A 144179-nucleotide genomic window follows, 5' to 3' on the forward strand; every position below is an offset into this window, starting at 1 on the left:
GGTGCTGGGGGCAGGGTTAGGGAGAGCTGGACGACCTGTCTCAGGATTCAGGTCCCAGAGCAGAGAGGGACAGTTGTATTGCACCTAAGAGGAAGTGTGGCAGGAGGAGAGCCACAAGCCAGAGACAAGAGGCGAAGAGAGCCTGTCTTGGCAGATAAAGGACTTAATTTACCAGACTTTGGTGTCTGAGGCTGGGAGGATTCCACATTCTCCAGCAGATAACCAGTCCGCGGGGGACTGTATATTCCTTGGCCTAAGAAGCCTGGAGGCCCTGCCACAACAGAAGGGACCAGCAAAGCCGTACAAGGCTGGGAGCAGAAAGGAACCCACGTCGCAGGCCATACAGGCGAGAAAACACGGAAAGCTCGGAAACGTGGGCTGTTACCCTATAACGAGGAGATAGCCAGAAGGCGCGCAGAAAGCACGGTAGGCCTACACCCTCACCCTGACCAGGGCCAATTTCCCCGTTGCTCTCAGACATCCAGGTCCCCTCCTAGCCGGGACTGTTTATGGGTCAGTTTACCTGCTTTAGTAAAGACCTTGGACTGCAACCTGTTGTCTGTGTGCTCCTTTGCTCCTCCAGCACTATCAGCACTGGGACTCTCACTACCATCACTCCCACCATCCACTACACTGCCCTGGGGCCGCACTCTTCCCGTGGGGAGTCACACCATCCCAGCTGCATACATCATCAGCCCCAGCGGTCTGCCTTGCAGCGGCGGTTCCTAATGACCGCAAATCCATGGGTGGCGTAGTCGGACATAATCATCAGCACATAACAGACTACCACTGGCCTGACCACCCTGAGCCATGGAACTGGGTTGCCACTACTACTCCCATCGTTCCCCTACTGCCCGGATCCGAGTGCCCCACGGCCCAGGGGGTGAGTCACATACAGTCAGGAGAAGACTTAGTGGGAGAACTCACCAAGGAGAGGAACACACACACCAGAGGGGTCTCGACAGGTGCTCCTGATCTACCTGGGAAGTGCTGAACCCCCTTCCCGGTGGCCGCAGTACGCCGTGAGTAGCAGAGGGAAGCTTTGCGGCTGAAGTTCATCTGAATGTGAGTAAAAACCCTGGATGACTTCACATACCGCCTCAGCCTGTTATTTCCCACGCGGCACTGCACCCACCATCACCAAACACTGCCCTGAGGCCTGCTCTGCCTGTGGGGAGCCATCCCATCCTAGCTGCCCATATCACCAGCCTCAGTGGACTGTAGCAGCGCTGGTGTCCATCACCAGACACCACAGGTGGCGTAGTCGAAATACCACTCATCCTAAAAGAAGCCCATTATTTTTATGTGACAGCCCTGGGCACGGAACGGGTCTAGGCCATGACTGTATCCCCTCACCATCAGCAAGAGGCCTGGCTCCGGGCACCCCATTTCCCAGGGAGGGTGAGGCGTCACAATAACAGTGCCCCCTCTGTGCCCTGCACAGTAATAACGCCCCCCAGTTGTGCCCCGCACAATAACAGAGCCCCCTCTGTGTCCTGCACAATAATAATGCCCTCCAGCTGTGTCACACACAATAACAGTGCCCCCTCTGTGCCCTGCACAGTAATAATACCTTCTAGCAGGAGGGCACAGTTGCTAACAGCACCAGAATCCTGAGGATGCCGATACTGTTAACTGTGTTAAAGGCAATGCGGCCCATAGCTGGATTGGCCCATCTGGAATTTGCCAGAATTGCCTGATGGCCAGTCCAGCCCTGGCTCTGTACACTGTGCAGCAGTCGTTTTCAAGTACTGTAATTCGGTCACATTCACTTCAATAGTAGTTGGGCTGCAGTATGGAGAATGGCTATTACACAATGTACTGTGCTGTGCCGTCCGGCCACCATGGAACCTACAAACAGTTGATCAGTGGGGGCACCGAGTGTTGGAAGTAGACCATTCTGAAATTAAAAGGAACCTATCACCAGGTCAAAAGTGATCAGTTTTTGCTGTTATTTTCTTCCGGCTGCTCCCCTGATTATTCTGTTTTTTAGATTTTTTATTTCCACCACACACTTCCAGAGATATGGGCCTTTTTATTTAGTGCTACTTTTTCTAGTCTTTACCAAAGGGGCATTACTAACAGGGTGATAATGCAGAGCAGCCTAAAGACACACCCCAGAGGATCCTGTGAGACACTAAATAAAAAGGTCCATATCTCTGGAACAATATGGCGAATTTAAAAATGATAGAAAACAGATACTCGGAGCAGCAGGAATAAAATAAGGCCGACAAACTGTAATTTCTGACCTGGTCCTTTTCAGTGAACTATGCTAAGTTTTCGACAAGGATTTTGAAGCAGATTCTGCTCCAAAATCAACATAAAAAATGATTAAAATGCTCATTGAATGAGCTTCGTATTGATTCTAATGCAAAATGCGCATTTAATGTACATGATGCTGTTTGTTTCTTTTACATGTGTCATTTCAAGCATTTTCTAGCAAAATTAAGAAGAGGCTTTTTCAAAAAGTATTTGAAGTAGCTTTCGATGTGGATTTTAGAGCTGAATCCGCTTCTAAATTCTTGTAAAAAAAAAAAATGCTCTTTGTGAACACAGTTTAATACTGTCTATTGACCTACTGTGTCTAAGACTGGTGTTTTCTATAGTGTGGCCACCAGGGGGCAGTGCAGCGCATGTGTACAGATCATATATCAGTATTTTACCAATATTGTCCACGCTGCGCATTGTATTGAATAACATGTGAGCCGAGACTGACCGTCTGTGTGATGTGTCCTGTCTCCACTGTACCAGAGCATAAAATCCAGTAACCGACGATCAGACTGATATTTAATAATATTGGGTCCATTCCTGATCTTATGCACCGAGCAATAACATATCCCAATAGATATATACAGAACACAATGGACATAGATTTTTCTCTAGAGGATACGCAAAAGGTAAAAAGTGCCTGTATTGTACGGTCCAGCCATCTTTACAGTAAATGAACCGGTCACCAGACAAAGTCTGTATATGTCCAGATACAAAGTGCTGCTGAGTGCTTGGAGGGTGAGGGAACAGATGATAGAAAAGACCAGATTCGGTGTCAGAAGGGAGATCTAGGAACAGTTACATTAGTGAGGTGTTGAGGTAGGCCAGCCTAATGAGATGTATTTTTAGGGCATGCTTATATCTGTGGACACTGGAAATTAAACAGATTGTCCGGTGTAGCACATTCCAGAAAATTGGTGCAGCATAAGAAAAGTCTTGGAGATGAGAGAGGAAAGTTTGGATTATGGAGGAAGTTATTAGGAGAATAATAGAACAGAGAGGAGGGGTGGGGAGGATGACTGATAAGGAGAAGATGTAGGACGGGGCAGCACTATGGAGAAGACAGCTATGGTGTTAGACAAAGATGAGAAGGAGATGTAGGGAGGTGCAGCACTGTGGAGAGTATGGTTAGGGTGATAGACAGAGCTGAGAAAGAGATGTAGGGTGGTGCAGCACTATGGAGAGGATGGGTAGGGTGGTAGACTGAGATGAGGAGGAGATATCGGGCAGTGCAGAACTTTGAAAAGGACAGGTAAGATGGTAGACAGAGATGAGGAGGAGATGCAGTGTGGTGCAGCACTGTGGAAAGGTTGGGTAGGTAGGCACATAGCTTAGGAAGAGATGTAGGGCGGTGTACAGAAATGAGAAAGAGATGTAGGGCAGTGGAGCACTATAGAGAAGACGGGTAGGATGGTTGACAGAGATGAGGAAATGCAGGGTGGTGCAGCACTGGGGAGCAGAAGGGAAAGGGAGGAGATGTAGGGCAGTGCAGCACTATAAAGAGGACAGGTAGGGTGGTAGACAGAGATGAGGAGGAGATGTAGGTCGGTGCTGCACTGTGGAGAGGACAGGTAGCATGGTAGATAGAGATGAGGATGTGATGTAGGACGGTGCAGCACTGTGGAGAGGACGGATAGGTGGTAGACAGAGATGAGGAGGAGATGTAGGGCGGTGCAGTACTGTGGAGAGGACGGGTAGGTGGTAGACAGAGATGAGGAGAAGATGTAGGGCGGTGCAACACTGTGGAGAGGATGGGTAGGTGGTAGACAGAGATGAGGAGGAGATGTATGGCGGTGCAGCACTGTGGAGAGGACGGGTAGGTGGTAGACAGAGATGAGGAGGAGATGTATGGCGGTGCAGCACTGTGGAGAGGACGGGTAGGTGGTAGACAGAGATGAGGAGGAGATGTAGGGCGGTGCAGCACTGTGGAGAGGAGGGGTAGGTGGTAGACAGAGATGAGGAGGAGATGTAGGGCCGTGCAGCACTGTGGAGAGGATGGGTAGGTGGTAGACAGAGATGAGGAGGAGATGTATGGCGGTGCAGCACTGTGGAGAGGACGGATAGGTGGTAGACAAAGATGAGGAGAAGATGTAGGGCGGTGCAGCACTGTGGAGAGGATGGGTGGGGTGGTAGACAGAGATGAGGAGGAGATGTAGGGCTGTGCAGCACTGTGGAGAGGACGGGAAGTGTATAAGACAGTAGCAGATGGGCAACCAGTGCAATAACTGGCACAGGGTGAAGGCATATGTGTAGAGGCTGGACAGAAATAAGACCCTGGTTGCTGCATTCAGGACGGATTGGAGAGGGCAGAGTTTAGTAAGAGGAAGACCGATTAGTAGAGACTTACAGTAGTCAAGAATGAATAAGAGCGACAGTAAGAGTTTTTGCAGTTTCGAAGATAAGAAAAGGTTGGATTCCAGAGATGTTTTTGAGGTGTAGGTGACATGAGCGAGTGATCGGATGTGAGGAGTGAAGGAAAGATCTGAGTCAAATATGACCCCAAGACAGCGGGCATGCTGCTGCAGAGTATTGGTAGAACCACACGCAGAATTGGAAACATGAGATTTAAGTAGCTTAGTAGAGGGAAGAAACTCAAGGATTTCAGTTTTGGAAAGATTTAGTTTCAGATAGAGGGAGGACATGATGTTAGAGACAGCAGAGAGACAATCACTGGTATTTTGTAGTAATGCAGGGGTGATGTCAGGAGACGATGTGTATAATTGGGTGTCATCAGCATAGAGATGGGATTGGAAACCGATTCTACTAATTGTTTGTCCAATAGGGGCGGTATAAAGAGAGAAGAGGAGGAGGGGGCCTAGGACTGATCCTTGAGGAACCCCGACAGAAGGGGGACAAGGAAAGGAAGAGGAGCCGGCGAAAGATACCATGAAGGAGCGGTCAGAGAGGAAGGAGGAGAGCCAGGAGCGAGCCAGGTCCATCTTGACAGTCAGCACTGTGTCAAGGGAGACAAACGTCATTTATTGTGCATAGTTTGGATGTCTTCAGACAATATAACTGAGTAATCACATAGATTTTCCGCTTGCTGTTTTTTGCTGGCACTGGGTTGCCATGACGATTTTTCCATTGTGGGCGTTTGAACTTAAACAAATTTAACATGCACCTACACACAGTGGAGGCGGCCATCTTGTGGGCTGAACCACTATTCATGTAGAGCACATTTGTATAAATGATGATTTCGTTGGTATTCTTTGCATTTGATGGATGGGTCAACAGTTTAATGTTTCAGTTGCTCAAAAAATAAATTAAATCACCGATCCGAAGATCACTTCAGAATCCCATTGACCTGGGTGAGGGTTGGACCATTCTAAGGTTAATAGTTGTCACCAAATATTGCATCGGGAAAAGGTGTCGAAGGACTTACCAGAGCCGAAGACCCAAAGAATGTCCCAAGATGATGATGGAACCAGAATGAGATGCTATAACTGGGATTAGGAGCCAAGAAGTCACCGTTAGGATCACGAATCCCAAGAGGAGACAGGCCAACATCCCGGCAGAAACACAAGCTCACCCTGTGTACACTTGCGCATAAGTTTACTCCTTTTGTTAGTTGGCTACTTTGGTCCACAAAGTTAACATATTCTGGCCAAATTTTGGTACACAAGGTCACGATTTAAGCCACGGCATTCATGAAAAGCTTGGTCAGCATGCATATGCCATACTTGCGGCACCCGAGTGCTGTCCATTATTTGCAATTTATTGGGTGGAATTTTTTTTAATATGACAAAAATACATGCAGGACACATGGCCAGAATTGGATAAAAAAATCACTGACTTGTTTTTCCCCATATGTGAAAAACACCCCCAAATGAACGTGCAAATGAGCCTAAAGATGTAGGACTTCGGACAATAGACCTAGGCAATGTGAGATGGCTTGTGTACAGTATTTGTGATTAGAAGATCCTGATTCTCCTTGAGTAGATCCAGCTGATGAAGCATCTTTAAGGCAATGCTCCTTGAGAAAAATGTATGCAAAAAACTCTCTTCCAGAAAGAAGAAAGCTGTCTCTTTAGCGCTGCGTATCGATGGTCATTATTTGCTGTAATAATGCAGCCTAGAGCAGGAGGCAAGACCAGAATAATCAAGGAGGTGGTGAGTGGTGGGCATTGGTTGGTGCTGCACTTTACACCGAAACACTTTTTCAAATGCTATAGGATTTTTTTTAGTCTGTGGATTTTGTCAATTTGCCGACCACTCTCATGTTATGTTGGATTATAAGAGTTGAGCAAATAGATCCACAGGACAATGGTCCTGCTGTCACGCAAGTTGAAGGAAAGACTACATGTAACACGAAGGGAAGAGGGGCAGGAAGCCCAAACACTAGGGAAAGGGGGAGTGGAGACCCCTAGGCAGATCTATTATCACCCTGCCTACCCTATTGTCGCTATATAGGTTCCACACCTATCGTCGAGCAGGAAGCTAAGCCCCGAATGTCCCTAAAGCTTTGCCCTCGATAGGGAGGGGAACAGGGTGAGCACTAGTCAGGCCCCACTACAAACTAAAGACAACAAGGTACACAAACAAAGGGGATACACTTAGCTTGAGCAGACACCAGAAAGATAATGCCAACTGTCCTCAAAGGGCACCAGAGAAGAAACTAGCCGACTGCTAGTGCTCCAAGCCTGCACTGAGGTACAAAGAACTATAACTCTCTGGAGAAACTGAGACTATTTAACTACCCAGCAAGGGTGTGTCAATCAGCATCAGAAGGGAGAGGTCGCTGCTGGGTCCTAAAGGAAGAAGAATATAACTATACTACAGAGATGAGGGAATCAAGAAGGCGTCTGCAATGCCAAGCTCAGTGACCTTCTACAGCCAGCTCCAGAGCGACTGTCTGTCACACCTGACATACCCCTGACACCAGCAGACAATTCAGTATTCTGTGGTCATTGGATCAGAGCCTTGCAAACCTCCTCCTACCTGCCAGTATTCCTGGAGCTTCTTCCATTTAGTAGGCGTGACGTCATGATGGACCTACTAATCGGAAGAGGCGCCGATGATGCTGGCAGATAGGAACAGGTTCATAATGTTCTAATCTAGTGGCCACGGACTGTTGATGCGGTCGCTGGAGTAGAACATTGCGATCCTCCTCCCATCTGCCATCATCCTTGGCACCTCTTCCGATTAGTAGGCCCAGCACAACTTCTTCATTGCGTCATCATGACATTACACCTACTAATTCCGGCAGGTAGAAGGAGGTTCGCAGGGCTCTGATCCGACGGCCACAGAATACTGATTTATTTGCTGGACCAGTGTCCTGTAAATCTTTTTGCTCAACTCTTGGAGACAACCAGCACCTAAGACATCTGGCAGCCACTTATTTTATATTCTTATTGAATTAAAATGTGCACTTGGCCAGTTGTCTATGGCCATCCAAGGTCCGTCAACCTGTAGAAGTCACTTTAAAATTAAGAGAGATGCCTAATGTAAGTAGCACTTGAGTTTAGTATCATCTATCCTGACCCTCACAATCATCCAGAGTCTTTTGGGCTCAGTGCAAAATATGTACTAGGGTCCCAAAGTCTCATAACATTTGTAGGACAAAGGTCTCTTTATGAGGCACAGACTTGCCATCTTTTCAAAGCAAGCATCGAGAGAAGTATGCACTCCCATCGCCTCTCTTCTCCTTGTTCTCCGTCTCTCCACACCCTGTTCATAACTTCCCTGAATGAAGAAGAATTGTATGTAATACCTGGTTTCCATAAGTTTTCGGGCAGTTTTTTAAGGGACCTAAAGTCATCTTTTTTAGTCCAAGAGGTCTCCCCATATTCTGGGATCCTTCGAACAGTTGGTAAGTCTGCTTTAGGGCTTTAGTAAGAGGCCCGTTGGCAACTGGAACCTCTGCCCCTTATAGTTCCAACATTTAGGGAAGACCTTTAAAAATCATGTTCAACAACATCTAAGATGGCTTAGTCGGTGACATTCGTTACTGAAACTGCTGGTTTACGATTTACAAAAATGTAGTTTCTTTTAATCTATGATCCTTTTTTTTATACTAATCTGGTGGAAAAATTAATTTCTATTCATCATTTAACCCTTAAAGTCAAAATTTTTTAATTTTTTCTTCTCTCTGAAACCAGTTATAATGGGCAGATTTTTTTTTAAATTTTACGTACCTTGGCATTGGCATGCTTGGGCGCATTTTTCTATAAAATCAGCATGTAATAAGACGGTAAGATAGCACAGCCGCCTCGTTACTGCCGCGCTCCTGATAGGGGGTGATAAGAGCGCGATAAACACAAGGCAGACACTGAGCTGACACTGCTTATTAAAAGCAGCTACTGTTTTCCAGGTCACGCTGATAAGACACTGGCTACCAAATGAGATGCAATTTTAAATAATCTACTGGAACCGGCTCTATCACATAATTAAAAGTAATCTGCGCTGTAGGGAGTTCCCAGTGAGCGCCCCCTCACACAATAGGCGTATTTCACACCGCTCCGTCTTACACCGAGAAAACCCATGAGATGAGCATCGCCGAGCTTAATGTTTTATTGTCTTTCATATTTAGGAGGGGGTATATTTATATATATATATATATATATATATATATATGTCTTTTTTTCTTTCTTTCAGTCTACAGGTAGCGCCTGTATCAGGCTCTATCCATACATCGTACTTCCATTGTATCCTCTGACTGATGGAGGGCTTCGACGGGCAGATGTACCCACCTTAGCAAATTTTGTTGAAGGGAGTCTCCCCCATAATAAACCATTTATGCATTCATATAGGGGACTTAGCTCCTATAAAACCATTCTTGTGGTACAGATTTAATTTTTTTAAAATGTTTTATTACATATACAAATCAGGGAGTTTCGGTGCACCGTAGGTGTTCCAACCCCTCGATCCTTAATTATCATCCTCCCCTCCGCTTATGATGATTGACAGGCGCACTACCTGTGTTGAATCCTCAGACCTGTTCACACTGACACTAAAGGAGCCGAGAGCTCACGCAATGTCAGTGTGTGCGGTCGCCCTCTGTTGCTGCACACAGGGTGGCACTGCAGCGAGCAGTTGATGCTTAAAGGACTGGGGATGAGAGAGCGCTCTAACACTGCTTGGGCTCAGCTCTTGCAGTGTCAGTGCGTGCGTGATCTCATATCCCTCTCCTGTCAACATCAGATGCCCACTGCTATATGATCCAGCGTGCAGCAAGCGGCCGTTGCAGATAGAACAAGGGGGATCAGAGGCTCCTGCTCGCACTGACACTATGTGTACTCTCGGTCTTGCAATGTCAGTGTGTGCAGGGCTGAAGATTCAAGGCAGTTGTTAGGCTCACCAGGTGAGGTGGATCCTAAAAACCCAAGGACCAAGTGGGCACACGGGCCATGGGCGTCAGTACAGCAAATGGGTGAGGCACGGAGGAAATGGAAAGCTGGGATACTGGAAACCACAGGCGGGAGACATCCAGGAGACTATAGCCAGTTAGCGGAGATGCTGGAAACCGTAGGCTGGCAGGAGATGTCCAGTAAGCCACAGCAAACCAGTGGACATGCTGGAAACAGTAGACAGGCAGGAGATGTCCAGTAGACCATGGACAGGCAGCTGGGATGGAAACAGTAAGCAGGCAGGAGACATCCAGGAGTCCACAGACAGGCAGCTGGGATGCTGGAAAACGCAGGCAAGTGTGAGATGTCCAGGAGACCATGGACAGGCAGCTGCGATGCTGGAAAACGCAGGCCAACTACAATGTGGAGCACAACAGAAACTAGTGGACCGGTGTGAGGGAAGCAAAGCACGGATCCGGGACAGGTAGGTAACAGCAGAGCTCTTTGGAGTGCTGTCAATCATCATACGGGGAGGGGCGGAGAATGATAAGGGGGTAGAACAGTGCACTAAGCACTTGGCCACGCCTAAGGTGCCCCGAGGCCCCCTCGTTTATATGTGTAATAAAACTGTTTCTACATAAAACAAAATTATTGAAATCTTTACAAACATGATTTTTATATGGGCTAAATTCCCTATATGATCGTGTGCATGGTTTAATTTTGGTATTGGGAGTAACAGACTCCAGTTTTTCATGACACATATGTGGCGCCCCTGAGGGTTTTATAATGTTGTGATAGAAATGTAACCAGTAACGTTAAAGAAAAAAAGCCTCCCATAAAGGGAAGAAGAAAAGTTTGTTTATTATCTTCTATGCGATGCATCAAAAATTTTGCATGTCTTTAAAATTGTTTTTACTCTGTTCCAGCCCGCGGACGTGCTGTGTTTTACCAGGGGGGTATGTGGCGCCCCTGAGGGTTCGGTCGCCACAGAGGTACTGCATCTCACCCAGAGGTGTGGTATCTCACTCTCAGGTAAGGAAGGAGTACAGCTCAGGACTCTAACACCTGCATCCAACACACCACTCCAGGCCAGCAGGAGGGGCAAGATGCCTCCCATGTACTTGCTGAGCCCCTTTCCTGGCTGGAGTGGGGGGAACCCAGAGAGGGGGGAACCATGTAGTGGGTGTGGGTGGAGGAAGTAGTTAAGGGGAGCACATAGAAGAAAGATAAGTACAGACACCATCTGAGAAAGACAAGCCAGACAGAGGAGTAGAAGTGACAGGAGCAGAGGCTCTGTACGAGCTCTGCTCCAGAGGCGGGCCTGGACAGTGAGGCCTAAGTCTGGGAAGGAGAAGGAAAGAAGAGAGGAGAGGAAGCAAGAAGGCTCCAGGAACGGAAGAAGGGACCTTAGGGGTACGGACCGTGCAGAAGGCCACCCGTACGCTCGCATCTACCGGGAGGTGGAGGGGTCAGGCTGCATACAGGGTACCGGATCCCTCAACTAGCGAAAGATTGCATATCTTAACTAGAAACTGGAGGCTGCAGTATTTCATGTCCTGTAGCCAACATTCCATACCAGTCTCACCAGGAAGGTAGCTACATAGGACCCAGGGGACGGAACAGGGGACGTCGCCCTCTAAGGCCCGCAGATACTGGACTGGGACACTTGGTATGAGGTTCAGGGAGCCAGCCAGAGAGAAGACACAGAAGGGGGTCCTGCTAAGTACTCCAGAGATATCTGAGGGTGGACTGAACCCCTCACTGAATAAATGCAGCACGACGTGGACAGTTATATTGAGCTCTGTAACTTGGACAGCGATAACTGTGAGTAAAGACCCTGGGACTGCACCACCTTGTCTCTGTGTTTCTTGCTGCGCCATCACTCCCTGCACTACAACGCCCAGCACAAACCGGCCATATCTTCTACACTGCCCTGGAGCTAGCTCTTCCTGTGGAGAGCCACACCATCCCTGCTACAGTAACATCAGCTTTAGAGGACTGCTCCGCAGTGGCGGCCCCCTTTAGCCGCATACCACAGGTGGCGTAGTCGGACTCTTTAATAAAACCTATACATATAATTTCCCTTGGATTGACCGCCCTGGGTCATGGACCGGGTCACCGCCACTGTGACTACAACCCCCAGCATTTACCGGCCCGGCACCGGGTATCCCACGGCTCAGGGGGCGCGTCAACTTTGGCGTAGTCGGCAGGATATGTAACCCACCCGTTATCACGGGGTATTGTGCGCCTAAAAGACTGTGTTTTCTACTAAATGTGGCGCCCGCCCCTGAAGAACGGGCGCCATTATGTGCGAGCCAAACAACAACAAAAGATCACCTTCCATCGTGGGCCGGGTCCCAGAATGGCGCCAAAAGCGTCCCCCACCCACTGCAACTGTGGCCATGACCCTGGACCTGTCCATCAGTCTGGTAGAGACGCCCCCAGGTGTGACCGACAGCAGGCAGACATGGGACCGCCCCAAAAAGGGGAGAGGGAAGAATAAAACTGGAAGACGGGGTGTGGTCTGGATCCTTCCAGACGGACCATACCCGGCAGGGAAGATGGAGACAGGTGAAGCCGGAATCCCTGCTAGCGGCCTGCCGTCACAAGTGGCACCCCTCACCCTGGAGGAGTTGATTGCCAGGCTGTCCCGGGAGGATTCCGAGTTCCTCCGCACCGGGATTGAAGACCTGAGCCGGAGGATGGAGAGGGCCCAGCAAGACGCTATCATCGGCTGGAAGAAAGAAATGGTGGAAAGGTTGGCGAGCCGGCAGCAAGCACCGCTGCCAAACACGGACGGCGCCCCAGCCGTGGCGGATCCGGACCAGTGCCAGGAGGCAGAGTGCAGCGCAAGAGCAGCCTTGGGAGCAGGTAAGAGGAGTCTCCCTGTCCTGGGCGCTAGAGCCGCTGACCCACTCCTGGGCCCTCTGGCGGAGCCGCCCATTCCGGGCGCTACTGATACCGGCCCGCTCCTGACCCCCCAGCAAGACCTTTTGCCCCTGGGTGGGGGCACGGATCCATTACAGACCCTGCTGTCCGGATACCTGTCCCCGGGCGAGCCTGCCCTAAACGTCCTTCAGGCCCCGGAACCGTTACCTCCGGTTACCAGCGACACCGGCCCGCTCCTGGGCCCCTTGCAGGAACCACCTCCTCCCACACTCGAGTGGACATGCAGACGCCATCCATGGGATTGGTCCGCGGAGGTGGAGGACCAGAAGCCCCCACTCCTACCGGCTCCCCTGCCCTCCGCCGTCTCCCGAGGTGAGGAGGATCAGTTCGAGTGGGACAATCTTGGGGAAGATCTCATGGGGTTTTCCCAGGAAACCAAGGCAGTGGCGGCCCGCAGAAAAGAGCACTGCAGGCTGGAACTGGCGCAACATGGAGGAGAAGGCCCAGGCCCGCAGAACCAGCAGAGCAGCATCCGGCCCCCGTGCGGGAGGGGTCATTGTAAAATTCAACCTGGAAGGAGGTTAGGGTTTTATCCGGGACCAGCATTCCGATACTGACCTCTTTGTTAACCGGAGGGATGTGGAGTCCCACCTAAAAGAAGGTCACCCGGACTGGGATCTGTATCCGGGTGATTATGTCACGTATACCAGACACCGAGGTGAACGGGGCTGGTATGCCTTGAATGTCCACCGGGTGAGGAAAGAGAGCAGCTCCTCACCCTACAGCGCTGAAGACCCGGCTGGGTCAGCCTACAGTGGACAAGAGCTTCCCCAGAGGGAGCAACACTACTGAGCGCAGTAGATGGAACTGAACTTTAACTGTAAATAAGTTACCCGTCGGGGTATAGCAGAGACACTGCAAGTTAAAAGAGTTTTATGTTTACCCAGTTGCCCGAAAGGGTACAGCCTTAAGTTAAAAAGTTGTGTGTGCATACTTACCCGGTAAGGGTGCCAAAAACTGTCAGGTTATGGACGGTGAATAACCAAAGAACTTTCCCTTGTAAATAGTTGCACTTCTTAAGGTGCCCCCTATTGGTTTTATAATTGTACAACAAATGACCTCAGAACAAAAACCCGTTTGGCGTGGCTGAAGACGTGGTCCACCTATGCCCTGCAGCCACGCCCAGAGCCTACGTTGAGGGTTTTCGGATGGGTCCCTCATGTTCGTGTTTACCAGTTAGCACCTTATTAAAGAAAGTGGACACCTGGTTGCAGATCGCACTGTGACCGGTTGACAAAAGTTTTATATGAAAAATGTGTTGCCAAGAAAAATGTTTTGATATGACAAATGCTTAATATGAAGAATGTTTATGAGAAAAAAAAAATGTTTTATATGTGAAAGATGTGCTTATACAAGTGAAGAAAGTTTTATAATGTTGTGATAGAAACGTAACCAGTAACGTTAAAGAAAAAAGCCTCCCATAAAGGGAAGAAGAAAAGTTTGTTTATTATCTTCTATGCGATGCATCAAAAATTTTGCATGTCTTTAAAATTGTTTTTACTCTGTTCCAGCCTGCGGACGTGCTGTGTTTTACCAGGGGGGTGTGTGGCTCCCCTGAGGGTTCGGTCGCCACAGAGGTACTGCATCTCACCCAGAGGTGTGGTATCCCACTCTCAGGTAAGAAAGGAGTACAGCTCAGGACCCTAACACCTGCATCCAACACACCACTCCAGGCCAGCAGGAGGGGCAAGATGCCTCCCACATACTTGCTGAGCCCTTTCCTGGCTGGAGTGGGGGGAACCCAGAGAGGGGGGAACCATGTAGTAGGTTTGGGTGGAGGAAGTAGTTAAGGGGAGCACATAGAAGAAAGATAAGTACAGACACCATCTGAGAAAGACAAGCCAGACAGAGGAGTAGAAGTGACAGGAGCAGAGGCTGGGTAGGAGCTCTACTCCAGAGGCGGGCCTGGACAGTGAGGCCTAAGTCTGGGAAGGAGAAGGAAAGAAGAGAGGAGAGGGAGCAGGAAGGCTCCAGGAACGGAAGAAGGGACCCTAGGGGTACGGGCCGTGCAGAAGGCCACCCGTACGCTCGCATCTACCGGGAGGTGGAGGGGTCAGGCTGCATACAGGGTACCGGATCCCTCAACTAGCGAAAGATTGCACATCTTAACTAGAAACCGGAGGCTGCAGTATTTCATGTCCTGTAGCCAACATTCCATACCAGGCCTGCAGATACTGGACTGGGACACTTGGTATGAGGTTCAGGGAGCCAGCCAGAGAGAAGACACAGAAGGGGGTCCTGCTAAGTACTCCAGAGATATCTGAGGGTGGACTGAGCCCCTCACTGAGTAAACGCAGTGTAGCACCCTGAGGATTCGGCTGCTACAGGGGTATTGCACCTCAACCCAGAGGTGTGATATTCCACTCCCGGGTAAGGATGGAGTGTGGGACTGAGCCCAGAGAGCTGCATGCACTACACACATCCCATTTCCGGGGAACAGACCAACGGTACTCCCACTTAGAAATGTGCAGGTACGACCGAGTCTGTTCCTGGCTGGAGTGGGAGGGGGGTGGTACATCCCAAGTAGTGTAGGGGCAGATAGGGGGAGCAGCCTGGGTAAAGATAGGAGCTCATTGGGTGCTGGTCACCTGAGCTCACACATAGAGGGAGTATTTAAGGTGGGCACCATCTAAGGTCAGGGTCAGTCTGTCAGAGTGTAACCTGAAGAGAGCAGAGGAGCAGAGCAGCCTGAGCCAGAGTGAGAGAGGAGAAAAAAGAAAGAGAGACCCAGAGGGGGAAATGAAAAGGAACTCTAAGAACCCACATACAAACACAGGGTGAAGAGTTGGCAAAAGGGTACCGGATCCCAAACTGGTGGGGGCTCAAGCACACCTCAGCCAGAGACCGGAGGCCGTGGGCAGGATCTGCCACGGCCACCCACCACATCCACCCTGAAGGCAAACCACGAGTAGGGTCAGAGAACCCAAGGCCAAGGGTTTCCCAACAGAAGGCCCGAGGGAGCTGGACCTAGGTGGATCCCTGGTGGGGACGGCCAGAAGACAGGACAGGAAGGAGGGCTCAGGGTCACGCTCCGGACTTGCTTGGGGGTTGGCTGAATCCAGGACTTGATGGACGCAGCACGGCTCGGGTGGTCACTTGAAGCTGGAGTGACCGGAACATCAGCAGTAAGTAAATACCCTAAACTGCACAACCCGACTCTGTCTTTAATTACTATCTGTGCTGCACCACCACAACCCCCATCCTCTGCACCTGACCCCCTGAGGCTATACCCCACCCGTTGGGGGTTATACTATCAAAAGCTGCACCAACACCATCAGCCTCAGCGGACCCTGCTGCAGCGGCGGCCGTAGTGACCGCAATACAACGGGTGGCGTAGTCGACATAAAGAACTTTATAACATCTGTAGGACTGCCACATACTCTGAGCTTGACACCCTGGGCACGGACCGGGTCACAGCCACTCGGAAGACTACAACCCCCATCTGATCCGGCTCCGGGTATTCCCCTAAAGAATATGGCCCAGGGGGTGCGTCAACTTTGGCGTAGTCGGCAGGATACCGTGCCCGCAACACCCGGGTACTGCGTGCCTGAAGAAAAGAACAAGTTTACCTCAAGAAGAAGTCTCCTGCCGGTTCCGGAGGGTCCCCGCCATCGGACTCCATCACAGGTCGATTCCCGCCGGTTGTCCGCCATTAACAGCTTTTTCCCGCCATCTGCAGAGTTTCCCGCCACTGGGAGACGATTCCCGCCATTTCCAAAGGTTTCCCGCCTTGGAAGAGCGGACGCCATTATGGGCGTGCCAGAGGGTGGCAAGAGGCCACCTCCCATCGTGGGCCAGGACCGAAAATGGCGCCAAAAGTGGAAACCGCCCCCACCAACAGAGACTGTGATGCTAGAGGTGTCTGTCAGCGTGAAAGAACTGCCCCTGGAGCTGACAATCACCAAGTGGCCCCGGGACCGCCCTCGAAGTGGGAGGACTGAGAAGAAGAGAGCAAAGATGGGTGTCGCCTGGAGCAGTCTGGAGAGAGCGCACCCGGAGACAAGAAGCCTAGAGCTGAGTCCAGAAGAAGCTTACCCGGAGATGGGAGAAGAGCAGAGCAGCACCGGCCCGCTGGCCAGGAGCCTGCTGAAGACAACAGAAGGAGAGCAGAGCAGCACCGACCCGTTGGTCAGGAGCCTGCTAGAAGCAACGACCCCACTAGGCCTAGTGGAGGTCCTGGCACAGCTCCCCCGAGACCGGGAGTGTGCGCAGACCGCTCTGGAGGGCCTCGCAAGGAGGATGGCCCGGGTGCAACGAGAGACGTTGGCGGAGTGGAGCCGTGAGATGGCCCAGCAGACCGAGACCCGTCAGCGGAGCACGCCACCCAAGACGAGGAGACAGACCGCCTCTGAGGATGGTGCAGGAGGACTGAAGGCCGGAGACGGCGCCGAGAAGGGAGCCGAACGAGTGGAGGCAGGTAAAGGGGACGTCTCTACCCCAAACCGGGAAACCGTGTACCTGCCCCAGCTCCCCGTCGCAGAGCCCGAAGTACCCCCTGCCGTGCCCGTAGCCGCAACGTCACCGCCAGAGACTAGGCCTCAACCGGAAGCCGCAGCCGCGACCCCTGTGACGTCACACGCCTCGACCCCGAGCGTGACCAAGCAGGAAGTACCACCAGCCTGGTCGCAAGGCCTAGTACCCCCGGGCGCCGCAATACCAACAGCGCCCCCTACCTCCGCGGAGCCCCCGGCCTGGTCGCAGGGCCAAGTAGCCCAGGGCGCCGCCGTCCTTACGGTGCCCTTCACTTTCCAGGTGCCCCAGGCCTGGCCGCAAGGCTTGGGCAACCCGGGCGCCACTTCCACCGCGCCCATAAGACCAAGAGTGCCGCACCTGGGTGAGGACCTGTTCGCCCAACATACGTGCCCGGATGGGCAGCCCTTTATTTGGCCACCGGAGTTTCACCATCCCCGACTCTGGAAAGAGAGACCCCTAGATGAACCCCTGATCCCGGCTCCAAAGCCCGTAAAGAGGATCTCGCCCCCGCTAGCAGAAGCGCAGTTTGAGTGGGACCCCACCGGAGAAGACCTCATGGGGTTCACTCAGGAGACTCGGGCAGCCGCAGCGGAGCGTGCAGAGTGCTGCCGCCAGCAGCTCGAGGTCTTTGAGAGGGAGCGGAGAGAGAGGCGGGTCCGAGAACAACAAGCGCAGATAAGGAGCGCGGAGCAGAAGAGCCGGGCAAGGAGGAATCCCCGTGCAGCTCATGGTCCCCCTTCCACCGGGACTGTGATCAAGTTCAATATGCAGCACGGGTGGGGCTTCATCCGAGACCACCGCACCCCAGGCGACGTCTTCGTGACCAGGAGAGACGTTGAGTCCCACCTACCGGAGGGACACAGAGGTCGTGACCTTTACATCGGGGACGAGGTCACCTTCACCCGGCAAAAGTGTGCCAAAGGACCCTACGCCCTCCATGTGCATCGCCTGACGGAGGAAGAGCTGCGGTGTGAGGAGGAAGAACAAGAGGACCCGGACGGGTCTGAAGTTAAAGGTAACCACAAAGAAAGAGCAGGAGGACGTCGTCGTTAAGTACAGCGGAGCAGAAGCTGTATATAGTTGCCCGTCGGGGCACAGTGAACTGTTACTGCTGCTATCATAGTCCCCGTTGGGACCAGCAAGTGTGAACTGTTTACCCGTTTATCCCTTAAATCCCACTGGCCGAGGACTGAGAGCGGCCATATACCTTGTAAATAGTTGCGCGTCCTAAAGCGCCCCCTACCGGTTTTATAGGAAAGCCACGAGTTCCAAAGACTGTCGCACTTTACCCGGTCACACGTTGCACAGTGACCGGAGGAGGAGCCAGAGGCGACGAGAATGTTATTAATATGAAAAGTTTTATGATGATGCTGATATATATATGATATTTTATATGTTTTATTATGTTGTTTATATGAAAAAAAAAAAAATGTATGTTTGTGGATGTTTTATATCTTACAGCCCGAGGACGTGCTGTGATTTACCAGGGGGGAATGTAGCACCCTGAGGATTCGGCTGCTACAGGGGTATTGCACCTCAACCCAGAGGTGTGATATTCCACTCCCGGGTAAGGATGGAGTGTGGGACTGAGCCCAGAGAGCTGCATGCACTACACACATCCCATTTCCGGGGAACAGACCAACGGTACTCCCACTTAGAAATGTGCAGGTACGACCGAGTCTGTTCCTGGCTGGAGTGGGAGGGGGGTGGTACATCCCAAGTAGTGTAGGGGCAGATAGGGGGAGCAGCCTGGGTAAAGATAGGAGCTCATTGGGTGCTGGTCACCTGAGCTCACACATAGAGGGAGTATTTAAGGTGGGCACCATCTAAGGTCAGGGTCAGTCTGTCAGAGTGTAACCTGAAGAGAGCAGAGGAGCAGAGCAGCCTGAGCCAGAGTGAGAGAGGAGAAAAAAGAAAGAGAGACCCAGAGGGGGAAATGAAAAGGAACTCTAAGAACCCACATACAAACACAGGGTGAAGAGTTGGCAAAAGGGTACCGGATCCCAAACTGGTGGGGGCTCAAGCACACCTCAGCCAGAGACCGGAGGCCGTGGGCAGGATCTGCCACGGCCACCCACCACATCCACCCTGAAGGCAAACCACGAGTAGGGTCAGAGAACCCAAGGCCAAGGGTTTCCCAACAGAAGGCCCGAGGGAGCTGGACCTAGGTGGATCCCTGGTGGGGACGGCCAGAAGACAGGACAGGAAGGAGGGCTCAGGGTCACGCTCCGGACTTGCTTGGGGGTTGGCTGAATCCAGGACCTGGTGGACGCAGCACGGCTCGGGTGGTCACTTGAAGCTGGAGTGACCGGAACATCAGCAGTAAGTAAATACCCTAAACTGCACAACCCGACTCTGTCTTTAATTACTATCTGTGCTGCACCACCACAACCCCCATCCTCTGCACCTGACCCCCTGAGGCTATACCCCACCCGTTGGGGGTTATACTATCAAAAGCTGCACCAACACCATCAGCCTCAGCGGACCCTGCTGCAGCGGCGGCCGTAGTGACCGCAATACAACGGGTGGCGTAGTCGACATAAAGAACTTTATAACATCTGTAGGACTGCCACATACTCTGAGCTTGACACCCTGGGCACGGACCGGGTCACAGCCACTCGGAAGACTACAACCGCCATCTGATCCGGCTCCGGGTATTCCCCTAAAGAATATGGCCCAGGGGGTGCGTCAGCAGCACGACGTGGACAGTTATATTGAGCTCTGTAACTTGGACTGTGATAACTGTGAGTAAAGACGCTGGGACTGCACCACCTTGTCTTTGTGTTTCTTGCTGCGCCATCACTCCCTGCACTACAACGCCCAGCACAAACCAACCATATCTTCTACACTGCCCTGAAGCTAGCTCTTCCTGTGGAGAGCCACACCATCCCTGCTACAGTAACATCAGCTTTAGAGGACTGCTCCGCAGCGGCGGCCCCCTTTAGCCGCATACCACAGGTGGCGTAGTCGGACTCTTTAATAAAACCTATACGTATAATTTCCCTTTGATTGACCGCCCTGGGTCACGGACCAGGTCACCGCCACTGTGACTACAACCCCCAGCATTTACCAGGCCGGCACAGGGTACCCCACAGCCCAGGGGTTGCGTCACATATAGCATAAGGAATGCCGACAGAATATCACATTTTATTTTTTATAGTTGGTCAAATTGCGCCACTCATCTTCAGATATGTAGAAGCAGCAGGAAAGGTAAAGAAGGATACATCGGTATTCGGTGCATAATTTGTCCATTGACCAATTGACTAACAAAAAGTGTACCGTGCGGTACAGGGTTCTTTTTGAGGAAACTCACTGTATAGAAAATTTGCAGCTGATGATAAGAGGTCGCCAATGTCCTGACTTTACCCTAACAGCAATGTCAATGGAGTGGAAAGAAGTATTGTGGAGGTTAAATAGTAAAGTGTCCATTCCCCTGTTTGATTTGCTGCCAAGCAAGGAACATAGCAGTGGGATATTAATGCGGGAGGGGAATAAGCCACTGCCAGATACTTCTGCCCAGAAACAAAAGATTAGGCATGTCGAATCCAACATGCCCAATTATTCGCCCTTTGTTACCACACTTGGATCCAGTGCTGATACTGAGTTCATTCCACTGGCTCTGTTTGTTGCTCTATACAATGGGTTGCAAGCATCCTCTGACATCACACTCCCGAACCTAATGTGCCACCTAAGTATTCAATTAGTTGGCGTCCATGCTGTTTTAGAACCTCCTGACAAACCCAGCTCTGCTACATCAATAGATAACTCTACAATACTGCTTGCTAGTTCTGCCTTAGACCTCATAACAAATCCAGCTCTACTACATCACCATCACTGAATATCTCTCCCAAACGGCGGACAGCTCTCTGCATTGGACTATGTGACAAACCCAGCTCTGCTACATCACTGACTATCTCTGCCAAACCACAGGCAGCTCTGCATTGGACTATGTGACCAACTCAGCTCTGCTACATCACTGAGTTAATTCTCCTTTGCCACTCCTACCTCTGCATTGGACTCTGTGACAAACACAGCTCTGTTGTTTCGCTGAGTTAAATTTTGCCAGATCTGTATTGGTCCTTGTGACAAACTCAGCTCTGTTTTTGCAGCATAAATTATAATAAATCTGTTTGTCCAAGCCCCCTTCTGACTAAGCTCCACCCACTTGTCAAAAGTTAGTGTAGCTGGCTAAGGGCTAGCAAAAATGTTAAAAGTCGGACATTTTTTACTCAACTCTTACTTGCGCAAAACTTTTGCCATATATTAAACAGTTTTAGGCCAAATTTCTGGTACCGGAAGAATTTGCAAAGTCGTTGGAAAATCCACCTCTATTATGTGTACATTAACCCCTTCTGATATGACGTCCAATGTCTGGTCTCGGTCTTTGTTGCAGGCTAAACAACATTCCCGGCAGATACTGGCTGTATTACACAGCCTCAAAAAAATGTCTGTCTTCTTTAAAAAAAAGCTATATGTGAACATGCCCTAAAATTTGATGTAGTTTTCAAATGAAATGGAATAGGTGCATTTTTTTGCAAGGTTTTCATACCTGATGTGTTTTTTGAACCTGTTTTGAAGCACTTTTTAAGCTTTTTTTTTCACACGGTGTTCTGCGGCTTTTTAAGAGTGTAAGCTTTGGACAAGAAATCCGCTTCAAAGAATTTGACGTGTTTTGACGAGGTTTTCAAAATCTTCAAGAATTGACTGTATGAACAAGTGGATTTCTCAAATCAAAAAGAAATGTGTTAATATAGATGTGGCATTTGGAGCAGATCCTCTTCAAAATCTACATCCAAAAACTTTCTGAACATAGGGGAATATTTGCATGGAGTTTTTTTTTTTTGCAGGGATTTCTCTGGCTAAGTGTTTTGGTGTTTTTTTTATGCAAGGGTCATTTTTATCCTCGTTTGTTAATTTAATTAGGTTTTAGACATGGATTTTGGAGCAGACTTCAATCGTACAGAAACTGACCTGCGTGGTGATATTCAGTTGTAGATTTTCATCATGGATTACACCACTTTCAATGTCGAGGGTTGGAATCTGCAGTAAAAGCCATGTAACACACGCTGCGGATTTGTTCAGAATTTTCATCAAAATATATCACCTACATTCTCTGCCTTAAAGGGGATCCATCACTTGCCATAAATCTGTAATTTTTCTTACCTGGTGTAAATGCCGCTGTTCTCCTGAATCCGGCGATGCTTTTCTTTTCTTCCTGCGCCTCTCCGTTCCTGAGATACGGCCTCCCCTTCCCTGTATAGAAATCAAATCTTTTTTTGCCAAGTAGGCATGGGTCTCCGCTGTTCTTTGTGGGCATGTTCTTGTGAACAACTCCTACTTGGCTATAAATACTAGATTTATATACTGGGAATATTGGGCCGTATCTCGGGAACGAAGAGGCGCAGGAACGAAAGAAATACATCGCCGGATTCAGGAGAACAGCGGCGTTTACACCAGGTAAAAAAAAAAATACATATTTTTGGCAAGTAGCTCATGTCCGACACATGTCAGCAACCTCATTTAGGCGGAGGTATCTGCAAATAGATATATAGTTTGCATTGCACTTGCTGGATGCTGTAGTGGTGGTAGCAGTGGAAGCATCATAGGAATCGTATGGTGACGTGACCCCCTATTGGATGCTTCTTAGCATGACCTTGGAGGAGTCATGCCTAGATTTTGAGTGGAGCTTGGCTCTAATACCATCTCGGTGTAGCAGAAGCTGGGCAGACATTTTGTGGGCTGCTCTGTTCGCTGCACTCCCCTAAACTTTTGCTTCGATGTTGTTCATCTCGACTTGTTTATTTGGTACAATTAGGTTTGCAGTGAATCATAAGCCTCATGATTGGGGCAGAGCTGTCGCTGGTGACACAAATATGTGTCAGGCTGTAGGAGTGAAATCCTCTGACTCATCCCTATAGAACTGATAAAAATACTGGCTGCCTAAGGCCAAAACTTTTCACAGTCACGTCTCCTCAATGCTGCCGTCCCTGCCACATCACCGGCTATTAATAAGAGCGCACAGAGCATGACCTTATACCGCAATCTCCGATCCATACGGAAAGTGGAAGATCCAAGCATCGGAGTACAGTATGAGCCATGAGCAGTAATATCTGCACACCCAAGACTCCCGAGATGAGACTTCAAGGAATGACTGTAACACGGCTCAGCGGCTTCTCCCACAAGTTCCCGTAAATTAGAAATGGTAGGAAATAGTGTTGAGCGAACGTGCTCGGATAAGGTGTTATCGTGCGTTAACCGAGCAGCTTTGGCATGCTCGAATACTATGTTCGAGTCGCTGCGGCTGCATGCAGGGATTGCCTAACAAATAGGCAATCCCTGCATGTGTTTCGGCTGTCGAACAGCCGCGGCGACTCAAACATAATATTCCAGCATGCCAAAGCTACTCGGTTAACGCACGATAACATCTTATCCGAGCACGTTCGCTCAACACTAGTAGAAAGTTTCACTCCATCCCAATCCCAACTTCTTTGTAGAGTATCCCCCCACCCTCCTAAATCCTGGCCATTTTGGGGATACAGTGCCATACTTTTTTTTAGTTTGTTTTGGCATTATTTTTGCAAGAACGTATTGAATTATTATTTTTTTCCATTTTGAAATTGACATATACAAGCATTGGTGATTAGTGTAGTCTAGGAGCGTGTTCACATTTAGCAATTTTGATACTTTTTTTTCTGCATGACCTCTGCCCGCCCCCCCCAAAAAAAAGCTGTGTAAATTGTGCACGTTTTTGGTGCGTTTTTATGCAATTTTGACTTCTTTTTATTTTTTTGGTGCCAAGACATCATACTCTGTATGAGGGAGCTGTGGGTCCACTACACTGTACACTGTGTTCCAAATTATTGTGCAAATAATATTTTCTCAGATTTTCCCAAATTACCTATATGAATTGCAGTCACTGTAATTTTCCAGTCAAATAACTATTAGAGTACAATTGAAAGGTTTTTGTACAAACTGCCTATGATAACAGTATATTTTTTAAAAAATAAAAAACTCAAACTGCACTCAAAATGCATGTTCCAAATTATTATGCACAGCAGAGTTTTCAACCTTTTCATTTTAATAAAGAACAAAAAAATGGTCATTTTTGAAATTATAAGCATTAGCAGGTTATTACAAACTGTACAAACTGAAATCAAACAGTTTTCAACTCAAAACTTTATTCTAGGTGATGTTACACTTGCACATAGGACCCCTTGTTCGAAAGGAGCTTCTGAACTCTCTCGTCCATTGAATTTGTCAGGTTTTGGATGGTTTCTGCTTCAATTGTTTTGCATGAGGACAGAATACCCTCCCAGAGCTGTTGCTTAGATGTAAACTGCCTCCCGCCATCATAGACACTCCTTTTGATGATGCTCCAGAGGTTCTCAATGGGGTTGAGGTCAGGGGAGCATGGGTGGCACACCATAAGTTTGTCCCCCGAAGGCGAGTGGAGAGTTAGTAGCATAGGGGGCAGAGGAGCTTAACCAGCTCACCCCGAAGGATTTACCGGACACCGGGTACGAGCTTACTGGGATCTCTACGACCCAGTAAGGCATAACCGGAATCCCTGGAGAACTACAGGTCCCAGGATCACCAGAAAGCTGATACGTAACAGTGCCAGGAGACACATAGGCCCCGTAAGCTGGGAGCATGCACTCCAAGGGAAGGCCCTACCACAACGTCAGTCGGTGCAGGACAGAGACAAAGTTAGGAATAGCTCCAGGCAGGTCAGAAACTTACTACGCAGAGGCAAGAAATAGGAGGCCCTACACCCGCTCATTGGGGAGGATCCTGATATGCACCCTTCACCCTACAGTGCTCCGGGATGTGCCTGAATTTCCACCAGTAAAAGGTACTGAAGTGACTATCGTGTCCGTCCCTGTTCTTGCTCTGACCCGGCTGGGTCTCGCCTGTCCTGCTTCCCCCCACTCCGTACGCTGCCCTGAGGCCTAGCTCCACCTGTCCCATCGAGCTGCATTATCACCGGCCTCAGCGGACTGCCGCAGCGCTGGTGATTCTCACCAGAAACCACAGGTGGCGTCACGAACTTTCATAAAATTAACAAACAATCCCTTTTTAAAAGCTGACCCCAGGGTACGGGCCCGGGAGCCGACCACCGCGACATCCCCAAGGTCAGGCAAAAGGCCCGGGTACCGAGTCTTCCCCATTCCCCTTGGCTAGTCATCTTCCTTGGCGTCACGAACAGGATCCCGTGCCCGCTGCAACGACGGAGTGTTATGCCCGTTGCCACCGGGTACTGTGCGCCTTTATTAAAAAACTGTATTAAACTGTGGTGAAGATGGCTGCCATCGTCGCGTTGTAGTGCGGGGAGAAGAAGGGCGTAACCGCGGGAAACTGAGGGGCGTACCTGCAAAAGCGCGCGAAGCCCCAGACACGCCCCACGCCTCGACGTCAAACCAGGAAGCACCAGGTCCTGGAAGGAGCGTCGCTGAACGCTCTGACGTAGGACGCAAGCGACGCAAGGTCCTGAAGAAGACCGTCACCTGCGGAGCTGCGGCCTACTGGAAGAAAAAGAAAAAAAGGAAGGCCACGGTTCGCTAGGGGGGCGTCAGAATGTCCGACGAACAGCATGACGCCGGAATACCGGTAAACGGCCCTGATGTGCAACCCGTGCCCGACGCCGAGCAGGCCGAAGCGGCCGCTCCACCACCAACTCTTGTCATCCCCATAACTCTACCGTACATTCCTGGAGCAAAGTGGCTTCCCCAGTATAACGGCAAACCAGATACCCTGTCTGGATTCAAACGGAAGATATGCGGTATCTTGGACATGTACTCTATGACGGGCAAGCAGAGGGCCGCTGTAGTATTAGGACAATTGACTGGTGCTGCGGAGCGGGAAGTGGAAACATGGTCGGCCACAGACCAGGAGCCAGTGTCTGCAATCTTTAAAAAGCTACCGACTGTTTTTGAGGATCATACTGAGGTGGACCTCAGGATGAGGTTCTACAACTGTTCTCAACAGCCGGAGGACAATGTTCGGGACTATGCCTGGCGTCTACAAGGGGCCCTGTGAGCTCTGAAACAGGTTAGTCCAACCAGCATCGAAAATTAGAACAAAATGCTGAAGGAACAGTTTGTCCGCGGACTGAAGTCTCCTGAGGAGAGCAGGACTGTGCGTTGGTGGTCCCTGGATCATCCAGATGCCACCTTTGACAATCTTAAGGACATGGATATAAAAGGACTGCAGCCTCTGGAAACAAATTCCATCCAATGTTACCAGGGTGGAGCCACCCCAGTGCCTGCAACACCCACCTTTTCCCCGGTGGCTGCTGAAGCCAAAGTTCCAGCAACGTCCCCTAGAGAGCTGGACAGCTTGCGCTCTGAAGTGCGTCAGTTGAGCAAAACCCTGACCACTGTGCTGAGTGCCCTGCAGCTGCGGACGGAACCCGAGGAAGGAGGGAAAATCCTGCTAGCCGATAGCCCTGAGGATGTCCCCTGGATGCGAAGGAGGAGGAGAATAACACCACCCTCTACGAGGATCAGCGACCAGCGCCGTCCACAGAGGGACCCTGCCTGCTACCGATGCCCAGAATTGTCCTTTAAATGAGAAAACCCTGGGGCCAAGGGCCGACACCCAGGAGTAAACTACCAGGCCCATCAGACTGGTACAACAGGTTCGTCGGAGGAAGACCTTTCCTGTCCATTGTGTTGGACGGCATCCCGACGCACGCTCTGCTGGACACAGGATCTCAGGTAACCATAATGCCTGACGTCCTCTACAAAAGGTTCTGGTCCATGGATGACCTAAGTCCGCCAGCTCCAAATCTTTCTGTTTATGCCTCAAATGGACTCCCCCTTAACCTAATCGGGGTTAAGAATGTGACTGTAAAGGTGGGGAGAGTGGAGCTGAAGGACCAGGGGCTAATTGTAGTAGAGATTAATCCTGATGATACCAATCCGTATATGGTACTAGGCACTAACATTGTTGGTAACTGTTTGGGAGAAGTTGTGTTCTTGCTCCAACAGATAGCTGACACTGCCAGACCAGGACAGAGAAGGGCGTTGCAGAAGGAGATTCGAGTCCTGATGTACCAACAGCAAGTAAGGTTAACAGATGGTGAAATCGGTAATGTGCGGGTGACAGACCCCATACCCATTGTGATTCCCCCTATGAGTGAAATGCTTATCTGCTTTAGAGCAGCCATAGGTCTTAGAGGACAGAGCTACCAGGCGGTAGTAGAACCCCTTTGCTCCGAGCACAGACCCACGCTCTTAACTGCCAGAGGAGTGGTAGATGTACGCAATGGGAGGGTGCCCGTTCGTCTTCTCAACATTGTGGAAGATGAGGTTAGATTACCACGTTATGCCACTGTTGCCAAATTACATGCTGTAAATAACAGCTGCATTCACAAGGCGGAGTCCTTAACCTCACCGGATGAAGTGGAGGATAATGACCCTGCAACCCAGGTGGAGGATTGGTGTCAACAGCTCCATGTTGGGACAGACACCACTCCTGCCCATCAAAAACAGGGTGTACACCGGGTGGTTCAAGAGTACGCGCAGGTGTTCAGTAAACATCCACTTGACTTCGGGAGGATTAGGGGGGTTCAACACCATATCCCCACAGGCGACCATCCCCCAATCAAAGAACGGTACAGGCCTATATCACCAGCTCACTACCAGAAGGCAAAGGAGATGCTGCACGACATGAGAAAGGCGGGAGTAGTAAGGGATAGTTGTAGTCCCTGGGCAGCTCCCCTAGTGCTAGTTAGGAAAAAGGACGGGAGCATGAGAATGTGTGTAGATTACCGACAAGTAAATCGCATTACCCATAAAGATGCATACCCTTTACCACGCATAGAGGAGTCCCTAGCTGCCTTAAAGTCTGCAAATTACTTCTCCACCCTTGACCTCACTAGTGGGTACTGGCAAGTAGCTGTGGCTGAGGAGGATCGGGAGAAGACGGCCTTTACAACCCTGATGGGACTCTGCGAGTTCAACAGTATGCCGTTTGGACTCTGCAATGCCCCCGGGACATTCCAGAGATTGATGGAGTGCTGCCTGGGACACCGCAACTTCGAGACTGTGTTACTTTACCTGGACGATATGATAGTGTACTCCAAGACGTACGAGGACCACTTGAAGCACCTGGCAGAGGTATTTAAGTCACTGTCCCGGTACGGGATGAAGCTGAAGCCCTCAAAGCGCCACCTGCTCAAGAAAAAGGTACAGTACCTGGGGCACATTGTCAGTCTGGAAGGGGTAGCACCAGACCCGGAGAAGATCACTGCCATCCAGAAGTGGCCGGAGCCGAAGAACCTCAAGGAGGTGCGTCAGTTCTTGGGACTAGTAGGATACTACCGGAGGTTTGTAAAAGACTACACTAAGAAAGCAGCCCCTCTGCAAGACCTCCTGGTAGGGCAGTCTCCCAAAGGCAGAAATCCCCCATTCCACTGGGGTAAGGAGCAAGCCGAGTCATTTCAGGAGATGAAGGAGATCCTGACCGGCGATGAGATCCTAGCCTACCCTGACTACAGCCAACCGTTCCTGCTGTATACTGATGCCAGCAAAGAAGGGCTGGGCGCTGTCCTAAGTCAGAAGCAGAATAGCCAAGAGAAAGTGATCGCATACGCAAGCAGGAAGCTCCGCCCGACCAAGAGGAACCCAGAGAACTACAGCAGCTTTAAGTTGGAGTTCCTGGCCTTGGTCTGGGCCATCACTGAGAGGTTCAAGCACTACCTAGCCTCCAGCAAGTTCACTGCCTACACTGACAATAACCCCTTGACCCATCTTGAAACAGCCAAGCTAGGAGCCCTGGAACAACGATGGATGGCTCGGCTGTCAAATTACCAATTTACAATTAAATATCGGGCGGGCCGTAAGAACGCCAACGCTGATGCCCTGTCCAGGATGCCTCACCAGTCATACACAGAAGAAGAAGTGGATGACCTGGAAGAGATTGAGCTACCTGCCTTTCACCGGAATGGGATGATCCAGGAGCAACGAGCCTCCAGGAAGCAGCGTGGAAAGACGTTAAACCCCCTGCCTCACCACAGCTGGAAAGAGACCAAGGACAGTGACCCGGTTGTCAGCCGCATCAAGGAGCTGATAACCCAAGAAGGTTCCTCCCTGGAAAAAGACGCGTCTCTGCAAACAAAGCAGCTGTGGAACGAGAGAAGCCGGTTGTTTATCTACCGTGAGAAGCTGTGCCGGAGGTACGTCAATCTTAAAACCCATGAGATGGTATGGCAGATAGTGGTTCCCAAGACAGACATCCAAATGGTGTTGGAGGCCTACCACGATCAGGCGGGACACTTTGGCTGAAAAAAGCTAGAGACCCTGCTAAAGTGTCGATTCTACTGGGTAGGAACACGCAGCTCCATTGAGCGGTGGTACCGGGACTGTGGACCCTGTGGCCTCAGAAGAAAAGACTACATCAGCCAGAAGGCACCCCTGCAACCCATCAAGATGACTCGACCCCTGGAGATCGTGGCCCTGGACCATGTCAGGCTGTCCCCCAGCAGGTCAGGGTACTCTTATGCTCTGACCATGGTGGATCACTACTCACGTTTCCTGGTGGTCGCCCCCGTCAAAGACCTGACGGCAGAGACAGCAGCAAAGACGTTCCAAGCGGATTTCTGTAGACCCCATGGTTATCCTGAGCAGGTGCTGACGGACCAAGGCCCGGCCTTTGAGGCTGAGCTGTTCAAGGAGTTCTGCCATCTATACGGGTGTAAGAAGATAAGAACTACGCCGTACCACCCACAAACCAATGGTCTCTGTGAAAAGATGAACAACATCATCATCGACCTGCTGAAGACCATACCACTTGAGGAGAGAAATCAGTGGCCAGACCTACTACCTGACCTAGTAGATCTGTACAATCACATACCAGTAAGTTCCACCAACTGTACTCCCACATATCTCATGCGAGCAAGACCTGGGAAGTTGCCCATGGATCTGGAGCTTGGTCTAGTAGAACCAAAAGCGGATGTGACCATTGAGGACTGGGACACGACCAGACAGGAGCAGTACAGAAGGGTACAAGCCTGTGTCGAGGACAGTCTTACTCGAGCGAGGGATAAGCAGGAGGCCCACTACAACAAAAGTGCGCCCGCAGAGCCTTTCACACCTGGTGAAATAGTATTGAAAAGGAAGCGAAGGAACCACAAACTTGATGACCAGTGGGAGAAAGAACCCTACACTGTGCTGAAGTCAAGATTTGATAATAAAAAGACCTGCTTAATCAGTAGGGATGGAGGAAGAACGTCCGCTACAGTATCTAGGGACCATCTAAAGTTGTGTCCAAATCTGCTAAAACCCCAAGAAGAAGTGCCTCTCATTATCCAGGAGGAACCTGAAGAAGCAGTAATCCATACTGATTTAGGAGATTTCCCGGCAGACGGCAGATTGGCCTCAAATTGGAGGAGCAGTCATAATCCCAGTACTCCACTTCTTCCAACAGCCAGAAGACCCTCCACAGCAAGTTGAACCTGTAAGTGCTGCAGAAGAGCCAAGTGCCGCAGAAGAGCCAGCTCAAGAAGAATCCCCGGACGAAGGATCCCCGGCAGGAGTAGAGCAGGAAGGCCCAGCCAATGGTTGACTTGCCAGTTCCAGAGAGAGGTTAAGGCAGTTTTACAACTTAGTCACACGTAGAACTGGTAGGGTAACTGATATTACAGACATTGATACCTCACAGACCACCACACTACGCAGATCAACACGTAGCACGCGAGGTAAACCTCCTGTCAGATACACTGAGTGAAATAGTTAAAACTCTGACAAATGTAGATAGTTACCCCTGGGGTATTATGGTGTATTGTATATTATTGTACTGTATTATTGTGTATTTTCATGCATAAGTATATTACTTTGCGTTTTGCCTATTAACTCCTTTATTATTTACCTAAGAACTTCGTGGCTGAGGACTGTGTGCAGCCCAAAAACTATTTATTGTATATAATTGCGCTCCCTGGAGTGCCTCTTTTAGGTGACCTCAGTAGAAAAACCTGTCTGGAGTGGCTCTATTGGAGGTCCAACGCAGGATCTTCATGCCCTGCAGCCACCCCAGGGCCTACGTTGAGGGTTTGGGACAGGTCCCTCAAACCACCAAGTACTCTACCCTGTGAGATGGACATCCTGTCTGGGAACCTCACCACAAGAGACTTGAATTCTGAGGACGCTTTATATCTGTTTATGTTTTGTTATGTAACGTTTAAGCTTGGTACCTCCCATAAAGGGAAGATTTTTATTTTTCATGTTTATTATTGTTGTTTCCAAAATGTACTTCAGCCCGGGAGTGCTGAGCTTTCCTAGGGGGGAATGTGGCGCCCAGCTGTGCTTGGAGCCACAGATCCTAGAAGAGTGCATTGATGGAATCCTCCACAAGAGGCCCCCATAAATATTCACAAATCTCCACCTTAGACCACCAGATGGAGCCCATTAGGGATATAAATAGGGAAGGTGGAGCTAGGTAGGTCAGTCAGACTGGAGCGTACAGAGAGTGAGGAGCTGATTGTGCATCACACAAGTTGCTGTTGAGGCAGTCTAGGCCTCCAGCAGTCCTGAAACCCAGTCCAGACTCACCTAGCTCAGGTTAGTGAGCTTAAGGTGTGCCGGCGCCGTAAGATCGGTGAAGCGCGGCAAGCTGCCGCTAGTGTGTATAGCCTAGTGAGGGCCCCGAGTAGGCCGAAGGCGAGTGGAGAGTTAGTAACATAGGGGGCAGAGGAGCTTAACTAGCTCACCCCGAAGGATTTACCGAACACCGGGTCCGAGCTTACTGGGATCTCTACGACCCAGTAAGGCATAACCGGAATCCCTGGAGAACTACAGGTCCCAGGATCACCAGAAAGCTGATACGTAACAGTGCCAGGAGACACATAGGCCCCGTAAGCTGGGAGCGTGCACTTCAAGGGAAGGCCCTACCACAACGTCAGCCGGTGCAGGACAGAGACAAAGTTAGGAATAGCTCCAGGCAGGTCAGAAACTTACTACGCAGAGGCAAGAAATAGGAGGCCCTACACCCGCTCATTGGGGAGGATCCTGATATGCACCCTTCACCCTACAGTGCTCCGGGATGTGCCTGAATTTCCACCAGTAAAAGGTACTGAAGTGACTATCGTGTCCGTCCCTGTTCTTGCTCTGACCCGGCTGGGTCTCGCCTGTCCTGCATCCACCCCCCTCCGTACGCTGCCCTGAGGCCTAGCTCCACCTGTGGGAAGCTATACCATCGAGCTGCATTATCACCGGCCTCAGCGGACTGCCGCAGCGCTGGTGATTCTCACCAGAAACCAAAGGTGGCGTCACGAACTTTCATAAAATTAACAAACAATCCCTTTTTAAAAGCTGACCCCAGGGTAGGGGCCCGGGAGCCGACCACCACGACATCCCCAAGGTAAGGCAAAAGGCCCGGGTACCGAGTTGTCCCCATTCCCCTGGGCTAGTCATAACTACAATATGGGGACCTGGATGGGGACATAACTACAATATGGGGACATAACTACAATATGGGGACCTGGATGGGGACATATCTACAAAATGGGGACATAATTACAATATGGGGACCTGGATGGGGACATAACTACAATATGGGGACATAACTACAATATGGGGACCTGGATGGGGACATAACTACAATATGGGGATATAACTACAATATGGGGACCAGGATGGGGACATAACTACAATATGGGGACATAACTACAATATGGGGACCTGGATAGGGACATAACTACAAGATGGGGACCTGGATGGGGACATAACTACAATATGGGGACAAAACTACAATATGGGGACCTGGATGGTGACATAACTACAATATGGGGACATAAGTACAATATGGGGACCTGGATCAGGACATAAGTACAATATGGGGACATAACTACAATATGGGGACCTGGATAGGGACATAACTACAATATGGGGACATAACTACAATATGAGGACCTGGATGGGGACATAACTACAATATGGGGACCTGGATGGGGACATAACTACAAGAGGAGGACCAGGAGGAGGACATAACTACAAGAGGAGGACCAGGAGGGGGACATAACTACAATATGGGGACATAACTACAATATGGGAACCTGGATGGGGACATTACGTCAAGATGGGGACCAGGATGGGGCAATACTACAAGATGAGGACCAGGATCGGGCATTACTTCACAATGTGAACCAGGATGAGGGACATTACGACAAGATGGAGACCAGGATGGGGCATTACTACAAGATGAGGATCAGGATCGGGCATTACTTCACGATGTGAACCAGGATGAGGGACATTACGACAAGATGGAGACCAGGATGGGGCATTACTACAAGATAAGGATCAGGATGGGGCATTACTTCACGATGGGAACCAGGATGAGGGACATTACGACAAGATAGGGACCAGGATGGGGCATTACTACAAGATGAGGACCAGGATGGGGCATTACTACAAGATGAGGACCAGGATGGGGCATTACTTCACGATGGGAACCAGGATGAGGGACATTACGACAAGATGGAGACCAGGATGGGGCATTACTACAAGATAAGGACCAGGATGGGGCATTACTTCACGATGGGAAGCAGGATGAGGGACATTACGACAAGATGGGGACCAGGATGGGGCATTACTGCAAGATGAGGACCAGGATCGGGCATTACTTCACGATGGGAAGCAGGATGAGGGACATTACGACAAGATGGGGACCAGGATGGGGCATTACTGCAAGATGAGGACCAGGATCGGGCATTACTTCACGATGGGAACCAGGATGAGGGACATTACGACAAGATGGGGACCAGGATGTGGCACATTACTACAAGTTGTTTGTCAGAATTACTATATGGTGCTAATTGTAAAGCAATATAACTGTATGTGGCCAATTGGGGGAAACAAAATTGCAAAAATAAAAAAATTAAAAATAAAGCATGAAAAAATATTTTGTCACTAAAAATGCTCTTTTATATATAAACTAAAGTAAACAAAAAAGTGCACATTTGTTATCGCCATATCCGTAACGACCCAAGCTATAAAAAATAAAATAAACATGGCAAAAATATTTAAAAGGTGTGTAGAAAAAAATGGTATCACTAAAAATGTCACTTTGTCCTTCAAAGAATGTGGCCCCCCAAAATCTAATTTTTTCCATGTGTGGCCCATATACCTAGCCGAGTTTGAGACCCCTGCTCTATACCTCTATACCCACGATCAGGGTTCACCACCAAAGTTGTATCCACGGTTACCTGGTTAGGGGCCCACTAAAATGTTGCGCCACCACTGAGCTGAACCCCTAGCTAAGTCTTCTTGTAACACTTTGTATCTATTGGGTGACACTTGAGGAGAGGGTCTTGACCAACTACAGTCAACTACCAGCACATACAAGGTCTCAGGGTCCATCCTATGGATGACCCGTATCCTTTTTCTGAAACATCCTGGATAAAACAGAGACTTCCAGGAAGAGTTTGTCATTTATCAAGAAGATTTGTGATGGCCAATGTTGCGCTACTTCCCGGACCTTTCTCGGTGTCTGTTCAGTGACTCCTGCTTGTAGCTGCTCTCCCATGACTTTGTTTCACTTGCAATCTGAGTGTCATGGTTTCCTAACATTTTATATAGATAGACGGGGAGGCCTACAACTCCACCTAGCCAGGGGAACTCCTGCTTGCTCGCAGACTGACCAGGCCCCTTATGCTAGCCAGTACTCCCGGGAGGGTCTGCCTTAATATCATCAGTAAAGACCCTGAACTGCACTTCAAAGACTCTGAGTCGTTCCTGCTTTCTCACCGCATACAGCACTACTAGTACTGGGACGCTCGCACACCATCACTCCCATCATCCACATTCCCTGCCCTGAGGCCATACTCTTCCCGTGGGGAGTTATCCCATCTTTAGCTGCGCACACCACACCAGCCTCAGTGGACTGCCTCGCAGCGGCGGTACACCCTGACCGCAATCCACGAGTGGCGTAGTCGGACATTAAACCACAAAAACCCTATAAAGACTGCCACTGGTTTGACCACCCTGAGCCACGGGACCCGGTCACCGCCACGGAGACTACAACCCCCAGAGACCCGGCTCCGGGTAACCCACACGAGTGTACACTCGGCCCAGGGAGCGTGTCAACTTTGGCGTAGTCAGCAGGATTTCGTGCCCGCAACCACCGGGTACTGCGTGCCTTCAAAAGACTGTCATACCTGGTGTGGTGAAGGTTTCCGCCATCCGGGGCCGTTTCCCGCCATCTTCAGAAGTTTCCCGCCATCTGCAGCTGTTTTCCCGCCATCCGCAGTCGTTTTCCCGCCATCGGACGCCATCTTCAGGACGCCGCGTGGGAAGAAGAGGGGCGTGGACGCCGAAAGCGCGCGAGACCCGAAGCTCCGCCCCACGCACTGACGCTGCGCAAGGTCCTGGAAGGGAGAGAGAGCGACGCTGACGTCATCAGGACGCGAAGCAAGGTCCTCGTCCGGAGCAGCACCAGCGGAGCCGCGGCCTACAGAAGAGGATCGTCGGAAGGTAGGCCACACTTAACTAGGGGGGAGGAAGATGACGGACACGGAGGGACCCTCTACCACCAGCGCGGCCACTGCCGCAGTAATGCCATTTACAATGTGTAACGGGTCTGGGAGGTGGAACCTCTGTGCAACTATACAAGGGGGCAGTCCTTGTAAGGAAGCGGGTGGCTCCCAGGGAAGACGGGCAGGTAGTCACGGCAAGTGACAGGGACAGTCTCTGGGTAGAGGGGCAGGTAGTCACGGCAAGTGACAGGGACAGTCTCTGGGTAGAAGGATGGGTACTCACGGCAAGTGACAGGGACAGTCTCTGGGTAGAAGGACAGCAGGCAGGTGGCTGGTGAGCGCTCCCAGGTGAGCGGGCGAGAGTCTCTGGACAGGCAGGTGGTCACGGCAAGTGACGGCAGAGCCTCCAGGTAGGCTAGCAGACAGGTAGCAGGTGAGCGCTCCCAGGTGAGCAGGCAAGAGTCTCTGGACAGGCAGGTGGTCACGGCAAGTGACGGCGGAGCCTCCAGGTAGGCTAGCAGGCAGGTAGCAGATGAGCGCTCCCAGGTGAGCGGGCAGGCTGGTCCATAGACAGACTGACAGGTGTCGGAAGGCAGACCGTCGGACCGCAGGCTAGCAAGCAGGTAAACGGATATCAGGCAGGTATCAAGCAGGAATCTGGCAGGTAACTGGCTGGTAACTGGTAACGGGACCTGAGGGCTGAAGCAGAGTGAAGGCTTTGCAACAACATTGCTCGGGCACCTCCATCCCAGAGGAGGCGCCCTATATATGGGAGGTCCTCCGGCAATTGGCCGGGGACTCCTTAGGACGGCGCGCGCGGTCCCTTTAAGAGAGGGGGAGCGCGCGCGCGCCCCCTAAGCACACTGCCGGGGAAGGAGCGCGTGCCAGAAGCAGCGGGGAGAGAAGCGCTGGAGGACGCCGCGCCAGGAGCGGGGAGGTGAGAGGGACGGCGTCTCTGCCTAGTACGGGGCAGAGACGCCGATGCTACAGTACCCCCCCCCTTTAGGCCCCCTCTTTTTTTGGCCAGAAAGAAATTTTTCAAGGAGAAGCGGGGCGTTGATGTTCTCCCTGGGTTCCCAAGTTCTCTCCTCAGGACCAAACCCCCTCCAATCTACCAGAAAAAAGGTCTTTCCTCTTACCCTCTTGGAGGCCAGAATACTCTCTACCTCAAAGACGTCATCAGCGGAAACCGGAGCAGGAGGGGCACCTGGATTATTGGAAAAAGAGTTAAAGACAACGGGTTTGAGGAGAGATACGTGGAAGGAGTTGGGAATCCGTAGGGTGGCCGGGAGTTTTAATTTGTAGGCCACAGGGTTAATTTGCCTGAGGACTTCGAAGGGACCGATGAATCGAGGACCCAACTTGAAAGACGGTACTTTGAGCCGCACATGTTTGGACGAGAGCCAAACCTTGTCTCCCGGACGGAATTGAGGCGGATCCAGACGTCTCTTATCAGCATATCTCTTCATCCGCTCAGAGGACAGAAGAAGAGCGGACCTGGTACTCTCCCAAATAGTAGAAAATTCGCTGACAAGAGACTCCGCAGCAGGGTTGTCCACAGAAACGGAGACAGGAAGCGGAATCCGGGGGTGCTGGCCATAGACAATAAAGAACGGGGACTTGGAAGAGGATTCGCTCTCGTGGTTATTATAAGAGAACTCGGCCCAAGGAAGGAGGTCCACCCAATCAGAATGGTGGGCATTAACAAAGTGCCGGAGATAGCTGGTAAGGATCTGATTGATCCGCTCCACTTGACCATTGGACTGAGGGTGGTAAGCGGAGGAGAAGTCCAGGGTGACGTCCAGCAGTTTACATGTGGCTCTCCAGAAGCGTGAGGTAAACTGAACCCCTCGATCCGACACGATGTGGAGGGGTAGGCCATGGAGACGGAAGATATGGCGAATAAAGTCCTTAGCCAGCTCAGGTGCAGACGGAAGACTAGGCAGGGGAATGAAGTGGGCCATTTTAGAGAAGCGGTCCGCGACCACCCAAATGACAGTACACCCGGCAGAGACAGGAAGATCGGTAATGAAGTCCATAGCGATGTGTTGCCACGGGGCAACAGGTATGGGAAGCAGCAGGAGATGACCAGCTGGTAAGTGTCTGGGAATTTTGTTGCGGCCACAAGATGAACAGGCAGAGACGAAGTCTACCACATCCTTACGCAGGGTAGACAACCAGTAATGGCGGGAAATGAGTAGGAAGGTCTTCTTTTGGCCGGCATGGCCAGCTAGTTTAGAAGAATGACCCCAGCGAAGAACCCTCTCACGGTCTGGAGGCGCCACGAACGTCTTGCCGGGTGGAAGACGAGTCAAATCCAAGGGGGCCACATTCATCACCTTGGAGGGGTCGATAATGTGCATAGGCTCCTCCTCTTGGTCGGAGGACAGGAAGGATCGGGACAAGGCATCAGCTTTGACATTTTTGTCCGCCGGGCGGAAATGAAGAATGAAATCGAAGCGGGCAAAGAACAAAGACCACCGGGCCACGTGGATTAAGTCTCTGGGCATTTTGGAGATATGCCAGGTTCTTGTGATCCGTATAGATGATCACCGGGTATAGAGCCCCTTCAAGCAGGTAACGCCACTCCTCCAGCGCCAATTTAACGGCAAGCAGTTCTCGGTCTCCTATGGAGTAATTGCGCTCAGAGGAGGAGAAGATTTTAGAGAAAAAGCCGCAGGTTACCATTCTCCCGGAGGAAGACTTCTGGGTGAGCACCGCTCCGGCTCCAGAGGAGGAGGCATCAACCTCCAGGTAGAACTGTTTGCTGCAGTCCGGACGGTGCAGCACAGGGGCAGAGGAGAAGACTTGTTTCAGGGAAAGGAAGGCCTCCTCAGCTTCGGATGACCATACCTTGGGATTTGCTCCCTTATGGGTGAGCGCAGATATGGGCGCAGTCCGTGACGAGAAGTGAGGAATGAAGAGACGATAGTAATTAGCGAAGCCCAGGAATCGCTGTATCACCTTCAAGCCCTCCGGACGGGGCCACTTTAGGACAGCAGAGAGCTTCTCGGGATCCATTCGCAAGCCTGTCTGGGAGATAACATAGCCCAGGAAAGGAAGAGAGGTCTGCTCAAAAAGGCACTTCTCGTATTTATCATAGAGGTGGTTCTGCCTGAGCCTAAGCAGGACCTGACGAACATCCCTCCGGTGTGTGGGAAGATCCGGAGAGAAGACCAAGATGTCGTCCAGGTATACTACCACGCAGGAGTAAAGAAGGTCACGGAAGATGTCGTTGACCAGTTCTTGGAAGACGGCGGGAGCATTGCGGAGACCGAAGAGCATCACACGGTACTCATAGTGTCCGTCCCGGGTATTAAATGCAGTTTTCCACTCGTCTCCCTGACGGATACGGACCAGGTTATATGCTCCACGTAGATCCAGCTTGGAGAAGATCCTGGCGCCTTTAAGACGATAAAATAACTCAGAGATGAGCGGAAGGGGGTATTTATTTTTAACCGTGATCAGATCTATAGTCAATACAGGGGCGTAGCGAGCCATCTTTCTTTTTGACAAAGAAGAATCCGGCTCCAGCCGGGGAGGTAGATTTCCGGATAAATCCCCTAGCCAGATTCTCTTCAATGTACTCAGACATGGCCCGGGTCTCGGCTGCAGACAACTGGTAGATACGCTCATGGGGAGGAGTGGTGCCAGGTACCAGGTCGATCGGGCAGTCATATGGCCTATGGGGTGGCAACGTCTCTGCTTCCTTCTTACCAAAGACGTCCGCATAGGGCCAGTAAGGAGCCGGGAGACCTGGTAAATTAGCTGGAGTTGGCGGAGGGCGAGCTGGGCGGACCGGAACCAGGCAGGTCCTATGGCAGTCTGGACCCCATCGGAGTACTTCACCGGATCGCCAGTTCAATACGGGTTCGTGTGTCTGGAGCCAAGGTAGACCTAGCAACAGGGAGTGAGAAAGTCCGGACAACACATGGAATGAGATTTCCTCAGAGTGCAGCATTCCCACCTGCAGGGTTATGGGTTCAGTGACTAGCAGGATGGTCTCCGAGAGAAGTCTTCCATCCACGGAGGCGACTGATAATGGTTCACCCAGGGACTTGGTGGGAATACATAGTTACATAGTTACATAGTTACATAGTTTATAAGGCCGAAAAAAGACAAGCGTCCATCCAGTTCAGCCTATTTCTTGTGCACTGCAGCTATTCCGCAGCGTTGATCCAGGGGGAGGCAACAAAAAACCATGAGGTATAGGCCAATTTACATCACTGAGGAAAAATTCACTTCCCGACACCAATCTGGCAGTAAGATTAAATCCCTGGATTAATTAACTAAGCATAAGATGTAATTTTATTGTTCTCAAGAAAGGCGTCCAGGCCTCTCTTGAACTCTTTAAGTGAGTTGGACATCACCACTTCCTCTCCCAGAGAGTTCCAGAGTCTCACGGCTCTGACCGTAAAGAATCCCCTTCTATGCTGGTGCAGGAACCTCCTTTCCTCCAGACGCATAGTGTGCCCCCTCGTCTTTGTCACCATCCTTGGTATAAACAGGTCATGGGAGAGATCTCTGTACTGCCCCCTGATGTATTTATACATGTTTATGAGGTCTCCCCTAAGCCTTCTCTTTTCCAATGTAAATAGGCCTAATTTTGACAACCTCTCTGGGTATTCTAGTCCCTCCATTCCCTTTATTACCTTAGTCGCCCTCCTTTGTACCCTCTCTAGCTCCAATATGTCTTTCCTGAGCACCGGGGCCCAGAACTGTGCACAATATTCTAAGTGCGGCCTTACCAGCGCTTTATACAGAGGAAGAACAATATTCTCATCATATGCCCCTATTCCTCTTCTGATGCATGCCATGACTCTATTTGCCTTCGCAGCTGCTGCCTGACACTGTGCACTCCAATTTAATTTGCTGTTAACCAAGACGCCCAGGTCCTTCTCCATGTCAGATTTCCCCAACGGTTTCCCATTTAATATGTATGGGTGACTGCTGTTTTTCTTTCCCATGTGCATGACCTTACATTTATCGGCATTGAACCCCATTTGCCATTTTTTGGCCCAACTCCCCAATTTATCTAAATCCTCCTGTAGCTGTGCCCTGTCCTCATCTGTATTAACTACTTTACAAAGTTTAGTATCATCTGCAAATATTGCTATTTTACTATGCAACCCTTCCACTAGATCATTAATAAATATATTAAATAATATAGGGCCCAAGACAGACCCTTGAGGCCCCCCGCTAGTAACCCTGACACCCCCTGAGCTTACTCCATTGATAACCACCCTCTGCTTTCTATCACTCAGCCAGCTATTCACCCACTTGCACACATTATCCCCCAGACCAAGCATTCTCATTTTATATACCAACCTTTTGTGTGGCACGGTATCAAACGCTTTGGAGAAGTCAAGGTCTACAACATCCACTGACTCTCCCCGGTCCAGCTGTGAGCTCACCTCCTCGTAGAAGGCCATCAGGTTTGTTTGGCAGGAGCGATCCCTCATGAATCCATGTTGATATGGAGTTAGACAGTTATTATCATTAAGATATTCTACAATAGCATCTCTACGAAATTCTTCAAACAATTTACCCACAACAGACATTAAGCTGACCAGTCTATAGTTCCCAGGGTCACTTTTAGACCCCTTTTTGAATATTGGTACCACATTTGCTTGGCGCCAGTCTAGTGGGACAGTCCCTGTCCATAAAGAGTGCTTGAATATAAGATACAGCGGCCTGTCTATCACATTACTTAATTCTTTTAGTACCCAGGGGTGTATGTCATCTAGGCCTGGTGACTTGTCTATTTTGATATTATTTAGGCGTTTCTGAACTTCCTCCTGGGTTAGGTGGGTGATATTTAGCGGAGGGTTTACTTTATCACTCTGCATTTCCTCCGATAAATTGTTTTCTTTTGTGAAAACAGTGGAGAAGAAGCTATTGAGTAGGTTTGCTTTACCCTCATCGCCCTCTATGATTTTACCCAGGTTATTTTTCAATGGGCCAACGCCATCAGTTTTAATCCTTTTACTGTTTATATAGTTAAAGAACAGTTTGGGATTCGTTTTACTTTCCTTGGCAATTAGTCTCTCTGTCTCCTCTTTTGCTATTCTTATTTGTTTCTTACAGATTTTGTTTTTTTCCCTATAAGATATTAGCGCTTCCTCGCTGCCTTCTTGTTTAAGTTTACCGAAAGCCCTTTTTTTGTTTTTCATTGCCCTCTTGACTTCCTTATTTAGCCACATTGGCTTCCTCCTATTCCTCGCCCTTTTATTCCCATAAGGTATGTACCTTCTACAGTGACTATGTAGGACTGTTTTGAAAATTTCCCATTTTCTATCCGTGCTCCTATTACTAAAGACACTATCCCAGTCTATAAGGTGAAGGGCATCTCTTAGCTGATCAAACTTTGCCCTCCTGAAGTTCAGTGTTTTTGTGACTCCCTTGCTGGGCACCTACTGAAGCACATGTGGAATTGTATCATGTTGTGGTCACTATTTCCCAGGTGCCCCCCGACCTGCACCTCCGTTATTCTGTCTGGCCTGTTAGTTAATATTAAGTCTAAAAGGGCCGTCCCTCTAGTTGGTTCCTGCACAAGTTGTGACAAATAATTGTCTTTGATAATTGACAGAAACCTGTTTCCTTTCTGAGATCTACAGCTTTCGGTTTCCCAGTCTATATCGGGGTAGTTGAAGTCCCCCATAATAAGCACCTCATTATTTTTTGCTACTTCGTCTATTTGTCTCATTAATAGACTTTCCGTGGCTTCTGCTATATTTGGTGGTTTATAACAGACTCCTATGATAATTTTATTATTGTTTTTGCCCCATGTATCTCCACCCATAAGGACTCGACCTCCTCATTTCCCTCCCATACATCCTCCCGTATTGTAGGCTTTAGACACGTCTTTACATATAGACAGACTCCACCCCCTTTCCGATTTCTTCGATCCTTTCTAAACAGACTGTATCCCTGTAAGTTAACTGCCCAGTCATAGCTTTCATCTAACCATGTCTCGGTTATTCCCACTATGTCATAGTTACCTGTAGATATTTCTGCTTCCAGTTCATCCATCTTGTTTGTCAGGCTCCTGGCATTTGCTAGCACGCAGTTTACACGATTTTGTTTTGTTCCAATCTTCTCCCTGTGGATTGTATTAGAAATTTTCTTACCTCCCTTCCAAGTATCTTGTCTTGGACCTTCTTTGTCGCACTTCATATCTTTCATTAGTATGTTCTCTGGTTGCATGATCGTGTCCGGCGTTTTTCTTCCCATCCCCTCTTCTTCTAGTTTAACGCCCTCCTGATGAGTGTTGCGAGTCTCCTGGCGAATGTGTGTTTCCCGGGTTTGTTGAGGTGTAGTCCGTCTCTGGCAAGGAGTCCGTCATAGAGGTAATTCACACCGTGGTCCAGGAATCCAAATCCTTGTTGTCTGCACCATCGTCTCAGCCAGTTGTTCACCTCAAGGATCCTGTTCCATCTCCTGACGCCATGCCCGTCTACTGGAAGGATAGAAGAAAAAACTACCTGCGCATCCAGTTCTTTTACTTTCTTCCCCAATGCTTCAAAGTCCTTGCAGATTGTCGGTAGGTCCTTCTTTGCCGTGTCATTGGTGCCAACATGTATCAGAAGAAATGGGTGGACATCCTTGGAACTGATGAGCTTCGGTATCCTATCGGTAACATCCTTACCAATACGGCATCTCTCTACCAGAGACTGGGAGATGAGGTTTCCAGCAGCTCCAGAATCCAGGTAGGCGAGTTCAAAGTGACGGTTTTCTCCCCAAGCAATAGAGACCGGTAAAGTCAGAGACGGAGAGGGCTTACTTTTGTCTAGGACGACCTCTCCGAGCGGTCCTAGACACTGGCGTTTCCCGGCTTCTCCGGGCAGGAACAGATGAAGTGCTCCATACTGCCACAATAGAAACAGCTTCCCTCGGCTCGGCGAGATTCTTGGCGAGATCTGACCATCTTGGTCTGGTCGATCTGCATAGGTTCAGGCGAGAGAGCCCGCGGAGTGACCGATTGAGAGGCAGGTCTCAGGGAAGTAGGAGCAGAGCAAGAAAAGTCTTTTTCCCAGGTAGTCTCTTTGGCACGTTCTTGGAACCGGATGCCAATCCGGGTAGCTAGTGACACCAGGTCATCCAGAGTGGTAGGAATGTCCCGACCAGCTAACTCGTCCTTAATCCGACCGGAAAGACCCTCCCAGAAGACGGACACCAGAGCCTCATTTTCCCAGGCAAGCTCAGAAGTGAGGGTGCGGAACCGTATGGCATATTGGCCCACGGTAAGACTCCCTTGGCGGAGACGTAGCAGAGAGGAGGCAGAAGAGGTTTTCCGTCCAGGTTCATCGAAGACTTTCCGGAAAGCAGCGAGGAAAGATGGCAGGTCGGACACCAGGGGATCCCCTCTCTCCCACAGGAGATTTAGCCATGCCAGTGCCTCCCCAGTGAGATGGGACATGATGAAGGCCACCTTGGCCCGGTCGGAGACGAACTGGTATGCCAATAGCTCAAAGTGCAGGGTGCACTGGTTTATGAAACCCCGAGCTAAAGTAGGTTCGCCGGCAAAGCGTGGAGGTGCCAGAAGCCGAGGTCCATAGTCGGGTACCATGAAGGGACTGGATTGCGGTACCGCAGGAATGGGCACGGCTGGACCAGAGGTAGACATAGACAAGTCACACAATGCGCCTAGATGAGAGTCAACGGACCGTAGATAGGACAGTACCACCTCCTGCTGAGTTTTCTGACGTAAGACTTCCTGGTGCAGATCGGAGATCTGGGGGCCACCGTGTTCCATGGCCCGAGCAAACTGTAACAGGTCTGGGAGGTGGAACCTCTGTGCAACTATACAAGGGGGCAGTCCTTGTAAGGAAGCGGGTGGCTCCCAGGGAAGACGGGCAGGTAGTCACGGCAAGTGACAGGGACAGTCTCTGGGTAGAGGGGCAGGTAGTCACGGCAAGTGACAGGGACAGTCTCTGGGTAGAAGGACGGGTACTCACGGCAAGTGACAGGGACAGTCTCTGGGTAGAAGGACAGCAGGCAGGTGGCTGGTGAGCGCTCCCAGGTGAGCGGGCGAGAGTCTCTGGACAGGCAGGTGGTCACGGCAAGTGACGGCAGAGCCTCCAGGTAGGCTAGCAGACAGGTAGCAGGTGAGCGCTCCCAGGTGAGCAGGCAAGAGTCTCTGGAAAGGCAGGTGGTCACGGCAAGTGACGGCGGAGCCTCCAGGTAGGCTAGCAGGCAGGTAGCAGATGAGCGCTCCCAGGTGAGCGGGCAGGCTGGTCCATAGACAGACTGACAGGTGTCAGAAGGCAGACCGTCAGACCGCAGGCTAGCAAGCAGGTAAACGGATATCAGGCAGGTATCAAGCAGGAATCTGGCAGGTAACTGGCTGGTAACTGGTAACGGGACCTGAGGGCTGAAGCAGAGTGAAGGCTTTGCAACAACATTGCTCGGGCACCTCCATCCCGGAGGAGGCGCCCTATATATGAGAGGTCCTCCGGCAATTGGCCGGGGACTCCTTAGGACGGCGCGCGCAGTCCCTTTAAGAGAGGGGGAGCGCGCGCGCGCGCGCCCTAAGCACACTGCCGGGGAAGGAGCTCGTGCCGGAAGCAGCGGGGAGAGAAGCGCTGGAGGACGCCGCGCCAGGAGCGGGGAGGTGAGAGGGACGGCGTCTCTGCCTAGTACGGGGCAAAGACGCCGATGCTACACAATGCCTTACATCCCCGGGGCGGCCTGGCTGCCCCAATACTCAGGGGAGTCGCATACCCTAAGCGACTTTAAAGAGAGATTGTGCAGCCTATTTAAGGTATACCCCTTGACGGAGGGCCAGAAAGTGAGCATATTGATAGGCCAGCTAACCGGCGCAGCCCAGCGTGAAGTAAAGTCCTGGTCAGTCCGGGACAAGGAGACCGTAAAGGAGATCTTGGCCCGTCTGAAGGACACTTTTGATACCCGCACCTCAGCCGAGATCAAAATGAGATTTTATGGGTGCAAGCAGCGGGCCCAAGACAGTATAAGAGACTATGCTTTGAGTTTGCAAGAGGCCCTGGGAGCCAGTAAACAGGCAAACCCTGACAGTGTGCGGAATGCAGATGAACTGTTAACAGCAATTCATTGAGGGTCTGCTGTCCAACGCCCTCCGAACCCAGTTGCGTGCAATGGCCTTGCAGAACCCTGGTTTAGACTTTGCAACGTTCAAGGACAGGGCCATCCGGGTGCTCCGAGAACCGGCACCGGGTAGCACTGTAACCTACCGGCGCCCTGCTATTACCTATCATCAAGAGGCGGCGCTCTTGTCTGCAGAGCCTATAGGAGCTGGTGCGCAGGCTTTGGACAATAACCCGGCTACAGACCTGCACCATCAGGTCCAAGAGCTAACTAAAAGCGTAGCAGCGCTAACCCGAACTGTACAGTCTTTACAGGTCTCTCCTCCAGGAAGGATCAAGCTGGCCACCAGTCCGGAGGACGTCCCGTGGCACCGACAGAGGAGGATCCCATCGTCCAGAGGAAGACCCAGCGACAGATACAACGAGGATGGACAACCCATCTGCCGCCGCTGCAATCAACCCGGACATATGGCAAGGTACTGTCATTTAAATGGGCACAACCTGGGGCAGAGGGCCAACCCCCAGGCATAAGATCATCAGGCCCATCGAACTGGCGTGATAAATACGTAGGGGGACGTCTGGTCTTGCCTGTGGTACTGGATGGCATTCCTATGAGTGCCCTACTAGACACTGGGTCACAGGTGACTACCATCCCGTACGTGCTCTTTAAGCGGTACTGGAATGACTCGGACATAACCCGCTACCCAGATGACGACCTGAGTATCATCGCCAGCAATGGTCAGCCCGTGCCGCAGGTGGGATTCAAAGAGGTGACCATTAAAATCGGTAAAGTCGAACTAGCGGCACAAGGACTGATTATTGTGGACATTGACCGTCATGCGAGTCACCCTAGAATAACCTTGGGAACTAACGTGATTAAAAATTGTCTTGCAGAGGTGATTCTCATTTTACAGCAGGATGCCAAGAACGCCAGTTCCAGCCAGCAGCGTGTGCTCCAAAAAGAGATCCGGGCACTGATGAAACGGCAATAGGTGGAATTATCTGGTGGTGAGATTGGTAGCGTGAGAATGTGTGACCCGTTCCCTATTGCCATGCCCCCGAAAAGTGAGATGATGATATGGTGCTGGGCAGCTATTGGTCTGAGAGGTAGAGACTACCAAGCAATGGTAGAGCCCGTCTACTCAGACAGTAGGCCCACCATTTTGACGGCACGGGGAGTGGTCGATGTACGCCATGGGAGGGTACCTGTCCGCATCGTAAATATCGGGGAGAGAGAAGTACACCTGCCCCGGTATGCCACGCTAGCCAAATTGTTCACCATAAACCAAAATTCTGTACAGGCCGTGGAACCCTTGCCTCCACCTCAACCAGAGGAAGGTAACGGCTCTAAGAAACAAATGGCGGACTGGTGTCAGCAACTGCATTTGGGTACTGACTCCACTCCCTCACACCAAAAACAGGGAGTCTACCGGGTGGTTCAGGAGTATGAAAGAGTCTTTAGTAAATACCCGCTAGACTTCGGGCGAGTAAAGGGGGTAGAGCATCACATCCCCACAGGAGACCATCCACCCATAAAGGAAAGATACCGACCTGTACCCCCTGCACACTATCAGCATGCAAAGGGGATGTTGCGGGACATGAAGGAGGCTGGGGTAATCAGGGACAGCTGTAGCCCATGGGCGGCTCCACTAGTTCTAGTGAAAAAGAAGGACAACACCATGAGAATGTGTGTAGACTACAGAAAGGTCAACTGTATCACACACAAAGATGCGTACCCGTTACCTAGAATAGAAGAATCTTTAGCTGCATTAAAATCTGCTAACTTCTTCTCCACTTTGGATCTTACTAGCGGGTACTGGCAGGTTCCTGTAGCAGAGGCAGACAAGGAGAAGACCGCATTCACCACCCCGATGGGTCTCAGCGAATTCAACTGTATGCCGTTCGGGCTCTGCAACGCACCAGGAACCTTCCAGCGGTTGATGGAATGCTGTCTGGGACACCGGAATTTCGAGACGGTCCTGTTATACCTGGACGATGTCATCGTTTATTCCAATAGCAAAAAGAACTTCGGCACTCCATACATGAAAATATAAGAAATATTGCATCTAGACTAATGTCACTTTGAAAAATGAAGGTTTTTTGCGCATAATTTGGCCAATTTATGTGTGCCCATCAACCACGACAAGGTCACCTTCGTATGATGGGAAACTACGCTATGCTACCACTGGATATGCCACTCTTGGGCTGTAAGCCTGTATGGACAATATGTCTCTGCTTGGGCTTTTAACCTACAATGTATGGGCTGGTAGAGCTAGTTAAAACCACCTGTGACTGAATGGGAGGGACACATGGTCAGAAAAAAGGCTGTCAAACTTCTAATAGTGTGAACACGTACCTGCTGCAATGCTCCAGGAGCGGGATCCCAAAAATGATTAATAGAAAAAAGAGAGGGGTCGCTCACTGGTCTATTCGGGTGCTCTGAAGAAAAGAGTAATCTCAATAGCAAAAAGAACTTGGGCACACATAAATTGGCCAAATTATGCGCAAAAAACCTTCATTTTTCAAAGTGACATTAGTCTAGATACAATATTTCTTATATTTTCATGTATGGAGTGCCGAAGTTCTTTTTGCTATTGAGATTACTCTTTTCTTCAGAGCACCCGAATAGACCAGTGAGCGACCCCTCTCTTTTTTCTATTAATCATTTTTGGGATCCCGCTCCTGGAGCATTGCAGCAGGTATGTGTTCACACTATTAGAAGTTTGACAGCCTTTTTTCTGACCATGTGTCCCTCCCATTCAGTCACAGGTGGTTTTAACTAGCTCTACCAGCCCATACATTGTAGGTTAAAAGCCCAAGCAGAGATATATTGTCCATACAGGCTTACAGCCCAAGAGTGGCATATCCAGTGGTAGCATAGCGTAGTTTCCCATCATACGAAGGTGACCTTGTCGTGGTTGATGGGCACACATAAATTGGCCAAATTATGCGCAAAAAACCTTCATTTTTCAAAGTGACATTAGACTAGATACAATATTTCTTATATTTTCATGTATGGAGTGCCGAAGTTCTTTTTGCTATTGAGATTACTCTTTTCTTCAGAGCACCCGAATAGACCAGTGAGCGACCCCTCTCTTTTTTCTATTAATCATTTTTGGGATCCCGCTCCTGGAGCATTGCAGCAGGTACGTGTTCACACTATTAGAAGTTTGACAGCCTTTTTTCTGACCATGTGTCCCTCCCATTCAGTCACAGGTGGTTTTAACTAGCTCTACCAGCCCATACATTGTAGGTTAAAAGCCCAAGCAGAGACATATTGTCCATACAGGCTTACAGCCCAAGAGTGGCATATCCAGTGGTAGCATAGCGTAGTTTCCCATCATACGAAGGTGACCTTGTCGTGGTTGATGGGCACACATAAATTGGCCAAATTATGCGCAAAAAACCTTCATTTTTCAAAGTGACATTAGTCTAGATACAATATTTCTTATATTTTCATGTATGGAGTGCCGAAGTTCTTTTTGCTATTGAGATTACTCTTTTCTTCAGAGCACCCGAATAGACCAGTGAGCGACCCCTCTCTTTTTTCTATTAATCGTTTATTCCAAAACCTACGAGGACCATTTGAAACACCTGGCAGAAGTGTTTGACGCCCTGGCAAGCTACGGCCTAAAGGTGAAACCCTCCAAGTGTCCCCTGCTGAAACCAAAGGTGCAGTACCTGGGACACGTGGTGAGTGCTGACGGAGTGGCTCCCGACCCCGATAAGATCACCGTGATTAAAGACTGGCCAAGACCCTCCAGCATAAAGGAAGTGCGGCAGTTTCTCGGGTTGGTAGGCTACTACCGAAGATTCATTCCCGGTTTCACCAAAATGGCAGCTCCTATGCAGGACCTCCTGATAGGTCAATCCAGGAAGGCCAAAAACCAGAAGCCGCCCTTCAGATGGGAAAAGCTGGAAGAAGAGTCCTTCCGCCAGCTGAAGATGGCCCTCACGGGGGATGAAATCCTGGCGTACCCTGACTACAGCCAGCCCTTTATCCTCCACATGGACGCGAGCAACATCGGGCTAGGAGCCGTACTGTCCCAGATCCAGCAGGGGAAAGAACGGGTAATCGCTTACGCCAGCCGAAAACTACGGCCCACGGAGAGGAGCCCTGAGAATTGTAGCTCATTCAAGCTAGAGTTGCTGGCAGTGGTGTGGGCAGTGACCGAACGTTTCAAGCATTACCTTGCCTCTTCCAAGTTCAACGTGTACACGGATAACAACCCGTTGACACACCTGGACACTGCAAGACTTGGTGCCCTGGAGCAGAGATGGATGGCCCGTCTGTCCAACTATGAATTCACCATCAAATACCGGGCGGGACGCTCAAATGCCAACGCAGATGCCCTGTCCAGGATGCCAAACTTACCGGACGTAGGGGAAGATCCAGAAGAACTGGAAGAAGTCGAGCTCCCTGCGTTCCACTGTCATGGGATTACCCTGTATTCCCACCGTGTAAGGGACAGGCGCTCTGCTACGTTCAATCCCTTACCCCACTACAGCTAGGCGGAGACACAAGACAGTGATCCCGCAGTCCGTCTGGTGAAGGAAATGCTGACACAGGCTGATGCCCGTCTGGACCCAGACGCTCCAGAAGCCTGTGGAAGGAGAAAAGTAAACTGTTTCTTTACAGGGAGAAGCTGTGCCGGAGAATGGTCAACTCTAGAACACATGAGCTGACCTGGCAGGTAGTGGTCCCAAGACGAGATGCGGCTATGGTTCTGGAGGCATACCACGACGGAGCAGGACACTTCGGATGGAAGAAGCTGGAGTTCCTGTTGCGTGGACGGTTCTACTGGGTAGGCATGAGAGGAGCCATCGAGAGGTGGTGCAGAGACTGTGGCCTGTGCAACAGAAGGAAGGACCGTGCCAGCCAGAAGACTCCTCTGCAGCCCATCATCACCAGACAGCCACTGGAACTGGTAGCCCTGGACCATGTGAAACTGGCTCCAAGCAGATCTGGGTACGTCTACGCCCTCACCATCGTAGATCACTACTCCCGGTTCCTGGTGGTGGTCCCTGTCAAGGACTTAACGGCTCAAACAGCAGCTAGAGCCTTCCAGCAGCACTTCTGCCGTCCACACGGGTATCCGGAGCAAGTGTTGACTGACCAAGGGCCAGCCTTCGAAGCGGAGGTCTTCCAAGAGTTCTGCAATCTGTATGGCTGCAGGAAGATAAGAACAACTCCCTATCACCCTCAGACCAACGGACTATGTGAGAAAATGAACCAGGTGATGATAGACTTGCTAAAAACGTTGCCCCTGGAAGAACGCAGTCTCTGGCCTGAAAAACTGCCTGATCTGGTGGACTTATATAATCACATCCCTGTAGGTTCCACCAACTGTACCCCGGCTTACCTAATGAGGGCAAGACCCGGTAAGCTGCCTATTGACCTGGATATGGGAGTCCTGACACCTGAGGACACCAGAGGCAGACTGGGATACAGAACGGCAGCAGCAGTATCGCAAAGTACAGGAGAGCGTCGAGCGGAGTCTGTCTCAAGCAAGAGAAGACTTATAACCAGCATGCTCCCGCTGTTCCCCTGGTACCTGGAGAGCAGGTCTTGAAGAGAAGGAGGCGGCTCCACAAGTTGGACGACCAGTGGGAGAAGGACCCGTACACAGTACTGCCCTCAAGCCATGATAATCCAAAAGTCTGTATAATCAGTAAGGATGGAGGAGAAACCACAGCCATTGTCTCCAGAGTCCACCTGAAAAAGTGTCCCGAGCAGCTGCAAAGCCTTGACGAAGATCAAGAGAACCCTCAACCCGCAGAGGAAAGGGAAGAAATGATCAGTACCATACTCGGAGACTTTCCCCAGTCCTGGACTCAAATCAACAACGCAGTCGTGGTACCCGTCCTCACCTTTCTCCAGCCAGCCCCTCAAGGGCCTACAGAAGAACAGGTAGTGTCAGAAGAGCAGCCGGCCCAGGAGGCAGAAGAATCATTACCAGCAGCCCAGGAGAATCAACCCTCTGGTAGTAGTGAGCCTGCCGTGCCCCTAGTAAGCCAAAGAGTACGCAGAAAGCGGCCAGGCCTACCCGCAACACCTCCTACACCCTGTAGTGCAGGACCAGATAGTGGGTTACGTAGGTCAACCAGGAGCACTAGAGGACAGATGCCCGCTCGCTGGAGAGTCTAATGCCAAGTATATATTTACCTGTACATACGTAAATGCTGAAAAAGGTTTATGTTTTGTTGCCTGTTCATTGATTATGTTTCTCTAGTTACCCTGCAGGTTTATTTGGACTGACAGGTTATGGACGCTGAGTAACCGGAACTACATTGTAGATAGTTGTACCTTGGTGCCTCTTGCGAAGATGGCCGCGGAAGAGAAAAACCTGTCTGGCGTGGCCTAATTGTGGCCCAAAGTAGCTAGCCTCAGCCTTGCAGCCACGCCCAGGGCCAACGTTTGGGGTTTGCTTTGGACAGGTCCCCTACTCTGTTCCAAGACTTCACCTTGTTGGGTGACATGGACACCCGGTTACGGACATGCCGTGACCTCTAAAGACTAAAGCTTCTTGTACATATGTTGTTGTATTATTGTTTATACCCTGCATTTGTGTTTTCTTAAAAATGTGTTTAGTCCCGGAGTACTAAAATTTACTAGGGGGGAATATGGCACCCCAGGGGTCTGGTTACCACAGTAATAGAAATATTACGTCTGAGAGCAAGTGGGAGGTTTCCTGTTCAGGAGCCCTTAAGCATGCAACACCTCCTGCCCAGACCTGGGAGGGGAGGAACCTGCCGTATAAAAACTGGGTCTGGGGCGGGGTTAGACAGACAGAGCCTGGAGTGAAGTTCCAGACACAGGGCAATAAACAGCAGGAGCTCTGTAGGAGCTGGAGCTGAGTGCCAGGGACTGGAAGCAGATATATTGCTCGTCCTGGCTGAAGAGACTACTACCGGACAACGGAGTCCGAGGCTGTGGGAACCTCTAAGTCCAGCAGCAGAACCCAGCCAGCAGGGGATTCCAGGTCCTCTGGCCATAGAAGCCCGGAGGCTCAGTCACAAGGAAGGGACCAGCACCGCCATCGAGGAGCGGAGGCTATCAGAAGGCCCCAAGTCACCAGCCATATGGGTGAGCACCACACGGTATACTCAGGGACGTGGGCTACTTCCACTCGCTTACAGCAAGGTATCCTGGAAGAGTGCAGATAGACGGGGAGGCCTACAACTCCACCTGGCCAGGGGAACTCCTGCTTGCTCGCAGACTGACCAGGCCCCTTACGCTAGCAAGTACTCCCGGGAGGGTCTGCCTTAATATCATCAGTAAAGACCCTGAACTGCACTGCAAAGACTCTGAGTCGTTCCTGCTTTCTCACCGCATACAGCACTACTAGTACTGGGACGCTCGCACACCATCACTCCCATCATCCACATTCCCTGCCCTGAGGCCATGCTCTTCCCGTCGGGAGTTATCCCATCTTTAGCTGCGCACACCACACCAGCCTCAGTGGACTGCCTCGCAGCGGCGGTACACCCTGACCGCAATCCACGGGTGGCGTAGTCGGACATTAAGCCACAAAAACCCTATAAAGACTGCCACTGGTTTGACCACCCTGAGCCACGGGACCGGGTCGCCGCCACGGAGACTACAACCCCCAGAGACCCGGCTCCGGGTAACCCACACGCGTGTACACTCGCCCCAGGGGGCGCGTCACTGTCACAGAGCACCACGTAAGCCAAGAGTGCCGACCATTATCCATTTACTTTTTCCAGAAAAGTTGGCAATGCTGATGTCTCCAGAAACCTCCTGGAGACCTTCACTTCCGGTGTCTTGTTTGTGATGTCAGGATGCCTTTAATCAGATGGAATCCCGGCGCACAATTGCAGATTCTTAGGGAATGAAAAAGGGGGCTCATTGGGGCAAGTGGAAGGAGAATGGTCTAGTTAGAAAAATATTTGGTGCCATGTTTAACTGACTCCTTTAGGTCACCAGTAAAAGTTTGCATGAATGTGTATTAGGCTGAATGGATATCATAAAGGGACCCCCAATTATAACCCAGAACTGTTACCCACCTGCCCCCGTCCATTAGATTTTCTTCTGCTCCATATTGGGCTTTGCCAATAGCCTGGCGTGCTCCCATGTGTTGTATTCCCTAGGCCTATATGAGGCCTCCCAAAATTCACACCTATGTCTTGGTATTGCTCCAGGCCAGTGGTGGAGAACCTATGGCACGCGTGCCAGAGAGGGCACGCAGAGCCCTCCCAGAGGGCATGTGCGCCGTTTCCTCAGCACTGCCACCACCACCACTCTCCTCTCACCACATCCCCTCTCACTAGAGCCGCGGCCTGATGGGAACCGGGCGCGCGGCCTGATGCTAGCAGCCGCGGCGCTAGTAAAGCGCTGAGGAGTGTGAGGAGACGGCGCCCTGATCACAGGTAGGACTGTAATATGTGAAGTCCAGATCAGCGTTGGAATGGGCAGAGGTGAGTATTTATTATTATTATTATTATCTGCGTCTCCATGACGCCTCCTGTCTGCCTACAGCTTCCAGTCATTGAGTATTCAGTCTGCCCGAGGTCTTCAGTAACTCTGCAATCTGCCTGAGGTGTTCAGTAACTCTGCAATCTGCCTGCGGTCTTCAGTAACTCTGCAATCTGCCTGAGGTCTTCAGTAACTCTGCAATCTGCCTGAGGTCTTCAGTAACTCTGCAATCTGCCCAAGGTCTTCAGTAACTATGCAATCTGCCCAAGGTTTTCAGTAACTCTGTAATCTGCCTGAGGTCTTCAGAAACTCTGCAATCTGCCTGAGGTTTTCAGTAACTCTTCAATCTGCCCGAGGTCTTCAGTAACTCTGCAATCTGCCTGAGGTCTTCATTAACTCTGCAATCTGCCTGAGGTCTTCATTAACTCTGCAATCTGCCTGAGGTCTTCAGTAACTCGGCAGTCTGCCCAAGGTCTTCAGTAACTCTGCAATCTGCACGAGGTCTTCAGTAACTCTACAATTTGCCTGCGATCTTTAGTAACTCTGCAATCTGCCTGCGGTCTTCAGTAACTCTGCAATTTTCCTGCGGTCTTCAGTAACTCTGCAGTCTGCCCGAGGTTTTCAGTAACTCTGTAATCTGCCTGAGATCTTCGGTAACTCTGCAATCTACCGGGAGTCTTCAGTAACTCTGCAATCTGCTTGCGGTCTTCAGTAACTCTGCAATCTGACCGAGGTCTTCAGTAACTCTGCAATTCGCCCGAGATCTTTAGTAACTGCAATCTGCCTGCAGTCTTTAGTAACTCTGCAATCTGCCCGAGGTCTTCAGTAACTCTGCAATTTGCCTGCGGTCTTCAATAACTCTGCAATCTGCCTGCAGTCTTCAGTAACTCTGCAATCTGTCCGAGGTCTTCAGTAACTCTGCAATCTGCCTGAGGTCTTCAGTAACTCTGCAATCTGCCTGCGGTCTTCAGTAACTCTGCAATTTGCCTGAGGTCTTCAGTAACTCTGCAATCTGCCTGAGGTCTTCAGTAACTCTGCAATCTGCCTGATGTCTTCAGTAACTCTGCAATCTGTCCGAGGTCTTCAGTAACTCTGCAATCTGCCCGAGGACTTCAGTAACTCTGTAATCTGCCTGAGGTCTTAAGTAACTCTGCAACCTGCCTGAGGTCTTCAGTAACTCTGCAATCTGCCCGAGGTCTTCAGTAACTCTGCAATCTGCACGAGGTCTTCAGTAACTCTACAATTTGCCTGCGATCTTTAGTAACTCTGCAATCTGCCTGCGGTCTTCAGTAACTCTGCAATTTTGCTGCGGTCTTCAGTAACTCTGCAGTCTACCCGAGGTTTTCAGTAACTTCGCAATCTGCCTGAGGTCTTCGGTAACTCTGCAATCTGCCTACAGTTCTCAGTAACTCTGCAATCTGCTTGCGGTCTTCAGTAACTCTGCAATCTGCCCGAGGTCTTCAGTAACTCTGCAATTCGCCCGAGATCTTTAGTAACTCTGCAATCTGCCTGCAATCTTTAGTAACTCTGCAATCTGCCTGCGGTCTTCAGTAACTCTGCAATCTGCCTGCGGTCTTCAGTAACTCTGCAATCTGCCTGCGGTCTTCAGTAACTCTGAAATCTGTCCGGGGTCTTCAGTAACTCTGCAATCTGCCTGCAGTCTTCAGTAACTCTGCAATCTGCCTGAGGTCTTCAGTAACTCTGCAATCTGCTTGAGGTCTTCATTAACTCTGCAATCCGCCCGAGATCTTTAGTAACTGCAATCTGCCTGCGGTCTTCAGTAACTCTGCAATCTGCCAGCAGTCTTCAGTAACTCTACAATTTGCCCAAGGTCTTCAGTAACTCTGTACATATCAAAAGACTGACCATCACTTCCAAACAGAAAACAGGTGTGTACAGGTGCTTACTAAGAGTAGCCATCTCCATGTATAACTAACAAATAAAGTAGCACTCTGTAGCGCTATAGCATGCAAACATGATAAATATGAAATTTGAATTGCATTACTGATCTAGAAAATAGGAAAAACTGAGAATACTTAGGGCATAAATTGGCCAAATTATGTGTACCCATCAGCCACGGTAAGGTGACCCTTGTTGCTGGGAACCTATCTAGTGTGAATCCACTCTTAGGCTGAAGCCTACATGTATATGGGAAGGTAAGGTCCTGCTATAATTAAAACCACCTTATATATGGAGATGGCTATTCTTAGTAAGCACCTGTACACTCGTTTCCTATTTGGAAGTGATGATCAGTCTTTCCCAGCAACGAAAGTCGCCTTATCATGGCTATCGGGTACAAATGAATTGGCCAATTTATGCGCTAAGTATTCTCAATTTTTCCCATTTTCTAGAGCAATAATGCTATTCAAATCTCATATTTCTTGTTTGTATGCTATAGTGCTACAGAGTGCGACTTTATTTTTCAGTAACTCTGCAATCTGCCCGAGGTCTTCAGTAACTCTACAGTCTGCCTGCAGTCTTCAGTAACTCTGCCATCTGCCTGCGGTCTTCAATAACTCTGCAATCTGCCCGAGGTCTTCAGTAACTCTGCAATCTGCCCGAGGTCTTCAGTAACTCTACAATCTGCAAGAGGTCTTCAGTAACTCTGCAATCTGCCCGAGGTCTTCAGTAACTCTGTAATCTGCCTGCGGTCTTCAGTAACTCTGCAGTCTGCCTGCAGTCTTCAGTAACTCTGCAATCTGCCCGAGGTCTTCAGTAACTCTCCAATCTGCCTGTGGTCTTCAGTAACTCTGCAGTCTGCCCGAGGTGTTCAGTAACTCTGCAATCTGCCCGAGGTGTTCAGTAACTCTGCAATCTGCCCGAGGTCTTCAGTAACTCTGCAATCTGCCCGAGGACTTCAGTAACTCTGCAATCTGCCTGCGGACTTCAGTAACTCTGCAATCTGTCTGAGGTCTTCAGTTACTCTCCAATCTGCCTGCGGTTTTCAGTAACTCTGCAATCTGCCCGAGGTCCTCAGTAACTCTGCAATCTGCTCGAGGTCTTCAGTAACTCTGCAATCTGCCCGAGGTCTTCAGTAACTATACAATTTGCCTGCGATCTTTAGTAACTCTGCAATCTGCCTGCGGTCTTCAGTAACTCTGCAATTTTCCTGCGGTCTTCAGTAACTCTGCAGTCTGCCCGAGGTTTTGAGTAACTCTGCAATCTGCCTGAGGTCTTCGGTAACTCTGCAATCTGCCTGCAGTCCTCAGTAACTCTGCAATCTGCTTGTGGTCTTCAGTAACTCTGCAATCTGCCCAAGGTCTACAGTAACTCTGCAATTCGCCCGAGATCTTTAGTAACTTCAATCTGCCTGCAGTCTTTAGTAGCTCTGCAATCTGCCCGAGGTCTTCAGTAACTCTGCAATCTGCCTGCAGTCTTCAGTAACTCTGCAATCTGTCCGGGGTCTTCAGTAACTCTGCAATGTGCCTGCAGTCTTCAGTAACTCTGCAATCTGCCTGAGGTCTTCAGTAACTCTGCAATCCGCTCGAGATCTTTAGTAACTGCAATCTGCCTGCGGTCTTCAGTAACTCTGCAATCTGCCAGCAGTCTTCAGTAACTCTGCAATCTGCCTGCAGTCTTTAGTAACTCTGCAATCTGTCTGAGATCTTCAGTAACTCTGCAATTTGCCCAAGGTCTTCAGTAACTCTGTACATATCAAAAGACTGACCATCACTTCCAAACAGAAAACTGGTGTGTACAGGTGCTTACTAAGAGTAGCCATCTCCATATATAAATAACAAATAATGTAGCAATCTGTAGCGCTATAGCATGCAAACATGAAAAATATGAAATTTGAATTGCATTACTGATCTAGAAAATAGGAAAAATTGAGAATACTTAGGGCATAAATTGGCCAAATTATGTGTACCTAGCAGCCACGGTAAGGCGACCCTTGTTGCTGGGAACCTATCTAGTGTGAATCCATACTTAGCCTGAAGCCTACATGTATATGGGAAGGTAGGGTCCTGCTATAATTAAAACCACCTTATATATGGAGATGGCTATTCTTAGTAAACACCTGTACACACGTTTCCTATTTGAAAGTGATGGTCAGTCTTTCCCAGCAACGAGAGTCGCCTTATCATGGCTATCGGGTACACATGAATTGGCCAATTTATGCGCTAAGTATTCTCAATTTTTCCTATTTTCTAGAGCAATAATGCTATTCAAATCTCATATTTCATGTTTGTATGCTATAGCGCTACAGAGTGCTACTTTATTTTTCAGTAACTCTGCAATCTGCCCGAGGTCTTCAGTAACTCTACAGTCTGCCTGAGGTCTTCAGTAACTCTGCAATCTGCCTGAGGTGTTCAGTAACTCTGCAATCTGCCTGCGGTCTTCAGTAACTCTGCAATCTGCCCGAGGTCTTCAGTAACTGGGTAATCTGCCTGCGGTCTTCAGTAACTCTACAGTCTGCCTGAGGTCTTCAGTAACTCTGCAATCTGCCTGAGGTGTTCAGTAACTCTGCAATCTGCCTGCCGTCTTCAGTAACTCTGCAGTCTGCCTGCGATCTTCGGTAACTCTGCAATCTGCCCGAGGTCTTCAGTAACTCTGCAGTCTGCCTGAGGTCTTCAGTAACTCTGCAATCTGCCTGAGGTCTTCAGTAACTCTGCAATCTTCCTGCGGTCTTCAGTAACTCTGCAATCTGCCTTCGGTCTTCAGTAACTCTGCAATCTGCCTGCGGTCTTCCATAACTCTGCAATCTGCCTGAGGTCTTCAGTAACTCTGTATTCTGCCTGTGGTCTTCTGTAACTCTGCAGTCTGCCTGCGGTCTTCAGTAACTCTGCAATCTGCCTGCGGTCTTCAGTAACTCTGCAATCTGCCCGAGGTCTTCAGTAACTCTGTAATCTGCCTGCGGTCTTCAGTAACTCTGCAGTCTGCCTGCGGTCTTCAGTAACTCTGCAATCTGCCTGAGGTCTTCAGTAACTCTGCAATCTGCCCGAGGTCTTCAGTAACTCTGCAAGCTGCCCGAGGTCTTCAGTAACTCTGGAATCTGCCTGAGGTCTTCAGTAACTCTGCAGTCTGCCTACGGTCTACAGTAACTCTGCAATCTGCCTGAGGTCTTCAGTAACTCTGCAATCTGCCCGAGGTCTTCAGTAACTCTGGAGTCTGCCTACGGTCTACAGTAACTCTGCAATCTGCCTGAGGTCTTCAGTAACTCTGCAATCTGCCTGCGGACTTCAGTAATTCTGCAATCTGTCTGAGGTCTTCAGTAACTCTCCAATCTGCCTGCGGTCTTCAGTAACTGTGCAATCTGCCCGAGGTCTTCAGTAACTCTGCAATCTGCCCGAGGTCTTCAGTAACTCTGCAATCTGCCCGAGTTCTTCAGTAACTCTACAATTTGCCCTCGATCTTTATTAACTCTGCAATCTGCCTGCGGTCTTCAGTAACTCTGAAATTTTCTTGCTGTCTTCAGTTTCTCTGCAGTCTGCCCGAGGTTTTCAGTAACTCTGCAATCTGCCTGAGGTCTTCGGTAACTCTGCAATCTGCCTGCAGTCCTCAGTAACTCTGCAATCTGCTTGTGGTCTTCAGTAACTCTGCAATCTGCCCGAGGTCTTCAGTAACTCTGCAATTTGCCTGCGGTCTTCAGTAACTCTGCAATCTGCCTGCAGTCTTCAGTAACTCTGCAATCTGCTTGAGGTCTTCAGTAACTCTGCAATCCGCCCGAGATCTTTAGTAACTGCAATCTGCCTGCGGTCTTCTGTTACTCTGCAATCTGCCAGCAGTCTTCAGTAACTCTGCAATCTGCCTGCAGTCTTTAGTAACTCTGCAATCTGTCCGAGGTCTTCAGTAACTCTGCCATTTTCCCAAGGTCTTCAGTAACTCTGTACATATCAAAAGACTGACCATCACTTCCAAACAGAAAACTGGTGTGTACAGGTGCTTACTAAGAGTAGCCATCTCCATATATAACTAACAAATAAAGTAGCACTCTGTAGCGCTATAGCATGCAAACATGAAAAATATGAAATTTGAATTGCATTACTGATCTAGAAAATAGGAAAGATTGAGAATACTTAGGGCATAAATTGGCCAAATTATGTGTACCCAGCAGCCACGATAAGGCGACCCTTGTTGCTGGGAACCTATCTAGTGTGAATCCATTCTTAGGCTGAAGCCTACATGTATATGGGAAGGTAGGGTCCTGCTATAATTAAAACCACCTTATATATGGAGATGGCTAATCTTAGTAAGTACCTGTACACACGTTTCCTATTTGGAAGTGATGGTCAGTCTTTCCCAGCAACGAGTCGCCTTATCATGGCTATCGGGTACACATGAATTGGCCAATTTATGCGCTAAGTATTCTCAATTTTTCCTATTTTCTAGAGCAATAATGCTATTCAAATCTTATATTTCATGTTTGTATGCTATAGCGCTACAGAGTGCTACATTATTTTTTAGTAACTCTGCAATCTACCCGAGGTCTTCAGTAACTCTAGAGTTTGCCTGCGGTCTTCAGTAACTCTGCAGTCTGCCTGCGGTCTTCAATAACTCTGCAATCTGCCTGAGATCTTCAGTAACTCTGCAGTCTGCCTGAGGTCTTCAGTAACTCTGCAATCTGCCTGCGGTCTTCAGTATCTCTGCAATCTGCTTGCGGTCTTCAATAAATCTGCAATCTGCCTGAGGTCTTCAGTAACTCTGCAATCTGCCCAAGGTCTTCAGTAACTCTGTAATCTGCCTGTGGTCTTCAGTAACTCTGCAATCTGCCTGCGGTCTTCAGTATCTCTGCAATCTGCTTGTGGTCTTCAATAACTCTGCAATCTGCCTGAGGTCTTCAGTAACTCTGTAATTTGCCTGTGGTCTTCAGTAACTCTGCAGTCTGCCTGCGGTCTTCAGTAACTCTGCAATCTGCCTGAGGTCTTCAGTAACTCTGCAATCTGCCTGAGGTGTTCAGTAACTCTGCAATCTGCCTGCCGTCTTCAGTAACTCTGCAGTCTGCCTGCGGTCTTCGGTAACTCTGCAATCTGCCCGAGGTCTTCAGTAACTCTGCAGTCTGCCTGAGGTCTTCAGTAACTCTGCAATCTGCCTGAGGTCTTCAGTAACTCTGCAATCTTCCTGCGGTCTTCAGTAACTCTGCAATCTGCCTTCGGTCTTCAGTAACTCTGCAATCTGCCTGCGGTCTTCCATAACTCTGCAATCTGCCCGAGGTCTTCAGTAACTCTGTATTCTGCCTGTGGTCTTCTGTAACTCTGCAGTCTGCCTGCGGTCTTCAGTAACTCTGCAATCTGCCTGCGGTCTTCAGTAACTCTGCAATCTGCCCGAGGTCTTCAGTAACTCTGTAATCTGCCTGCGGTCTTCAGTAACTCTGCAGTCTGCCTGCGGTCTTCAGTAACTCTGCAATCTGCCTGAGGTCTTCAGTAACTCTGCAATCTGCCCGAGGTCTTCAGTAACTCTGCAAGCTGCCCGAGGTCTTCAGTAACTCTGGAATCTGCCTGAGGTCTTCAGTAACTCTGCAGTCTGCCTACGGTCTACAGTAACTCTGCAATCTGCCTGAGGTCTTCAGTAACTCTGCAATCTGCCCGAGGTCTTCAGTAACTCTGCAGTCTGCCTACGGTCTACAGTAACTCTGCAATCTGCCTGAGGTCTTCAGTAACTCTGCAATCTGCCTGCGGACTTCAGTAATTCTGCAATCTGTCTGAGGTCTTCAGTAACTCTCCAATCTGCCTGCGGTCTTCAGTAACTCTGCAATCTGCCTGAGGTGTTCAGTAACTCTGCAATCTGCCTGCCTTCTTCAGTAACTCTGCAGTCTGCCTGCGTTCTTCGGTAACTCTGCAATCTGCCCGAGGTCTTCAGTAACTCTGCAGTCTGCCTGAGGTCTTCAGTAACTCTGCAATCTGCCTGAGGTCTTCAGTAACTCTGCAATCTTCCTGCGGTCTTCAGTAACTCTGCAATATGCCTTCGGTCTTCAGTAACTCTGCAATCTGCCTGCGGTCCTCCATAACTCTGCAATCTGCCCGAGGTCTTCAGTAACTCTGTATTCTGCCTGTGGTCTTCTGTAACTCTGCAGTCTGCCTGCGGTCTTCAGTAACTCTGCAATCTGCCTGCGGTCTTCAGTAACTCTGCAATCTGCCCGAGGTCTTCAGTAACTCTGTAATCTGCCTGCGGTCTTCAGTAACTCTGCAGTCTGCCTGCGGTCTTCAGTAACTCTGCAATCTGCCTGAGGTCTTCAGTAACTCTGCAATCTGCCCGAGGTCTTCAGTAACTCTGGAATCTGCCTGAGGTCTTCAGTAACTCTGCAGTCTGCTTACGGTCTACAGTAACTCTGCAATCTGCCTGAGGTCTTCAGTAACTCTGCAATCTGCCCGAGGTCTTCAGTAACTCTGCAGTCTGCCCACGGTCTACAGTAACTCTGCAATCTGCCTGAGGTCTTCAGTAACTCTGCAATCTGCCTGCGGACTTCAGTAATTCTGCAATCTGTCTGAGGTCTTCAGTAACTCTCCAATCTGCCTGCGGTCTTCAGTAACTCTGCAATCTGCCCGAGGTCTTCAGTAACTCTGCAATCTGCCCGAGGTCTTCAGTAACTCTGCAATCTGCCCGAGGTCTTCAGTAACTCTGCAATCTGCCCGAGTTCTTCAGTAACGCTACAATTTGCCCTCGATCTTTATTAACTCTGCAATGTGCCTGCGGTCTTCAGTAACTCTGAAATTTTCTTGCTATCTTCAGTTTCTCTGCAGTCTGCCCGAGGTTTTCAGTAACTCTGCAATCTGCCTGAGGTCTTCGGTAACTCTGCAATCTGCCTGCAGTCCTCAGTAACTCTGCAATCTGCTTGTGGTCTTCAGTAACTCTGCAATCTGCCCGAGGTCTTCAGTAACTCTGCAATTTGCCTGCGGTCTTCAGTAACTCTGCAATCTGCCTGCAGTCTTCAGTAACTCTGCAATCTGCTTGAGGTCTTCAGTAACTCTGCAATCCGCCCGAGATCTTTAGTAACTGCAATCTGCCTGCGGTCTTCTGTTACTCTGCAATCTGCCAGCAGTCTTCAGTAACTCTGCAATCTGCCTGCAGTCTTTAGTAACTCTGCAATCTGTCTGAGGTCTTCAGTAACTCTGCCATTTGCCCAAGGTCTTCAGTAACTCTGTACATATCAAAAGACTGACCATCACTTCCAAACAGAAAACTGGTGTGTACAGGTGCTTACTAAGAGTAGCCATCTCCATATATAACTAACAAATAAAGTAGCACTCTGTAGCGCTATAGCATGCAAACATGAAAAATATGAAATTTGAATTGCATTACTGATCTAGAAAATAGGAAAGATTGAGAATACTTAGGGCATAAATTGGCCAAATATGTGTACCCAGCAGCCACGATAAGGCGACCCTTGTTGCTGGGAACCTATCTAGTGTGAATCCATTCTTAGGCTGAAGCCTACATGTATATGGGAAGGTAGGGTCCTGCTATAATTAAAACCACCTTATATATGGAGATGGCTAATCTTAGTAAGTACCTGTACACACGTTTCCTATTTGGAAGTGATGGTCAGTCTTTCCCAGCAACGAGTCGCCTTATCATGGCTATCGGGTACACATGAATTGGCCAATTTATGCGCTAAGTATTCTCAATTTTTCCTATTTTCTAGAGCAATAATGCTATTCAAATCTTATATTTCATGTTTGTATGCTATAGCGCTACAGAGTGCTACATTATTTTTTAGTAACTCTGCAATCTACCCGAGGTCTTCAGTACCTCTAGAGTTTGCCTGCGGTCTTCAGTAACTCTGCAGTCTGCCTGCGGTCTTCAATAACTCTGCAATCTGCCTGAGATCTTCAGTAACTCTGCAGCCTGAGGTCTTCAGTAACTCTGCAATCTGCCTGCGGTCTTCAGTATCTCTGCAATCTGCTTGCGGTCTTCAATAAATCTGCAATCTGCCTGAGGTCTTCAGTAACTCTGCAATCTGCCCAAGGTCTTCAGTAACTCTGTAATCTGCCTGTGGTCTTCAGTAACTCTGCAATCTGCCTGCGGTCTTCAGTATCTCTGCAATCTGCTTGTGGTCTTCAATAACTCTGCAATCTGCCTGAGGTCTTCAGTAACTCTGTAATTTGCCTGTGGTCTTCAGTAACTCTGCAGTCTGCCTGCGGTCTTCAGTAACTCTGCAATCTGCCTGAGGTCTTCAGTAACTCTGCAATCTGCCTGAGGTGTTCAGTAACTCTGCAATCTGCCTGCCGTCTTCAGTAACTCTGCAGTCTGCCTGCGGTCTTTGGTAACTCTGCAATCTGCCCGAGGTCTTCAGTAACTCTGCAGTCTGCCTGAGGTCTTCAGTAACTCTGCAATCTGCCTGAGGTCTTCAGTAACTCTGCAATCTTCCTGCGGTCTTCAGTAACTCTGCAATCTGCCTTCGGTATTCAGTAACTCTGCAATCTGCCTGCGGTCTTCCATAACTCTGCAATCTGCCCGAGGTCTTCAGTAACTCTGTATTCTGCCTGTGGTCTTCTGTAACTCTGCAGTCTGCCTGCGGTCTTCAGTAACTCTGCAATCTGCCTGCGGTCTTCAGTAACTCTGCAATCTGCCCGAGGTCTTCAGTAACTCTGTAATCTGCCTGCGGTCTTCAGTAACTCTGCAGTCTGCCTGCGGTCTTCAGTAACTCTGCAATCTGCCTGAGGTCTTCAGTAACTCTGCAATCTGCCCGAGGTCTTCAGTAACTCTGCAAGCTGCCCGAGGTCTTCAGTAACTCTGGAATCTGCCTGAGGTCTTCAGTAACTCTGCAGTCTGCCTACGGTCTACAGTAACTCTGCAATCTGCCTGAGGTCTTCAGTAACTCTGCAATCTGCCCGAGGTCTTCAGTAACTCTGCAGTCTGCCTACGGTCTACAGTAACTCTGCAATCTGCCTGAGGTCTTCAGTAACTCGGCAATCTGCCTGCGGACTTCAGTAATTCTGCAATCTGTCTGAGGTCTTCAGTAACTCTCCAATCTGCCTGCGGTCTTCAGTAACTCTGCAATCTGCCTGAGGTGTTCAGTAACTCTGCAATCTGCCTGCCTTCTTCAGTAACTCTGCAGTCTGCCTGCGTTCTTCGGTAACTCTGCAATCTGCCCGAGGTCTTCAGTAACTCTGCAGTCTGCCTGAGGTCTTCAGTAACTCTGCAATCTGCCTGAGGTCTTCAGTAACTCTGCAATCTTCCTGCGGTCTTCAGTAACTCTGCAATATGCCTTCGGTCTTCAGTAACTCTGCAATCTGCCTGCGGTCCTCCATAACTATGCAATCTGCCCGAGGTCTTCAGTAACTCTGTATTCTGCCTGTGGTCTTCTGTAACTCTGCAGTCTGCCTGCGGTCTTCAGTAACTCTGCAATCTGCCTGCGGTCTTCAGTAACTCTGCAATCTGCCCGAGGTCTTCAGTAACTCTGTAATCTGCCTGCGGTCTTCAGTAACTCTGCAGTCTGCCTGCGGTCTTCAGTAACTCTGCAATCTGCCTGAGGTCTTCAGTAACTCTGCAATCTGCCCGAGGTCTTCAGTAACTCTGGAATCTGCCTGAGGTCTTCAGTAACTCTGCAGTCTGCTTACGGTCTACAGTAACTCTGCAATCTGCCTGAGGTCTTCAGTAACTCTGCAATCTGCCCGAGGTCTTCAGTAACTCTGCAGTCTGCCCACGGTCTACAGTAACTCTGCAATCTGCCTGAGGTCTTCAGTAACTCTGCAATCTGCCTGCGGACTTCAGTAATTCTGCAATCTGTCTGAGGTCTTCAGTAACTCTCCAATCTGCCTGCGGTCTTCAGTAACTCTGCAATCTGCCCGAGGTCTTCAGTAACTCTGCAATCTGCCCGAGGTCTTCAGTAACTCTGCAATCTGCCCGAGGTCTTCAGTAACTCTGCAATCTGCCCGAGTTCTTCAGTAACGCTACAATTTGCCCTCGATCTTTATTAACTCTGCAATGTGCCTGCGGTCTTCAGTAACTCTGAAATTTTCTTGCTGTCTTCAGTTTCTCTGCAGTCTGCCCGAGGTTTTCAGTAACTCTGCAATCTGCCTGAGGTCTTCGGTAACTCTGCAATCTGCCTGCAGTCCTCAGTAACTCTGCAATCTGCTTGTGGTCTTCAGTAACTCTGCAATCTGCCCGAGGTCTTCAGTAACTCTGCAATTTGCCTGCGGTCTTCAGTAACTCTGCAATCTGCCTGCAGTCTTCAGTAACTCTGCAATCTGCTTGAGGTCTTCAGTAACTCTGCAATCCGCCCGAGATCTTTAGTAACTGCAATCTGCCTGCGGTCTTCTGTTACTCTGCAATCTGCCAGCAGTCTTCAGTAATTCTGCAATCTGCCTGCAGTCTTTAGTAACTCTGCAATCTGTCCGAGGTCTTCAGTAACTCTGCCATTTGCCCAAGGTCTTCAGTAACTCTGTACATATCAAAAGACTGACCATCACTTCCAAACAGAAAACTGGTGTGTACAGGTGCTTACTAAGAGTAGCCATCTCCATATATAACTAACAAATAAAGTAGCACTCTGTAGCGCTATAGCATGCAAACATGAAAAATATGAAATTTGAATTGCATTACTGATCTAGAAAATAGGAAAGATTGAGAATACTTAGGGCATAAATTGGCCAAATATGTGTACCCAGCAGCCACGATAAGGCGACCCTTGTTGCTGGGAACCTATCTAGTGTGAATCCATTCTTAGGCTGAAGCCTACATGTATATGGGAAGGTAGGGTCCTGCTATAATTAAAACCACCTTATATATGGAGATGGCTAAACTTAGTAAGTACCTGTACACACGTTTCCTATTTGGAAGTGATGGTCAGTCTTTCCCAGCAACGAGTCGCCTTATCAGGGCTAACGGGTACACATGAATTGGCCAATTTATGCGCTAAGTATTCTCAATTTTTCCTATTTTCTAGAGCAATAATGCTATTCAAATCTCATATTTCATGTTTGTATGCTATAGCGCTACAGAGTGCTACATTATTTTTTAGTAACTCTGCAATCTACCCGAGGTCTTCAGTAACTCTAGAGTTTGCCTGCGGTCTTCAGTAACTCTGCAATCTGCCTGCGGTCTTCAATAACTCTGCAATCTGCACGAGGTCTTCAGTAACTCTGTAATCTGCCTGCGGTCTTCAGTAACTCTGCAGTCTGCCTGCGGTCTTCAGTAACTCTGCAATCTGCCCGAGGTCTTTAGTAACTCTGCAATCTGCCTGCGGTCTTCAGTAACTCTGCAGTCTGCCTGCGGTCTTCAGTAACTCTGCAATCTGCCCAAGGTCTTCAGGAACTCTGCAGTCTGCCTGAGGTCTTCAGTAACTCTGCAATCTGCCTGCGCTCTTCAGTATCTCTGCAATCTGCTTGCGGTCTTCAATAAATCTGCAATCTGCCTGAGGTCTTCAGTAACTCTGCAATCTGCCCAAGGTCTTCAGTAACTCTGTAATCTGCCTGTGGTCTTCAGTAACTCTGCAATCTGCCTGCGGTCTTCAGTATCTCTGCAATCTGCTTGCGGTCTTCAATAACTCTGCATTCTGCCTGAGTTCTTCAGTAACTCTGTAATTTGCCTGTGGTCTTCAGTAACTCTGCAGTCTGCCTGCGGTCTTCAGTAACTCTGCAATCTGCCTGAGGTCTTCAGTAACTCTGCAATCTGCCTGAGGTCTTCAGTAACTCTGCAATCTGTGTGAGGTCTTCAGTAACTCTGCAATCTGCCCGAGGTCTTCAGTAACTCTGGAATCTGCCTGAGGTCTTCAGTAACTCTGCAGTCTGCCTACGGTCTTCAGTAACTCTGCAATCTGCCCGAGGTCTTCAGTAACTCTGCAAGCTGCCCGAGGTCTTCAGTAACTCTGGAATCTGCCTGAGGTCTTCAGTAACTCTGCAGTCTGCCTACGGTCTACAGTAACTCTGCAATCTGCCTGAGGTCTTCAGTAGCTCTGCAATCTGCCCGAGGTCTTCAGTAACTCTGCAGTCTGCCTACGGTCTACAGTAACTCTGCAATCTGTCTGAGGTCTTCAGTAACTCTGCAATCTGCCTGCGGACTTCAGTAATTCTGCAATCTGTCTGAGGTCTTCAGTAACTCTCCAATCTGCCTGCGGTCTTCAGTAACTCTGCAATCTGCCTGAGGTGTTCAGTAACTCTGCAATCTGCCTGCCTTCTTCAGTAACTCTGCAGTCTGCCTGCGTTCTTCGGTAACTCTGCAATCTGCCCGAGGTCTTCAGTAACTCTGCAGTCTGCCTGAGGTCTTCAGTAACTCTGCAATCTGCCTGAGGTCTTCAGTAACTCTGCAATCTTCCTGCGGTCTTCAGTAACTCTGCAATCTGCCTTCGGTCTTCAGTAACTCTGCAATCTGCCTGCGGTCCTCCATAACTCTGCAATCTGCCCGAGGTCTTCAGTAACTCTGTATTCTGCCTGTGGTCTTCTGTAACTCTGCAGTCTGCCTGCGGTCTTCAGTAACTCTGCAATCTGCCTGCGGTCTTCAGTAACTCTGCAATCTGCCCGAGGTCTTCAGTAACTCTGTAATCTGCCTGCGGTCTTCAGTAACTCTGCAGTCTGCCTGCGGTCTTCAGTAACTCTGCAATCTGCCTGAGGTCTTCAGCAACTCTGCAATCTGCCCGAGGTCTTCAGTAACTCTGGAATCTGCCTGAGGTCTTCAGTAACTCTGCAGTCTGCTTACGGTCTACAGTAACTCTGCAATCTGCCTGAGGTCTTCAGTAACTCTGCAATCTGCCCGAGGTCTTCAGTAACTCTGCAGTCTGCCTACGGTCTACAGTAACTCTGCAATCTGCCTGAGGTCTTCAGTAACTCTGCAATCTGCCTGCGGACTTCAGTAATTCTGCAATCTGTCTGAGGTCTTCAGTAACTCTCCAATCTGCCTGCGGTCTTCAGTAACTCTGCAATCTGCCCGAGGTCTTCAGTAACTCTGCAATCTGCCCGAGGTCTTCAGTAACTCTGCAATCTGCCCGAGGTCTTCAGTAACTCTGCAATCTGCCCGAGTTCTTCAGTAACGCTACAATTTGCCCTCGAACTTTATTAACTCTGCAATGTGCCTGCGGTCTTCAGTAACTCTGAAATTTTCTTGCTGTCTTCAGTTTCTCTGCAGTCTGCCCGAGGTTTTCAGTAACTCTGCAATCTGCCTGAGGTCTTCGGTAACTCTGCAATCTGCCTGCAGTCCTCAGTAACTCTGCAATCTGCTTGTGGTCTTCAGTAACTCTGCAATCTACCCGAGGTCTTCAGTAACTCTGCAATTTGCCTGCGGTCTTCAGTAACTCTGCAATCTGCCTGCAGTCTTCAGTAACTCTGCATTCTGCTTGAGGTCTTCAGTAACTCTGCAATCCGCCCGAGATCTTTAGTAACTGCAATCTGCCTGCGGTCTTCTGTTACTCTGCAATCTGCCAGCAGTCTTCAGTAACTCTGCAATCTGCCTGCAGTCTTTAGTAACTCTGCAATCTGTCCGAGGTCTTCAGTAACTCTGCCATTTGCCCAAGGTCTTCAGTAACTCTGTACATATCAAAAGACTGACCATCACTTCCAAACAAAAAACTGGTGTGTACAGGTGCTTACTAAGAGTAGCCATCTCCATATATAACTAACAAATAAAGTAGCACTCTGTAGCGCTATAGCATGCAAACATGAAAAATATGAAATTTGAATTGCATTACTGATCTAGAAAATAGGAAAGATTGAGAATACTTAGGGCATAAATTGGCCAAATATGTGTACCCAGCAGCCACGATAAGGCGACCCTTGTTGCTGGGAACCTATCTAGTGTGAATCCATTCTTATGCTGAAGCCTACATGTATATGGGAAGGTAGGGTCCTGCTATAATTAAAACCACCTTATATATGGAGATGGCTAATCTTAGTAAGTACCTGTACACACGTTTCCTATTTGGAAGTGATGGTCAGTCTTTCCCAGCAACGAGTCGCCTTATCAGGGCTAACGGGTACACATGAATTGGCCAATTTATGCGCTAAGTATTCTCAATTTTTCCTATTTTCTAGAGCAATAATGCTATTCAAATCTCATATTTCATGTTTGTATGCTATAGCGCTACAGAGTGCTACATTATTTTTTAGTAACTCTGCAATCTACCCGAGGTCTTCAGTAACTCTAGAGTTTGCCTGCGGTCTTCAGTAACTCTGCAATCTGCCTGCGGTCTTCAATAACTCTGCAATCTGCCCGAGGTCTTCAGTAACTCTGTAATCTGCCTGCGGTCTTCAGTAACTCTGCAGTCTGCCTGCGGTCTTCAGTAACTCTGCAATCTGCCCGAGGTCTTTAGTAACTCTGCAATCTGCCTGCGGTCTTCAGTAACTCTGCAGTCTGCCTGCGGTCTTCAGTAACTCTGCAATCTGCCCAAGGTCTTCAGGAACTCTGCAGTCTGCCTGAGGTCTTCAGTAACTCTGCAATCTGCCTGCGCTCTTCAGTATCTCTGCAATCTGCTTGCGGTCTTCAATAAATCTGCAATCTGCCTGAGGTCTTCAGTAACTCTGCAATCTGCCCAAGGTCTTCAGTAACTCTGTAATCTGCCTGTGGTCTTCAGTAACTCTGCAATCTGCCTGCGGTCTTCAGTATCTCTGCAATCTGCTTGCGGTCTTCAATAACTCTGCATTCTGCCTGAGTTCTTCAGTAACTCTGTAATTTGCCTGTGGTCTTCAGTAACTCTGCAGTCTGCCTGCGGTCTTCAGTAACTCTGCAATCTGCCTGAGGTCTTCAGTAACTCTGCAATCTGCCTGAGGTCTTCAGTAACTCTGCAATCTGTGTGAGGTCTTCAGTAACTCTGCAATCTGCCCGAGGTCTTCAGTAACTCTGGAATCTGCCTGAGGTCTTCAGTAACTCTGCAGTCTGCCTACGGTCTTCAGTAACTCTGCAATCTGCCTGAGTTCTTCAGTAACTCTGCAATCTGCCCGAGGTCTTCAGTAACTCTGCAATCTGCCTGCGGACTTTAGTAACCCTGCAATCTGTCTGCGGTCTTCAGTAACTCTGCAGTCTGCCTGCGGTCTTCAATAACTCTGCAATCTGCCCAAGGTCTTCAGTAACTCTGCAGTCTGCCTGAGGTCTTCAGTAACTGTGCAGTCTGCCTGCGGTCTTTAGTAACTCTGCAATCTGCCCAAGGTCTTCAGGAACTCTGCAGTCTGCCTGAGGTCTTCAGTAACTCTGCAATCTGCCTGCGGTCTTCAGTATCTCTGCAATCTGCTTGAGGTCTTCAGTAACTCTGCAATCTGCCTGAGGTCTTCGGTAACTCTGCAGTCTGCCTGAGGTCTTCAGTAACTCTGCAATCTGCCTGCGGTCTTCAGTAGCTCTGCAATCTGCTTGCGGTCTTCAATAAGTCTGCAGTCTGCCTGCAGTCTTCAGTAACTCTGCAATCTGCCTGAGGTCTTCAGTAACTCTGCAATCTGCCTGAGGTCTTCGGTAACTCTGCAATCTGCCTGCAGTCCTCAGTAACTCTGCAATCTGCTTGCGGTCTTCAGCAACTCTGCAATCTGCCCGAGGTCTTCAGTAACTCTGCAATTCGCCCGAGATCTTTAGTAACTGCAATCTGCCTGCAGTCTTTAGTAACTCTGCAATCTTCCCGAGGTCTTCAGTAACTCTGCAATTTGCCTGCGGTCTTCAGTAACTCTGCAATCTGCCTGCAGTCTTCAGTAACACTGCAATCTGTCCGAGGTCTTCAGTAACTCTGCAATCTGCCTGCAGTCTTCAGTAACTCTGCAATCTGCCTGAGGTCTTCGGTAACTCTGCAATCTGCCTGCAGTCCTCAGTAACTCTGCAATCTGCTTGCGGTCTTCAGTAACTCTGCAATCTGCCTGAGGTCTTCAGTAACTCAGCAATTCGCCCGAGATCGTTAGTAACTGCAATCTGCCTACAGTCTTTAGTAACTCTGCAATCTGCCCGAGGTCTTCATTAACTCTGCAATCTGCCTGAAGTCTTTAGTAACTCTGCAATCTGTCCGAGGTCTTCAGTAACTCTGCCATTTGCCCAAGGTCTTCAGTATCTCTGTACATATCAAAAGACTGACCATCACTTCGAGACAGAAAACTGGTGTGTACAGGTGCTTACTAAGAGTAGCCATTTACATATATAACTGACAAATAAAGTAGCACTCTGTAGCGTTATAGCATGCAAACATGAAAAATATGAAATTTGAATTGCATTACTGATCTAGAAAATAGGAAAAATTGAAAATACTTAGGGCATAAATTGGCCAAATTATGTGTACCAAGCGGTCACGATAAGGCGACCCTTGTTGCTGGGAACCTATCTAGTGTGAATCCATTCTTAGGCTGAAGCCTACATGTATATGGGAAGGTAGGGTCCTGCTATAATTAAAACCACCTTATATATGGAGATGGCTATTCTTAGTAAGCACCTGTACAAACGTTTCCTATTTGGAAGTGATGGTCAGTCTTTCCCAGCAACGAGTCGCCTTATCATGGCTATCAGGTACACATGAATTGGCTATTTCATGCGCTAAGTATTCTCAATTTTTCCTATTTTCTAGAGCAATAATGCTATTCAAATCTCATATTTCATGTTTGTATGCTATAGCGCTACAGAGTGCTACATTATTTTTTAGTAACTCTGCAATCTACCCGAGGTCTTCAGTAACTCTACAGTTTGCCTGCGGTCTTCAGTAACTCTGCAATCTGCATGCGGTCTTCAATAACTCTGCAATCTGCCTGAGGTCTTCAGTAACTCTGCAATCTGCCCGAGGTCTTCAGTAACTTTGTATTCTGCCTGCGGTCTTCAGTAACTCTGCAGTCTGCCTGCGGTCTTCAGTAACTCTGCAATCTGCCCGAGGTCTTCAGTAACTCTGCAATCTGCCTGCGGTCTTCAGTAACTCTGCAATCTGCCTGAGGTGTTCAGTAACTCTGCAGTCTGCCTGAGGTCTTGAGTAACTCTGCATTCTGCCTGCAGTCTTCAGTAGCTCTGCAATCTGCTTGCGGTCTTCAATAACTCGGCAATCTGCCTGAGGTCTTCATTAACTCTGTAATCTGCCTGTGGTCTTCAGTAACTCTGCAGTCTGCCTGCGGTCTTCAGTAACTCTGCAATCTGCCTGAGGTCTTCAGTAACTCTGCAATCTGCCCAAGGTTTTCAGTAACTCTGCAGTCTGCCAGAGGTCTTCAGTAACTCTGTAATCTGCCTGCGGTCTTCAGTAACTCTGCAGTGTGCCTGCGGTCTTTAGTAACTCTGCAATCTGCCTGAGGTCTTCAGTAACTCTGCAATCTGCCTGAGGTCTTCAGTAACTCTGCAATCTGCCCGAGGTCTTCAGTAACTCTGCAATCTACCAGAAGTTTACAGTAACTCTGCAATCTGCCAGCGGTCTTCAGTAACTCTGCAATCTGCCCGAGGTCTTCAGTAACTCTGCAATTTGCCTGAGGTCTTCAGTAACTCTACAATCTGCCTGCGGTCTTCAGTAACTCTGCAATCTGCCTGCGGTCTTCAGTAACTCTGCAATCTGCCCGAGGTCTTCAGTAACTGTGCAATCTGCCTGCGGTCTTCAGTAACTGTGCAATCTGCCCGAGGTCTTCAGCAACTCTGCAGTCTGCCTGAGGTCTTCAGTAACTCTGCAATCTGCCTGCGGTCTTCAGTAACTCTGCAATCTGCCCGAGGTCTTCAGTAGCTCTGTAATCTGCCTGTGGTCTTCTGTAACTCTGCAGTCTGCCTGCGGTCTTCAGTAAATCTGCAGTCTGCCTGCGTTCTTCACTGACTCTGCAATCTGCCTGCGGTCTTCAATAACACTGCAATCTGCCTGAGGTCTTCAGTAACTCTGCAATCTGCCTGAGGTCTTCAGTAACTCTGCAATCTACCCGAGGTCTTCAGTAACTCTGCCATCTGCCTGAGGTCTTCAGTAACTCTGCAGTCTGCCCGAGGTCTTCATTAACTCTGCAATCTGCCTGAAGTCTTTAGTAACTCTGCAATCTGTCCGAGGTCTTCAGTAACTCTGCCATTTGCCCAAGGTCTTCAGTATCTCTGTACATATCAAAAGACTGACCATCACTTCGAGACAGAAAACTGGTGTGTACAGGTGCTTACTAAGAGTAGCCATTTACATATATAACTGACAAATAAAGTAGCACTCTGTAGCGTTATAGCATGCAAACATGAAAAATATGAAATTTGAATTGCATTACTGATCTAGAAAATAGGAAAAATTGAAAATACTTAGGGCATAAATTGGCCAAATTATGTGTACCAAGCGGTCACGATAAGGCGACCCTTGTTGCTGGGAACCTATCTAGTGTGAATCCATTCTTAGGCTGAAGCCTACATGTATATGGGAAGGTAGGGTCCTGCTATAATTAAAACCACCTTATATATGGAGATGGCTATTCTTAGTAAGCACCTGTACAAACGTTTCCTATTTGGAAGTGATGGTCAGTCTTTCCCAGCAACGAGTCGCCTTATCATGGCTATCAGGTACACATGAATTGGCTATTTCATGCGCTAAGTATTCTCAATTTTTCCTATTTTCTAGAGCAATAATGCTATTCAAATCTCATATTTCATGTTTGTATGCTATAGCGCTACAGAGTGCTACATTATTTTTTAGTAACTCTGCAATCTACCCGAGGTCTTCAGTAACTCTACAGTTTGCCTGCGGTCTTCAGTAACTCTGCAATCTGCATGCGGTCTTCAATAACTCTGCAATCTGCCTGAGGTCTTCAGTAACTCTGCAATCTGCCCGAGGTCTTCAGTAACTTTGTATTCTGCCTGCGGTCTTCAGTAACTCTGCAGTCTGCCTGCGGTCTTCAGTAACTCTGCAATCTGCCCGAGGTCTTCAGTAACTCTGCAATCTGCCTGCGGTCTTCAGTAACTCTGCAATCTGCCTGAGGTGTTCAGTAACTCTGCAGTCTGCCTGAGGTCTTGAGTAACTCTGCATTCTGCCTGCAGTCTTCAGTAGCTCTGCAATCTGCTTGCGGTCTTCAATAACTCGGCAATCTGCCTGAGGTCTTCATTAACTCTGTAATCTGCCTGTGGTCTTCAGTAACTCTGCAGTCTGCCTGCGGTCTTCAGTAACTCTGCAATCTGCCTGTGGTCTTCAGTAACTCTGCAATCTGCCCAAGGTTTTCAGTAACTCTGCAGTCTGCCAGAGGTCTTCAGTAACTCTGTAATCTGCCTGCGGTCTTCAGTAACTCTGCAGTGTGCCTGCGGTCTTTAGTAACTCTGCAATCTGCCTGAGGTCTTCAGTAACTCTGCAATCTGCCTGAGGTCTTCAGTAACTCTGCAATCTGCCCGAGGTCTTCAGTAACTCTGCAATCTACCAGAAGTTTACAGTAACTCTGCAATCTGCCTGCGGTCTTCAGTAACTCTGCAATCTGCCCGAGGTCTTCAGTAACTCTGCAATTTGCCTGAGGTCTTCAGTAACTCTACAATCTGCCTGCGGTCTTCAGTAACTCTGCAATCTGCCTGCGGTCTTCAGTAACTCTGCAATCTGCCCGAGGTCTTCAGTAACTGTGCAATCTGCCTGCGGTCTTCAGTAACTGTGCAATCTGCCCGAGGTCTTCAGCAACTCTGCAGTCTGCCTGAGGTCTTCAGTAACTCTGCAATCTGCCTGCGGTCTTCAGTAACTCTGCAATCTGCCCGAGGTCTTCAGTAGCTCTGTAATCTGCCTGTGGTCTTCTGTAACTCTGCAGTCTGCCTGCGGTCTTCAGTAAATCTGCAGTCTGCCTGCGTTCTTCACTGACTCTGCAATCTGCCTGCGGTCTTCAATAACACTGCAATCTGCCTGAGGTCTTCAGTAACTCTGCAATCTGCCTGAGGTCTTCAGTAACTCTGCAATCTACCCGAGGTCTTCAGTAACTCTGCCATCTGCCTGAGGTCTTCAGTAACTCTGCAGTCTGCCTACGGTCTTCAGTAACTCTGCAATCTGCCTGAGGTCTCCAGTAACTCTGCAATCTGCCCGAGGTCTTCAGTAACTCTGCAATCTGCCTGAGGTCTTCAGTATCTCTACAATCTGCCTGCGGTCTTCAGTAACTCTGCAATCCGCCTGCGGTCCTCAGTAACTATGCAATCTGCCCGAGGTCTTCAATACCTCTGCAATCTGCCTGCGGTCTTCAGTAACTCTACAATCTGCCTGCGGTCTTCAGTAACTCTGCAATCTCCCTGCAGTCTTCAGTAACTCTGCAATCTGTCCGAGGTCTTCAGTAACTCTGCAATCTGCCTGCAGTCTTCAGTAACTCTGCAATCTGACTGAGGTCTTCAGTAACTCTGCAATCTGCTTGAGATCTTCAGTAAGTCTGCAATCCGGCCGAGACCTTTAGTAACTGCAATCCGCCTGCGGTGCTCAGTAACTCTGCAATCTGCCAGCAGTCTTCAGTAACTGCAATCTGCCTGCAGTCTTTAGTAACTCTGCAATCTGTCCGAGGTCTTCAGTATCTCTGCAGTTTGCCCAAGGTCTTCAGTAACTCTGCAATCTGCCTGCGGTCTTCAATAACTCTGCAATCTGCCTGCGGTCTTCAATAACTCTGCAATCTGCCCGAGGTCTTCAGTAACTCTGTAATCTGCCTGCGGTCTTCAGCAACTCTGCAGTCTGCCTTCGGTCTTCAGTAACTCTGCAATCTGCCTGCGGTCTTCCATAACTCTGCAATCTGCCTGAAGTCTTCAGTAATTCTGCAATCTGCCCGAGGTCTTCGGTAACTCTGCAATTTGCCTGAGGTCTTCAGTAACTCTGCAATCTGCCCGAGGTCTTCAGTAACTGTGCAATCTGCCTGCGGTCTTAAGTAACTCTGCAATCTGCCTGAGGTCTTCGGTAACTCTGCAATCTGCCTGCAGTCCTCAGTAACTCTGCAATCTGCTTGCGGTCTTCAGTAACTCTGCAATCTGCCCGAGGTCTTCAGTAACTGTGCAATCTGCCTGCGGTCTTCAGTAACTGTGCAATCTGCCCGAGGTCTTCAGTAACTCTGCAGTCTGCCTGAGGTCTTCAGTAAGTCTGCAATCCGGCCGAGATCTTTAGTAACTGCAATCCGCCTGCGGTCCTCAGTAACTCTGCAATCTGCCAGCAGTCTTCAGTAACTCTGCAATCTGCCTGCAGTCTTTAGTAACTCTGCAATCTGTCCGAGGTCTTCAGTAACTCTGCAGTTTGCCCAAGGTCTTCAGTAACTCTGCAATCTGCCTGCAGTCTTCAGTAACACTGCAATCTGCCTGAGGTCTTCGGTAACTCTGCAATCTGCCTGCAGTCCTCAGTAACTCTGCAATCTGCTTGCGGTCTTCAGTAACTCTGCAATCTGCCTGAGGTCTTCAGTAACTCAGCAATTCGCCCGAGATCGTTAGTAACTGCAATCTGCCTACAGTCTTTAGTAACTCTGCAATCTGCCCGAGGTCTTCATTAACTCTGCAATCTGCCTGAAGTCTTTAGTAACTCTGCAATCTGTCCGAGGTCTTCAGTAACTCTGCCATTTGCCCAAGGTCTTCAGTATCTCTGTACATATCAAAAGACTGACCATCACTTCGAGACAGAAAACTGGTGTGTACAGGTGCTTACTAAGAGTAGCCATTTACATATATAACTGACAAATAAAGTAGCACTCTGTAGCGTTATAGCATGCAAACATGAAAAATATGAAATTTGAATTGCATTACTGATCTAGAAAATAGGAAAAATTGAAAATACTTAGGGCATAAATTGGCCAAATTATGTGTACCAAGCGGTCACGATAAGGCGACCCTTGTTGCTGGGAACCTATCTAGTGTGAATCCATTCTTAGGCTGAAGCCTACATGTATATGGGAAGGTAGGGTCCTGCTATAATTAAAACCACCTTATATATGGAGATGGCTATTCTTAGTAAGCACCTGTACAAACGTTTCCTATTTGGAAGTGATGGTCAGTCTTTCCCAGCAACGAGTCGCCTTATCATGGCTATCAGGTACACATGAATTGGCTATTTCATGCGCTAAGTATTCTCAATTTTTCCTATTTTCTAGAGCAATAATGCTATTCAAATCTCATATTTCATGTTTGTATGCTATAGCGCTACAGAGTGCTACATTATTTTTTAGTAACTCTGCAATCTACCCGAGGTCTTCAGTAACTCTACAGTTTGCCTGCGGTCTTCAGTAACTCTGCAATCTGCATGCGGTCTTCAATAACTCTGCAATCTGTCTGAGGTCTTCAGTAACTCTGCAATCTGCCCGAGGTCTTCAGTAACTTTGTATTCTGCCTGCGGTCTTCAGTAACTCTGCAGTCTGCCTGCGGTCTTCAGTAACTCTGCAATCTGCCCGAGGTCTTCAGTAACTCTGCAATCTGCCTGCGGTCTTCAGTAACTCTGCAATCTGCCTGAGGTGTTCAGTAACTCTGCAGTCTGCCTGAGGTCTTGAGTAACTCTGCAATCTGCCTGCAGTCTTCAGTAGCTCTGCAATCTGCTTGCGGTCTTCAATAACTCGGCAATCTGCCTGAGGTCTTCATTAACTCTGTAATCTGCCTGTGGTCTTCAGTAACTCTGCAGTCTGCCTGCGGTCTTCAGTAACTCTGCAATCTGCCTGAGGTCTTCAGTAACTCTGCAATCTGCCCAAGGTTTTCAGTAACTCTGCAGTCTGCCAGAGGTCTTCAGTAACTCTGTAATCTGCCTGCGGTCTTCAGTAACTCTGCAGTGTGCCTGCGGTCTTTAGTAACTCTGCAATCTGACTGAGGTCTTCAGTAACTCTGCAATCTGCCCGAGGTCTTCAGTAACTCTGCAATCTACCAGAAGTTTACAGTAACTCTGCAATCTGCCTGCGGTCTTCAGTAACTCTGCAATCTGCCCGAGGTCTTCAGTAACTCTGCAGTTTGCCTGAGGTCTTCAGTAACTCTACAATCTGCCTGCGGTCTTCAGTAACTCTGCAATCTGCCTGCGGTCTTCAGTAACTCTGCAATCTGCCCGAGGTCTTCAGTAACTGTGCAATCTGCCTGCGGTCTTCAGTAACTGTGCAATCTGCCCGAGGTCTTCAGCAACTCTGCAGTCTGCCTGAGGTCTTCAGTAACTCTGCAATCTGCCTGCGGTCTTCAGTAACTCTGCAATCTGCCCGAGGTCTTCAGTAGCTCTGTAATCTGCCTGTGGTCTTCTGTAACTCTGCAGTCTGCCTGCGGTCTTCAGTAAATCTGCAGTCTGCCTGCGTTCTTCACTGACTCTGCAATCTGCCTGCGGTCTTCAATAACACTGCAATCTGCCTGAGGTCTTCAGTAACTCTGCAATCTGCCTGAGGTCTTCAGTAACTCTGCAATCTACCCGAGGTCTTCAGTAACTCTGCCATCTGCCTGAGGTCTTCAGTAACTCTGCAGTCTTCCTACGGTCTTCAGTAACTCTGCAATCTGCCCGAGGTCTTCAGTAACTCTGCAATCTGCCTGAGGTCTTCATTATCTCTACAATCTGCCTGCGGTCTTCAGTAACTCTGCAATCCGCCTGCGGTCCTCAGTAACTATGCAATCTGCCCGAGGTCTTCAATACCTCTGCAATCTGCCTGCGGTCTTCAGTAACTCTACAATCTGCCTGCGGTCTTCAGTAACTCTGCAATCTCCCTGCAGTCTTCAGTAACTCTGCAATCTGTCCGAGGTCTTCAGTAACTCTGCAATCTGCCTGCAGTCTTCAGTAACTCTGCAATCTGACTGAGGTCTTCAGTAACTCTGCAATCTGCTTGAGATCTTCAGTAAGTCTGCAATCCGGCCGAGACCTTTAGTAACTGCAATCCGCCTGCGGTGCTCAGTAACTCTGCAATCTGCCAGCAGTCTTCAGTAACTGCAATCTGCCTGCAGTCTTTAGTAACTCTGCAATCTGTCCGAGGTCTTCAGTAACTCTGCAGTTTGCCCAAGGTCTTCAGTAACTCTGCAATCTGCCTGCGGTCTTCAATAACTCTGCAATCTGCCTGCGGTCTTCAATAACTCTGCAATCTGCCCGAGGTCTTCAGTAACTCTGTAATCTGCCTGCGGTCTTCAGCAACTCTGCAGTCTGCCTGCAGTCTTCAGTAACTCTGCGATCTGCCTTCGGTCTTCAGTAACTCTGCAATCTGCCTGCGGTCTTCCATAACTCTGCAATCTGCCTGAAGTCTTCAGTAATTCTGCAATCTGCCCGAGGTCTTCGGTAACTCTGTATTCTGCCTGTGGTCTTCTGTAACTCTGCAGTCTGCCTGCGGTCTTCAGTAACTCTGCAATTTGCCTGAGGTCTTCAGTAACTCTGCAATCTGCCCGAAGTATTCAGTAACTCTGTAATCTGCCTGCGGTCTTCAGTAACTCTGCAGTCTGCCTGCGGTCTTCAGTAACTCTGCAATCTGCCTGAGGTCTTCAGTAACTCTGCAATCTGCCCGAGGTCTTCAGTAACTCTGCAAGCTGCCCGAGGCCTTCAGTATTTCTGGAATCTGCCTGAGGTCTTCAGTAACTCTGCAGTCTGCCTACGGTCTACAGTAACTCTGCAATCTGCCTGAGGTCTTCAGTAACTCTGCAATCTGCCCCAGGTCTTCAGTAACTCTCCAATCTGCCTGCGGACTTCAGTAACTCTGCAATCTGTCTGAGGTCTTCAGTAACTCTCCAATCTGCCTGCGGTCTTCAGTAACTCTGCAATCTGCCCGAGGTCTTCAGTAACTCTGCAATCTACCAGAGGTTTTCAGTAACTCTGCAATCTGCCTGCGGTCTTCAATAACTCTGCAATCTGCCTGAGGTCTTCAGTAAATCTGCAATCTGCCCGAGGTCTTCAGTAACTCTGCAATCTACCAGAGGTTTTCAGTAACTCTGCAATCTGCCTGCGGTCTTCAGTAACTCTGCAATCTGCCCGAGGTCTTCAGTAACTCTGCAATTTGCCTGAGGTCTTCAGTAACTCTACAATCTGCCTGCGGTCTTCAGTAACTCTGCAATCTGCCCGAGGTCTTCAGTAACTGTGCAATCTGCCTGCGGTCTTCAGTAACTGTGCAATCTGCCCGAGGTCTTCAGTAACTCTGCAGTCTGCCTGAGGTCTTCAGTAAGTCTGCAATCCGGCCGAGATCTTTAGTAACTGCAATCCGCCTGCGGTCCTCAGTAACTCTGCAATCTGCCAGCAGTCTTCAGTAACTCTGCAATCTGCCTGCAGTCTTTAGTAACTCTGCAATCTGTCCGAGGTCTTCAGTAACTCTGCAGTTTGCCCAAGGTCTTCAGTAACTCTGCAATCTGCCTGCAGTCTTCAGTAACACTGCAATCTGTCCGAGGTCTTCAGTAACTCTGCAATCTGCCTGCAGTCTTCAGTAACTCTGCAATCTGCCTGAGGTCTTCGGTAACTCTGCAATCTGCCTGCAGTCCTCAGTAACTCTGCAATCTGCCTGAAGTCTTTAGTAACTCTGCAATCTGTCCGAGGTCTTCAGTAACTCTGCCATTTGCCCAAGGTCTTCAGTATCTCTGTACATATCAAAAGACTGACCATCACTTCGAGACAGAAAACTGGTGTGTACCGGTGCTTACTAAGAGTAGCCATTTACATATATAACTGACAAATAAAGTAGCACTCTGTAGCGTTATAGCATGCAAACATGAAAAATATGAAATTTGAATTGCATTACTGATCTAGAAAATAGGAAAAATTGAAAATACTTAGGGCATAAATTGGCCAAATTATGTGTACCAAGTGGTCACGATAAGGCGACCCTTGTTGCTGGGAACCTATCTAGTGTGAATCCATTCTTAGGCTGAAGCCTACATGTATATGGGAAGGTAGGGTCCTGCTATAATTAAAACCACCTTATATATGGAGATGGCTATTCTTAGTAAGCACCTGTACAAACGTTTCCTATTTGGAAGTGATGGTCAGTCTTTCCCAGCAACGAGTCGCCTTATCATGGCTATCAGGTACACATGAATTGGCTATTTCATGCGCTAAGTATTCTCAATTTTTCCTATTTTCTAGAGCAATAATGCTATTCAAATCTCATATTTCATGTTTGTATGCTATAGCGCTACAGAGTGCTACATTATTTTTTAGTAACTCTGCAATCTACCCGAGGTCTTCAGTAACTCTACAGTTTGCCTGCGGTCTTCAGTAACTCTGCAATCTGCATGCGGTCTTCAATAACTCTGCAATCTGCCTGAGGTCTTCAGTAACTCTGCAATCTGCCCGAGGTCTTCAGTAACTTTGTATTCTGCCTGCGGTCTTCAGTAACTCTGCAGTCTGCCTGCGGTCTTCAGTAACTCTGCAATCTGCCCGAGGTCTTCAGTAACTCTGCAATCTGCCTGCGGTCTTCAGTAACTCTGCAATCTGCCTGAGGTGTTCAGTAACTCTGCAGTCTGCCTGAGGTCTTGAGTAACTCTGCAATCTGCCTGCAGTCTTCAGTAGCTCTGCAATCTGCTTGCGGTCTTCAATAACTCGGCAATCTGCCTGAGGTCTTCATTAACTCTGTAATCTGCCTGTGGTCTTCAGTAACTCTGCAGTCTGCCTGCGGTCTTCAGTAACTCTGCAATCTGCCTGAGGTCTTCAGTAACTCTGCAATCTGCCCAAGGTTTTCAGTAACTCTGCAGTCTGCCAGAGGTCTTCAGTAACTCTGTAATCTGCCTGCGGTCTTCAGTAACTCTGCAGTGTGCCTGCGGTCTTTAGTAACTCTGCAATCTGCCTGAGGTCTTCAGTAACTCTGCAATCTGCCTGAGGTCTTCAGTAACTCTGCAATCTGCCCGAGGTCTTCAGTAACTCTGCAATCTACCAGAAGTTTACAGTAACTCTGCAATCTGCCTGCGGTCTTCAGTAACTCTGCAATCTGCCCGAGGTCTTCAGTAACTCTGCAATTTGCCTGAGGTCTTCAGTAACTCTACAATCTGCCTGCGGTCTTCAGTAACTCTGCTATCTGCCTGCGGTCTTCAGTAACTCTGCAATCTGCCCGAGGTCTTCAGTAACTGTGCAATCTGCCTGCGGTCTTCAGTAACTGTGCAATCTGCCCGAGGTCTTCAGCAACTCTGCAGTCTGCCTGAGGTCTTCAGTAACTCTGCAATCTGCCTGCGGTCTTCAGTAACTCTGCAATCTGCCCGAGGTCTTCAGTAGCTCTGTAATCTGCCTGTGGTCTTCTGTAACTCTGCAGTCTGCCTGCGGTCTTCAGTAAATCTGCAGTCTGCCTGCGTTCTTCACTGACTCTGCAATCTGCCTGCGGTCTTCAATAACACTGCAATCTGCCTGAGGTCTTCAGTAACTCTGCAATCTGCCTGAGGTCTTCAGTAACTCTGCAATCTACCCGAGGTCTTCAGTAACTCTGCCATCTGCCTGAGGTCTTCAGTAACTTTGCAGTCTGCCTACGGTCTTCAGTAACTCTGCAATCTGCCTGAGGTCTCCAGTAACTCTGCAATCTGCCCGAGGTCTTCAGTAACTCTGCAATCTGCCTGAGGTCTTCAGTATCTCTACAATCTGCCTGCGGTCTTCAGTAACTCTGCAATCCGCCTGCGGTCCTCAGTAACTATGCAATCTGCCCGAGGTCTTCAATACCTCTGCAATCTGCCTGCGGTCTTCAGTAACTCTACAATCTGCCTGGGGTCTTCAGTAACTCTGCAATCTCCCTGCAGTCTTCAGTAACTCTGCAATCTGTCCGAGGTCTTCAGTAACTCTGCAATCTGCCTGCAGTCTTCAGTAACTCTGCAATCTGACTGAGGTCTTCAGTAACTCTGCAATCTGCTTGAGATCTTCAGTAAGTCTGCAATCCGGCCGAGACCTTTAGTAACTGCAATCCGCCTGCGGTCCTCAGTAACTCTGCAATCTGCCAGCAGTCTTCAGTAACTGCAATCTGCCTGCAGTCTTTAGTAACTCTGCAATCTGTCCGAGGTCTTCAGTAACTCTGCAGTTTGCCCAAGGTCTTCAGTAACTCTGCAATCTGCCTGCGGTCTTCAATAACTCTGCAATCTGCCTGCGGTCTTCAATAACTCTGCAATCTGCCCGAGGTCTTCAGTAACTCTGTAATCTGCCTGAGGTCTTCAGCAACTCTGCAGTCTGCCTGCGGTCTTCAGTAACTCTGCGATCTGCCTTCGGTCTTCAGTAACTCTGCAATCTGCCTGCGGTCTTCCATAACTCTGCAATCTGCCTGAAGTCTTCAGTAATTCTGCAATCTGCCCGAGGTCTTCGGTAACTCTGTATTCTGCCTGTGGTCTTCTGTAACTCTGCAGTCTGCCTGCGGTCTTCAGTAACTCTGCAATTTGCCTGAGGTCTTCAGTAACTCTGCAATCTGCCCGAGGTATTCAGTAACTCTGTAATCTGCCTGCGGTCTTCAGTAACTCTGCAGTCTGCCTGCGGTCTTCAGTAACTCTGCAATCTGCCTGAGGTCTTCAGTAACTCTGCAATCTGCCCGAGGTCTTCAGTAACTCTGCAAGCTGCCCGAGGCCTTCAGTATTTCTGGAATCTGCCTGAGGTCTTCAGTAACTCTGCAGTCTGCCTACGGTCTACAGTAACTCTGCAATCTGCCTGAGGTCTTCAGTAACTCTGCAATCTGCCCCAGGTCTTCAGTAACTCTCCAATCTGCCTGCGGACTTCAGTAACTCTGCAATCTGTCTGAGGTCTTCAGTAACTCTCCAATCTGCCTGCGGTCTTCAGTAACTCTGCAATCTGCCCGAGGTCTTCAGTAACTCTGCAATCTACCAGAGGTTTTCAGTAACTCTGCAATCTGCCTGCGGTCTTCAATAACTCTGCAATCTGCCTGAGGTCTTCAGTAAATCTGCAATCTGCCCGAGGTCTTCAGTAACTCTGCAATCTACCAGAGGTTTTCAGTAACTCTGCAATCTGCCTGCGGTCTTCAGTAACTCTGCAATCTGCCCGAGGTCTTCAGTAACTCTGCAATTTGCCTGAGGTCTTCAGTAACTCTACAATCTGCCTGCGGCCTTCAGTAACTCTGCAATCTGCCCGAGGTCTTCAGTAACTGTGTAACGGGTCCGGGAGGCGGACTGTAACGGGTCCGGGAGGCGGAACCTCTGAGCTACTATACAAGGGGGCGGCCCTTGTAAGGGAGCGGGTGGCAGTCTCTGGGTGAACGGACAGGGAGTTACGGCAAGTGATCAGGGCAGTCTCTGGGTAAGGGGTAGGTACGACCTGTGATGGCAGAGCCTCCGGGTAGGCTAGCAGGCAGGTGGTAGATGTGTGCTCCCAGGTGAGCAAGCGAGAGTCTCTGGAATAGCTGATGGTCACCGCACGTGACAACGGGACCTCCGGGCTGGCAAGCAGGCAGGTAACGGAGATGCGCTCCCAGGTGAGCGGGCAAGAGTCTCTGGAATAGCTGATGGTCACCGCACGTGACAACGGGACCTCCGGGCTGGCAAGCAGGCAGGTAACGGAGATGCGCTCCCAGGTGAGCGGGCAAGAGTCTCTGAGATAGCTGGTGGTCACAGCACGTGACAACGGAGCCTCCGGGCTGGCAAGCAGGCAGATAACGGAGAAGCGCTCCCAGGTGAGCGGGCAAGCTGGTCCATAGACAGACTGACCGGAGTAGTAAGGCAGACCGTCGGACCTCAGGCAAGCAGGCAGGTAGCTGATATGCGCTCCCAGGTGAGCGGGCAGGCTGGTCCTTAGACAGACTGACAGGAGAAGTAAGGCAGACCGTCGGACCTCAGACTGGCAGACAGGTAACAAGTATTCAGGCAGGAATCAGGCAGGTAACTGGCAGGTACTGGCAGGTAACTAGCAGGAAACTGGCAGGTAACTGGCAACGGGACCTGAGGGCTGAAGCACAGGTGAGACACAGGTGCAAACAACATTGCTCGGGCACCTCCATTTTGGAGGAGGTGCCTTATATATGATGAAGTCCTCCGGCCATTGGCCGGGGACTCCTTAGGACGGCGCGCGCGGCCCCTTTAAGAGGAGGGGAGCGCGCGCGCGCGCGCCCTAAGCACAGGGGCCGGGAAGGAGCGCGCGCTGAGAGCAGAGCGGGAGGAGGACGCCGGGAAGGAGCGAGCGCTGACAGCAGAGCGGGGAGAGGACGCCGGGCACGGAGCAGAGCGGTGAGGGGAGCAGCGTCCCTGCCTAGCAGAGGGCAGGGACGCCAGCGCTACAGTACCCCCCCCTTTAGGCCCCCCCTTTTTTAGGCCAGACAGAAATTTAGCTAGGATGAGAGGGGCATGGATGTTCTCCCGGGGCTCCCACGTTCTCTCCTCAGGACCAAACCCCTTCCAATCTACTAGAAAAAAGGTCTTTCCTCTTACCCTTTTGGTGGCAAGAATGTTCTCTACCTCAAACTCGTCCTCAGCAGAAACCGGAGCAGGAGGCGTACCTGTAGACTTGGAAAAAGAGTTAAGCACCACAGGTTTGAGGAGAGACACATGGAAGGAGTTAGGGATCCGTAAGTTGGCCGGGAGTTTCAATTTATAGGCCACCGGGTTGATCTGACTGATGACCTCCAGTGGGCCGATGAACCGAGGCCCTAACTTATAGGAAGGGATCTTGAGCCGGACATATTTGGACGAGAGCCAGACTTTATCCCCAGGGCGGAATTGAGGAGGGTCCAGACGTTTTTTGTCAGCGTGTCTTTTCATACGCTCGGATGACAGAAGGAGTGCGGACCGGGTACTCTCCCATATGGAGGAAAATTTGTTAACAAGAGATTCCGCAGCCGGATTGTCCGCCGAGGTGGAGACGGGAAACGGGATCCGAGGATGCTGACCGTAGACTACAAAAAACGGGGATTTGGAGGAAGACTCGCTCTCGTGATTGTTGTACGAGAATTCGGCCCATGGCAGGAGATCCACCCAGTCAGAATGGTGGGCATTAACGAAGTGCCGAAGGTAACTGGTCAGGTTCTGATTGATCCGCTCCACTTGACCATTAGACTGTGGGTGGTAAGCGGAGGAGAAGTCCAGGGTGACGTCCAGCAATTTACAAGTGGCTCTCCAGAAACGGGAAGTGAACTGTACCCCACGATCCGACACGATGTGACGGGGCAGGCCATGAAGACGGAAGATGTGGCGGATAAAGTCTTTAGCCAGCTCGGGTGCAGACGGAAGACCTGGCAGTGGAATGAAGTGAGCCATCTTGGAGAAGCGGTCAGCGACCACCCAAATGACCGTACAACCGGCAGAGACGGGCAGATCAGTAATGAAGTCCATCGCTATATGCTGCCAGGGGGCAACAGGTACTGGCAGAGGTAGGAGGCGGCCGGCCGGCAGGTGTCTCGGAACTTTGTTGCGGGCGCAGGACACACAGGCAGAAACAAAGTCTATTACATCCTCGTGCAGGTTAGGCCACCAGTAGTGCCGGGTAATAAGCTGGAGGGTCTTTTTCTGACCGGCGTGGCCAGCTAGTTTAGACGAATGACCCCAGTGTAGAATCTTCTCCCGATCAGGTACTGGTACGAACGTCTTACCAGGAGGAAGACGATTTAGACTCACGGGAGCCACCTGCATTACTCTGGCGGGATCGATGATATGTTTCGGATCCTCCTCGAGATCAGACACCAGAAAGGATCGAGACAAGGCATCCGCCTTGACGTTTTTGTCAGCCGGGCGAAAATGAAGGACAAAATCAAAACGAGCAAAAAACAAGGACCACCGGGCTTGGCGCGGGTTAAGTCTCTGGGCATGCAGGAGGTAAGCCAAGTTCTTGTGGTCAGTGTAAATTATTACCGGGTGAAGAGCCCCCTCGAGCAGGTAACGCCACTCCTCCAATGCCAGTTTGATGGCCAATAACTCTCGGTCTCCTATGGAATAGTTGCGCTCAGAGGAGGAGAAGAGTTTAGAGAAGAAGCCACAAGTTACCATCCTCCCGGAAGATGATTTTTGAGTAAGTACCGCTCCGGCTCCAGAGGAGGAGGCGTCAACTTCCAGGAAGAACTGCTTGTTGCCATCTGGGCGATGCAGCACCGGGGCGGAAGAGAAGGCCTGTTTAAGGGAAAGAAAGGCCTCCTCTGCTTCGGGTGGCCACTCTTTGGGATTAGTACCTTTACGGGTGAGCGCAGAAATTGGGGCCGTCCGGGAAGAGAAGTGTGGTATGAAGAGGCGGTAGTAGTTGGCGAAGCCCAGGAAACGCTGAATGGCCTTCAACCCCTCCGGTCGGGGCCATTTCTCGATGGCAGACAGTTTCTCAGGATCTATTTGAAGGCCGGTCTGAGAGATAATGTAGCCCAGAAACGGAAGCGAGGTCTGCTCAAAGAGGCACTTCTCAAATTTAGCGTAGAGATGGTTCTGCCTTAGCCTGAGCAGGACCTGACGAACGTCCCTCCGGTGAGTCTGGAGATCCGGAGAGAAGACCAAGATGTCGTCCAGGTACACCACTACGCAGGAGTAGAGAAGGTCCCGGAAGATGTCATTGACCAACTCTTGAAAGACGGCAGGAGCGTTACAGAGACCAAAGGGCATTACCAGGTATTCATAGTGGCCGTCCCGGGTGTTGAATGCCGTCTTCCATTCATCCCCCTGACGAATACGAACCAGGTTGTACGCCCCACGAAGGTCCAGTTTGGTGAAGATCCTAGCCCCCCTCAGACGATCAAATAATTCTGGAATGAGCGGAAGGGGGTACTTATTCTTCACCGTGATCAGGTTTAGGCCTCTATAGTCTATACAGGGACGGAGAGAGCCGTCCTTCTTTTTGACGAAAAAGAAGCCTGCTCCCGCCGGGGAGGTAGATTTCCGGATGAATCCTCTGGCCAGATTCTCCTCAATATATTCGGACATTGACCGGGTCTCAGCAGCGGATAAAGGATAGATACGCCCACGGGGAGGAGTAGTACCGGGTAGCAGATCGATGGGACAGTCGTATGGTCTATGTGGTGGTAATGTCTCTGCCTCCTTTTTATTAAAGACATCTGCATAAGACCAATAAGGAATCGGAAGTCCAGGTAGATTAGCTGGGGTAGGAGAGGGACGAACGGGATGGACGGGAACCAGGCAGGTTTTATGACAGTCTTGTCCCCAGCGAAGGACCTCTCCGGTTTGCCAGTCTAGCACGGGTGCATGTCTCTGGAGCCAGGGCAGACCTAGCAAGAGGGCGTGAGAGAGTCCAGGCAGAACATGAAAGGAGATACTTTCAGAATGCAGCATTCCCACCTGCAGGGTAATGGATTCGGTGATGAGTTGAATGGGGCGAGGTAAGAGGCCCCCATCCACGGCAGCGACAGACAAGGGTACAGCCAGAGGTTTGGTGGGGATGCGGTATTTCTCAACCAGGGACTGTGAAATAAGGTTCCCGGCTGCTCCAGAGTCAAGTTGGGCTAGTTCGAAATAACGGTTCTCCCCGTAGATGATCGAAACTGACAACAGCAGGGATGGAGAGGATTTATTCTTGTCTAGGTGGACCTCTCTGAGCGAACCTAGACACAGGCGTTTCCCGACCTCTCCGGGCAGGCACGGATCCGGTGCTCCTTACTGCCACAGTAGAAGCAGCTCCCCTCGGCACGGCGTGAGTCCTGACGGGTTTTGACCATCTTGGTCTGGTCGACCTGCATAGGCTCAGGAGAGTGTACCTGGGGAGAGATGGAGGGAATGACGGGTTTCTGGAAAGTAGGAGCTAAACGTGGAATCCTTCTCTCACGGGTGACCTCTTTGGCACGCTCCTGAAACCGTAGGTCAATTCGGGTGGCAAGAGTTATTAAGTCATCGAGAGTGGTAGGACAAAAGTTCAAAATGCAGGGTGCACTGATTCAAGAAGCCCCGAGCCTGGACGGGGTCGCCTCCGAAGCGAGGAGGTGCAGAAAGCCGGGGTCCGGGGTAGGATACCATAGTATTAGTGAGCAGCGGAGCCGCCGGATTGCAAGATATGGCACTGGCGGAGGTTGTTGGTGGATCAGACAGAGTGTTCAGGCGAGTATTAACATTCCGCAGGTGACCCAGGATGGCCTCCTGTTGGGACCTCTGACGGGACAGTTCAAGAGCGAGGTCCGAGAGCGAGGGAGCTTGGGTGCCACCGGGTTCCATGGCCCGAGCAAACTGTAACGGGTCCGGGAGGCGGACTGTAACGGGTCCGGGAGGCGGAACCTCTGAGCTACTATACAAGGGGGCGGCCCTTGTAAGGGAGCGGGTGGCAGTCTCTGGGTGAACGGACAGGGAGTTACGGCAAGTGATCAGGGCAGTCTCTGGGTAAGGGGTAGGTACGACCTGTGATGGCAGAGCCTCCGGGTAGGCTAGCAGGCAGGTGGTAGATGTGTGCTCCCAGGTGAGCAAGCGAGAGTCTCTGGAATAGCTGATGGTCACCGCACGTGACAACGGGACCTCCGGGCTGGCAAGCAGGCAGGTAACGGAGATGCGCTCCCAGGTGAGCGGGCAAGAGTCTCTGGAATAGCTGATGGTCACCGCACGTGACAACGGGACCTCCGGGCTGGCAAGCAGGCAGGTAACGGAGATGCGCTCCCAGGTGAGCGGGCAAGAGTCTCTGAGATAGCTGGTGGTCACAGCACGTGACAACGGAGCCTCCGGGCTGGCAAGCAGGCAGATAACGGAGAAGCGCTCCCAGGTGAGCGGGCAAGCTGGTCCATAGACAGACTGACCGGAGTAGTAAGGCAGACCGTCGGACCTCAGGCAAGCAGGCAGGTAGCTGATATGCGCTCCCAGGTGAGCGGGCAGGCTGGTCCTTAGACAGACTGACAGGAGAAGTAAGGCAGACCGTCGGACCTCAGACTGGCAGACAGGTAACAAGTATTCAGGCAGGAATCAGGCAGGTAACTGGCAGGTACTGGCAGGTAACTAGCAGGAAACTGGCAGGTAACTGGCAACGGGACCTGAGGGCTGAAGCACAGGTGAGACACAGGTGCAAACAACATTGCTCGGGCACCTCCATTTTGGAGGAGGTGCCTTATATATGATGAAGTCCTCCGGCCATTGGCCGGGGACTCCTTAGGACGGCGCGCGCGGCCCCTTTAAGAGGAGGGGAGCGCGCGCGCGCGCGCCCTAAGCACAGGGGCCGGGAAGGAGCGCGCGCTGAGAGCAGAGCGGGAGGAGGACGCCGGGAAGGAGCGCGCGCTGACAGCAGAGCGGGGAGAGGACGCCGGGCACGGAGCAGAGCGGTGAGGGGAGCAGCGTCCCTGCCTAGCAGAGGGCAGGGACGCCAGCGCTACAAACTGTGCAATCTGCCTGCGGTCTTCAGTAACTGTGCAATCTGCCCGAGGTCTTCAGTAACTCTGCAGTCTGCCTGAGGTCTTCAGTAAGTCTGCAATCCGGCCGAGATCTTTAGTAACTGCAATCCGCCTGCGGTCCTCAGTAACTCTGCAATCTGCCAGCAGTCTTCAGTAACTCTGCAATCTGCCTGCAGTCTTTAGTAACTCTGCAATCTGTCCGAGGTCTTCAGTAACTCTGCAGTTTGCCCAAGGTCTTCAGTAACTCTGCAATCTGCCTGCGGTCTTCAATAACTCTGCAATCTGCCTGCAGTCTTCAATAACTCTGCAATCTGCCCGAGGTCTTCAGTAACTCTGTAATCTGCCTGCGGTCTTCAGTAACTCTGCAGTCTGCCTGCGGTCTTCAGTAACTCTGCAATCTGCCTGAGGTCTTCAGTAACTCTGCAATCTGCCCGAGGTCTTCAGTAACTCTGCAATCTACCCGAGGTCTTCAGTTACTCTGTAATCTGCCTGTGGTCTTCAGTAACTCTGCAGTCTGCCTGCGGTCTTCAGTAACTCTGCAATCTGCCCGAGGTCTTCAGTAACTGTGTAATCTGCCTGCGGTCTTCGGTAACTGTGCAATCTGCCCGAGGTGTTCAGTAACTCTGCAGTCTGCCTGAGGTCTTCAGTAACTCTGCAATCTGCCTGCGGTCTTCAGTGACTCTGCAATCTGCCCGAGGTCTTTAGTAGCTCTGTAATCTTCCTGTGGTCTTCTGTAACTCTGCAGTCTGCCTGCGGTCTTCAATAACTCTGCAATCTGCCTGAGGTCTTCAGTAACTCTGCAATCTGCCCAAGGTCTTCAGTAACTCTGCAGTCTGCCTGCGGTCTTCAGTAACTCTGCAATCTGCCTGCGGTCTTCAATAACTCTGCAATCTGCCTGAGGTCTTCAGTAACTCTGCAATCTGCCCGAGGTCTTCAGTAACTCTGCAATCTGCCCAAGGTCTTCAGTAACTCTGTAATTTGCCTGCGGTCTTCAGTAACTCTGCAGTCTGCCTGCGGTCTTCAGTAACTCTGCAATCTGCCCGAGGTCTTCAGTAACTCGGCAATCTGCCCGAGGTGTTCAGTAACTCTGCAGTCTGCCTGTGGTCTTCAGTAACTCTGCAATCTGCCTGAGGTCCTCAGTAACTCTGCAATCTGCCCAAGGTCTTCACTAAATCTGCAGTCTGCCTGCTGTCTTCGGTAACTCTGCAATCTGCCTGCGGTCTTCAATAACTCTGCAATCTGCCTGAGGTCTTCAGTAACTCTGCAATCTGTCCGAGGTCTTCAGTAACTCTGCAATCTGCCTATGGTCTTCAGTAACTCTGCAATCTGCCTGAGGTCTCAAGTAACTCTGCAATCTGCCTGTGGTCTTCAGTAACTCTGCAATCTGCCTGAGGTCTTCAGTATCTCTACAATGTGCCTGCAGTCTTCAGTAACTCTGCAATCCGCCTGCGGTCTTCAGTAACTCTGCAATCTGCCAGAGGTCTTCAGTACCTCTGCAATCTGCCTGCGGTCTTCAGTAACTCTACAATCTGCCTGCGGTCTTCAGTAACTCTGCAATCTGCCTGCAGTCTTCAGTAACTCTGCAATCTGTCCGAGGTCTTCAGTAACTCTGCAATCTGCCTGCAGTCTTCAGTAACTCTGCAATCTGCCTGAGGTCTTCAGTAACTCTGCAATCTGCTTGAGATCTTCAGTAAGTCTGCAATCCGGCCGAGATCTTTAGTAACTGCAATCCGCCTGCGGTCCTCAGTAACTCTGCAATCTGCCAGCAGTCTTCAGTAACTCTGCAATCTGCCTGCAGTCTTTAGTAACTCTGCAATCTGTCCGAGGTCTTCACTAACTCTCCTGTTTGCCCAAGGTCTTCAGTAACTCTGCAATCTGCCTGCGGTCTTCAATAACTCTGCAATCTGCCTGCGGTGTTCAATAACTCTGCAATCTGCCCGAGGTCTTCAGTAACTCTGTAATCTGCCTGCAGTCTTCAGTAACTCTGCAGTCTGCCTGCGGTCTTCAGTAACTCTGCAATCTCCCTGAGGTCTTCAGTAACTCTGCAATCTACCCGAGGTCTTCAGTAACTCTGCAATCTGCCTGACGTCTTCAGTAACTCTGCAATCTGCCCAAGGTCTTCAGTAACTCTGCAATCTGCCTGAGGTCTTCAGTAACTCTGCAATCTGCCCAAGGTCTTCAGTAACTCTGCAATCTGCCTGAGGTCTTCAGTAACTCTGCAATCTGCCCGAGGTCTTCAGTAACTCTGTAATCTGCCTGTGGTCTTCAGTAACTCTGCAGTCTGCCTGCGGTCTTCAGTAACTCTGCAATCTGCCCGAGGTCTTCAGTAACTCTGCAATCTGCCTGCAGTCTTCAGTAACTCTGCATTCTGTCCGAGGTCTTCAGTATCTCTGCAATCTGCTCGAGGTAGTCAGTAACTCTGCAATCTGCCCAAGGTCTTCAGTAACTCTGCAATCTGCCTGAGGTCTTCAGTAACTCTGTAATCTGCCTGTGGTCTTCAGTAACTCTGCAGTCTGCCTGCGGTCTCCAGTAACTCTGCAATCTGCCCGTGGTCTTCAGTAACTCTGCAATCTGCCTGAGGTCTTCAGTAACTCTGCAATCTGCCCTAGGTCTTCAGTATCTCTGCAATCTGCCTGTGGTCTTCAGTAACTCTGCAATCTGCCTGCGGTCTTCAGTAACTCTACAATCTGCCTGCGGTCTTCAGTAACTCTGCAATCTGCCCGAGGTCTTCAGTAACTCTGCAATCTGCCTGCTGTCTTCAGTAACTCGCAGTCTGCCTGCGGTCTTCAGTAACTCTGCAATCTGCCCGAGGTCTTCAGTAACTCTGTAATCTGCCTGTGGTCTTCGGTAACTCTGCAGTCTGCCTGCGGTCTTCAGTAACTCTGCAATCTGCCCGTGGTCTTCAGTAACTCTGCAATCTGCCTGAGGTCTTCAGTAACTCTGCAATCTGCCTGCGGTCTTCAATAACTCTGCAATCTGCCTGAGGTCTTCAGTAACTCTGCAATCTGCCCGAGGTCTTCAGTAACTCTGCAATCTGCCCAAGGTCTTCAGTAACTCTGTAATTTGCCTGCGGTCTTCAGTAACTCTGCAGTCTGCCTGCGGTCTTCAGTAACTCTGCAATCTGCCCGAGGTCTTCAGTAACTCGGCAATCTGCCCGAGGTGTTCAGTAACTCTGCAGTCTGCCTGTGGTCTTCAGTAACTCTGCAATCTGCCTGAGGTCCTCAGTAACTCTGCAATCTGCCCAAGGTCTTCACTAAATCTGCAGTCTGCCTGCTGTCTTCGGTAACTCTGCAATCTGCCTGCGGTCTTCAATAACTCTGCAATCTGCCTGAGGTCTTCAGTAACTCTGCAATCTGTCCGAGGTCTTCAGTAACTCTGCAATCTGCCTATGGTCTTCAGTAACTCTGCAATCTGCCTGAGGTCTCAAGTAACTCTGCAATCTGCCTGTGGTCTTCAGTAACTCTGCAATCTGCCTGAGGTCTTCAGTATCTCTACAATGTGCCTGCAGTCTTCAGTAACTCTGCAATCCGCCTGCGGTCTTCAGTAACTCTGCAATCTGCCAGAGGTCTTCAGTACCTCTGCAATCTGCCTGCGGTCTTCAGTAACTCTACAATCTGCCTGCGGTCTTCAGTAACTCTGCAATCTGCCTGCAGTCTTCAGTAACTCTGCAATCTGTCCGAGGTCTTCAGTAACTCTGCAATCTGCCTGCAGTCTTCAGTAACTCTGCAATCTGCCTGAGGTCTTCAGTAACTCTGCAATCTGCTTGAGATCTTCAGTAAGTCTGCAATCCGGCCGAGATCTTTAGTAACTGCAATCCGCCTGCGGTCCTCAGTAACTCTGCAATCTGCCAGCAGTCTTCAGTAACTCTGCAATCTGCCTGCAGTCTTTAGTAACTCTGCAATCTGTCCGAGGTCTTCACTAACTCTCCTGTTTGCCCAAGGTCTTCAGTAACTCTGCAATCTGCCTGCGGTCTTCAATAACTCTGCAATCTGCCTGCGGTGTTCAATAACTCTGCAATCTGCCCGAGGTCTTCAGTAACTCTGTAATCTGCCTGCAGTCTTCAGTAACTCTGCAGTCTGCCTGCGGTCTTCAGTAACTCTGCAATCTCCCTGAGGTCTTCAGTAACTCTGCAATCTACCCGAGGTCTTCAGTAACTCTGCAATCTGCCTGACGTCTTCAGTAACTCTGCAATCTGCCCAAGGTCTTCAGTAACTCTGCAATCTGCCTGAGGTCTTCAGTAACTCTGCAATCTGCCCAAGGTCTTCAGTAACTCTGCAATCTGCCTGAGGTCTTCAGTAACTCTGCAATCTGCCCGAGGTCTTCAGTAACTCTGTAATCTGCCTGTGGTCTTCAGTAACTCTGCAGTCTGCCTGCGGTCTTCAGTAACTCTGCAATCTGCCCGAGGTCTTCAGTAACTCTGCAATCTGCCTGCAGTCTTCAGTAACTCTGCATTCTGTCCGAGGTCTTCAGTATCTCTGCAATCTGCTCGAGGTAGTCAGTAACTCTGCAATCTGCCCAAGGTCTTCAGTAACTCTGCAATCTGCCTGAGGTCTTCAGTAACTCTGTAATCTGCCTGTGGTCTTCAGTAACTCTGCAGTCTGCCTGCGGTCTCCAGTAACTCTGCAATCTGCCCGTGGTCTTCAGTAACTCTGCAATCTGCCTGAGGTCTTCAGTAACTCTGCAATCTGCCCTAGGTCTTCAGTATCTCTGCAATCTGCCTGTGGTCTTCAGTAACTCTGCAATCTGCCTGCGGTCTTCAGTAACTCTACAATCTGCCTGCGGTCTTCAGTAACTCTGCAATCTGCCCGAGGTCTTCAGTAACTCTGCAATCTGCCTGCTGTCTTCAGTAACTCGCAGTCTGCCTGCGGTCTTCAGTAACTCTGCAATCTGCCCGAGGTCTTCAGTAACTCTGTAATCTGCCTGTGGTCTTCGGTAACTCTGCAGTCTGCCTGCGGTCTTCAGTAACTCTGCAATCTGCCCGTGGTCTTCAGTAACTCTGCAATCTGCCTGAGGTCTTCAGTAACTCTGCAATCTGCCCTAGGTCTTCAGTATCTCTGCAATCTGCCTGTGGTCTTCAGTAACTCTGCAATCTGCCTGCGGTCTTCAGTAACTCTGCAATCTGCCTGAGGTCTTCAGTAACTCTGCAATCTGCCCGAGGTCTTCAGTAACTCTGCAATCTGCCTGAGGTCTTCAGTAACTCTGCAATCTGCCCGAGGTCTTCAGTAACTCTGTAGTCTGCCTGTGGTCTTCAGTAACTCTGCAGTCTGCCTGCGGTCTTCAGTAACTCTGCAATCTGCCCGAGGTCTTCAGTAACTCTGCAATCTGCCTGCAGTCTTCAGTAACTCTGCATTCTGTCCGAGGTCCTCAGTATCTCTGCAATCTGCTCGAGGTCTTCAGTAACTCTGCAATCTGCCCAAGGTCTTCAGTAACTCTGCTATCTGCCTGAGGTCTTCAGTAACTCTGCAATCTGCCCAAGGTCTTCAGTAACTCTGCAATCTGCCTGAGGTCTTCAGTAACTCTGCAATCTGCCTGTGGTCTTCAGTAACTCTGCAATCTGCCTGAGGTCTTCAGTAACTCTGCAATCTGCCCTAGGTCTTCAATATCTCTGCAGTCTGCCTGCGGTCTTCAGTAACTCTGCAATCTGCCTGTGGTCTTCAGTAACTCTGCAATCTCCCCGAGGTCTTCAGTAACTCTGCAGTCTGCCTGCGGTCTTCAGTAACTCTGCAATCTGCCCGTGGTCTTCAGTAACTCTGCAATCTGCCTGAGGTCTTCAGTAACTCTGCAATCTGCCCGTGGTCTTCAGTAACTCTGCAATCTGCCTGAGGTCTTCAGTATCTCTGCAATCTGCCTGTGGTCTTCAGTAACTCTGCAATCTGCCTGCGGTCTTCAGTAACTCTACAATCTGCCCGAGGTCTTCAGTAACTCTGCAATCTGCCTGCAGTCCTCAGTAACTCGCAGTCTGCCAGAGGTCTTCAGTAACTCTGTAATCTGCCTGTGGTCTTCAGTAACTCTGCAGTCTGCCTGCGGTCTTCAGTAACTCTGCAATCTGCCCTTGGTCTTCAGTAACTCTGCAATCTGCCCTTGGTCTTCAGTAACTCTGCAATCTGCCCCAGGTCTTCAGTAACTCTGCAATCTGCCTGTGGTCTTCAGTAACTCTGCAATCTGCCTGCGGTCTTCAGTAACTCTGCAATCTGCCTGCGGTCTTCAGTAACTCTGCAATCTGCCCGAGGTCTTCAGTAACTCTGCAATCTGCCTGCTGTCTTCAGTAACTCTGCAATCTGCCCGAGGTCTTCAGTAACTCTGCAATCTGCCCAAGGTCTTCAGTAACTCTGCAATCTGCCTGCTGTCTTCAGTAACTCGCAGTCTGCCTGCGTTCTTCAGTAGCTCAGACAGACATACACATAGAGACAAAGAGACTCCTTATAAGAGCAGCTCCCTCCTTGAAAGACCCATCCTTCCGTACCTTACACAGTCAACCATTTTTGTGAACCATTAAGGAGTTATGACAAGAGGTATAGTAGTCCTGAGCTACCAATGAGAACAATACAGGTGGAAAAATATTCCAAAAATAGAGTTTTAATGAACAATGTTTTGCTAAAAACCCACAAGAGCGTATGCGTATCAGTCTGATCGGAGGGTTTATGCCTGGATCTGCACCCAGCGTCAGCCTGGTAGCAGAAGTTCTACATTGGACCTTTGAGATTTCTGTGATGACATTGCAGAGTATAAATCTGTGTACGGCCTCTCTGCAGAGTACGTGCATTTGGAGGAGCACATAATTACTGGTTCGCTGGCACTTGCATCCTCGGTAAGCTTTCTTCAGCATCACGACATACGCAGAGATAACGCCACAGATTTCAGATCCTGCAAAGCTCGGCAAGAATCTTGTCTGCCCAGCTGGAGAGAGAGTTTTAAATGGGGCACTAGAGAAACACAGTCTTGCCGAATAAAATATGGTAGTAACTCTTCTGGCCAAAAAATGTTGTAGAATTGGCCAAATGTGACTGTTTGCTTATGGAAGTACATCTGCTGCCATTCCCGGATAAAACTTATTTTTTAAGAGCTAGAATTCAGCATGCACGGGTAAATAGAACATTAGGAAGAACAAAAGGTTATTCTGTGCTCGTCTGCGCCCTCTGTGGTTGACTTGCCAATTATTGTATTGAAGTCATGTGCCAAATAGTCAGAAGGCCAGATAAAAGTGTCCCAAGGGTGTTGGATGAAGGTCAAATTCTCACTTTCAAGTGCACACATCTTCATTATGCCTTGGATTTCTGAAATGTTTGCCAAATCAGATCTCATAATTTGCACTGATGAGGGGCAACACCCGAAACACCGTGTCTGCAAATTGAGATTCTGATTTGGGTTTTATCCTAAGCCATATTGCAAGGCTCGTTAAAGAGTCGATAGCGACTTGTAGGATCGCTGCTACCAAAAGGTTGCGCTATAGAGTTCTAGTCCTCTTCCTCTCTGAAGAGACAATTTGCGTATGAAATTTTTGAGAATTTTTCTAATTCTTCTCAAAACCACGTGGACTTTTGAGCTGGTACATAAGGGCTATTACCACCTTTTAATATAATTTTATATCTCTAGGAAATCCCATAACATGATTGATCGGGGTCTGAGATCACCCATGATCCCGGGAACAAAGGAAAAAATGTCTCTTTGGTTAAAAAGAGTGACATTGCTCCACTCAAGTGCATAGGGTTGTGTAGTAGTTCTTTGTACCATGGGTGGTGTGGAGCAATAGCATGCAGAGAAAAACTGCAAAAAGAGCTGCAGAGCTTATCTAAACATATGGCCAGGGTGAACATATCATTGATGTAACCTGTGCATCATCACACAGGGGCCCAAGAGGTAAGGAGGCCACTACCACCTCCAAAGCATGTGATGAACTATTGGATAGCAAAGGACCCTAATTATTCTTGAACCTCTTCTGTGTACAGCACTGCCCATGGTCCTTTCATTCTGTGGATCGTTATGTTCTCAGCTGTGCAAATGGGGAATAACCCTTTCAACCCTTCTGAACTCATACGTTTAAGGGCAGTTGGAGACCTTTTCTTCGGAGAGGACTGATACAAGCTTCATCCTTTTGTAAATTCACTTTATTCTATAAAGATAAGTCTTGGATTTAAATTAAAATGAAGGTGATAAAGGTTTGAGGTTTGGGTGTATGTCCAGAAGATTGGAAGAGTCCTAAAGAAGGAGGTTCTAAAGATTTAGACAATAGACTAACGTTGGACGAACGTGCCGTTTTCGGTGGGTTCATCTTACAGTCTAATGTTGTCAAGATAACAGCAGAGAATACCCTGGTGGACCTATCTAGGCACAAGATCGATCTTCCTACATATCGTTCTTCCATCAAGTCGCCATGGCTCGAGATAGAGTTAAAGGCTGTAAAGGAAAAATAAAATACACAGACAGGCAAACTTTCTCTCATGAACTAAAGAAGACGGTGATGTGTGGCGCCAAATGTTGGGGTCCTCCCGAGATAATAATCCAAAAGAGAGATAAGGATTCTGAATGTCCGATTTCGGGCAGCTGATCTTTTCTTACTCGGTAAGATGTGACGCCAAAGATGACCGGCGGCGGCTCTCTCGTAGAGGACACAGGAGTGCATGGCAGAGCCAGTGCTCCTGTGCATGGAAGAGTCGGGAAAGTTAGAACCATTATTCGGCCAACAGTGATCTACTGCGAATGGAGGGTGAGAGGCCTTAACGTCTACTCTAAAGAAAAAAACTCAAGGAGACCAATCCATTCAGATTATTGTTGCTCTTGTTGCCTTCAGGTCTTTCCTAGTGCAATTTTTCTCATCTCATTGCAGTGGGGGAAATCATTTATACAAATCTTCCTCTTATAGCACATCTCGTAAGTTACAAGATTGGAGCTGCACATGGCGATATCTTTGCTGTCTCAGCTCTATTAGGGCACAGTGGAATTGCACAGTGGAATTACAGGCTCTTTTTGGTCTGCGGTGACGTACTGATATTATCCATCTGTCAAACTCCCACATAGATATTTATCACAAAGAACACGTTGTGAACCATCCATATGTTTTTATTACCAGAATACACTTCTGCGTCTCTGTCACAGGCTCGTACATTTATGTACTGTAGAGCGTACAATGTAAAGGAAGGAATCTACAAGGGGGTTTATGATGAAAGGTCTTTCCACGGACGGAACCCCTCACTCAGATCCAGGGCCGCATCTTGGCAAACAGCGTTAGTGTGGCGCCCCTGAGGGTTCAGTCGCCACAGGGGTACTGCACCTCATTAGAGGTGTGGTATCTCCTCTTCCAGGTAAGGATGGAGCATCTCACAGGACCCCACTTCACCACTCAACACTACACCACTCCTGTCCTGAAGGGGGCCTAAATGCACCAGGGTGCTGCCCCGGCCCGGGATAGAGGAGATGGGGGGGGGGGAACCAAAGATAGGGGGAACCATGTAGTGGGTGAGGGTGGAGGACACACTTACAGGAAGCACTTATAGATTGATATATAATCTACGACCATCTTAAGTTCAAGGTCTTTGATTGTGGTCTTCTGTCAGGGTCCAGCAAGAGTCTGCAGCTGGCTGAAGATACACGGTCCTCGTACTCTGGCCTTGAGACGAGGAGCGGGTCAGAGTTAGCCACTGTCTCTACCCGGTCAGGGTCCTGTCCTAAGAAGGCCTTGGAGGGGAGATAGGCTCCACAGGCAAAAGGATCCCAGGGGGATACGGACGGAGCGGAGTCGCCACCTGTATTCTTTACTCTGGCTTAGCCAGAGGGATTCCTGCTGCAAAAGGGGTGACCGGCCCTCGATATCTGACTGTGTACTTCACGTCACTGTTGGAAAAGCCCGGCGGCTTAGTGGATCCCAGGGAGGAACACAAGCAGGAAGAGAAGGAGAAGGAGAGGAACACACTGACAGGGTATTGACAGGTGCTCCTGATCTACCTGGGAAGTGCTGAACCCCCGTCCCGGTGGCAGCCGTGTAACAGAGAGAAGCTTTGCGGCTGAAAGTTCATCTAAAGTGAGTAAAGACCTGGATGACTTCATTCACCGCCTCTGCTTGTTTATTCCTGTGCGGCACTGCACCCACCATACCTCCTAACTGTTCTCCAACCACTGCCCTGAGGCCTACTCCGCCTGTGGGGAGTAGTACCAACCGAGCTGCCCAAAACACCAGCCTCAGAGGACTGTTGCAGCGCTGGTAGCCTTCACCAGAAACCACAGGTGGCGCAGTCGAACAAACCACTCATCCTAAAAGAAGCCCATTATTTTCATGTGACAGCCCTGCACGGAACGGGTCTAGGCCACGACTGCATCCCTGCGACACCTACACTGACCCGGCTCCGAGTAACCCCACCGCTCAGGGAGGGCATAGTCGGCAGGATTGCGTGCCCCCAGCAACGGAAAAGGATAATCCCCATTGCCGACGGGTACTATGTGCCTTTTCTCAAAAAGATTATCGTTTCACACTCAATGTGGCGCCAGCCCAGGAAGAACGGACGCCATTATGTGCAAAAACAACAGCAACCTAAGCCCTCCCATCGTGGGCCTGGCTCGCCAATGGCGCCAAAAGTGCCGACCGCCCCCTCTAGTAGAGACAGTCCGCATAGTAGTGTCCGTCAAGACGGATGGGACATCCCAAGGAGTGCCCGTCAGCCAGCCGCCCTGGAGCCACCCCAAAAGAAGGAGGAGAAACAGACCGCACCTAGCAGCAGAGATGGAAGCAGCCAAGGAGAAGCTCTCCGTCGTTGGCCCACCAGCTGCTACCCCCCTCACTATGGAGGGAATCTACTTGACCGCGGAGGAGGCCGACTTCCTCCGTGGTGAAACGCCGGGTCTGACCCGGAGGGTCGAAGAGGCCCAATGACTGGCCGCCGCAGAATGGAGAAAGGAGGTGCTGCAAAAGATCCAGGCCCGCCGCCAGGGCCCGTCGCGCCAGACCAAAGAGGCCCCAGCCCAGGCGGAGGAAGCCCAGGAGGCCCCGTGCAGCCCAGGAACGGGTAAACCTGAAACCCCTACCCCGGGCGCGAGACGCACCGAAGCCCTCCTTGATCTCATGCCGTCACCCCCGTCCCCGGGCGCCATCGTATGGGAGCAACTCCTGGCACCGGAGGCCGAGACCCGAGCCACCGCCACTGTCGGAGACCTGCTATGCCTCCCGACTCCCGATCCGGGGAACCCTGCGCTTACCTGGGCGAACACCTGCCCCAACCCGGACTGGGCCGCACCAATAGAGAGCACGCTGCAACCCCCGTTACTGCCGCTGGGCGCGCCACCGTTCGCTTGCCCGGAGGCAGAAGAGTTTGCCTGGGATAACCGGGGGGGGGGCGACCTGATGGGCTTCCCCTGGGAAACCAAGACCGAAGTGCGGAGGCGGGAGGAGACTTGCCGAAAGGAGCTCCTCCAGTTCGAGAAAGAGCGGCGGGAGAAGCGGGTCCGCTGTGAGCATCTGGAGATGCGCGCCAAGGCTGCCAAGTCACAGGCCCGTCAGGCGGAGGCCACCCGTCCAAGCCCCCGGGAAGAAGGTGTTATTGTGTGCTTCCACCAGGTGGCAGGATGGGGCTTCATCCGAAGCCCACAGTTTAACCGGGACGTCTTTGTCAACTGGCGGAACGTCGAGCCGCGGCTGGAGCAGGGCCACCCTGGCCGGAACCTCTACCCGGGCGATTTGGTGTCCTACACCCGCCACCACAGGGAGCGTGGGTGGTATGCCCTGGATGTCCACAGGGTGTTCAAGGAGGATGCCCCACTCGCCTACCTACAGAGGACCGGTCAGGCTCCGTCGGGAAAGATGAGCCATTTCCCCGGTGGGGATACCACTTTTGAGCAACCCCGGGAGATGCGTCTCCCCTTTTTGTGAACTTTTGTGTGAACAGTTATTTATTTTCAAGTTTTGCTTCACCCGGATTTGGTTGAAAGAGACATTGGTCCCTGCGGATGCTAAGCATGTGACAGACTGACTTTGTATATAGTTTGCACCTATTTAGGTGCTCCCTATTGGTTTTATACAAAAACACCTCTACCTCAGACCTCAGAAACAAAACCTGTCTGGTGTGGCTCTACTGGAGGTCCAACTCGGGATCTCCATGCCCTGCAGCCACCCCTGGGCCTACTTTGAGGGTTTTGGGCAGGTCCCTCATGCTGCTGATCTGACACTTTTCTACAATGTTTTCTACCGACCTGTCTACATGCATAATGTCTCTTTGATGTTTTTCTATATTTATACTATATATATATATATATATATATATATATATATATATATATATATATATATATATATATATACAGTTAGGTCCATATATATTTGGACAGAGACAACATTTTTCTAATTTTGGTTCTAGACATTACCACAATGAATTTTAAACAAAACAATTCAGATGCAGTTGAAGTTCAGACTTTCAGCTTTCATTTGAGGGTATCCACATTAAAATTGCATGAAGGGTTTAGGAGTTTCAGCTCCTTAACATGTGCCACCCTGTTTTTAAAGGGACCAAAAGTAATTGGACAATTGACTCCAAGGCTATTTCATGGACAGGTGTGGGCAATCCCTTCGTTATGTCATTCTCAATTAAGCAGATAAAAGGCCTGGAGTTGATTTGAGGTGTGGTGCTTGCATTTGGAAGGTTTTGCTGTGAAGTAAACATGCGGTCAAAGGCGCTCTCCATGCAGGTGAAACAAGCCATCCTTAAGCTGCAAAAACAGAAAAAACTCATCCGAGAAATTGCTACAATATTAGGAGTGGCAAAATCTACAGTTTAGTATATCCTGAGAAAGAAAGAAAGCACTGGTGAACTCATCAATGCAAAAAGACCTGGGCGCCCACGGAAGACAACAGTGGTGGATGATCGCAGAATAATCTCCATGGTGAAGAGAAACCCCTTCACAACAGCCAACCAAGTGACCAACACTCTCCAGGAGGTAGGTGTATCAATATCCAAATCTACCATAAAGAGAAGACTGCATGAAAGTAAATACAGAGGGTTCACTGCACAGTGCAAGCCACTCATAAGCATCAAGAATAAAAAGGCTAGACTGGACTTTGCTAAAAAAATCTAAAAAAGCCAGCACAGTTCTGGAAGAACATTCTTTTGAAACTAAGATCAACCTCTACCAGAATGATGGAAAGAGAAAAGTATGGCGAAGGCGTGGTACAGCTCATGATCCCAAGCATACCACATCATCTGTAAAACACGGCGGAGGCAGTGAGATGGCTTGGGCATGCATGGCTGCCAGTGGCACTGGGTCACTAGTGTTTATTGATGATGTGACACAGGACAGAAGGAACCGAATGAATTCTGATGTATTCAGAGCTATCCTGTGTGCTCAGATCCAGCCAAATGCAGCCAAACTGATTGGTCGTCGTTTCATACTACAGATGGACAATGACCCAAAACATAAAGCCAAAGCAACCCAGGAGTTTATTAAAGCAAAGAAGTGGAATATTCTTGAATGGCCAAGTCAGTCACCTGATCTCAACCCAATTGAGCATGCATTTCACTTGTTAAAGACTAAACTTCAGACAGAAAGGCCCACAAACAAACAGCAACTGAAAACCACCACAGTGAAGGCCTGGCAGAGCATCAAAAAGGAGGAAACACAGCGTCTGGTGATGTCCATGAGTTCAAGACTTCAGGCAGTCATTGCCAGCAAAGGGTTTCAACCAAGTACTAGAAATGAACATTTTATTTACAATTATTTAATCTGTCCAATTACTTTTGGTCCCTTTAAAAACAGGGTGGCACATGTTAAGGAGCTGAAACTCCTAAACCCGTCATCCAATTTTAATGTGGATACCCTCAAATGAAAGCTGAAAGTCTGAACTTCAACTGCATCTGAATTGTTTTGTTTAAAACTCATTGTGGTAATGTCTAGAACCAAAATTAGAAAAATGTTGTCTCTGTCCAAATATATATGGACCTAACTGTATATCATGCAACGTTAAAGTATCCGAACCTCCCATAAAGGGAAGATTATTTCATGTTTACAAAAACTTTTAAAATTTGAATGTCTGTACCAATTCTTTACTCTATTGCAGCCCGCGGACGTGCTGTGCTTCACCGGGGGGAAATGTGGCGCCCCTGAGGGTTCAGTCGCCACAGGAGTACTGCACCTCAGATAGAGGTGTGGTATCTCCTCTTCCAGGTAAGGATGGAGCATCTCACAGGACCCCACTTCACCACTCAACACTACACCACTCCTGTCCTGAAGGGGGCCTAAATGCACCAGGGTGCTGCCCCGGCCCGGGATAGAGGAGATGGGGGGAACCAAAGATAGGGGGAACCATGTAGTGGGTGAGGGTGGAGGACACACTTACAGGAAGCACTTATAGATTGATATATAATCTACGGCCATCTTAAGTTCAAGGTCTTTGATTGTGGTCCTCTGTCAGGGTCCAGCAAGAGTCTGCAGCTGGCTGAAGATACACGGTCCTCGTACTCTGGCCTTGAGACGAGGAGCGGGTCAGAGTTAATCACTGTCTCTACCCGGTCAGGGTCCTGTCCTAAGAAGGCCTTGGAGGGGAGCAGAGGAGATAGGCTCCACAGGCAAAAGGATCCCAGGGGGATTTGGACGGAGCGGAGTCGCCACCTGTATTCTTTACTCTGGCTTAGCCAGAGGGATTCCTGCTGCAAAAGGGGTGACCGGCCCCCGATATCTGACTGTGTACTTCACGTCACTGTTGGAAAAGCCCGGCGGGTTAGTGGATCCCAGGGAGGAACACAAGCGGGAAGAGAAGGAGAAGGAGAGGAACACACTGACAGGGTCTTGACAGGTGCTCCTGATCTACCTGGGAAGTGCTGAACCCCCTTCCTGGTGGCCGCAGTACGCCATGTGTAACAGAGAGAAGCTTTGCGGATGAAAGTTCTTCTAAAGTGAGTAAAGACCCGGATGACTTCATTCACCGCCTCCGCTTGTTTATTCCTGCGTGGCACTGCACCCACCATTCCTCCTAACAGTTCTCCAATCACTGCCCTGAGACCTACTCCGCCTGTGGGGAGTAGTACCAACCGAGCTGCCCAAAACACCAGCCTCAGAGGACTGTCGCAGTGCTGGTGGCCTTCACCAGAAGCCACAGGTGGCGTAGTCAAACAAACCACTCATCCTAAAAGAAGCCCATTATTTTCATGTGACAGCCCTGGGCACGGAACGGGTCTAGGCCACGACTGCATCCCCATGACACCTACACTGACCCGGCTCCGAGTAACCCCACCGCTCAGGGAGGGCGAGTCGTTAGCTCCAGCCAATGTCTGTTTCTGAATGAGGGGCAACTTACGATTGTCCTCTGCTTTCAAGTCCTGCAAGTTGCCCAAGTGTGCCTAGTATAAATTCACCGCCTGGCAAGCTATTAAAAAAGGATTTGTCACCATGTCAAAAGTTGCCAGTTTTTGCTCTTTTGTTATTCACGCCGATCCCCTGAGTATTTCTCTTTTTTCTTTTTTTAAATCCACCATACGGTCCCAGAGATATGGGCCTTTTAGTTTGTGCTAGTTTTTATGATCTTTACTAAGAGGGCGTGGCTCACATGATAATTATGCAGAGCAGCCTAAAGACACACCCCCATAGAATCCTGTGAGCCACACCCTTTTTTCAAAGACTATAAAAATGAGCATTAAATAAAAAAGCTCATATCTCTGGAACCGTATGGCGGATTTACAAGAATCAAAAAAACAAAACACTCAGGGGAGCAGTGGGAATAAAATAAGTTCAAAAACTGACCACTTTTCATCTAGTGACAGGTCCCCTTTAAAGGAGAATTGCTTTTACGATGTAGCCTGTTAATTAAGATACTTCCTTCCTGGCTCTATTCTGATGCATTTGTTCTGCTGTTGACTATTGATCCTGACTTCAGACTTGTTCCTGACTGTGTTCTTGCCTAGCCCCTCGAATACTACGCCTGTCACTTGTAATACTATTCCTTGTCCTGACTTTCTTCTGGCTACAATCTTGTCTTGTCGAATACTGTCAGCTTTCCTGGTAATGAACTCCGGCTCAGTTTTTGACCAAACCACAACCCCGACATTTCTACCGAGCTCCTAAGAATCTCCCTACAGTAAAAGCCACATCTCCTAGCAAGGATTAAGATGAAAAGAAAAAGGATTCCTTAGATTAAACCCCAGCAAGCGTCAAAAGAATTGTAGCTTCAACAGTCCATATTCTGGTATGTACAAACTTAGTTGCTGCAAATTTTATTCCTCTCCCATCATACACATAAAAAACCCTTTACCATCAGGTGATATTTATAAATTGTAGAAGACTGGGTATGTGGTACTTCTGGATGGCGGGTGCTCGAGTAGAGATCCAGCCCATATGGCCAAAGAAAAGAGAATGCACTTGGCGTTCTCTACTACTATGCTGTTTTAAGGAAATCTGTTGCTCCCTTCCACTTATTTGGGTGGGCAGCTCATTTAAGATAGGTCAATTCATACCTTTCTTTATAAAATCTGCGACTCTATAATCAAACGATCCCCAATTTTATCAATATGCAAATGAGGTTGCAAATGCTCTGGGCGTAGCAGAGCACTTTCTGAGCCTTTTCCTCCCCAGTTCAAGTCCCCGTATTGTGCCAATGCTGCAAGATTTTCTTTACTAGCGCTTGACGTTACCCAGCCATTGAGCTGTCAGTCAAGTAGCAGTACGAGACACAAGGCGGGAACTTCAGCTGGAGAGGCAGTCCCCTACACTCGTGAAGTGCTATGTCTTGCCCAAAGCACTTGCAATCTCAATTGCATATTGATAAAAACACGGATTATTCTCTTATGGAGTCATGGTTATTTTTTAAAGTGATTGACTTATTTTTACGGGAACTACCTGACCATATAAGTGGGGGGTGCACCCTTATGACAGCTTCACTTTAAAACAAAATTGTTGACCTTTAAAATGTTTTCTTGATTATTGTTACCACCATGATCACAATGCATAAAAAGAAAACAGAGAACATTTACCACTCCGTAGCTCTATGCGAACTTAAGAGAGTTTTTTTTTTTTCACAATCCAAAATGATGACGTTTTGGCCCTGTATAGTGGACCTTCATCAGAGACATGGAGTGCAAGAATAGAAGAGAGGTGGCCAGAAAAAAATGTTGGCTAGAAGATCTACTGTATATGCAATGTGACAACCTGCATACTCTGACGCTGTCGCATTGCTTATTGCGCTTCCAGACAGCTTGTTTCTGGCCACTTCCTTTGCAATCTTTGTATCTGATGAAGGTCCACTATAAAGGATCGAAACGTCATCACTTTGGATTGTGGTAAAAAAACAAACCAATATTAAGCAGCATAGAACTCTGGAGTGGCGAGTGCTTTCTGTATTCTTTCTATACATTGTGATCATGGTGGTAATAGTAATCTAGAAACATTTTGAAGGTCAAAATTTTTTTGAGAGAACAGATCAATGCTGTAAATGTTAATTCTACCGATGGTCTCCAAGTCAAGCCACAGCTCCGAAGTTCACTGACGGTGATGCCCTGGTACTAGGCAAAGTCTCCAGCTCTTGACCAATTATGACACTTCATAGCTCTAGTAGATTGTTTTTTTTATGTTTGTGACCCCTGTTTTTGTATAACACCTTATAGACGTTTTGACATTTGGTTTTATCCAGTTTGACTTTGATGTCACTCTCTCTATGCCATTTTGGTCACAAACGATCATCTCATTTCAACTAGGTTTCGGTTTTACAATATTCTATCGGCCTTGCCTTAAAATAGGCTTGCAAAAATGTTGGTTATTAGTATTGCCTCTCCAAAATTATTATTATTTATTATTATAGCGCCATTTATTCCATGGCGCTTTACATGTGAAAAATATATAGCAAAAACTATTACAATAATCTTGAACAATAACGTGACAACGACTGGTACAGGAGGAGCGAGGACCCTGCCCGTGAGGGCTCACAGTCTACAAGTGATGAGAATACAGTAGGTGTATGTAGAGCTGGTCGTGCAGCGGTATGGTGGAGCGGTGGTTACTGTAGGTTGTACGCTTGTCGGAAGAGGTGGGTCTTCAGGTTCCTTTTGAAGATTTCCACGGTAGGAGAGAGTCTGATGTGTTGGGGTAGAGAGTTCCAGAGTAGGGGGGATGAACGGGACAAATCTTGTATGTGATTGTGGGAAGAAGAGATAAGAGGGGAGTAGAGAAGGAGATCTTGTGAGGATCGGAGGTTGCGTGCAGGCAAGTACCGGGAGACTAGGTCACAGATGTATGGAGGAGACAGGTTGTGGATGGCTTTATATGCAGTGGTTAGGGTTTTGAACTGAAGTCTCTGGGCAATGGGGAACCAGTGAAGGGATTGGCAGAGGGGAGAGGCCGGGGAATAGCGGGGGGACAGGTGGATTAGTCGGGCAGCAAAGTTTAGGATAGATTGAAGGGACGCGAGAGTGTTCGAAGGGAGGCCGCAGAGCAGGAGGTAGCAGTAGTCGAGGCGGGAGATGATGAGGGCATGCACTAGTGTTTTTGCAGATTTGTGGTTGCGAAATATGCGGAAAACAATACTCAACTGCGGAACACTATACTTCAACCATAGCTACGAGAATCCAGTCAGACCAGAGATTAGTGAGTCCAATCAACACATCTGGAAAAATCAAACTTATGTCCAACTTGAGGGGTCAACAGAGTTCCTGTGATCTGAATGAGAATCAGTGTGTATCGTTGGGGGAAAAGAGGAATCCTTTTCCTGTCGAGGTTATGGTGCCTTATTGCAAATTTCTATATGTCTTCTGGAGACATTGAAAATCTTGTCTTCATGATGAATAAACCGAGCGTCCATTCTTCACATTTCTGGAATAGAAATGAGTGAATTGATCAGACTGCTCCTCTAAGTAGTGGCTGCTTAGCAACAAAGGATATGGTGGATCTCCCCAAGAGCACTTTACCCTTGTCTCTTACATTAAACTTACATTAAATTGAAGTGTTGGTATGAGTATCCACATATGCCACCAACACGTCCGCTACTGGTTTTGCAGGGAAAGGGATATGGTCAACAGGACTTGGCTCTTCCGGAGAAATTACTGCAATGGCACCCCATCAAAGGATGACTTACAACATGACCATCAATACTGTTTTCATGGCCATTTATGTTTTTTTTACATATAGAATTAATAAAAAAAGGTTATTACTTCTATGATCAAGCTGTACAGCTCGGTCTACGTCTGTGTCGGAACCTCCATCATAGATTTGCTCATGCCTGATGGAAAAGATAGTACTTAAACTTGAGCAAAAAGAATTACAGGACACTGGTCTACTAGACATGTGGCCAATAGACCAGAGCGACTCCCCGGTGACACATGATGTCATGGGGGCCTAATAATCAGAAGGGGATAATGCAGGTAGTATGGATTTACAGTGCTCTAGTCCATCAGTCATCGAAAACCAAAGCAGCTGCCAGACCCAACTTGTGCTAAACTTTTTGATAGTGCTACATGCATCATTGTTTTCATTGTCAACCCAATGGACACCTTGGTGGAGCCAATGTGCCTCGTAACAATTTATTAAGGTTTGTCAGGTGCTGCTGGTGTCCGGTCCCGCAGAGCATTATAAACGAAAGAGACAACACAGATGTGAACACAGTTGTCAGTATGGAGGACCCGTACGAAAGATTTGGCTTTTAAGTCCAGATACAAACTCTGGTTTATTTCTCACATCTCAGCTTCTGAAGCACTCAAAAAATGATCATAAATAGCTCTCACTAATATATTCTGAGCTTCTCCACCTTACCCTGCCCACATATGCCTCCCACATATAAGCTGTCACCGAAAACTGCAGATCTCACAAAAACAAATTTCTCTTTTCAGTGTGAAAAATGTAGATATGGTGTATAACGTATGAAAGGAATATGGAAAAAGTCCCATAGGCAAGAGCAGGGTCTACAAGGGCTTGTGTAAAGGTTAGGCCTTCCACTTGGTCTGATGATTTCAGCACAAATCATCAAACTGAAGCTTTACCTTCTATTTGCACATGAGTAGATCTAGCTTACTGAAAAATTCAAGAAAGGAGAAAAAAGACAGCAAGTAACAGGAAGCCTGAAGACCAAGATAGATAACGAGACATGCAAGCTGGAAACGCTTATATGGTCCACCAGGAGTCCAGACCAACTTGGAGGCACTTAAAAGACCCAGCAATGGTAGAGACTTACATTTTTTTGCCAAAGCAGATCATTTTTCTGATATAAACATATCTATTCCCTGGGTGTCCCACAGCTGTTCAACCTGAGGTTCCGGAAAAAATTTTGAAGCTTGACTGGAGTAAGATTTCTGACGTAAGGCACGTCACAGGTCATCATGACTTAGACAGGGTGTGGTGTCAAACCCTGTTCACCCATTTCTGGCATAAAAATGGCCAAAGCAGTAAGATTTTTGCACAACCTTGGGGGTTGCGCAAAAACTTTCCTACTTAACAAAGTCTTTAGATTTCTGTCGAAAACACTTTGATGAATCTGGACCAAAGTGTTGTGCAATGATCTCACCACACTCCAGTGAGGCTGTCTCTTGCCATTTGCCGCTACTCCATTTTTTTCGGCAGGGTTGCTGTGTTGTGCATGCACACTGCGTTGAGCCATTCAGCGATCTAGAGACCATTCTGGCAAATATAAAGGTTTGATTTGGTCTGCTGACTTGACACATCCTCCCCTGATCGGCCAGTCAATCAGCTACCCAAGCACGTTTTAAAGTTGCCTTTTACATAGGTCTATTTGCCTTTAGGAATCTATCTTGTGCATTTCATATATATTGGTTTTGCTATTTTCTGTTGTGACCTGGCTTTTGTAAGATGACTCATCTATATTAGTCCTTTGTTTCCCAATCTGGTTTTGACCTTGTTTTTTTTGCTCCATCTCCTAGATTGCTAGATAAAGCTGGTCACACCTGTTGCTATCGCTAGGATGGCCAAATATCTACTATGTATTGATGGGGTGACCGAACATCTAATATACACTGCTCAAAAAAATAAAGGGAACACTCAAATAACACATCCTAGATCTGAATGAATGAAATATTCTCATTGAATACTTTGTTCTGTAGAAAGCTGAATGTGCTGACAACAAAATCACACAAAAATCATCAATGGAAATCACATTTATTAACCAATGGAGGCCTGGATTTGGAGTCACCCCCAAAATTAAAGTGGAATAACACACTACAGGCTGATCCAACTATGATGTAATGTCCTTAAAACAAGTCAAAATGAGGCTCAGTATTGTGTGTGGCCTCCACGTGCCTGTGTGGCCTCCCTACAACACCTGGGCATGCTCCTGATGAGGCTGAGTATTGTGTGTGGCCTCCACGTGCCTGTATGACCTCCCTACAACTCCTGGGCATGCTCCTGATGAGGCTGAGTATTGTGTGTGGCCTCCACGTGCCTGTATGACCTCCCTACAACGCCTGGGCATGCTCCTGATGAGGCTGAGTATTGTGTGTGGCCTCCACGTGCCTGTATGACCTCTCTACAATGCCTGGGCATGCTCCTGATGAGGCTGAGTATTGTGTGTGGCCTCCACGTGTCTGTATGACCTCCCTACAACGCCTGGGCATGCTCCTGATGAGGCTGAGTATTGTGTGTGGCCTCCACATGCCTGTATGACCTCCCTACAATGCCTGGGCATGCTCCTGATGAGGCTGAGTATTGTGTGTGGCCTCCACGTGCCTGTATGACCTCCCTACAACGCCTGGGCATGCTCCTGATGAGGCTCAGTATTGTGTGTGGCCTCCACGTACATGTATGACCTCCCTACAATGCCTGGACATGCTCCTGATGAGGCTCAGTATTGTGTGTGGCCTCCACGTGCCTGTATGACCTCCCTACAACGCCTGGGCATGCTCCTGATCCATAGCTTCAATGCCTTCATCTTGCAGGAACTGCTGACACACTCCAGCAACATGAGGTCTGGCATTGTCCTGCATTAGGAGGAACCGAGGGCCAACCGCACCAGCATATGGTCTCACAAGGGGTCTGTGGATCTCATCTCGGTACCTAATGGCAGTCAGGCTACCTCTGGCGAGCACATGGAGGGCTGTGCGGCCCTCCAAAGAAATGCCACCCCACACCATTACTGACCCACTGCCAACCTGTCATGCTGAAGGATGTTGCAAGCAGCAGATCGCTCTCCACGGCGTCTCCAGACTCTGTCACGTCTGTCACATGTGCTCAGTGTGAACCTGCTTTCATCTGTGAAGAGCACAGGGTGCCAGTGGCGACTTTGCCAATCCTGGTGTTCTGTGGCAAATGCCAAGCGTCCTGCACGGTGTTGGGCTGTGAGCGCAACCCCCATCTGAGGACATCAGGCCCTCATACCACCCTCATGGAGTCGGTTTCTTACCATTTGTGCAGACACATGCACATTTGTGGCCTGCTGGAGGTCATTTTGCAGGGCTCTGGCAGTGCTCCTCCTGTTCCTCCTTGCACAAAGGCGGAGGTAGCAGTCCTGCTGCTGGGTTGTTGCCCTCCTACGGCTCCCTCCACGTCTCCTGGTGTACTGGCCTGTCTCCTGGTAGTGCCTCCAGCCTCTGGGCACTACGCTGACAGACACAGCAAACCTTCTTGCCACATCTCGCAATGATGTGCCATCCTGGATGAGCTGCACTACCTGAGCAACTTCTGTGGGTTGTAGAGTCCGTCTCATGCTACCACGAGTGTGAAAGCACAACCAACATTCAAAAGTGACCAAAACATCAGCCAGAAAGCATTGGTACTGAGATGTGGTCTGTGGTCCCCACCTGCAGAACCACTCCTTTATTGAGGGTGTCTTGATAATTGCCAATAATTTCCATCTATTGTCTATTCCATTTGCACAACAGCATGTGAAATTGATTGTCAATCAGTGTTGCTTCCTAAGTGGACAGTTTGATTTCACAGAAGTTTGATTTACTTGGAGTTATATTCTGTTATTTAAGTGTTCCCTTTATTTTTTTGAGCAGTGTATATGAGGGGGTCTTCTGACTCTCACTCATGTGTGTGTAACATGGTGTGCGTATAAAATATAGGGTAATTAACGCTCCCAGAAGAAGCTTGTGGCAAAACGCGCATCGGGGTGTGGGGACGCCGCTGATAACTGTTGACCGCTCCTACCTTGTACATCCTTGGACTTTCCCAGTACACAGGTACCTTTTGGGCTTTCATGTGTTCATATATATCTGTTCTGTTAACCGATATAGGGCATTAATCTTTTTTGGACACATTGTTATGCTTTTATGCAATCTTTGGGATGATTGGAACTATATAAATCCCCTTTTTGTCCTGCATTTTCTATATACTTGGGACTGTGTGTCAGTATGCACTACTTGAATTATATTCTTGTCTAAAACCATACCTTTACATTAGAGATTGGTTCTGATAGTATTGTACTATATGTGGAGTCACTACAGTAGATCCACTTAGGTCCTCATCCCTATAGATAATCCTTACCTTTAGACAACATTTTCTTTATAGGTCAGGACCCGGTGACGTCCCTCACACGAAACACTCTGTAATTTTATTTGTTTTTTATTGCTTTTAATTTTGATTCTAATAAAGATAAATTCATTTTTAAAGTATGGTTCTCTTCTTGTCTTGGACTTTATTCCAGTCCGGGTATGTTGTTCAGAGTAAATAACATGCAGTGTGTGTGTAACATGCAGTTTGTGTAACATAGAGTGTGTGTGTAACATAGAGTGTGTATGAAACATAGAGTGTGTGTGTAACATAGAGTGTGTATGTAACATAGAGTGTGTGTGTAACATAGAGTGTGTATGTAACATAGAGTGTGTGTGTAACATAGAGTGTGTATGTAACATAGAGTGTGTGTGTAACATAGAGTGTGTATGTAACATAGAGTGTGTGTGTAACATAGAGTGTGTATGTAACATAGAGTGTGTGTGTAACATAGAGTGTGTATGTAACATAGAGTGTGTGTGTGTAACATAGAGTGTGTGTGTAACATAGAGTGTGTGTTTAACATGTAGAGTATATGAAGCAGTAATATTAAAAAATACTGGCAGGGCAGGCTCTGTGAGTAGATCATGTATGCCGGAATAAAAAAACATAATTCTCGACAGCACGTCATCCAGTGTAAACAAGTGATGTGCTGCCTATTGTAATACACTGGGTGGTGGAATCACTGTGCCGTGATCCGAGGAAAGCCTGGATGGGCCTGACTAGGTACCTCATCAAGTCCGATCTCAGATGCACAGCTGCTGACGATACTGCGATCCGATTAGAGACAAGGGAGGCAGGACCAGGTGCTACACAAGGACTGACCTCGGGTGGATGGCAGCTGACCCCAAGGGACAGGAGGCAGGAACGGCCAGGAATGGTAGACATGGTAAGCACTCGCTGGCACGGCTGGTACAGTGACTAGCATGACAGACACATAGGCAAGTACTGGCGGACACGACTGGTAACCTGGTAGGCGGGCACGGCTGATAGAAAGGCAGGCGGGCACGGCTGATAGACAGGTAGGCGGGCATGGCTGATAGATAGGCAGACGGGCACGGCTGATAGGCTGTCGGGCACAGCTGATAGACAGGAAGACAGGCATGGCTGATAGACAAGCAGGCGGGCACGGCTAATAAACAGGCAGGCGAGCATGGCTGATAGACAGGCTGGCAGGCACAGCTGATGTACAGGGCTGGTATACAGAATACGAGTATTGGGACCTGAGAACTAGCAAATGTCTTAGAAACAGACAAACAACATTGCTCAGGCACCTCCATGCTGGAGGAGGTGCCTTAAATAGTAAGTGTCCTCCAGCTATTGGCTGGGGATACTTTAGCATGATGCGTGTGGCCGCTTTAAGAGAGAGGGAGCACGCATGCCCTAAGCATAGTGTCCGGGGATCTGAACGCCATGCGCACACCTCAGGCAGCCATCGACAAGGAAGAAGGAGGAAGTGTGGGACGGGGGCCGCGGTGGTTCAGGCCAGGGAAGAGGGGCAGGGTGCAGGGACGCTGGTGCTACACCAATACCATGATACTGTATGGAAACAAAGTGAGCATATTGTCGACACTTCAGCCCCATCATTCTGTAAAAAGGCCAGAATAACAAGCACTGAATAACTTGAATATAGTCAATTGGCGCTTGTTTAATGGTCTGATATTGGCCTGCGTTTAAGTGCTCACTAAATGCTTTTGTGTGATGGTGCAATATGTTAGCATTTGTGACCCCAATGTCATTTTTTTTGCCCAAGGGCACATTTTGTCTAAAATCGGCATTGGGTGCTGCTGCTGCTTTCAAGCAAGTGTTTATCTCTAGAGCAGATCTGTATTTGCCACTATGCAGATGAAGGCTGGTGCCTAGGGCAGCAGAATTTAGGGGAAAGCTTTAAAAATGTTTTATTTATTTTTTTAAACTTATGTCCAACATTAGTGTGTGTGTGTGTGTGCATATCTGAATGATAGTAAATTTGCATAAGTGTGTATAAATGTGCCCTTGTATGTAGTAAATGTGTGCCTTCATTTTTCTAATTTTACAATGTTCTTTTATAACATTGAAAATTTAAAGCCACTAATTGTAATATATAGTTATGGTGATTCCTCTCTCAATATGGAAGTAAATAAGTTGCAAACTATATGAGCCATGTGTCCGCTATGAATTGTAAAAACAATCCTGCATCAGAGCTGGATTCACAGCTACACTGCTCAGTACGGCTGTATAATATTTTTTATGCTGCTGCTTTTTAGCTAGTGTTTATCTCCCTGAAGTGCTAGATTCACAGTTACACTGCTTGGTATAACTGCCTAATATTCTACATGCTGCTGCTTTTTAGTTAGTGTTTATCTCACTGCAGTTCTGGATTCACAGCTACACTGCTCAATAGTGCGATATAATGTTCTTTATACTACTGCTCTCTCTGAACATATTTAGTTAGATACTATAGACAGACTAAAGGAAAGACGGAAAGAAAAAAGTAAAGAAAGATATTCTGTATAATCGTCTCCCGTTTCTATGTATATACACTTTGTATATGTATAATGGCAGATGTATAAATATGCAGTATCTGTTTGGATGGAGCAGTCATCAGCAAGAATTAGAACTATCCGAAGTTCTCTTTTGACATCTTACTTTTGCATGACCTTGAATAAATTGCTCTGAGTGCAGCATCCCGGCGTCAGTGGATTGTTAGCTCTGTCAGTCACAGATCTATCAATGTACAGCGCGAAAGATAATGTAATTCCTTGTTATTTTTGGCCTCTTATAAAACCTCTTGACATTTGCTTCACGTATCTCTCAAGCTATAGATACAATGATTTTTTTTTTACTACCAGTCCTTTTAAATATCCTGTAAATCTGGAGGATTGAAGAGATTTCCACTTCATGAATAAGCAGAATTGCCTTAGAAATTAAGAGGGGTTTTTTTTTACATTATTTCTGTGAATTAAAAGGGAACGCCACATAATCACTAATTGGTATTTGATATTTCTTAATGAATAATGAATTAGTTTGGGAATTAGTTTATTTAAAATTTTAATTTTAGTAAATATTAAGTAATATTTGCAAGTCGTGTTTAGCTTTACCACTCCTTTCTAAAAAGACATTGATGAAAACTAAAGTTTTGTCATTTGTACTGTACAGAGAACATTATAAAAGTAAGACCTCAAAACCATAGTGGAAAGAGAGAATTTTGTCTCTCTACCCCCAGCAAAAAAATGAATAAAAAGTCTTACGTGTTAAGTGCAGCAGCATGGACAACATTATACAGCAGTACAGAGCAGTGTGGCTGTGAATCCTGCACTGCAGTAAGATAAACACTCAATAAAAAGGAGCAGCATGAAGAATATTATACCGCCGTACTGAGCAGTGCAGCTGTTTATCCAGCACTGCAGTGACATAAACACTAACTAAAAAGCAACAGCTTGAAGAATATTACACAGCCGTAATGAGCTGTGTAGCTGTAAATACAACACTGCAGCAGTGACATAAATACTAACTAAAAAGCAACAGCATGAAGAATATTATACAGCAAAACTGAGCAGTGTAGCTGTGAATGAAGCACTGCAGTGTAATAAACACTAACTAAAAAGGAGCAACATGAAGAATATTATACAGTTGAACTGAGCAGTTTAGATGTGAATCCAGCTCTGATGCATGGGGTTTTTTTTAACAGTGGGGGGCTCGTCTTCCCTGACAGCATACTATCTAGTCTAACTTCTTGGTCTGCCTTACCAGCCATTGGACTAACGTTTAGAAGCTATAGCTAGTTATGATACATCCCAGTTTCTGGATCTGTGGCCAGGTGTCTGATGTTCTGTCTCAAGAGAGGTTGAGGTGCAAAATCTGCTTTCATCTAGCTACCTACACCCTCCTCTTACACCTTTCTTATTTACCCCAAATCTGCCTAATAGCATGACATCTAAATAAATACATTTTAAAAAAAAATAAAAAAAATTGTGTGATGATTTTTTTTTCCATCCTGCTGCCTCGCAAAAAAAAAAAATATAATAATAGTTAATCGATTATTTATAAAAACTCCAAAAAACAAGCTTACATTCCACCACGCTGATGGAAAAATTAAGATGTTGTGGCTCTTGGAATATGACGGCCCACAGATTATTTTTTTTCTTAAAAAAATTCTATTGTTGTGCAAATGTATACATATTTTCTTTATAATTGTGCCAACATAGATAATAAAGACTATGTTTTGTGTATGCCACATGGTAAACCGCACAAAATGTAAAATACCCAAAAGAAAAGAATTGTAGAATTGCTGCTTTTTCAGGTAAGAGTTAATAAAAATTAATAAATTATAAGTATTGCCAAAATGGTGGAGCTGAAAAATATAACTCATCCTGCAAAATAATAGTCAAGTGCAAAGTGCACAAAAAATATGTTGCGGCTTTCGAATTAGAAGAGGAATTTACCTGGAGCAGAGTACAGCGAATTGCCCTATGAACAGCTTATAGATTCCACTTACCCATTGATCTCTCCTGTTTGGGGCAGGTTCATACATTATTTGGGGAAATATTTGATTGGAATATTAATCTCCGGAATTTACCATCTAGGAAAATTCATCTGCTCCACATTTTGACTGCTGTAAAGCACCTTCTTGCCGTATTCTGGAGATGTCCTGCTCCATTCTCATGAATGGATTAAGAACCTCCACTCCACAAAATACATTATAGTCGTCACTGATAATTCTACCAAAATATTTCAGGAAGCAAAACTAAAAACCATCACATCATCCAAATTTGTAGGGCCCATATCAGTATTTCATGGCCACCGGATGGGAGCCCGGCATTCCACCTCCTACATGACGGTATCCCTGGCTCCTATTTCGATTAGCCTGGCACCATGTCATCATTGCAGCGTGACTCACACACGGTGTCTCGTCAAAAGAGGCAGTGGGGGTGCCTGAAGCTAGGAGGCAGTTCTCAAGGCTCTTTGCCAGTGGTCACAGACAACTCATGTGGCTTCTGGACCAACGTCCTGCCAATCAAGTCACTCATCTCTAGTATTTATTCACACATCCCATACAAAAATTCAATGTTTAGATCCTCATGGGAGACTCCTGTGTGGATCGAAATATTGCATTTTTGTTTAGGATGTGTGACTATTTGAATTGATTTGGAGGCTGTTATGCTATTTTTTGTTTGTACCCAGGACCCTTAAATGATTGGAGAGTGTCAACCATCATGTCCTCTGTTGTGTTTTTTCTCCAAAGAATGCTGCACATGGTGTTTCCCCCTTTTCACCCATGTCCTTTTTTCCCCTCTTCGCCTAAAAACAACAGATTTTATTTTTTTCCCGTGCATCTTCTCTAGAGTGTAGATTGTCTAATTATCTTGATTTATATTTACTGATCAATCATTTGCTACTTCTATTTATTCTCTTCTTGCAATTTTTTGGAAAATTGGATGAAAAAGCACTTGATGAAAACAGTTTACACATAATATCCCTGGTAAATCCATGAGGATGCATCCTAGGAATCTCATTCTACTAACCCTTTGCCTTGATTACTGAACACTGTTGGTTGATTTGTTTCTTTTGGTGACTCCTATTCTCAAACACAGTCCTGTCTCTACTTCATGTTTATGCTGTTGACAACTTGACGTTGGAAAGTTTGGTCATCTTCATGCTGGAAGACTCCACCTGCTTCATTGAGTGAACTTCGTCTCATGTACTTTAAATGAAATTTAGTGAATAATTGGGATAAAACCTCCTCACGCCTATGTCCAAGGACCAGCAAAGTATCGATGGCCAAATCAGAAATCTAAGAGGAAAGGGGAACCCATCGGTTAAAAGTTTGGTCCTCTGGACTTCTTTCCTGAATGACTTTAAAGATCACAATCTTTTCATGGTGTCAGTAATTGGCAGTCTATACAAACGCCTTAACAATAACAGTAAAATCTGTATTTGCTGAGACTTAGCCTACATTTGCTCTTTCCACATCAACCATGGGTGGGATTTTCAGTGATGACCACAAATGGTTGTTGCAGGTTGTTTGACTTGTGAGACACAATCTCCCAATTCCTTGGATTTTCACAGTGCCTTCTGGAGATATTACTAGTTTTCGATATGGGAGCTACGAGGATAGTCTTGGTTTTGTTTGGGATCTGATTTAAGAGATGAATCTTATAGCTATCTATCAATGGAGATTTTCATTGCCACCTATATTGTGAAGACCACATTGCTATCTGCTTGTCTGCATGCTATATTGTATATCCAAAACCTTATCGCAGATTATAAAAAAAAAGTGCCAAGTAGATGTACAGGGTCTGGTGGGTAATATATTTTTTGAACCCACTTGAAACAGGACATGTGCTAAAGATAGGTTACGACACTTGCCACGTTCCCGATACAGTCACTAATTTTATGGTGTTGACTAAATTAGAACTGGCTGACATTTATTTATTTTACTCACTTATATAGCGCCATTAATTCCACAGCGCTTTACATACATTATCATCACTGTCCCCATTGGGGCTCACAATCTACAGTATGTCTTTGGAGTGTGGGAGGAAACCGGAGAACCCGGAGGAAACCCACGCAAACACAGGGAGAACATGCCCTTGGTTGGATTTGAACCCAAGACCCCAGCGCTGCAAGGCTGCAGTGCTAACCACTGAGCCCCCGTGCTGTCCGCAAATCAATGGTTGAAGCACATCACTTCGAAGGGGTTTATGGATGTTTGTACAAAAATATCACTGCATTTTTTTTTTATATCATTATACAATCAAACTCAACTTATTCAAGTCATCGTCTAGCAAGTTCTCGATTATAAGAGTTCTTCAGAACGTCTTCAGTACTAGACTAATCACAATTTACACCTTCAATCAATCTTCATGTCCAGTCTCCATGTTATTTCCAAACACATAGTTTGGTCATTTTGTTTCATATGTCGTTGAGTGCAAAACCAGATTGCGAGGTTCTAGGATAATTGAACCCCATGTGACTAAAGACACTAGTAAGAGATAAGTAAAAACTAGGAAAGAAATAAATGGTATCTTTGCACTGGTTATTATTGACCAGAATAAAACCATCTGGAATTCCCTTGAAAAGTAAATACCAAAAACAGTAGAGAGAAAGGGACCAATATTATTAAAGGGGTTATTCAGGATTAGAAAAACATGGCTTCTTTTTTTCCAAAAAGCGGTGCCACACCTGTCTACGAGTTGAATGTGGTATTTCAACTTTGTCACCAGAACTGTCTCTAAAACTTAACGGCAATATCAGACACAACCCATGAACAGGTGATGCGTTGTTTCTCGGAGGAAGCTGCCGAGTTACATTGAACATGTGCAGCCGCTCATTGTCATCATGTTGCCTTTTCCCTAACACTAAAAGCTTTCATCGGTGTATAGAACTGTCAGCGGATTTCTATGTTGCTTTATTTAAGACTTACTCTGCAGAAGATCTTCACGTCCTTTCGACTTTACATGCAGAAGGGATTGTGTTGCACACGCAAAGTCTACCGTACGGCATCAATGTTACCTGAAAGTCAGTCATGCCACACAATCGAATATTCCGAGCATCCCCAATTTTACACGCACTTTTCGAGCTGCGTCACGTTGAATCAGCCGTACATTCTGATGTAGTGCTACATTTCGCTATGCAGCTTTATGATTTTTAGCTACGACATAGTTATTTTTGTTTTTTCGCCAAGGGGCGGCTTGCAAAATGCAACAAACAGACCTTTGGGTGATGTGTCTTACAGCTCCTCTGCTAGATTCTCCTACAGACAACGCAAAATACCTATAGAAACAGCGACCGGATCTGTGTGTTGGATGTACATGCAGCCTACGGCACCGCTCTGTTATGTAGTTGTAAACGTAATGGGGACAGTGTTAGCCTGGAGAATTGAGAGCACTTTACGAAAAAAAAAAAAAAAATTCACCACTAATGGATGAGTCTTATTGGATTAATGATGTTTAACCCTTACAAGAGACAGCAGCGCACGCATGCCTTCCAGCCTCCAGTTGGAAGAAGAGAGGATTAAAAATGCAGGAGCATTAATTCAGATTTCACCAAAGGTTTATGAAATAGCCTTGGGCTTCTAAACCGCTTTAAAAGGGGCTGGAAAAATAGACCGGAAAAAAAAAATACAGTGTCCACGTAATGGCAAATGTCAATTTTGAATAAATTTCTTCATTCAAGTAGAAGATCCCAAGATTCTCTATTGTGTGTGTCTAAAGCACTAAATTATATTCCAAGCAGGAAATCTGGATTGTTACCAAAATTCCATCAAATGGATTGAAATTCCTTTAGACGGAAATTCATTTGCACTACAAGGTGATTCATTTGCATAAATTAATGTATTGGGGGTCTAGATAAGGAGAATTTGCTTTAAAATGACAGTTTTTCCACCTTGTCTTATTTTTCATTCAATTTTCATTTGATCCTATCCTTTGGTTCAGAGGAAGCATTGCAATTCGGAAAATGATCAGCATGACAATGTTGTAGCACTTACGTAATGCACTGCACCAAAAACCGAGGCTCGTCAAGAAGCAATCATGTAATGGACACTTACTACACGACACTGAAAAATGTCAATGACGTACAGCGATTCTGCTAGCAAATACACAGGAAATATATGGGAAATATTTCATAAGACACACTTGGGACCTTCATAGTGAACGTAAATCACTCCGGAGATGTTTGGCAAGGGAAGGGTAAAAATTGAGATTGGTCTTACAGGAAAAGCCCTCTTCCTTGGACGCAGATATTCTTGTCCTTCATTAGACGCTAATAGCCATGGCCAAAGCTGCTTGTGGGATATAGGTGGCCATTAAATAATCTACTTTAGTGGCATTTCGGATTATCTTATGTTAACCTAAATTGCTCTAAGCTTAGCAGCCATATGTAATGTTATCTGTGATCCTGAAGTTACTGCTCCGCAAAATTAGAAATAAACTTTTCGTATTTATAAAAAAAATATATTGTGACTTTTAATATCCAAATAATCTTTCTGGTAAATAGAACTAATCCCTCAAATGTTATAAAAAATACCTTATATAAGAAAAAAAAAAGACTGTAAACTATTGCAGAAATATATAACTTTCTAGACACGTTAAATATCGTCTAGATACCTATATCTATAGGAAACAAAAGATTTATTGATTGAAGATCGGCATTTGTAACTTTTTAAACCATGGAGTCATAAGGCCTTGCATTGATCTGAATTTTATTTTCCAATTTTGTGTTTTTGTTCTAACATTTTTCTTAAATTTAGAAATGTCAAATTCCGAACTGTTAATAATCTAGAAAGGCCTCTTTTGGCATTTCTAAATCTCTACAAAAAGACCTTTTCACGCTTTATTGGTCGGTCTTTGAAGAATATAACCAACTATAAAAAGAAAATTCAAAGTAATAATATGAATTAGTATCGATGAGGATGTATTCTTTCTTGAGGGACCTTGATCCTTGCTGGGGGGCACTCTACCATCGGAGATATTTGTTAATAATCTTAAACTTATATCATAATATGAAGATTTTATGGAATATAGGCCAGAGGCTTTCAACTTGAATATTTTTCTATGCACCCCTACAGCCTTGTATTTTATAATTTTATAAAAGACCTGATGTGGAAATACAACTTTTATTCAGTGTATGTGTCATTTAAGAAACCTTTGGTCTACAGACAACGTCCCTTTATTGACATTTAGCAGACTGGGCTTCCAGGCTTTCCGTGGGCCTGCAAAATTGCAAGAGACAATTGGTATCCAGAGTGGCAAGGAGACACTTCCTGACAGCATTAAGATCTCCGCGTAATGTTTATTAGACATTTACAGACTATTAGGTTTCCATTACTTGCTGCATTTATTCCTCTCTCTACTGCTGGTGGAAATCCTTAGGGAAGCCAAGCTCAGTCCAATCGTCTTCTGCATTTTTTCTTAATTTAATTAACCCTTTAAGAGACCAAGATTGCACTTTTAGTTCTCTGCCTCCAAGGCCATGTAGAATTTAAAGAGTCAGCATCGCATGGCGCACTGACAACATAAATGACATTTGCTTGGATAAGGATAAACATTTCTTGATGGTTTCATGGATGGAGACTGAGGCATTACGTAATAGCTTAATGGAGGTGGAGAAGGTATGCAGTCACATCTGTACATAAATATCTAAAGGTATAGCAATAATTACATATGTTTATCTAAATTGCATATATATGTACGTGTTTATGTGTATATATGTATGTGTTTACCTAGGATTTATATGCCTAATGTCTTAAATGTATTAGATATAGCATATGTGCGAAAGAGCATACATATCAGTAGATATTAGATATTGTTATATATAGATTGGATTAAAAAAGAAAAAAACAATACATATTTTTTCAATTATTACATAAAATGAAGAACAAAATCATTACATAGCTAAAAAGAAAGGTCCAAGATCCATAAAATCTAGACAAACACTTTTCGACGTAACGCAGATCTTTCTATCTAAAAGCAAATATACAAAAATTCATTGACACACTTGACTTTTCTACCAGGTTAATAAAATGTATGAAAATCTATTAAAATGGATGAAAAATCAAATAAAAATTGTAAAAAAAAAAAAAAGAAAGTCATTTTCCAAGCCAGGTTGCAGAGCTTGGTGGCCTCCCGCTGTGTTGATTTCAGATATCCATCTAGAATTCGAAGGTCTTCTTCCAAAAAAAACCTCCTTGGATGCAGCTTATTAGAGCCTCTCTTGGCATTCACCGCGTGCCTTAATTGTATGGACATTTAAATCAAGGTCCGCTGTGAACACGGAGAGAAGGGCCTCTCTTAGGTTGACTACAGGAAAAAGGAAAACAGCATCAACAGACATCATTAGAAGGGGCTCTCTCCTCCGCATCACTGCAAAGCATCCTTATCCCCTAAACCTCGGCTGGACAATGGCATTATACCAAGCGCTGCAGTCCGAATGCTTTCCTTTGTTCTTCATGCTGAAAGCTTCGATGAAAAGAGCCCTCTTATCTGTTTTTTTTTTTTCCTCCTATATTCTCGTTGGCTTCCTCACGTCGTCCCCAGCTGCGGAAGCACCCGGCATCTTCCATGCAGTACATCAGAGGCGGCTGCTAACACAATGACAGTCGCATTGCATCGACGAGGCTTCTGCTGCTGCTGCTGCTGCTGCTGACACAGAGATAAGCAAATGGTTGAGGATGGAGCTTCGGTCGAAAATAATAAAAAAAAAAAAAAAGAGAGGAAAAAAAAAAATGAAAACCAAAAGGAAATAAAAGACTATTGACGTTATCTATTGTGAAAGGCGTAGGGCACGCGCAGCATTCTGTTTTGTAGCATAAATGATCTGGTTCAATAAGAGGGCCTGCAGGCTGTATATAAAGCACCCGACTCTGTCTCCGCAGTCAGTCCTTTTACTGAGGTCTCAAGTGGTGCAAAAAAATAGGAGAGGGGCCCATCTGGCTTCTCATCAGCTTTGTCAAGTCTTGCATACGCTAAAATGCTAATGACCTAGATAGCTCATGCAAAATGCAGCAGCAGAGAGAGGGAGAGAGAGAGAGACAGAGAAAGGGGGGGAAGAGAGAGAGGGTGGTAAAGAGGGGAGGGAGCAGGGAAGAGACTTAGATTGTATGGTTGCATTACATATACCCTTCCCAATCCCTTTTACTGATCAATCTGGCTAACCTACTATTTTAAACAGTGTTTCATTTGCCAAAGGTCAAGCTATGCTATACTGGGTAAATATATGTGCATTATAAAAACCCTTTCTCGTTGCCCCTATTAGAATAACGTTTATATTGCACCAAAACATGGCTGCCTTTTCAGATCAGCCCAGCAATCAAAACATTATAAGTCCACGTAACCCAAAATATATTGGGATCAACATGGAAAACAGCAAAGCCAGCCTTGATAAACATCTCCCGACATAGCATAGTCAACCTCGAATACATCTCCCTAAAGAGCTTAGTCAGTGTCGAATACATCTCCCGACAAAGCATAGTCAACCTCGAATACATCTCCCTAAAGAGCTTAGTCAGTGTCGAATACATCTCCCGACAAAGCATAGTCAACCTCGAATACATCTCCCTAAACAGCTTAGTCAGTGGCGAATACATCTCCCGACAAAGCATAGTCAGTCTTCAATACATCTCCCTACAGAGCACAGTCAGTCTCCGATGCATTTCTTATTAGAGCATAGTCAGTCTCCGATGCATCTCCATACAGATCACAGTCAGTCTCCGATGCATCTCCTGGTAGAGCATAGCCAGTCTCCGATGTATCTTCTCATAAAGCACAGTCAGTCTCTGATGCATATCCCAATAGAACATAGTCAGTTTCTGATACATCTCCCGATAGAGCATAGTCAGTTTTCAATATATCTCCAGATAGAGCATAGTCAGTCTCTGAAACATCTCCCGATAGAGCATAGTCAGTCTCCGAAACATCTCCTGGTAGAGTATGGTCAGTTTTCAATACATCTCCCGATAGAGCATAGTCAGTTTCCGGTACATCTCTCAATAGAGCATAGTCAGTCTCCGGTACATCTCCCAACAGAACATAGTCAGTTTTCATTATATCTCCTGATAGAGCATAGTCAGTCTCCGATACATCTCCAGGTAGATTGTAGACTATGACAGGTAATGTTCTGCTGTAAGAAACTGTCAACTCACCCACTTCGCTGAATGCTAAAACAGGATAAATGTCCAACAAGCCTGCGATGTTGTAGGGGCTGCACAGTGTCAACCACCAAAGCTACGTAGCTGATATCCAGCCAGAGAGGATACAAGATTCTACGCCTTGCAAAAAGACAATAGGGTCAAATATTGCCCAGAGGGCCTGCCATGCAATGCAACCACTGAAATATCAAACTCTTGCAATTGGACATTCCAGTACTCGTATAAAGATTACCTCTTCTTAGCATGAATTCCAGACCTTTCCTCTTGAAGGTATCTTTTGCAAACCTCAGCCTTTCTTTGTCTACAAGAGAGCGACGGGTTGTCTCTTTTTTTTGTATTGCCACTGATCAAACCTCACAGTAGTTATGCAAGCCATAGCCTTCTTGTCTACCCCACACTAGAAATGGCTCGATTGCTCCCTTGCCCTCGCCAGCCATCGACATCCTCAGACTTGTGTGGTTTGGGACAATAAAAGCAACACTGACCTTCCACCACTCACCAACCCTGACGAACAGCGGAGCTGCTGGACCAATCCACTTTCAAATACGAGCTTGTCTGCTCCTACCTCCTTATTTTGCTGCTCGTCCTACACCTGCAGTATAGGCAGCAAATGGCATCTAGAAAAGCACTCCCCACTACAAAATACTGTATGCATTCCAACAAATTCTCAGCCACACTGAAGGATTTGTTAAAAGCAGAAAAAAAAAAGAGGTGGGGGGGGGGGGTTGGATGAGAAGGAGGATAAAAAAAACCTGCATGCATAGGAAAAGACGTAGGAGAAAAAGGGAGCACAATAGAACCTGTCACAAAAGAGAGAGCTGTAAAACAACACGTAAAGCAAAAAAAAAAAAGTGAAAAATTTGCTGTAGAAACCTACTCAGATGTGTAGATGTCCTGCAAGAGTGGCTTTTTGTAGGAGTCGATCTGGAGAAAGAGGCAGGAGAACCTTCTCACTTTTCAATCCCCAGTCCTAATCTTTCTCACTGTCCTCCTTTTGCTGATCCCCCCCTCCTTTTTTTTTTTTCTTGAACGGATTATTCAGCCCCCCCCCCTCCAAAAAAAGAAAAAAAAATCACATCTGCTGACTCCATGCTGAAAAACAAGAGGATTATAATTCTTGTAAATAAAGCAAGACCCTCCATAGATAGGCACTCGTCACACCTGCCCCCCATGTGTACCTCCCCTTCTCTGCTGTGCGGGATGCAATTCGGTTTTATTATGCCAAGGGTGTAGTCATCAAAATGATGAAGAAGAGGAAGATGAGGGGAGGGTGAATAATAGAGCATCAATGACCATATTTGAGTTTAGGGACATGGGGGAGGGGGCTTGGAGGGAAAGAGAGAAGCAAAAAAAAGACAGGGGACGTGTGGAAGGAGGTGGGGGGTAGGACGGAATCTTCTTAATTTTAACCTTGCAGAATGTCAGTGGCAGCCACACCCACACGACCCACTGAAAAGAAGATGATGCTTAAGAAAATATAAGATGGTGGGGGGTGTGGGAGGGGGTGATAGCGTGCAGATTATTGAATCAATTGCTGTTTATTCTCTAAAAATTAAATATTGTTACTACTGCGGGTTTTCTCGTTCTGTCCTACATGGCGCACGCGGGGTTATCCACTAACGACGCAATGCAGCTCAACCTCTCGAAAAAAAAAAAAAAAACTCCTTACACTCAGCTTCTTCTCCCGTCAGGATTTTCTGCTTAGAACTAAACATTTACATCCATCTTCTTGATGCAAATAAAAAAAAAAAAATAAAATATTCACGCCTATGTCTCTTAACCTCCCCTTTCCGACAAAGTATGCAAAGGTCTCGAATTTACCCATGATGTCATAACCTAAATGGAGGTGCGACATTAATGGTTATTTTCGACCCCTCGGCTGATCTGAATGTTGGGCGAGAATAGTTTTTTATTTTATTTATTTTTTTATTTTTTTGCATTTGTTTTGTAAGTTGGAGGCAGGGTGTGTTTGATTGCTGCATTGATTCCTTTGCAGTATTTCTGCTGCTGCAGTCTATCCATGCTGTTATTCTCCAGGCAAGAGAGGAAGCTTGTGCTAACAGGGACTGTAGACGCGGAAGAATAAGAGGGGTTTGCAATTATTTATTTTTATTTTATTTTTTTTTGCATTTTGTATCTACATTAGATGTTATTGAAATAAAACGTGATTTCTTCGGACGGAGCGCCGGTGACTTGACTGCTGTAATGCAAATGCGGTCATCTTATATGTTACATCTCTTCCTTAATTGGTCTGGACATCTAATATCCAGCACCCACCACCCCACCCTCCGCTTACTCCTGATTATCCTTTACATGGGATTTCCTGCAGCATTAGTATACGGTGTGTTGGAGGCGTCAATATGGATCTCAGGGGTCACCCTATTTCATGTGTGCTACCAGATGCTGCTGAGTCGTCTATAAAAGCCAATAGCCGTAAAGAACGTATGAAAAATATTTTTATTTTTCATTTTTTTTCAAATTTAGGGTTTAATATAAACAATCCCCTAAAAAAGTATAAAAATCAGTGAAGAATTTTTGGCCTTATGATACTTCTTCCTTTGCAGTCACGTACACGCTCAGTTTTATTTCCTAGCCAAACCCCCCACTGATTCTGCCATTTTTTATCACAGCAACCTCATTTTCTAGGCCTTGCTACGAGTATCGTAGTTGATCTAATTATTTAGCATTTTTTATGTATATCGTAATTCCAAAATAAAAAAAAAATGATTTTTTTTTTTTTATCTTTTGTCCTGCTCATGGTAAATTTAATTCAGCATTATAAATCTGATTTTCTGCTTCTTTTTAAAATGTCAATCACATGCAGACATGTCGGAACAGACTTAGACAAGAAGCCACGCGGCCCACTACAGCTATTTTATGTTTGTTTGCTTTTTCTTTTGGTGTTTTTTTACTTGATATTTTGGAACATCTTATTTTTTGATATTTACATTTTTTTTTTTGTTTGCTTTTCTTTTGTTTGGAATTTTTTAAAAGAATTTAGTAGCCAGTTTGGATTTTTGCACTTCCACAGTCCCATGAATGGGGACTCGTCGCTCTGAATTGGCTTTTGACAATTAGGCCTTGTATGGACATCATCTATATACCGACTGCAACAAAACACATACATGACCCATCCATCACACATCAGTAAATTTATTGTCTGAAATCATAATTTTTCCCAAGATTTATAAAAAAATCTGTATTTTTTTCCCTCCTTTTATAGAATCGCATGAAATGGAATTTTTAGCCCATAAAAAAAACTAATTCAATACATTTGGAAACCACTGTATACTTTACATCAATTTATGTTTCATCTACCATGTCAATTTTCTGATCCTGAAGCCCTTTGTCCAATACTTGAATGTGGATAACCTGGAAAACGTTATTTTTCGGTGTTTTTTTTTTCATTTTTTTTGCATTGTCAGTTGTATTTCATGCAATGATTACAAACAATTACATCTTATTAACATGTTTAATTCTAAAAAAAATATATAAATATTTTTTTTTTTTACATTGGTCAAGTTTGACACAGGCCAAAGATACAAAATAAGCCTTAAACTTGACTACATAAAAAAAAAAATTCTAAAAAAAACAAAAATTGTCAAAAAGTAAATCAAATCCTTTAAATCTCCTATTTAAAAAAAGAACAGGTTCGAATGGCAATTTTTTCCAACAAATGCTCATTTTACATGTGCATTCATGTAATCGTGGGCATTAAGATAGATCCTTTAACCCTTTAACTGCATTGGACGTTGGCGGAGTCCGACGGCCTTTGCAAGAAACCAAACGTCTCTACGTCTTATAGAGATTTCCCACCCACCCTTATCAGACGGACCTGTGATAAGTCCAGGAGGCGACCTCTTTTATAAATCCGATTTTAGATATATCTTTATACACCAAATATTTTAAACCATTTTTGCTTAAAGAAAAATTACCCAAAAATTAATGAACAAAAATGGCTCCAGTTGGTTTAAATATATAATACGTTACTTTATATACCTTGTATCATTTTTAGATATATGTATTTTTTTAGCTTAAGACATTTTTTGCGCCATTTAATTGCATTTCTATCGACGCATCCAACGAAGCCGCGCAACGCCGTTCCGATACCCCATGAGGTATGAGCGCGCACACGTGTTATTGTCCTGTCAATTGTGTCTTTAAGGTGGTCCTTTGAAATGGCATGTGAATATATGAAGGTTAACCGTTCAGTTCCCGGCGGGTAGTGAGGTCGTCGCGTGCAAAAGAGCCAGCGTAAGGCCGGATCTTTTTACTCTCGGCTCCGTAATGGTTAATTTATACGCATTGTGCAGAAATGCATGGTCAGGGAAAAAAAAAAAAAGAGGCTGATGGAAAAGCTGTCCCTTCAAGGGGAACCTTGCGTAATGACTGAGACAGCTCACTAATCTACAGTACGTTGTTATCAGCAGCACTTCATTGTTTAGGAAATTAACTATGCTTTCCGAGGATCGCACAGCAGGACAAAGGAGCTCGTCCACAGGACCCCCATACCCACATGCGTACTGTACATTCTCCAAAGCATAGCCAATTTTTTACTTATTTTTTATTTTTTTTAAATCTTATATTTTTTTGCTTAGGGACAGAAGTAAGAATGAAGTCTATAATAAATGTCCATGCAGCCAGTATGGGTTCTGTGCCTCGGAAACCCAAAAATCCAATCATCCAATGAATACTAAGACAGATCCAAAGTCTAATTTTCAAAAATATAATTTTACAATTGGTATATATAATTTTGAAAAGTGTTTTTTTTTTTTTAAAAATTGCTGTAAAATTGTAATTTTGCCCAAAATTTTTTTGCCCAATTTTGTAATTTTTTTTTCTTTTCCTTTTATTCTACATGCATTTAAGCTTTGTAAAATAGTAGAAAGACAAGATGGCTGAAAATACAGATGCATTGCGGGCTGACCTAGTTTCAACAGAATTAGTGAAAATCCAATGTAAAAAAAAAAGCGTTTATGCCTTAGGAGATTGCGAGATTCTGTTGGTTCTGCATCTGCTCATTGCAACAGGGACTTCATCTGTTCTCTAGGGCGGCCGCGAATCAGACAGCACGATGGCATAAAAAGAAATCCAGTTATACATTTCTCCACATATATATGTAGCTTTTATATGAAATGCTCATCGACAGCCAAAAATAAATAAATATATATGTATATATATATGTATATAGAGCGTCTTATGTAACGATTAAAGCGTAGGTCTGAAAAAGTCTAAAAAATAATTTTAAAGAATTTTTGTGCTTCTTTTTTCTTTTGCTCTCATTAAATACTAGGTGGATAAGAAGCCTGCAGCAGAAGACCCTAAAACCCTGAAGTTGTGGCGTCAACGACACAAGCCCACCCCACCACCCCACTCAAAGTATTAACACATTAAGAAATTACAACGTAAAGCTCAAAAAAAAAAAAAAAGTCATTGACCAAAATTTTCCAGTTCCATATGGCATGACATCTGTGCGGCATCCTCACTAAAAGAAGCAGCATCCCCTTTAATGGTCTAATGCATGATATCTCCCTCGAGATCGCCAATATGAGCTAAGTATTAAGTCTTAGGTTCCAGATGAGTTAAAATCAGTTGAATGTCATCCAATCATTCCATTGACCCTTTTAAAGCTAGAAGTTTTTTTTTTTATTTTTTTCATGCAATTCGGGGAAACTATAATCCCCTTCATTTTTTGTTTCATTTGGTACAATCCATAAATGTGTAATCGCCATACTGAATACATACGACCTGATTAGGTTACATGTGCGGTGAAACGCACACAATCCACACAAACGTCATGGATACATTTAAAGAAAAAAAAATCACAGAAATAAGTCATCATTTTTTTTAGTATTTTTATACCCCTTTTATTTACTTTTTTTGGGGGGAGAAGGGCAGATTGTACAATAAAAAAATATATATCATTTGATTAAAAAAAAACATTAAGTCTTCAAAGCTTTCTGAATGAAAGTCTGATTTTTTGTTTTGCCATGCATTTATTTTGTTTTATTTATGTATCTTTTTTTTTTGCCATGCATTCATTTTTTACTTTTTTATTACCTTATGTCTAATTGCTTTTAGCCACGCATTTATTTTTTATTTTTTTCTTAAAAAAGTTGCCTTGCATTTATTTTTAATTTTTTTTTTACTTATTTATAACTTTTTTTACTTGCTTTTCTTTTTATTTCTTTATGTTTTGTTTTTTTTGACAGGCATTTATTTTTATTTTTTTTATTTAGAAAAAAAATTGGCCGTGCATTCATTTTTTATCTTTTATGTATATACTTTTTTTTTTTTGCAATGCATTTATTTTTATTTTTTTTTATTTAGTTTTTTGCCATACATTTACTTTTATTTTATCCTTTTTTTTTGTTGCCCTGCCTTTATTTTGCATTTATTTATTTATATATTTTTTCCCATGCAATTATTTTTATTTTTTTATTTACTTATATATTTTTGCCATGCATTTACTTTTATTTATTTATATATATATATATATATATATATATATATATATATATATATATATATATTTTTGCCATGCATTTATTTTTTTATTATTTATTTATTTATTTTTTGGGCCACGCATTAATATTTTATTCTTTTATTTATTTTTTTTTATTTGTAAGTGAGAGAGGAAATTCAGCGAGTGCAATCCTGAGAGATACTTTATCCTATCGATTTCATTTTAAAAATCAATATATATGCCGGGCTGTATGAGTACATGTATCGTATGCATAGCTCTTTGCTTCGTACCTTGAGGTCGTTTACAGCCCGTCTGTACCTTGCAAACAGATAGGCAGACATTTTTTCCGCATGTGAAAAGAAAATAACATATTACGCTTTTTTTTTTCTATGCTGCTTAAAATTCCTAGGTGGTGGTGAAGTATGGGAGGCGGCGTATATGACTTGTGCTGTGCATGAAAGTCTTTGTAATTGATGTGTGGTAGAATGGGAAACATGATTTGCATTAGTGGGGGTTATTTTGGGCTAACGCATGCAAAAATCCTGCTTTTAGGTGAGCTATTCTGCATATATCCTGATAAACCCTGCGTGTTTGACAAACATCCATTTAGAGGGGAAATAAAATGTGCAGAATTCCTATGCTCCCGTCATTGGTAGTGTTTTATTTGTAGCTGTATATGCCTTCATATATTTTTTTTTTATCATAGAAGACAAATGAGCCAATCCTTTTTTTTTTGGAGGGGTGGGGGGAAAATTACATAATCCTTTTATTTTCTTAATATATATATATATACATGTATGTGTATATATATCCATATATATATATAGTTGTTTTTTTCTGTTTTACCTTCTACTTATACTTAGATTTTACATTTTGATTTTATATATATATATATATATATATATATATATATATATATATATATATATATATATTTATGTATATATATATATATTTTTTTTTCTTTTATATATTTTTTATTTACTTTCATATATTTAATTTTTACATTTTGCTTTTTTATATATATATATTTATATATTTTTTCTTTTATATATTTTTTATTTACTTTTATATATTTAATTTTTACATTTTGCTTTTATTTATATATATATATATTTTTTTTCTTTTATATATTTTTTATTTACTTTTATATATTTAATTTTTACATTTTGCTTATATATATATATGCATATATATATATTTATATATTCTTTTCTTTTATATATTTTTTATTTACTTTTATTTATTTAATCTTTACATTTTGCTTTTTTGTTTTTCTTTTTCTTTATGCATTTTCTTATTTTGTTTTATATATTTATTTACTTTTATATATTTAGATTTTACATTTTTCTTTTTTTTTCTTTATATATTTAGTTGTTTTTTTTTTTACATATTTTTTATTTACTTTTATATATCTAGATTTTACATTCTGCTTTTTTTTTTATTCTTTTTTTTTTTTTATTATTATTATTCTTATCTACATACACTTCTAAATAATCAATGTATGATTAGAGTCATTATTTTACACGGGGTTCTGGCGACGGTTTTGCAGAAAAAGTCATCTGTTATCACAGATTGGGGGCTGCACGCTAGCACATTATATAATGGCCGTGCCGTGCACTCACCAGAATAGAGACGAATAGAATAGAGACGATCGATTTTTGTTTCCCCCCCACCCCCCACCCCGAACAGTAGAAATCCCATCATTCTTTGCAGGCTCTATAAATACGGTCATATCTCCATCTTGCAGACTCCATTTTGTTTGTAGATAAATCATACAGGAAAGGTTCAAGGTTGCGTATAATTCAGTAAGACACTTCATAGGGTCTTTGTTCTGAGCACAATGCCTTTGCCTGGCGAGGCTCTGCAGTGGGGCATATTTTCTGCTAATAACCCAATAACGACCTTTATAACAAATCAGGGCGTTATTACTATCACAAGTGCGTGGTGGGGGTAGGGAGGGGGTCGCCCGGAGATAAGCAAATTGTATACGTCTGATTAATTCCGGGAGTAGACCCTTTATATTGCAGTCCATCTGCCAGAAGGGAGCGTGTATATTATATGCGTGTTCAGATATGGATAACATATTCCTTGCAGGACCAGCCGTCTCCGCTCTTGTGGGTGTTAATAATGCATGGGTAGAAGAAACCGGGGCTGCGCTCGTTGCTCATTGCAGATATCTACTAGCTGCGTTTAAAATAACAATAGAAAAATTGCTATAACCAACATATGCCGCCAATCGTAATTTTTTTTTTTTGATGCAAAAATAATAATAATGTGTTGACGGAACTGAGCAAAATGCCAGTTCACCATGAAATCTGATGTGCAAAGAAATTTTGCATTCACGTAGAGCTCATATTTATGAAATAAGATACATCATATTTTAAAACTTTTCAAAAATTTGACAAATTTTTCAAATATCAGATAAGAGTGCTATGAAACAAATCTATTTGCCTTTCTTTCTAGATGACCCTATTTTTGGATAAATAAAAAATGAAAATGTGATACCATAAAGTATTCATATAACATAGAAAGTAATTCATCAGTGGTCATATCATGTAAAAAAAGAAAGAAAATCACCCCTCTCTTTTATTAACAGTTTGTGCTAACGCTCTCTGATTTTCACCATATACGTGTATGTGAACAGGCGAGGGGAGTAATTGGAGTAAGCCACAGTCGGAAACCTCTGGTGGCGACTTACTGTCGTTAATGCAAAAACGTTGGGCATGTTCAATTTCAACATGCTGTAGACTGGCAGCAAGATGGCCGACAAAGTCCGAGATGGAGTGATGTGTCACCGAAGTACCCGGTCTTGGTGATATGACACCTGGAGAAGGCTTCTTCACTGATAAGTGTAACATACCTGGCGGCGTCCTTGCATAGTGGTCCATCTCCCACTGTGCAAGAACGCGCACTTGATCTCCAGTCCAGGGTGTCTCTCTGGCTTCCCTCCATGCTGTCTGTTTGCTTCAGTGTCTGCTGCTTAAGGGCGGCGCCCGATCACTTCCTGCTTTTTGTACCTGCTGCAGGCACACCCCTTGTGCGTCCTCAGCCTATTGCTGTCTGTCACCTGCTATTTAAACAGCTGCCCCAATTAACCCATGCCTGAGCATCTTGCCCTGTCAGTTGGCTTTTGTCTCTGACATGCCAGGTCCTGTCTATGTTACCTGTCTTGCAGTATCTGTTCCCATGTCTGTACTGTGTCCTATCTGTGTATCTTAACCTGCAGTCTGTACTCGTTCCTTGCCTGTTTGTTCCGCCTCTCTGGGGGCCGTATTCCCAGACCCGCTCCTGTATCCCGCTGCAGTGTCGGTCTCCTCCGTACACTCAGTACCAGTCTGAACTCTCTCCTATCTTTTACCTGTTTTTTCTCTATGTCCGTTCCTTTCCTTTTTCTGCAGAGTCTGAACTCGTACCTAACTCCTGCTCGTTGTCACTGTACTTCCGTTTGTGAGTTTGTGGTCCACTCGCTACTTCTCTGCAAGTACCCTGTGGGTATCTGGTTCTGCCTTTCTCTTCTAGTCTGTTCTGTGTGAACAGAGCCTTGTCCACCGCGTCTGCGGTTTTCGCTTTGCTCAGCTCTGTCCACCGCGTCTGCTGTTTTCGCTTTGCTCAGCTCTGTCCACCGCGTCTGCGGTTTTCGCTTTGCCCAGCTCTGTCCACCGCGTCTGCGGTTTTCGCTTTGCCCAGCTCTGTCCACCGCGTCTGCAGTTTTCTCTTTGCTCAGCTCTGTCCACCGCGTCTGCGGTTTTCTCTTTGCTCAGCTCTGTCCACCGCGTCTGCGGTTTTCGCTTTGCTCAGCTCTGTCCGCCGCGTCTGCGGTTTTCGCTTTGCTCAGCTCTGTCCGCCGCGTCTGCGGTTTTCGCTTTGCTCAGCTCTGTCCACCGCGTCTGCGGTTTCGCTTTGCTCGGCCCTGTCCACCGCGTCTGCGGTTTCGAATTTGTCTCCCAGTCTGTACTGGACCCTACCCAGCCTGCGCTCTAGTCTGCCTGTCTCTGTATTCCCCGGTGTGGGTCAACAGCCGTGTCCGGAGTCTGACCTGGAGTAGACCCTGGTTCCTCTGCTCGGTTCCTCCCTGGTGCACTGGCGTCGTATGCCGTCGTGCGACCTTGGTCGGATCGGGCAGATACTTAGTTACGCCCCTCCAGGCACTCTCCGGTTCATGGCACAGTGGAATCACTACATAAACATGCACACGCCAGTCAGTCCGGGCGTGTGCATTACAATAAGAGTGCCGAGAGGTTTTACTTAGTCATGAAGGCAAAAGCAGTGGCTTATGATGTGATGATCGTGGTGGTGTAGGCTGCTGTTCTACCCAGTCATAATGCCAGACAAAGCCAGACCACACAGCAAGACATGGCAAAGTATAGGGTGAAGTCCATGTTTTGTCATGCCTACAACTGTCTGTGTGTAGAGGTGGAAACATCTCAGAGACCTGGTCTCTGTGGGAGCTGGGGAGACCTCTTACTTCTAGTCGGACTGTGCGGTGAGAATCTGGACAATATTGGGAAGGTGTGAGCCCTGTACAACTGTGTGGACTATTTTGTTTTGCCTTTATGCCAAAAGACCATTTATCTCTTTTGCTGGAAAAGATTCATGAACTTTAATTAATCTGCCTGCTTGGACAAAGAAACTAGATACCCATGTGTAAACTGCCTAAACCCTACCTGAGTGGATCCCTACAATGCCCAATCTTTTTCTCCTGACATCTACCAAACAAACAATGCCAGTGGATTTGTCCTCTTTATGTCACTGAGGACACTTGAACGATCAGCCAAGCTGAGCTCTCATGTAGTCGGGAAAGATAGCTGTTTGCTAAATGAACTTTCACCCGACAGTTATCTGGCCAGCTTAAGGGATTCTTCTTTCCTTCACTTGGGACTCCAGAAGGAAGTTTAGTCCTAACTGATCAGATGCCATGTTTGCAGTCCTCAACATAGTCACAAATTGGCCATGGGAAGCTAAAATATTGAAGGTCCAGCAAAGTAGTCAGACGCCAACCATGGGTCAAAACCAGGTGGTTACAGATAGACAAGAAATCCAGAGGGTAATGGGGCAGAAGAGTCAAACGTTTTAGCCAGACGTCAAACTGGAAAGGCGAACAAATCCAAGGGGTGAGAAAAGAACCAAATACAACCGGATGTAGAAGCGGCTAGAGACAACAACCCGGAAAGGATACTAGTGCCTGCTTTGGTGAGATAGTTTCATAGTTTTTAGGTTGAAGGTAGACTTACAGTGGCGGCCAAAAGTATTGGCACCCCTGCAATTCTGTCAGATAATACTCAGTTTCTTCCTGAAAATGATTGCAATCACAAATTCTTTGGTCTTATTATCTTCATTTAATTTGCTTGCAAGGAAAAAACACAAAAGAGAATGAAGCAAAAATCAAATCATTGATCATTTCACACAAAACTCCAAAAATGGGCCGGACAAAAGTATTGGCACCCTCAGCCTAATACTTGGTTGCACAACCTTTAGCCAAAATAACTGCGAACAACTGCTTCCAGTAACCATCAATGAGACAATAAATGGCTTCACCCAACCAATAACCATGAGCAGAAAAAAAGTTTTTTTGTTATCATTCATATTCTCTGAAACAAGGCCAAGAAAGGGAAAATTCTGCCGGGGTATGTAAACTTTTGAGCACAACTGTAAACAGATAGATTGATAGATAGAGTTTTTACAATGACATACATCTTGATACTCATTTCCAGATACTACCCTCAACCTCTGCTCTTCACATCATCTTCTCTCCAATTCACCAGTTAGCTCCTCAAATTTCTCCATTCCTTGACACTTTCCGTGAATCTCTTCTTCTCTAAAATTCAATACCGATGATATCAGACTCTTTCCTACTCTCCAAGCTTTCAATGGGAACTTGAGTCAAGCTTTCAACTTGGCATAACTGTCGTTCCACCATGTAAATGCTTGTTAATAACAGTCTACCTCCCAACCTTCTCTCTCTTTCCCCTACCCTTGTAGATTGTAAGCTCTTCTGGGCAGCTTCATCTCTCCTTTTGTATTGGTCTCATTGCTCTGTAGGATTATGGTGCCTTTCTATCGTAATATATCTTATGCCATCACTTTGTTAGTAAGGCCATATTTCAGGAGAGCAACGTGCAGCACATTGAACAATATTAACCCGTATGTCAATGCCCAGATGCGTTAGGTTCGGAGCCTTTGTTATAAGACAATTGTTTGCAGCAGAAGCCTCACGTCTTGGTTTCTGTAATGTTATTGAAAAGAAGCTACTTTATCATGGAGAAGCAGTCTACTGTATAGCAAACTAGAGTACATAGAACTACATGTACTAAAATGCGGTCAACTAGACAGTGACGTAATTTGAAGCTCATACACAATTTAACAGGTCCCCCAACTGTCACAGGTCTAGAATTGGTCTCTTATGGTACAAAGGGGCCATTTGGGTCCTCTATGCTCCATTGCTTGGATGCCACTATTTATGTCCCGGCATCTAGGTTATGTGCCGTTCTTATCCCGCACTTACTTGCCTTTCATTTGATGTACAGGATATCTCCCCTGCACCCTCGATTTAGCCAAAATATTTTATATAAAGAAAGTATAGTTACATGCTTTCCTATATAATGGGACACATGAAAACAGTATTCTAAATATTTTTTTTATTTTGCAATATGAGTCGATGCCCAACATATCCCACCTAGGTCTACAGAAGGGCATATATTAAAGGCTTTGGCCTATGGAAGCAAAAAGTGAGACCACATCCATAGAAAAAGAGAGGAAGTGCAACATAGTCTGGCACCGGTAGACGATAGAAGACTTAAAATATTATGTGTATCTTTGAATTTAAACATCAGCCTGAAGGACCAAATTGAGGACAGGACATTCAGAAGACTATAGAGGTCATGGAACAGTGTTAGGGTCACCTGGTGAGGTGGACCCACTAAGCCCAAGGTCCCAGTGGGCACAAGGCCCGTGGGCATCAGTGCAGTAGGCAGGTAGCAGAGGTTCTGGAGACCGCAGATAGACAGGAAACTGGGAATAAGTGGGAGCTACTGGAAGCCGCAAGCAGACAGAAGGCATCCTAGAGACCGCAGACAAGTAGCAGAGGTACTGGAAGCTGCAGGCAGATGGAAGGTGTCCTGTAGACCGCAGACAAGTAGCAGAGGTACTGGAAGCCGCAGGCAGACAGAAGGCATCCTGGAGACCGCAGACAAGTAGCAGAGGTACTGGAAGCCGCAGGTAGACAGGAGGCATCCTGGAGACCGCAGACAAGTAGCAGAGGTACTGGAAGCCGCAGGCAGACAGAAGGCGTCCTGGAGACCGCAGACAGGTAGCAGAGGTACTGGAAGCTGCAGGCAGATAGAAGGCATCCTGGAGACCGCAGACAAGTAGCAGAGGTACTGGAAGCCGCAGGCAGACAAGAGGCGTCCTGGAGACCACAGACAGGTAGTAGAAGTTCTGGAAGCCGTAGACAGACAGAAGGCAACCTGGAGACCGCAGACAGGTAGCAGAGGTTCTGGAAGCTGCAGGCAGACAGAAGGAATCCTGGAGACCGCAGACAGGTTGCAGAGGTACTGGAAGCTGCAGGCAGACAGAATACGTCCTGGAGACCGCAGACAGGTAGCAGAGGCACTGGAAGCCGCAAGCAGACAGGAGGCATCCTGGAGACCGCAAACAGGTAGCAGAGGTTCTGGAAGCCACGGGCAGACAAGACTCATGAACACTAAAGTCTTAATACTAGTGGTAGGCCTTATATAGGCCTAGGTACATGATCACTTGGGAGCACACTGGACTACTTGCAAAGCGCAACATGGAGTTCAAGAAAGTTTAGAGGACCAGGGTGAAGGGAGCAGAGCCCAGACCCAGAACAGCTGTGTTACAAACAGTAATCCACTAATAGTATATGCTTTGTAGAGTAATTTGCTGTTTTATTTAATAGAATGGTATAAAAAAAGGAAGAAAAATTAAAAAGTTTCCAGTGGCAAATTTCTAGACACCAGAAATGTAACTTGAAACTTCTAGATCCCAATGCAAAATATGTAACCGAGACTACCACCTACAATGTCATTTATAATCCTGATTTGCTCTTTTTTTAGCTATAGTTCTACCAAGCGCATCGACCATCTGGTTCTGAGTGTTGACCCGATCTTCAAGATCTATAGATTAGCATAATCTTTGAGATTTTTAGATCACCCTTCTAAAAAGGGAGTAAAATCTCTCAATTTAAGATACTCAAGAAAGCTGCTCAAGAAGACAAATTATTTGTCACAACTTGTGCAGGAACCAACTAGAGGGACGGCCCTTTTAGACTTAATATTAACTAACAGGCCAGACAGAATAACTGAGGTGCAGGTCGGGGGGCACCTGGGAAATAGTGACCACAACATTATACAATTCCACATGTGCTTCAGTAGGTGCCCAGCAAGGGAGTCACAAAAACACTGAACTTCAGCTAAGAGATGCCCTTCACCTTATAGACTGGGATAGTATCTTTAGTAATAGGAGCATGGATAGAAAATGGGAAATTTTCAAAACAGTCCTACATAGTCACTGTAGAAGGTACATACCTTATGGGAATAAAAGGGCGAGGAATAGGAGGAAGCCAATGTGGCTAAATAAGGAAGTCAAGAGGGCAATGAAAAACAAAAAAAGGGCTTTCTGTAAACTTAAACAAGAAGGCAGCGAGGAAGCGCTAATATCTTATAGGGAAAAAAACAAAATCTGTAAGAAACAAATAAGAATAGCAAAAGAGGAGACAGAGAGACTAATTGCCAAGGAAAGTAAAACGAATCCCAAACTGTTCTTTAACTATATAAACAGTAAAAGGATTAAAACTGATGGAGTTGGCCCATTGAAAAATAACCTGGGTAAAATCATAGAGGGCGATGAGGGTAAAGCAAACCTACTCAATAGCTTCTTCTCCACTGGTTTCACAAAAGAAAACAATTTATCAGAGGAAATGCAGAGTGATAAAGTAAACCCTCCGCTAAATATCACCCACCTAACCCAGGAGGAAGTTCAGAAACGCCTAAATAATATCAAAATAGACAAGTCACCAGGCCCAGATGGCATACACCCCCGGGTACTAAAAGAATTAAGTAATGTGATAGACAGGCCGCTGTATCTTATATTCAAGCACTCTTTATGGACAGGGACTGCCCCACTAGACTGGCGCCAAGCAAATGTGGTACCAATATTCAAAAAGGGGTCTAAAAGTGACCCTGGGAACTATAGACCAGTCAGCTTAACGTCTGTTGTGGGTAAATTGTTTGAAGGATTTCTTAGAGATGCTATTGTAGAATATCTTAATGATAATAACTGTCTAACTCCATATCAACATGGATTCATGAGGGATCGCTCCTGCCAAACAAACCTGATGGCCTTCTACGAGGAGGTGAGCTCACAGCTGGACCGGGGAGAGTCAGTGGATGTTGTAGACCTTGACTTCTCCAAAGCGTTTGATACCGTGCCACACAAAAGGTTGGTATATAAAATGAGAATGCTTGGTCTGGGGGAAAATGTGTGCAAGTGGGTAAATAGCTGGCTGAGTGATAGAAAGCAGAGGGTGGTTATCAATGGAGTAAGCTCAGGGGGTGTCAGGGTTACTAGCGGGGGACCTCAAGGGTCTGTCTTGGGCCCTATATTATTTAATATATTTATTAATGATCTAGTGGAAGGGTTGCATAGTAAAATAGCAATATTTGCAGATGATACTAAACTTTGTAAAGTAGTTAATACAGATGAGGATAGGGCACAGCTACAGGAGCATTTAGATAAATTGGGGAGTTTGGCCAAAAAATGTCAAATGGGGTTCAATGCCGATAAATGTAAGGTCATGCACATGGGAAAGAAAAACAGCAGTCACCCATACATATTAAATGAGAAACCGTTGGGGAAATCTGACATGGAGAAGGACCTGGGCGTCTTGGTTAACAGCAAATTAAATTGGAGTGCCCAGTGTCAGGCAGCAGCTGCGAAGGCAAATAGAGTCATGGCATGCATCAGAAGAGGAATAGGGGCATATGATGAGAACATTGTTCTTCCTCTGTATAAAGCGCTGGTAAGGCCGCACTTAGAATATTGTGCACAGTTCTGGGCTCCGGTGCTCAGGAAAGACATATTGGAGCTAGAGCGGGTACAAAGCAGGGCGACTAAGGTAATAAAGGGAATGGAGGGACTAGAATACCCAGAGAGGTTGTCAAAATTAGGCCTATTTACGTTGGAAAAGAGAAGGCTTAGGGGAGACCTCATAAACATGTATAAATATATCAGGGGGCATTACAGAGATCTCTCCCATGACCTGTTTATACCAAGGATGGTGACAAAGACGAGGGGGCACACTATGCGTCTGGAGGAAAGGAGGTTCCTGCACCAGCATAGAAGGGGATTCTTTACGGTCAGAGCCGTGAGACTCTGGAACTCTCTGGGAGAGGAAGTGGTGATGTCCAACTCACTTAATGAGTTGAAGAGAGGCCTGGACGCCTTTCTTGAGAACAATAAAATTACATCTTATGCTTAGTGATGGTTAATTAATCCAGGGATTTAATCTGACTGCCAGATTGGTGTCGGGAAGTGAATTTTTCCTCAATGATGTAAATTGGCCTATACCGCATGTTTTTTTTTTGCCTTCCCCTGGATCAACGCTGCGGAATAGCTGCAGTGCACAAGAAATAGGCTGAACTCGATGGACGCTTGTCTTTTTTCGGCCTTATAAACTATGTAACTATGTAAGAATTTTTAGGAAGCCGGAAACAATTGGAAAGATTTCTATATTCTCGTCGACGAAAAAACTTATCGTCTTTTTCTTCAGCCTACATCTGCATCAGTGTCTCGAATACACCATAGAGAGCATGACCATTAGTTTGCTGCTGGATTATCTCATCTTCTAGACTATTTTATATGCGATCTTGATACTTCCAGCCTT

General features: G+C 47.2%; 1 long non-coding RNA gene across 1 annotated transcript; it reads right to left on the bottom strand.

Annotated features, from left to right (window-relative positions):
- Positions 1-123766: 123766 nt before the first annotated feature.
- On the bottom strand, positions 123767-127862 carry LOC141258772 (uncharacterized). The gene is made up of 2 exons (XR_012318336.1): positions 127688-127862; positions 123767-125302 (listed from the first exon to the last, which is right to left on the bottom strand). It is a non-coding gene; the product is annotated as an uncharacterized lncRNA (long non-coding RNA).
- Between the last annotated feature and the right edge of the window lie 16317 nt (positions 127863-144179).

This window comes from Phyllobates terribilis, unplaced genomic scaffold (assembly GCF_046119375.1).
Source record: "Phyllobates terribilis strain yellow unplaced genomic scaffold, ASM4611937v1 Scaffold_3__8_contigs__length_932513732, whole genome shotgun sequence".
Taxonomy (NCBI): Eukaryota; Metazoa; Chordata; class Amphibia; order Anura; family Dendrobatidae; genus Phyllobates; species Phyllobates terribilis.